At 25.6% G+C, this 144,179-nt stretch overlaps 6 protein-coding genes across 11 annotated transcripts in view; 3 read left to right on the top strand and 3 right to left on the bottom strand.

Moving 5' to 3' along the window:
- Positions 1 to 32,055: 32,055 nt before the first annotated feature.
- LOC145830208 (ubiquitin carboxyl-terminal hydrolase 32-like) lies at positions 32,056 to 79,311 on the top strand. 5 transcript variants are annotated; one of them, XM_082938127.1, is made up of 36 exons: positions 32,056 to 32,144; positions 32,285 to 32,351; positions 34,018 to 34,142; positions 36,083 to 36,188; positions 36,576 to 36,697; positions 36,975 to 37,128; positions 37,569 to 37,700; positions 39,933 to 40,040; positions 41,237 to 41,430; positions 42,421 to 42,581; positions 46,135 to 46,225; positions 46,772 to 47,033; positions 47,166 to 47,275; positions 56,944 to 57,047; positions 57,644 to 57,749; positions 58,139 to 58,259; positions 60,999 to 61,147; positions 62,387 to 62,468; positions 63,877 to 63,945; positions 65,275 to 65,433; positions 65,855 to 65,946; positions 66,602 to 66,778; positions 67,929 to 68,103; positions 69,850 to 70,001; positions 71,414 to 71,637; positions 72,003 to 72,081; positions 72,794 to 72,990; positions 75,123 to 75,194; positions 76,001 to 76,145; positions 76,587 to 76,623; positions 76,901 to 77,055; positions 77,408 to 77,522; positions 77,725 to 77,928; positions 78,063 to 78,301; positions 78,499 to 78,597; positions 78,848 to 79,311. In XM_082938127.1, the coding sequence occupies exons 2-36, from the start codon at positions 32,294 to 32,296 to the stop codon at positions 79,022 to 79,024; spliced, it is 4,752 nt and encodes a 1,583-aa protein (XP_082794253.1). In that variant the 5' UTR covers positions 32,056 to 32,144; positions 32,285 to 32,293; the 3' UTR covers positions 79,025 to 79,311. The 5 variants fall into 5 exon arrangements, with proteins under 5 accessions (XP_082794253.1, XP_082794252.1, XP_082794254.1 ...); XM_082938126.1 differs by having other exon boundaries at positions 32,131 to 32,351; XM_082938128.1 differs by having other exon boundaries at positions 32,131 to 32,351; positions 76,904 to 77,055.
- An 8,261-nt stretch (positions 79,312 to 87,572) lies between these two features.
- LOC145828857 (creatine kinase, testis isozyme-like) lies at positions 87,573 to 97,152 on the bottom strand. The gene is made up of 8 exons (XM_082936604.1): positions 97,139 to 97,152; positions 91,903 to 92,063; positions 90,983 to 91,137; positions 90,536 to 90,668; positions 89,914 to 90,085; positions 89,466 to 89,589; positions 88,985 to 89,174; positions 87,573 to 87,757 (listed from the first exon to the last, which is right to left on the bottom strand). Exons 1-8 carry the CDS (start codon positions 97,150 to 97,152, stop codon positions 87,573 to 87,575), a joined length of 1,134 nt encoding a protein of 377 aa, XP_082792730.1.
- Positions 97,153 to 104,241: 7,089 nt separating this feature from the next.
- On the bottom strand, positions 104,242 to 111,254 carry LOC145828858 (receptor-type tyrosine-protein phosphatase O-like). The gene is made up of 9 exons (XM_082936605.1): positions 111,121 to 111,254; positions 110,275 to 110,365; positions 109,880 to 109,956; positions 108,983 to 109,112; positions 108,393 to 108,523; positions 108,070 to 108,224; positions 106,612 to 106,747; positions 104,577 to 104,666; positions 104,242 to 104,292 (listed from the first exon to the last, which is right to left on the bottom strand). Exons 1-9 carry the CDS (start codon positions 111,160 to 111,162, stop codon positions 104,242 to 104,244), a joined length of 903 nt encoding a protein of 300 aa, XP_082792731.1. The 5' UTR covers positions 111,163 to 111,254.
- Positions 111,255 to 114,405: 3,151 nt separating this feature from the next.
- LOC145828859 (uncharacterized) lies at positions 114,406 to 124,818 on the bottom strand. Its single transcript, XM_082936606.1, has 10 exons — positions 124,578 to 124,818; positions 118,875 to 118,969; positions 118,319 to 118,484; positions 117,931 to 118,046; positions 116,905 to 117,073; positions 116,416 to 116,564; positions 116,028 to 116,181; positions 115,279 to 115,428; positions 114,875 to 115,041; positions 114,406 to 114,459 (listed from the first exon to the last, which is right to left on the bottom strand). The coding sequence occupies exons 1-10, from the start codon at positions 124,816 to 124,818 to the stop codon at positions 114,406 to 114,408; spliced, it is 1,461 nt and encodes a 486-aa protein (XP_082792732.1).
- An 11,032-nt stretch (positions 124,819 to 135,850) lies between these two features.
- LOC145828860 (metalloendopeptidase OMA1, mitochondrial-like) lies at positions 135,851 to 139,477 on the top strand. Its single transcript, XM_082936607.1, has 4 exons — positions 135,851 to 136,609; positions 137,200 to 137,463; positions 137,985 to 138,217; positions 138,614 to 139,477. Exons 1-4 carry the CDS (start codon positions 135,851 to 135,853, stop codon positions 138,819 to 138,821), a joined length of 1,464 nt encoding a protein of 487 aa, XP_082792733.1. The 3' UTR covers positions 138,822 to 139,477.
- A 953-nt stretch (positions 139,478 to 140,430) lies between these two features.
- LOC145849696 (ubiquinone/menaquinone biosynthesis C-methyltransferase UbiE-like) overlaps positions 140,431 to 144,179 on the top strand; it is an 18,978-nt gene continuing 15,229 nt past the window's right edge. The window contains exons 1-2 of one of the 2 annotated variants that reach the window (XM_082954717.1): positions 140,431 to 140,595; positions 142,380 to 142,544. In XM_082954717.1, the coding sequence (XP_082810843.1) occupies positions 140,448 to 140,595; positions 142,380 to 142,544 (313 nt within the window). In that variant the 5' untranslated portion in view covers positions 140,431 to 140,447. The remainder of the gene's footprint in view (positions 140,596 to 142,379; positions 142,545 to 144,179) is intronic. The other variant, XM_082954718.1, reaches the window with a different exon arrangement.

The raw sequence follows: 144,179 nt of genomic DNA on the forward strand, positions 1-144,179 counted from the left end.
TCAAAAAGAACTTAAATTTTATTTTACGTTATTAGAAATTACACATTTTTTGTGGCTAGGAATATAGAACTTGACAAATGTATTTACATCATTACCAATTATACATCTTTTTAACAGGTGTTTAGTAATTTTAATTAAAATATATTTAATCTCTAATAAGAAAGTTTTTTCTCTTCAATCTACAGACAAAAATCGATGAAGTTAGTTTATTTTTATTTTAATAAAAGTAGAAAATAAGTTTCGGTCATTTTCTGCTATTTTATTTACAGCAAAATTATTTTGACTATTTTAGATTTCGAAAATGCCAATTTCTTAATTAAACAGATAGTTAAAACAAATTAGTTTCTGTTTTAAACAACAACGACATTTACCACTTAATCTATAATCGTGATTTTACTTGCTTTTTTATATAAAACTGTTTCAAATGGTATATAAGTATCTGAAAAGTTTTAAGATTGCTGATTTTTTACCATTTTTTTTATTTCCAGTTTTAACTTCTTTGTTTTTCTTCTTCGTTTAATTATCTACTCTGTTAAAACAATTAAACTATTTTTACTACATGTAGTATATTATTATTAATTTTTATATTTTTAGGCTAAGGAGGAGACACACTAATAAAACGGAAATTGCAGAAGAAAAATTAAAAGACGATTTAGAGAAGTAAACTGACATTTTGTATCAAAAGCTTTAAAGATATTTTTTATCAAAATATTACTTTATTATTTTTATGTTTATTTTAATTATTGAAAACTTACGGTCTTACACGTGGGAAAGTTCTCTTAATTAAATTTTTATTGAGTTATTTATAAGATATAAGCTCAATAAACTTTATTCAGTTCAATGACTTTGATTTCACTAATAGTTGCGAGGAGCGGCCAAAGCTTGTCAACATCTACGAACTGCGATTTGCCGAGGTTCAGTATTGTGACGTAACACCGGATCAAAGTGACGTAACAAAACACGAGTGGCCTCAGTGCAAGAACAGGTTCAGAGTGATCCTGAGAGGAAACGATGAGGAGCTCAGGTACGAAATTTTAGTTGAAGAATTTTTTTTTTCTGCTTTTTCTTTTTAATCTCGTGCAAAAATGACCTCCCGTGCAAAATTGTAACTCGCGCGAAATTGACCCTTAATGCAAATTTTTTACCCTCGTGCAATTTTGTGCCCTCTTGAAAATATATCTTTATGTAATTTTGTCCTCGTGCAATTAAGCCCCCTCGTGCAATTTAGTAACCTTGTGCAATTTAGTCCCCTCGTGCATTTTTGTCTTCCTGCAATTTAGACCCGTTCCCTATTTAAACAAGAACGAATTTTTTAGGTACGAGATTTTAGTGGAGGAATTGGCGGAGCTTGGTCGGCTCGGTCGACTTGGGAGAGAGTCGAGTGATCTGAGCGAGGTTTGGGATTTTATCAAGTTGATTCTATCTTAAATTAACTAATAATTACTAATAACTATTTAATTTGGAAAAGTTGATGAAGCCCCATAATTACTTATATACCATAAAGAGCAAAAGCATAAAAGCTAAACTAAATATTGACAGGTTTCATCAACTTTTCCCGTGCATTCCTCAATGGAGCACAAATATATCAGAGGTTGGCTTGACACCTCTCTGCTGCTCCGCCTATCCGAAGTGACCTGGATGAGAATTTTCAACTTTAGAGGCGAGCACGATATATTAAAATTCCACATCGATAAAGTTGTGAAAAGGCTGAAGAAAACCCTCTAAAGTTTTGAAGCATTTTCGAACTGTTCATTTGCCTTTTTGTTGTGCTGTTGTGTAATTAAACAATATAAATAACATTTTTGATCTAACATTCGTATCTTTTGGCTCTTATATTATTTACTTACTAATAGTTTTGCTTGTATACTTGACCTACAGTTTAAAGTTGTCTCCAAAATTTGCATTCTAAAGTGATTTTTTGTTATAAACTTTGAAACACATGGCTTATATAAAAGACTAGCTTGCTTTTTGCTTCTAGATGCAATTACCTTTTGGTGCTGATTGTTCACTTGTGCCTAGTAATCTTTTTTCTGTTTTTTTTTTTTTTTGAAAAAACTTATATATCTTTCATAACCTTATATGCATGTCACTAAAATATCCATGATCAGCTTCAAATTAACTACTTTTTTTTTATACTACAGTATAGTAACTTTTTTTTTAAAGTTCAAGTTGTTTTAGTTTCTGATTCTGTTTACCATGCACTGAATACTTCTTTTATCATTGTGGGGTGTTTTACTCATCTTAAAACTTTATTTCTATTATTTATTAAGCTTTTAAATCTAAAAATTAAGAAAAATAACATTTATTTTTTTACTTTACTTGTAACTAAAAAAATGATATACTATCTATTGTTTAAAATCAATTTAGTTGTTTTAACTTTAACATGAGATTAGTATAAATGAGCTTGGTTTACTTAGCTCCTATCTTTAATAGGTTTACTTGATAGCAAAAAAACAGATGTGTATAAATTTTAAGTAAACTGATAAAAACCATATTCAACCGTTTTATTATTACGTTTATTTTAATTTTACTGAGCAAAGGCATAAGAAACAGGAAACCAGCAAAAACACGCTTGTGGTATAGGCTATAAAAAGTTTTTTTTAAACTATGCAAAGTGCTTTTGAATTTTGAAATATTTTAAATCAACCTAAGATTGTAACAGACATATTAAAAAGAGTAACCAAAAAATTTTAATGTTTAGTGTTAAAAATAGCTGTTGAAATAAATTAATAATAAAGCTATTGGTTATTCGGTTATTTTCGTTGTTTTATTTTTGTGTATCTTTTTTAACTTATCAAGTTTATAAATTATATAAAAAGTTATTAAAGAAAATTCATGTGACTTATAATTAAAAGTTGTAGTTCCCCCATTAGTAAACCATAAAAGTTCATAATCGTAAGTAGGAGAGTAGAATCATTTTTAAAAAATTAGTAGAATAAAATTTGCATGCGTAAGAAATTGGCGATAGACATCGTGAAGCGAAGGTCGTTAACTTTTTTAAGATAATTAAAAAAACGAAGAAATTTGTAAAAAACAAAAAAAATATTTTAAACGATTGTGTGTAAAAACATTGTATGAGTTTAAAGCTAATATCTAATGATAGTAATAGTCGAATATGACTTTTTGTAACTTTCAAAGTTTGAGATGTGCAAACAAAAATCAACTTAATCAGTGATTCTTAATCTGTGATAAATTTTTTATTACAAGTTATGTGAACTAATGTTTATCAATTGTCTTTTTAATCTACAAGTTATTACTTAACAGTAAATTTTTTAAACTTAAATGAAGTTTTTAAGTTTTTCGTTTTTTTGTATTTGATAAGCGAAAATTACAAAAATCTTTTTTTTCCTCAAAACCACACACTATTTGATTATTGTGGGATAAATTTGGCAATAACTTTACAAAAAGATTATAACGCTTAATATAGTCAATCCTCGTAATTGAATTTGTAAAGTTTTTAAAAACTATTAGAAACTATTATACAAGTTTCCTTTAAATAATTTATATGTAAAGCATTTTGTTTCTATTTATTGCTGCATACAGGTTATTAATTTACTTTATGGAAAGTCTTAGTCTAAGCAACTTTTTGTGATTTCTACTAAAAAAATAAAAAAGACTGATATTTAAAAAGCAATACATTTATTGAAAAGAAAAGTGTTTAAAAAACTATTAAAACAAAATACACTTTTCTTTTCTCCTGTATTATGCTTTTACTATTTCGTACCTTTTTATAAACATTTAACTTTTTCAATTTAACGAGAGAAATCTCAATATTTATACAAAAAACTGTTGTATTTAAATTTCTAGGTTTGTCATTTATAAATCAAAAGAATGCAATAGATAGGAGAATACATTATTTTTAAGTATAAATAACTAAATAAAAATGCGCAATTGTAAAAGTTTGAAAGCAAAATAAAAATGTTAAACTTTTAAGAACAGTTGCTAAAAATAAAGAAAAAGTTTATAGAAAAACAAAAACAGAAAATTAAAATGCATCATTTTATAAAACAAAACGGCACATACAAAGTTATGATTTAAAATCAAACAACAGTAGATATCGTAATTATCTTTTTTACCTTCAAAGTTTACTATTTTTTTATACTAGACAACAAAGGCATTTTTTCCCACCGAAACTTGTCAGTGAAAAAAATATTTAATTTTCAATAATTTTACTATTTAGCTCTCAAAGTTCGAAATCAGAAATAAGAAGATAATTTTAGTTTTTTTTTAAGTTGAATTTTTAAGATCGAGTACAAATTATGCTTAGTTAAAAATTAAACCCACATCTATGTACTTTTTATTTTTAAATGAAATAAAAAAACAAAATATACAAAAATAGTTTTGTTAGACTTTTTAAATAACAGTAACAAACATTTTATTTATAATTAATACAGCAAAATTAAACACGAAACTTATTACTTTTAGTCAACTTTATAACTGCTTTGCTAAGTATAGAACGTTAAACATCAAGCTTTAAATTGTTCCGAAGTATGTATCAATCAACTTTAACATTTTAGACTAAAGAAATATTATAGATGTTTTATCACATTTTTATTGTTTTACAATCAATCAAGATATTTTGACCTTCAGAAGAGTATAAACTGAAATAAGTTTAGTTAGCTAACACCATATAAAACATATTCACAAAGATTTTACTAAATATAAACAAATTTGTATATACTTTAATAAACACTTCATCAGATATCAAACAATGCTTTGTATAACTGAACTATAGCAAATTTTAATTTATTTACAAAAAACTTTCTTAATTACCCTAGTTTTAAACTAAGCAAACTAATAAAGCATCTGTGAAACATAAAAAAATACTTTATGCAGAAGAATTGAAAAATAGTTTATCTAAGTTTATATTTAAAAATTTCAGCTTTCAAGTTAACGATTAAGTATATGTTAAATGAACATGATTGATATATTTGTGAGTTACAAAATTGCTAAATAGATAGTAACCTTATTAAAATGTAAAGTTTTTAGCTCGTACACATGAAACACATTTATATTAAAAACAAATCTCACTTTGAAACACAGTTTTAAGAGCTTAATTTTAATAAATTAAAGACAAATTTATATAAAAGGTATTGTCAATTTGAAATTACTAAGAGATAGTTTGTTATCAAAAAATTTGATAGCAACTAAGTCAATTTAAAAGTGTTAATTGATTATATATTAAAATAATTAAGGAATATATTTTTGATATTTAATATTATAAAAAAAGCTCAAAAAAAATTAGTGTTCCAATTACCTTGTAATTGGATTAAAAACCACAACTTTTACAAAGTATGTTTAAATAAGTAATTTCTGAAAAAAAATTAGAATGATAGTTTTAAAATTCACCTAAAACTTTAGGTTACTTTAAAAAGGTAGATTAGTTGCAAAACTATAATTTAGTAATGAGTACTTTTGAGGAAGTTCAAAACTCTTATGTGGCTGCTTGTGATAAGTTGAATGATTTGTATGTGGAAGAAAAAGAAAAAAATGATGATCTTGAAAAGAAGATTAAAGATGACAATGTTATGTTACAAATGCTCAAAAAAAAAGTTAAGGAGTATAATGCGAAAAATGCAGAATTAAGGCTCAAATGTGAATCACTTGAAAAAGAACTTGGTATTTCTGGAAATGCAGAATCATTACAAAAAATTCTAGTCGATCTAGAAGCTGAACTAAAAGATGAGGAAGAAAGTTTGAAAGCTCTGTATGACGAACATGCTGATATGATGAGTAAAAAAGAAATGCTTGATGAAAATCCCGACATTTTGAAAAACATCTATGAGCTAATTGAAAAGCTTCAACGCAAGAAAGTTTCGCATTATTCTGAAAGGGGCAATGATTCGCAAAGTACGAATGAAGAGAGTGATAACAGTTCAGCAGGTCACCAAGGACCAAACCCTGACGATGAACAGGCAACCTCAATTGTGACAGACTCCGATGTTTCTGAAGAACTAGATGCAGACTACTTTCAACAAGAACCAAATGCTTACGTTCCGCAACCGGCGAATCCTGACGATTTGCATGGATCGCCAGCTTACGTTCCTCAAGGTCTGAACACTGAAGATTCACAAAAGTCAGATGATGACGATTCACATGGAGGCGCAGCAGCGAAACGACCAGTTAAAGAATAAATCGAAGCAAACTGAAGTTAGAAATTTTACGCGGATACATTTATTTAACTTTTTGGAAACTTTGTTGTCATGCAAATTTGAGTTTTGAGTTTGTTAACAGTTTTTGAATTTAGCTTTTGTTATGAATGATGTGTTTTTGTTGCAATTGTTTAAGTTATTAATAAACTATTAAGTACATACGCATGAAAATGTAAATTTTTTATAAATAATATTTAATTTATTTATTTGCAAGTTCATAATAATATCAATTTATCTTGAATAAATATAGTATAAAGGATTGATAAGCAACCGTTATGGTCTCAATTTGTAAAAAAAAAATATTCTTTTTCGTCAGACTACGTCTCGCTTAAATGAAAAGTTCTTCAAACAAAATACATCTTTTTTTTTCATAATCAAGTTAGTTTATGAAACTTAAGTACATAAAAAAATTAACTCACGTCATTTTAACAAAACAGTTTAAACATCTAGCATTGAATTTTTTTTTTTCGTTACTACACTGAACACGTATAAGTTATGTTTTACCTTCCTTAAACACATAATATTTTCTAACTTAAATCATTTAAAAAAACTTCAAACACGTCGCTTTGCATTAGCTTATTTTTGATGAACTAAATTGTGTAATATAACAATGATAATAATAAAAATAATTATTAAAATTATTATTAATATTACTTATAATATTAATAATATTAATGAAGAAAACAAATGTCAATTACGATAGAAATGCGCGTATTTACATTGTTTACACCATTAAAGAATAAATACAAAATCGAAACCGAATTTTTATTAGTATTAATCTTTAATCTAAATTAAATAAAATTTAAATACAATCTTGTGGTCAAGCATCATAATATTCTTTTAAAAAGTATTATGAAATGCGTGAAATGCCTTGCTGTACATATAAGCTCAAATTCAAAACAAAATATAATTCTTATATTTACAATACAGCATTGAAAATTAAAATTATGTCATCAAGTATTAAATTAAGCAAATATACTGATGATAAAAATAGCATTAAGTACAAAAGTATAAATATAACTGTTGTAATATATTTTACTATAAACTGGTATGAAGAAACCTATCTAGTTTATTTTAACTAGGATTGAAAAAATTTTCTAGATGTTTTGACTATATTTTTCAAAGTAAATTCTACAACAAAATTTAAATGACTCTTTACTGAATAAATTGATCATTTAAGTAAGACTACTTGTATTAAAAACCAATTTTAAAGCACTATTAAAAATGTTTTTGTGTGAAGTTTTTCACACAGTACGTTACTAGAAAGTAAGTCAAGTTTAACGGCTACTAGAAAACAATAGAAATATATTATTTGTTCTTAAGCTTAAAATTATTTTAATCAAAAATTAAAAACAACGGCAGGAATTTGTCGCTGAATGTTTAATCACAAAGAAGTGTAAACAAAACTCCAAGTTGTTTAAAAAAAGTTTCAGACTTTTCCCAAAGTCTCCGAACTGATCATTAAAACTGTAACCAAAACGTTTCAATCAGAGATACGTGCACGCAAAAAAGACCAAATTTACGCAAAATATTATTTAATTTAAGTAACACATGTTTAATTAAATGTCGGTGATAACTGCAAATTAAATAGATAAAAATAAAGAAATTTTATATATAAAATATCTATTTCTTCGACCATAATCTCGTACCTGAGCTCCTTATCGTTTCCTCTCAGGATCACTCTGAACTTGTTCTTGCACTAAAGACATTTTAACTTTCAGTTCTGATGTTACGTCACAGTACTGAACGTAAGATTTTTTTACAAATTAAACATTCACTTTATATTCGGTTATTTTAAAGAGGTAATTAATTATACGTCATAATGTATTAGTAATGCCGTGATAGAAGAATTAAAGTAACTTGTTCCGGTCAGTTTACAATGATCTTTTTAAATAAAAACTTTTTTTTAACTTAAATACCAAATGGTAGTATCATGTTAAAAATGCTGATGACATTTGCTTTAATATAATCAAATTAATTATGCAGCTTCTGTATTACAGGTTTTACAGACAGGTTTTCATAGTTTAATTTATTTATAGTACAAAAAATTACTTAACTTCATTAGGACATGATAACTAAAAAAAACGGTTAGAATCTAGTAGCAGCTGTTTATAAACTCTTAATAACCAAAAGGTCTTTTCGTACACCAGGTCCTTGAACTAAATTTTTTTGAGAACATTTTTTTGTCGTTCAATAAACTATAAAAAAACTATATGGTAATCATTACATGTTTTTGTAACTTTGTGTTTCATATCTGATATTTACATTTGGTTAATAATTTTAAAAGTTTAACATTTAACAGTTTAAAAATTATCCAAAAAACAAACAAGTTTATCAATTAGAGTAAATTATAAATTTTAAAAAAGTTTTCAGTGAATAATCTAAACTTATCGTTAACTTCTGAAAAAGTTTGCTAGAGTTACAAAATTAAAAAAAAGTACTGATACTAAATTTTGTTTGTTTTCATTTTAAATATTATGCTTGAGCAACTGTGTGGCGATTTTCTCATAGAAATCTAGCAATTTGGTTCAGAGGTAGCACAGGCGCCATATAAACAGTTTAAAGCAATTCTGATGGTGAGGTATTTATACTTTTACAACTTTTTAAAACAGTTTAGTTATTTTGGTTATATTAGAACTAAAAAATCATGCATTTGTTGTGAAATTGAGTGTTTTTTTATTTTTAAAGTGGATAAGAAAAACCTAGCTTTTTATAACAAAGTTATTTAAGTTAAATTTCATAACTATAATAATGTTGCATAATTAACTCTTAACTTTTAAGAGTCAATCTGATCAGTCATATATATTATTTTTTAATAACTGTCACAAAATCAGTAAAAATTATAACTTACTTTTCTGTTTTCTATTTCCACCTAACTAGACTTTTTTACAAAAATAGTCCAAAAGGCTAAAAGAAAACTGATTGGACTATAAAGCTATATTCTGCACAGGATTTATCAAGTGACAGTGCAAGTTATTTTAATATTCTATTCAGATATGCACTAATATTATGTGTTTAACTGAGCACATAAAGTTTAGTTTAAAATAAATAATTATTACAAAACTTGCACTTAAAAGGAATTGGTTAAAGACATTTTTTTTTATGTGTTACTTAAGAAAGAAAGTCAATAAAAATATAAGCTAAACCTTTTTTTTTGTTTAAAAAGATTTTAGTGTACATAGATTCAAATAAAACGTTAAATTTTCTTCATTTTTATGCATTAGTAGTTTTTCAAATCATTATTTACTGTATTTTACTTGATAATATGAGCCGCAAAAGTCTTTTTTTTTAGTTTATTAAGAAAAATGCCAGAAAAAAAGTACTGAGAATACTTTCTCTTATTAAGCTTTTGTCTGTTTAAACTTAAAATTTAAGGTTGAGTCATTAATGAGGATGAACATACACAACTGTAAATTTTAAAAGCAGATACATTATAAACAATCAATAATAAAGCTCTATTAAGATAGACTTAAAATGATCAGTATTTTATTTTTAAACTATTACTAATCAAATAGATAATAAGCACCATTGTTCATAAACAAACAACTATAAATGTTTATATATTTACAAGAGTATAACAAAGTTATAGTAAAATAACGACGATAACAGGTCGACGACATTTAAGTTTGTATCTTATATAAGAGAAAAATACTTTCAAAATCCGAACCGTCAACTAATAGAACGGATGTCTGACAAGTCTTGTTTCAGTTAAACCAAGTATCCACGCATATTTTGCACAAAACACGGTTGCAATTGAGTCTTAACAGAATCTTTCCTAGAAGTTGTGCCTAGTAATGTTTTTTGTGTTTGATTGGATTTTTTAAACATTACGTATCTTATACAGCCTGATATACATGTCACTAAAATATTCATGATAAGCTTCAAAATAACTGCTTGAATTTATTTTATTACAGTTAAGTTTTATTTTTAAAGTTCAATTTGCTTTAATTTCTGATAATTTTTACTATGCACGAAGTAGATTGAAACAACAAAATATGTAAAAAATAATTATATTTGACTTAATAATATAAGTAACAAACGTTTTAATTATAATTTTCACAATTAAACAAAAAACGAATTTCATTATTTTTAGTAAAACTGATAACCGCTTTGCTAAACGAAGAATGTTAAACATCAAGCTTAAAAAAATCTGAATTATTTATTAATCAACCTCATTTTAGACTGAGGAAATATTATAAATATTTTGTCACATGTTTATTGTTTCACAATCAATCAAGTTGTTTTGACCTTGAGATGAGTATAAATTGAGAATGGTTTAGTTAGCTATTACCGTATAAACCATGTTCACTGAACCTTGACTAAATATATACAAACTTATATTTTTTGTGAGAAACACAACATCAGATATCAAACAAAGCTTTGTATATTTTAATTTTATCAGTTTATTTATTTATAGCAAACATTTTCAACTGCTCAAGCTTTATACTAAGCAAATTAACTAAGTATCTCTAAAATAAGAAAAATAATGTACAAGAACTAGAAACTAGTTTATTTAAGTTTATATTCTGATATTTCAGCTTTAAAGTTGATGATAAGTATGTACTACATATTACTATTTTTGTGAATTCCAAAAACATTGAACAGATAGTAACCTTATCTGAATATAAGTTTTCTAGCTAATACACACAGAGAAAGGCTTTGAACTTAAAAATATTTTTACTTTAAAACTGAAGACTTTTGTTCTAACAAATTAGAGACATATTTGTAAGAAAAGTAGTGAACCTTAAAACTTGCTTAAATGTATTTTGTTATTAAAAAACTTCATTGGCAACTAAACAGTTTTGAAAGTTTCAACTGATTATAAATTACTATAATTAAAATGTACATTTTCGATTAAAAACCAAGTTAAAAATAGTTTCTGGTAATTAAATAGAATGATAGCTATATTGAAGTAAAATTTTAGGTTAGTTTGTTTAGTTAAACTAGTTGTAAATCGACTGTTTAGTAATGAGTACTTTTGAGGAAGTTCAAAACTCTTATGTGGCTGCTTGTAATAAGTTGAATGATTTGTATGTGAAACAAAAAGACGAAAATGATGATCTTGAAAAGAAGATTAAAGATGACAATGAAATGATACGCACTGCAAAAGAAGGAATTCAGGAATATAATAAAAAAAATGCAGAATTAAGGCTTAAATGTGAATCACTTGAAAAAAAACTTTGTATTTCTGAATATGCAGAATCATTACAAAAAACTCTAGCCGACCTAGAGGCAGAACTAAAAGATAAGGAAGAAAGTTTGAAAACTCTGACTGACGAACAAGATGATATGATGAGTAAAAAAGAAAGGCTTGATGAAAATCCCGACATTTTGAAAAGCATCTATGAGCTAATTGGAAAGCTTCAACGCAAGAAAGTTTCCTATTCCTCTGAAGGGGGCAATGATTCGCAAAGTACGAATGAAGAGAGTGATAACAGTTCAGTAGGTCACCAAGGACCAAACCCTGACGATGCACAGGCAACCTCAATTGTGACAGACGACGGCGCTCCACAAGATCTAGATGCTGACTACTCTCCACAAGAACCAAATGCTTACGTTCCGCAACCGGCGAATCCTGACGATTTGCAAGGATCACCTTCTTACGTTCCTCAAGGACTGAACACTGAAGATTCACAAAAGCCAGATGATGACGATTCACAAGGAGGAACTGCAGCGAAGCGACCAGCTGAAGACTAAATCGAAGCAAACTGAAGTTGGAAAGTTTAAGCGGAAATGTTGATTTAGTTTTTTGGAAACTTTGTTGTCATGCAATTTTGAGTTAAACAGTTTTTGAATTCATCTTTAGTTTTAGTTGATGTGTTTTTGTTGCAGTTTAATTATTAATAAACTATTGAAAATATATGCATATAAATGTGAAATTTTTATAAATAAACTTAGTTTATTTATTAGCAAGTTCATAATACTAACTTTTGTTAATTAAATTTAGTATAAAAGAATTGTTGAGCAACCATTTAGGTCTCCATTTGTGAAAAGAGAACAAATATACTTGTTTTTAATTTTGCAGACTACGTTCCGCTTCAAATAAAATACATCTTATCTGCAGAAAAAATGTAACTGAATTAAGAGCTTTTAAAACAAATTTGTTTACACCTTGAAATTTGTCTAAATAGAATTAAAAATTTTATAAAATTGGAAGTTTGAGCTAAGTATTAACAAAACATTAACAAAACTCAAAGTCACTATCAAAATTTAATTTGTATGAAGTTAATGTAACAGTCCACATTTAAACGGATTTAAACTATTTATAAAGTAAATTGAGCAATCTTTTTTGGTTAAGACAATAACTATATTAATCAAAATCTAAAAACAACGGCAGAAATTTGTTGCAAAATTTCTAATCACTCAAGAAATACTACATCGCAAATAGGTATAAACAAAACTCCAAGTTGTTAAAAAAAAATTCAGACTTTTCGCAAAGTCGTTGACCTGACCGTTAAAACTGTAGCCCCAAACCTTTCAATCAGAGATACAAGCACACCAAAAAGGCCCCATTTACGCAAAATATAATCAAATTTAAGTAACACATGTTTAATTAGTTGTCAATATTATAAATGCAATCTAAATAAATAAAATGAAGAAATTTAGCATACAAAACTATTCATTTGTTCAACCAAAATCTCGCACCTGAATTTCCCATCGTTTCCCCTCATGATCACTCTGAACTTATTCTTGCACTCAGGCCACTTTGTGACGTCACACTGTTCTGATGTTAAGTCACAGTGATCTGTTTTTACGTCACAGCAGGGACGTAGCTTGCTAAAAAAAGTTACAAATCTGCGAAAATCAAGAATAACGTGTGATGACGTCATAACGAGAATAGAGTAGTTTTAACCACCTTTTATTTTATATGAAAGTGTGCAGTTTTGTTAAAAATTTAAAATAAATTGAATGTTGAAGTATAATGAATAACTGAATAAAGGCAATTTGTAAAATTTGTATATTTGCTCTTGACCCCCTATAATTCTTTATGAGTTGAAACTTTTATAAACCTCTAAAACCTTTCATTTAAAATATAAATATTAATCAAGAAATTAATTTTAATAGTACTACTTATCGGCCTAAAGTATATAACTCTGAAAACAGTTTCCACAATTCAGAAAACATTTGCATAAATTTTTGCTATTATTAGATAAAATTCATAAACTTTAGTAGTTGAATAAAAAACAAAAGAGATACAAAATAAAAAAGTTCACAACATTAGATAAAATTCAGATGTACAATTACTATATTATTGTCAACAATAATTCATAAAGAAATGGAGAGTACACGTCTTTGTAAATGTTATTTTTAGCTTTAGCAGCATAAAGATTTAAGCTGTAAAAAAGAATGAAACATTTTCCTAATAAAAAAAAATTTAAATAAAATGAAAATGACCGGCCCCCAAACCTTTTTTAATTTTAAATGGAATCCGGCCCGCGGACAACATTGATCCGGCCCGCTAAGCATTTTCAAAATTTATATAAAATCCGACCAGCCAATTTAATTATTACAAAACTTGTACAAAACCGTTTTTGAACTATTTCATTAAACAAAACTGTAAGACTTTGACCCTGAAAATGTTTGTTAAAATCGCTTATTATTTTGTGGTTATAAAACACTATTTTGTTATAGTATCTTATTCTGTTTGAAGTCAGTTGAAGTAATCCTTTCTCAAATTATCCAAAAGCAATTGTTTGCTGAACTAATTTTGATAATCTTACCTACCATAATGTTTTCTTAAAAAAAAGAAGTGTCAAAAATTGCTGTCTTTTCCAGATAAGTATTGAGTTGTTTTTTAAATGTTTAAAAAAGTAAAAAAAAATATCTTTTTAAACATCGCCTTTTTTTTTGGTCAAACTGCTCAAATTTAAACTTTTGTCAAATGTTTTAAGTTTAGACTACTATTTGCACTTTTTCTGCTATTGTTTTTTCATAAAGGACTTTTTGATTAATTATATGGTTAAGTTTAGTGATGACCAATTGATGACAATAGTTCCACTTGATAATAAGTTTGGTCGTCTTTTTGCAGACTTTTAACAATTAAGTGAAGAATTAGACATTATTTCATCACCGTCGACGTTTGACACCGAAAATGTACTTAGTAATATTGTTAGAACTGTTGAACTTCAATGTGGCAGTACACAAAAAGAAAAGTTCAAAACTGAAAAATTGACAGATTTTAAGACTTACTTAACAAGTAAAAGTTTGTTAATTTAAAAAAGATGACAATGAAGTTATTTGTTCTGTTTTAGTCTACATATTTTTGCAAACAAACATTCTTAACCATGTATATAAACAAAAGTGTCCTGTGTTCAAATCTTACTTATACGAATTTGCAGTCATTACTGAGAATATCTACTTCAAATAAACTTCCAGATTTTAAACAACTTGTTAAAAACTTTTATGATCCAAAAATGTCTCATTGATTTCTTTTTAGTGTAATTATTCTTGCTAAATTCTTTAAACTTAACATTTAAAGTATAAAGTGACAGTTTTATGTTTTAGTTTTTCGTTTAGTAATATTTTCACTAGTGAAATCGATCTTAATCTAAAAGTCTACTAAACTAAAATGTTTGTTATGTAAAAATATATATTTATTTTTTTTTTGTTTCAATATTTCGTTATTTTATGTCAGTACTCTTATTAAAGTATTTTAGGTTGACTGTTTGATTAATATTTTTAAACTACAGAATTTAGTTAAATTTCGTAAGTTAATTATAACTTTTTGATATTTTGAAAGTAAAAGTGTTAAAATTTCAAGCCAAAGTAATTTGATATCTAGGCTTTACTGTTTTTTAAATAAGTTAATAAGAAAATTTGAAATCAAACATATAATTTTTGTTGCTTTTATAAGATTTTTAGATAGATTTTATGTATTATTTATCGAGTCAAAGTTTGTAAACTTCTAAAGATGACCATGGAACTAGTTGTGTTGTTTGATACTTCATACATTTAAAAACAAACATTTCCGACCATAAACATTAACAAGGATAAGCTATCTTCAAACCTAATCGGTTTTTTAGTGCACTTGCAGATTTTCCAAAACTTTCATGCAACTAGATTTAAACAACTCTAATACATGATCAACTTTAAGTGTTTCATCGAGATCTTTTATTTATTTATTTTTTGCTTTTTATGGTAAAACTGTTTATTATATCAGAATTATTTTTTTTTGTTTCTTTTATACATGCAAAAAAATGTAATGAATCTTCTTTACCTTAATTAAATTAAACAACAGTAGTTTAATATTGAATTGTTTGTTAATTTTTGAAAAAATATTATCACTATAAACTCCAGGTAAGGATTTCCAAAATTAATTAATTTCGAATAGTTAGCAATTTTTTTATGTTTTAGCTTGAAATTTTAGGCTCGAGTAACTTTTAGTAACAAAATTATAATTTTTCTAGGACTAACTAGTATTAATTCGGTCCAGAGTTATAATATATATAGATTTATGAATACTTAACTAAATTTAACATAAAATTTCATACTTGAGAACCTTGGTAATTAATGTATTGATTCAAAATTCTGAAACACCCGATCAATAAGAATCTAACCGGATCCAAATTTTTTTGAAATTAGCTTCCATTCGGATCCAGATCTTTGTCTAAAATTAGTGTTTAGCCGGATCCGGATAATATGTTTAAAATGGGATCCGGATCTAAAAAAGGATCCAGCTGAATCCAAAAGATCACTAACTTGAAATGATCCGGCCCGCTGAGGACTATATTTTTCTGGATCCGGCCCGTCAACTATTTACGTTGCCCACCCCTAGTTTATAATGATATTTTTAAATAAAAACATTTTTTCAACTTAAATACCAAACGGTGTTAAAAATTCTGCTTAAATTTGCTTAAATATAACCAAATTAGTTATGCAGCTTCTGTATTACATGTTTTACATACAAGTTTTCATAATTTAGTTTACTTATAGTACTTATTATAACTTAATCTTTATTAGGACATGATAACTAAACAACAGTTGAAATCTAGTAGCAGCTGTTTATAAACTCTTAATAACCAAAAGGCTTTTTCGTATACTAGGTCCTTGGACTAAATTTTTTTTGAGAACTTTTTTTTGTCGTTCAATAAACTATAATAAACTATAAGGTGATCATTTCATGTTTGTTAAACGTTGTGTTTCATATCTAATGTTTACATTTGGTAAATAAGTTTAAAAGTTAAACTTGTTTTAGTTTCTAATACTTTTTACTATGCACTAAATATATTGAAACAACAAAATGTATTAAAAAACAAATATTTGACTTATAAAATAACAGTAACAAACGTTTTATTTATAATTAACACAATTAAACAAAACACGAGTTTCACTATTTTATTTAAATAAATGCTTTGCTAAACATAAAATGTCAACATCAAGTTTTAAAATATTCTGAATAATTTATTAATCAACCTCATTGTAGACTGAGGAAATATTATAGATATTTTGTCACATGTTTATTGTTTTACAATCAATAAAGATGTTTGGACCTTGAGATTGGTATAAATTGAGGATGGTTTAGTTAGCTAATACCGTTATAGACCATGTTCACTCAACCTTGACTAAATATATACAAATTTATATTCTATGTGAGAAACACAACATCAGATATCAAACAAAGCTTTGTTTATTTTAATTTTATCAGTTAATTTTTTTACAGTAAACATTTTAACTACTCAAGCTTTTAATTAAGTAAGAGAACTAACTAATTATCTCTTTAATAAGAAATAATGTACAAGAACTAGAAACTAGTTTATTTAAGTTTATATTTATATATTTTAGCTTAGAGTTGATGATAAGTATATACTACATAAAGATTACTATTTTTGTGAAATCCAAAAACATTGAACAGACAGTAACCTTATCAGAATATCAGTTTTCTAGCTAATACACCCAGAGAAAGGCTTTGAACTTGAAAATATTTATATTTTGAAACACAAAATTAAAGCTTTTGTTTTAACATATTAGAGACATATTTGTAAGAAAAGTAGTGAACATTAAAACTTGCTTAAATGTATTTTGTTATTAAAAAACTTCATTATCAACTAAACAGTTTTGAAAGTTTCAACCCGAATATAAATTTTTATAATTATGATGTACATGTTGGATTAAAAACCATAACTTTTACGATTTTTTTTTAAATAGTTTCTGGTAATTAATTAGAATGATAGTTTAATAAATTGAAGTAAAACTTTAGGTCAGTTTGTATAGTTAAACTAGTTGCAAATCGACTGTTTAGTAATGAGTACTTTTGAGGAAGCTTTAAACTCTTATGAGGCTGCTTGTTATAAATTTATTGATTTGTATGTGGAAGAAAAAGAAGAAAATGATAAGCATGAAGAGCTGTCTAATGTTGGCAATGAAATGATACGCACTGCAAAAGAAGGAATTCAGGAATATAATAGAAAAAATGCAGAGCTAAGGCTTAAAAATGAATCGCTTGAAAAAGAACTTGGTATTTCTGGAAATGCAGAATCATTACAAAAAATTCTAGCCGATCTGGAGGCAGAACTAAATGATAAGGAAGAAAGTTTGAAAACTCTGAAAGAAGAAAATGATGATATGATGAGTAAAAAAGAAAGACTTGACGAAAATCCCGACATTTTGAAAAATATTTATGAGCTAATTGGAAAGCTCCAACGCAAGAAAGTTTCGCATTCTTCTGAAGGGGGCAAGGATTCGCAGACTGCGAATAAAGAGACGGATGACAGTTCTGCAGGTCACCAAGGACCAAACCCTGACGATGCAAACCCAATTGTGACTGACACTGATGTTTCTGAAGAACTAGATGCAGACTACTCTCCACAAGAACCAAATGCTTACGTTTCGCAACCGGCGAACCCTGAAAATTTGCAAGGATCACCAGCTTACGTTCCACAAGGACTTAATACTGAATATTCACAAAAGCCAGATGATGACGATTCACAAGGAGGAACTGCAGCGAAGCGACCAGCTGATGACCAAATCGAAGCAAAATGAAATTGGAAAATTTACGCGGAAATGTTGATTTAGTATTTTGTAATTTTTGTTGTACTGCAATTTTTAGTTTAACAGTTTTTGAATTCATGATTCGTTTTAATTGATGTGTTTTTGTTGCAGTTCTTTAAGTTATTAATAAACCTTTGAAGACTCTCGCATATAAGTGTGAAATTTTTAAAGTAATTTTAATTAATGTATTTGCAAATTTATCTTAGATAAACTAAGAACAAAAGCTTTGGTTGATAAACAACCAATTAGGTCTCTATTGTAAAAGAAAATAAATATACTTATTATATTTCTTTTACTTGGCAAACTACTCTACGCTAAACACAAAGTTCCGCTTAAATAAAAAAAAGTATTCAAATAAAATACAAAAACGTGGTAAAGATTTATTCATAGACAAGGTAGTTCAAAAACTAGTAAATCAGTTTTCTACATTGATTAGTTAAATTTTACTTTCTTTAAATACCAAAAAAAATTAGCTTCTTTCATTTTGAAAATCTTAATAAATCAAAAATCTTTCATTGCAGTATCCTTCTTTTTGATTAATTAAACATTAGTATTAATATTAGTAATAAAATTAATATTAAATTTTAATAATAATAATGATATCAGTTATAATTTTAACAACAATAATAACAGTGTTAATAATGTTAATGATATTATTTATAATTAAAACAGTTATATTAATAACAATAATAATGTTTATGATAATAATACAATAATGATAATATCAATAGTAATAGTACTAACAATAAAATCATATTAATAATGATAATAATAATGAAGGAAATAAATTGTCTTTTACTCTCGGAATATTCGTGTTTACATTATTTACACTATTAAATAAATACATAAATATATATATTATGAAACTGCATTTTTAATAGCACTATTCTGTATTTAAAAATAATAATAATACAAACTTGTGGTCAAGCAGAGTAATATTATTTTAAAACTATAAATGTTTAAGAATTATTAGTTATTTAAATTTTTCTTTTTTCTATTTTTAATAGTTTGATAATTAAGTGCAAAATTTTGTTTTTAGTTTATTAAATAAAATTACCAGAACTAAACATCTTTGAATATTGAACAGTAATTAAGCTTTTGTCTGTTTAAATTTAAAACACTGGAGTTTCAAAAGAAGTTCATTGTAAACAAAGTCTTTTTTGAAACTTGAAATTTATGTTTTATGCACAGAAGTCTAAGACTAAGAAAGCAATTACGATCGCTAGATTTATTAAACTCTAACCATGCGAAGTTCAAACAAACATGTTTTATTAATAATAATATAGTTATACAGAAACAAATGTCGAATAACTATAGCGGTGTTTGATACTTGGTTTAATTGTTTGAAACAAAACTTAAATCAATAAATTTTCACTGACTAGATAAATGATAAGCACCATTGTTAACCGATGAAACGACTAAATAGGTTTAAACTTTAAATGAGTCTAATAAAAATTTTACACTAATAAGTACTGAAATAAAAATGTTTGTACAAGAAGAAAATGACTACAGTTTATAATTTTTTTTATTCGTATAAAACACCTCCATAGCGTTAGAGAAATTGTATTCTAATTTATATAAAAAAACAGCTAGTATAACAGGTGTATGCAAGTCTAGCAAGTTTAATTACTCAAAAATCAAGTTTGCATGCATGTTTTGAACGGCACATGATTGCATTCGAGTCTTACCAATGTTCTTTCGACTTACAAATCTTCCATGCAGCTAACAAATCTTTCTCTTTTGAAACTTTCATCGGCTTTAAAATGACTAAACTTTTCTGTTCTGACCGGAGACCAATAGTAATTTTTAAATGCTGTAAAATTCAATTTATGTTGTGTTACTAACTCAATATGTCTTCTTACCCCTTATTTGAATAAACTGGGCTTTTCTATAATATATTGATCACAATATTACTGGTAGGCGAACCAAAATGTTAGTCAAGTAAATTCAAACATTCATTATCAGTAGTTAAAAACTTGTTAATTTTTTTACAATGAAAACTTTAAAACCGTTGAAGTAACTCAGTTGATTCATAATTTGTTTATCAAACGTGCTTAACTCCATCATTTAGTAATGTATTTGCTGTACAACTTTCGGTACTAGGTTTGCCTTCAAAAATTAGTTAAAATAGTGAAATCTTGAAAGGTATTTTTATCGTAATATCATAGTTTACGACAACTATGTTGCAAGTGATTATATAAGTAAATTAAAACGTTTCTTAAAAGAATCATTGGTATATATAATAATGTGAATTATATCTTACCCCTAGGTCCAAGAATTTCAAACGGCTATGTTTCATATTTCAGTTTAATTTATTTTTGTTTGATACTGTTGTTTTATAAAGTTTGTTTTGAATTATAATGTTCATTTCGATATGCAATATACTAAAGAAGTGCAAAAATATTAAAATATTTTCCAGGGCAATTAACTTAGTAATAGTTTTAAAAAATTATAAAATATCTAATTTGAAGCAGTAAAACAAAATGAAATAAAAGAAAAATGTAACAATTAAAACAAATACATATATAAAAACAAAGCAACTATGAGTTAAGATCTAACAGTTTGTTTTTAATATGAATATTGCATTGTCACTACAAAATAACAGTTCTAAAAAAATGTATTTTAGTGTATTTTAAATGTATATAAAATAAAAGAGTTTATTGAAATGCTGTAGAACTTGAATTATTGTGTCTTCTACACTACAACTTTATTTAATCATTGTTTTTATTTTTAATTGCATTTTAAGTTTTTTTTTTTTCATTCGACAGCTCTTAGCAAGTCTAATTTTCACATATAAGATTTGTTTAACTATCTCAAACATGCTCGATGTACTTGGCACAAAGTTAATAAGCTGTTTTATTCTTCAAACGTTTCTATTAAATGGTTTTTAAGGTCGATTTATTTTACAGAAGCGAGGTAATAAAATGAAACAATAACAAATTTACACTTTTGTGGTGTTTACATCTAGTAAAACAAGCAAAAATTTATTGTAAATACAAATGAATTTTATGAGCTTTACTTCAAAAATTATTTTTTGCAATTAAGACACTTTTTAAGAATTGTCTGCTGTTTTATTCCAAATTTTAAGCCTGAATTTGCACTTTTTTATCAGCAACCAAAACATTTAAAAATGTGCACTTTTGTGTTATATAATCACCTATTTACACTTAATAAATTGAGCGAAACTTTGTTATAAACTAGTTTTTTAAGTTTTACTTCATTTAAAAAAGTTTCTTTCTTTACAATTAAAACTTTTTTCAAGAAATATAAGTTTGCCGCTTGAGTCTAAAATTTTTCGTGAGTTCGCACTTTTGGTATACAGTATTTTGTACTAAAAATAAAAATTGTAATTGAAAATACTTTATACCATAAGTACAACTTTTTTTTCTTAATTCATAGTTAAAAGCTCAGCTTTACCTAAAAATAAGATTACAAAAATTCCGTTGTCACGACTGTATTAAAATAGATTTAATGAATACTTCGAATAAACATTTCACAGATTTATAAACATTGCTTAACTCAAAACAGACTTAATATTAAATTATTGTTTATTGAACGACAAAAAATACGCTCAAAAGGTTTGGTCAAAGGACCTGGTGTACAAAAACCTTTCGGTTATCGAGCCATACACCAGAACAGTTTAATGTCATGCCCAGGGCAAACATAAAAAAACAACATTTCAAACTTTAAAGCATGGTTTTACTTTGAGTTTTTTACTTAATATTTGATGTAAAAACCGTAAAAAATACTTATTAACAATTTCGATACACAAGGTATAAGAGGTATGCAAAAATTGGTATAGTTTTAATAATAAGTTGATCAGGAAATAAAAATACTTACAACAAAGTAAAACTTTGTAAAAAATGTTGATTCAAATATTTTTTTCTTTGTCAAAGTAAGCTTAACTTTTTATGGTTTATGGCTCGATAACCGAAAGGTTTTTTGTACACCAGGTCCTTGGACCAAACCTTTTGAGCGTATTTTTGTCGTTCAATAAACAGTAACGTTTTTTACTTTTGTTAAATACAGTAAGGAAGGGATATAATTGATAAGTCAGTCGCTTTAAGAGATAAGTAACCGCGTAAGGTACGCGCTAAACTCAAAAAACTAAAATACTAAAACACTTTTGTATCAAAAAAGTTGATATTTTTTTGGACAAAACTATGGTCTTATAGTGATTTATGGAAATTGAACATATCTATTGTTTTGAATAATCATGCAAGATATTTATATCGTATTTTTATCATAAATAAGTAGATATAAGCTATAACTGTTGTTTATTTAACGACAAAATAAAAGCGCTCAAAATATTTGGTTCTAGGACCTGGTGCTTAAAAACCTTTCTGTTATCGAGTCACACACCACTTGGACATCTTTTAACATATTGTCCATGGTAAAAAAAGGGTAAAGTTTGTCTCAAAACTGTGAAGTACGCATTTTGTTTTATTTTTTTCCTGCGTTCAAGTTGCGTACCATCTTGATGTCCCTACTGTATTACAAACTGAAATTTTAGCAGTACTAACTTTTCAATTAAAAAAGCATTTCTTTTGAAAATATAGACCCTAGGCAAATAAACAGAAGTCTTTAGGCAGAAGTCTTTCGGACATCTTTGTCTGAAGCAATGTATTTATTGTTAGTTGTTTTAACTTCTCAAATACTGACCATCGAAATTAAGTAGTAATTCGTTCGAAGTCCAGAAACGTTATCAATGCTATCACCACTCTACTATCCAAATGCAAATATCATAACAAACATGCTCAAGGTTGTAAATTTGTTGCTAGTTTCAAAAATACTTTATTGTGTGAGATAAAGTCATACATAGTAGTTTTTAAGTTAAAAGCTCTAAAGTAGTTCACAGCTCAGTAGTATTTGTTTGTTAAAAGTAGATTGTGTTTTGAAAAAAGTTCAGCTTCTTTATTTTGAACTAAAAGTCTATTTTCATTTAACTTACTATATTACCTTAACTATATGTTGAAACTTTCACAAAATTGTTTTAATTTAAAACTAACGGCTCTTATTTATGTACTTATTCCTTATTGAGTTTAACTATAAAGTGGTTAAAGTAAAAACATTAAACCCTTTTTCAATGTCAGTTTTTTCTTCCAAATGGTGGTTAGTTTACTAGCACACATCAGACTAAACAGGCCTCTGAGTACCAAAAAAGATGAATAAAAATTTCAGAATTAACAATTTTGAAAATTAATAACAAAAACAGTCTAAAAGAATTGATAAATTGACTTTTTTATTCTATTGAAGCATTTTTTGTATATTTTATTGAACTTTCTATTGCTTTTGAAATTTAAGTAGAGTACCCAAAGTATTAAATCAAATTTTTTAAGGTTTTATTATTAATTTTAAGTTCAAGTTTTTATTAAATTAAGTATAAAACATAGCATTGATTTGGTTTTTATACCTCTGTAATTGTTTTAGAAAAACTGTTTTACTAAAGTTGTAAAACTTGAATATTTTTGAAACATTACTACTGCACTCAAACTCACTACAAAAATTGCTTAATTTAATTAGATTTTTCAAAATTTGCAGCTTATTCTGTCCAATCAGTTATTTTTTACATTTTTAAGGTAACAATAAAAAGTAAGTCAAAGAAATTACAATAACACTTTTCCTTCGGTCACCGCTAAAAGTTTCTAATTTTAGTGTGTCAGGAGTTTATAAGCGGCTGCTTGTCTGGGCGGCTTATCTGAAAAACAAGCTGGCCAGATAAAGTCCTGACAAGCTGGCAAGATCAAGTTTGCAAGAAAAACAATACATATGCTTGGTAGCTAATGGTGGGAGTTATACTTTTGAGTTCAAACAACTGAAGCCAGTCACAATTCATTTAAATTATTCATCGGCAAAATTCAAATTTAATAAATGCTATTTGTTGATTTGTCGTTTGAAGTAGCTGGACTTTTTTTAACAAAATTAGAGAAAAACTTCATACCACATAACAGGGGTCTGCCTGATCTGGCTCGCGGAGTTACAAACAGCTCGCCAGTTTTTACAAAATTTAAGTTGAATCTTATCCACATAGAGTAAAAGTTTGTCCCGTATGCCTGTAACTCTAGCTCACTAAACCTAACCTTAATATTATAAAATAGCTAATTGGGATTTGAAACGAAATAAAAGGTCTTGGGTATAATTTACAGTTAAAACTTACACTAGATACAGTAAACAAAAGGTCGCATACAGTTAGCAGTTTTTTGAAATGAATGCGATAATTGAGTAAATATTTCTTGTGAAATAAATGAGACAAAAATTCTTCTATAAGCCGAAGATTTTATTTGTATCTGGCCCGCATTATCTGGCCCTGGATTAAATACGTTGCAAAAATCTACCTCAAATAGTTACACTGTTTTTCGAATATTTCTAAAACTTTCAGTGTACTTGTCATCTACCTAAAATACTTAACTCTTTTAACCTAACTTGATACTCTTTTAAAGAATAGCAGTGGCTCATTTTAAAACATTTTTGTCAAAACTTGAAAAATTAAAACAGTTAGCTAGTAAGAAGATGGTATAAAAAATACTAATGAATTTCTATTCTGTTTAGCAGTTATTTGTAGAACTAAAACCTTGTAAAAGGTTTTAGATGAGAACATTACTTTAGATGGTTTACAGAATAAAGTTGTTTTTTGTTTTAGTATTTTAGAAGCTTTACGTTCTTTTAAGTTCTTCTTTACTCAAAAGACCAGTGTTTAACATATTACTTTTACTATAAGACAAGAAAAAACAACTTAGAGCAGATTTTAGATAAAATGGTTTACGTATTGAAAAATATAACTTTCTTAATATAATAAACATTTTTCATTTCTGTCATATTTATATTGTATTCTGTCATATTTATTACCGTTGCTTTTTAAAGTAAATATTTTCTGCGTAATTATTTTTACATATTTGAACTATATAATAAGATTAGTAAAAATAGTTTATAGAACGACAAAAAAGACGCTTAACATATTTAGTCCAAGGACCTGGTGCACGAAGAATCTTTCGGTTATCGAGTCTAACACCGTGGATACCTTTTAACGCCTTGTCCAGAAATATACTAAAACTTTAGACCTTTGTCAGGATGGTGTACGTTAATCAGAGTTTCTTAGTTTTAAGAAAATTAAATTACATTTTTTAAAGTCTTTTTAAGAAACCTTAACAGTCAGAGTTTGTAAAGTTGTAAGGACTTCTTGTGCCTAAGTTTGTTATAAAAAGTACAGTTTGTACGCTTACTTTTAAAAGTTTTATCATGAAATTATTAAGGGATCACTAACATCAAGCAACCGGGAAAACAACTTGATAAGACTTTATTTTATTTAATAGGTACAACAATACAAGATATAAATTATAAATGTGTAAAAACACAAAGGTTTCTATTTTTTCCGCTAATTTCAGATAATCTTTAGTTCAATATAAAAAATACAAGAAAAACTTGTCTGACTTGAAAATTTTACCTTCGGGTTGTCTTTAGTTTTTGATTTCACCTTGATCGTTGCTTTTCTTTTTTTACTAAAAGACTTAAACGGTCTAATTTGACTTTATAAACTTTTCTAAAGAGTTAAAAAACATTTGTTACGAGGACAAACTATACAAAATAATTAGTTCATTTAACTTTTAATGAAAAATAAATGATAAATGTACAGTTATGTTCTCACCTTTGTAAAGAAAGATGAATTATAAAAATTGAAAGCATGCAACTAAAACAAACTCATAAAATCAAACTGATTTGGAGCACAAGTATTAAACAAGCCGTAATTAGAAAGTTCTATACTTTAGTTTTTGTAAGTGGACAAACAAGTAAAAAAAAAAAAATTTTTTTTACAACAAAAACTTTTACAAAGCTTTATTTAAATTTTCTATAGTGAGTGCTTTTACTGAAATAAAATCAAACCAAGTTTTTATCAGTTTTTACAAGCCATAAAGTACTCATAGTTGTGTATGTTTACACAATGCAATAAACTTAAAAACCTCTAAAGTTTTATAACCATAACTTACTATTTTTGTAACTTTAAAAGTCTTATGTCTTGACTTGAACTAAATCCAGTTAGGTCTTATATTGATATTAAACAATAAAAAATTTTACAACTAACAGAATTTGTATACATTTCTTAAAGTTTTCAGAGTGTTCACAAAAAAGTTAAAGTGTTTGATTTATTTACAATGATTTGTTTAAGAAAAGAAATAAAACTCTTTTAAGTCAGTTCAAAACTTGTATGACAGAAACTCAGTACTAATCTTTTAAACATTTTTTGGTATAAATAGTGTTTGTTTTTTTTTCCTAGGATTGTAATATTTTAAGTTGTAACATTTAAGGGTTCAAAATGCTATATAAAAAGCAACTGAAATAAACTTATTTTGTAGAATTTTAAAGAGTGTAATTATCTGAAAAAAAAAATTCATAAGGTTAAAAAAATAATATAAGTTTTTAAAACTTTTCTCTAAATTATAAAAAGTATCCTTATATGATAATTAAAACTTTACTACTTTGTTTTCAGTTTTTACGTTTGTTTGTTTTAATTATTGTTTATAATTATTGTTTACATAAGTATATATTGTTTTTGGCACGTTTTAAAGCTACGACCTTGGGTCAGTGTCAAATATGCACTAAGTGACACTATTGCAAGACACTTTTGCACGAAGGGTCACTTTTACACAAAGGGACGTTTTTGTACGGCTTCAATTTTGTAGTAGAGGTCACTTTTGCACTTACAAAAAATTTTCACGCCTCAAATATTAATAAAATATTTTTGTTTTAATAACACAGTTACCTCTAACCCTTACCCTCGGTTGGTACTTTTTTTTCTTATTTTAAGTTTTTAAAACAATATTTTTAGTTATTTATTTTTATTTTTTTATTTATTTTACTATCACTGATACTCCGACCCTAACCCTTACCCTCAGTCGGTAACTTTTTGATTATTTATCATCATATTTTATATATATATGTTTGTTTCTTTCTTTTTTATTAATAACTTTTATTAGTTATTTTTAATTCTACTATCACTGTTACCCCTAACCCTTACCTTTGGTCGGTAACTAATTTTTTATTATTTTTGTTTATTTTATTAGTTCAATGTATGTTTTGTTTTTTCTTGTACTTTATTTTATAATTTATTTTACTTTTTTTTTTACTCTCGTGCAAAGAAATGCAAAAATGTCCGTTCGTGCATATTAGACCCGATCCTTTTATAACTAGTTATAAAAATTACGAAACCTCACGGCTTTTTTTATTTGCATGTATAAATATAATATTTTTATAGTATTTTAGAAAACAAAATTAAACCATAACATTTTAAATATAACAATAGGTACTTTAAATCTATAAATTTTTTTTTTTGTTTAGTTTTCACATTTCTTATACACATATAGCTTATTTTAAAATATAATTCTGTAATGTTTAATTAGTTTTAAATAGCATTATTTTAAGAACTTAGTAGTATAACACTTGAATTAATTAACTTCTTAATATTAGTTATAAGGGTACAAAATTTGTGAAGATTATGAACTATTTTCACAAAACTTTCATCTTATTGTCTATTATATAATATAATGATAGCACTAATTAAATGTTTTATTTGTATTTATTTGATTTCTAAATAGTTTGTCTTTTAAGTAAATATTTTGATAAGTTTAAGTAAAAAGTTATGACAGTAGCTAACTAATATTAATTCTTATCTCAATTAGTAAAAGTTCTTCCGCAATATGTTGTACAAAGTTTCAACAAAGATTATTCAATATGTTCAAAAATAAAACAACAAAAGTACAAAGAAATAGAAAATACTTTAATATTACAGTAATATAGGTTGATATAAAGTGTCAAGAAACACTAAATATAATTTAGTTATCGTACTAGCGATTATTCAAAAAAATCTTGATTTGTTTTTTTGTTTGTTAAATTGCTTAACTAAAATGAATTTATTTTAAAAAGTTTAAAATTAGAACTCTCCAAAAGTTTAAATTTAGTGCTGAAATGATTTACTATTTTTATGTTTACTTTCACAAAACTTTCATCTTATTGTCTATTATATAATATAATGATAGCACTAATTAAATGTTTTATTTGTATTTATTTGATTTCTAAATAGTTTGTCTTTTAAGTAAATATTTTGATAAGTTTAAGTAAAAAGTTATGACAGTAGCTAACTAATATTAATTCTTATCTCAATTAGTAAAAGTTCTTCCGCAATATGTTGTACAAAGTTTCAACAAAGATTATTCAATATGTTCAAAAATAAAACAACAAAAGTATAAAGAAATAGAAAATACTTTAATATTACAGTAATATAGGTTGATATAAAGTGTCAAGAAACACTAAATATAATTTAGTTATCGTACTAGCGATTATTCAAAAAAATCTTGATTTGTTTTTTTGTTTGTTAAATTGCTTAACTAAAATGAATTTATTTTAAAAAGTTTAAAATTAGAACTCTCCAAAAGTTTAAATTTAGTGCTGAAATGATTTACTATTTTTATGTTTACTTTTGTTTAGTAGTAGTTTAAATGTTGTGAATTTGTTTTTTAAGAACTTTAAACCTTGAAAGGCTATCTTGAACTTATTGAAAAGCTAAGAAACTTTTAAAAAATAAACAGGTACTAAAAAGTAATGATTAACCAAAGACATGACAATTCAAATACGGACAACTCGAAATCTGACAGTTCAAGTTGTTAAACAATCTTCAAAGGATCCCAACTTAAAATGTATTACATATTTTATAAAAATTAGAAAAAAGACTTTTAGATTCAGTTAATAAGATTATTATAGTAAAAAAAAAGAGAAAAAAATATATCAAAACAAATTTTTAAAAATATATAAAATTGCTTTATTTTAAAACGTATTTTTGCCATTTCTCGAAATATTTTAAAATATCCAAAAAAAAGTTTGTAAGTATTAATTAGTCTTACAAATTCTTTTTTTTTTGTCTTTATAAATATTTGCTATTTTTTGAGTTGTGGTCCTTTATTTTTTTAACTTGAACTGTCCGATGTACCCTGAACAACTAAATTTTCTTTAGTAGAAATGTGAAAGTGTTTCATTGAAAGGTTTTTAAATCCAATGATATAATAAATGCACAGTTTCCATACTTTTTTTTTTGTTATTTTTTGGTTATTTAGCTTTTTTGGTTATTTTTAGTTATAAATGAATCTCATTAAGTTATTTTTCTAAATCATTAAAGTTATGTTTACATAAGCTAATATCACTGAACTTTGTTTAATGATTATCACACTGAAGATTGCTATATTATTAGCAATTTAAACTTAATTTGTAGGTCTTAATATCTCAATATTTTTTATGGATTTAAAGCTTTACTATTTTTTTAACTAGACAAACAAATTAGAACTTAGTTGGTGTTCCATATATTTTTATTATCAAGCTGATAAATTCTAATTTTTTTGGATAAACAGTCCAAATACATTGTTTAGACAATTATTTATTAAAGTTTACGACTGTGCTTGGTTATGTGCTATGCATGAAAACGTTTTAAATACACATAGATAATTTTAACAGTTTTTTTAGATCAATATAATTTTTAAAACCATTTGTTAGCTCAGGACACGTTCAAAATCCACCCGCGTTCAGAATCCACCCAGTCAAATTTGAGAACCGCTTACCGATCGAGGGTATGGGTTAATTGGTAACAGTGATAGTGAAAAATAAATCAAAAATAAATTTTTTAAATGCAAAAAACTATAACAATAGAAAAAAGTATACAAAAAAATTGGGTGGATTTTGGTAGTATATCGTTAGCTCTATCTGTTTTAAAGAGTATTATGCTTTAAAAACATTATATACTATTAGGAGTAGTTTAACAATAAAAGTTCCTAAATTTTGAAAGTTTTGAGAACCACAGATGTAAATAAACTTTGTTTTTTAAGTAGGTTAAAAATGTGTTTCATGTGAGTCAACAATTTTTTTTTATAATTAACAAAACAAAAATACCTTCAAATATAATAAATTTAGTATAACTTATTTACTTCTATACTTAAATTTTTTATATTATTTTATTATTTTAAATAAACGTTTTAGATTAAGAAAAAATGTGAATTTAAAATAATAAACAAACTGCAAAGTCAAAAATAAACGCGTTTTTCAATAATATTTGAAGAAAAATGGTTTCAGTTTAAAGAAATTTGCTTTTTTTGGTTGTAAGTTATCAATTTGACTTTTTTATTAATTGTTCTGAAGGTTAAAAAGTTTGTAATAACATTATAAAATACTTAAAAGTTGTATTGTATTTTACAAAAAATACTGTACAGCAGTTTTAATGTGTCTTTAACAGGGTTTACAGTTCTATCCTAATTTTTTTCTAGGGTTTTAATAGTTCTTATATTAGATTTAATGTTTAAAATATTTTGCTTATTTCTGTGTCTTTCAATTCAATAGTTTTGTTTCTATATTTAGATTAAAGTAGTTTTTTATTCTTATTCTTAGACTTTATAATTAAAACATTTTTGGAATATTACATATTTTATTTAAAACATTTTAGTTAAAATCTTTACGATTTTTTGTATACAGTTTTTGCATCTTTAACTTTAATAACGTTTTATAATTAATAACCTTTAATTTAACCAAATAACGAACAAACAATAGTTATAATACAAAACAAAGATATTAGTATTTCCAAAAACAAATAAATGATTTTATTAAAAAAAAATTAACACTATTTTATATTTTCTAGGCTGAATAGGATGTTTTCACACTTGAATTTCTAAAAAGATCTCAAATCGCAAATATTTGAATGGAATCCGGATTGGTAAAAACTGTTTTTTTTTATTTTTATCTTACATTAAGTTTTTTGTGCAACTGTTTTGTTCTGCTACTATAAGATTATGCTTAAATTTGTTAGAAAAGTTCGAGTTTTTTCTTACAAACAATAAGGAATACATTTTGTACATTTTTAAAAGATTTGTAAACTTAAATATGTTTTAGTTTTTTAATCAACATATTTTATTTTTTCTAATAATTATTTTAGGGCCTTCGACTAAAATTCATGATATAATCTAGAAAAGCCTTTTGAATTATAAAAATAAAACATAAAAATACCGTAAGTGGTAGTAATAATGTTTTATGTTTTAGTTTTTCCTAATGTTTAGCTTCTTATGCTTCTCATTTAAACTTTTACGTTTCTGTTTATTATTTTTATATAAGTAAGTTTTTAACCCTTTAAATAATGTAGTTATTTAAACATAATCTGGCTAAAACAAGTTTTACTACTTTGTCGACTTAATTTAACAAGTCCTTTAAAAAATTATATTTGAAAATCATAATTTTTGTCATATAGTTTTGTTTGATAAAAATGGCTATTTTTTAACTTTTTCCCATCATATCTCTTTTTTGTTTGATTTCTTGTTGTACATGAGTAAAGTAATAAAAAATTTGTGAGATTACAAAATAAACAAAAGTTAATTTTTGAATTATTTGTTTTAACTATTTGGTTTTGCTTTTAGATGAACATAGTTTTACTGATAAAAATCTTCTTTTGAATTGATCCAAGTCATTGGTTAAGGATCATATGACTTTTGGGAATTTTACCTGAGTAGAAACTTATACAAATTATTTGTTTACTCTGATCATTTGGCATACATAACCAGCAACTCCCAAGAGTGACTCACCTCATTAGAACAATTTGTTTTTATGATTTTCATATTTTAAATGTAGATTTATTTTTACATAACTAAATATTCAATATTTTTTGTAAAGCTTTATAATGGAAAATTTATAATACTAAAGCTAAATGATGTAATTTATTTTGGTAGAACTCAATTTGATCAAAAAAGTTGCATACATTTTTTTAAATTTTGTTTACAATTTTAATAAAAATTTTAATCAAGAAATTTTAAAACAAAAATTTTTCAAATAAAATAATTAATTTTACTTTTAGTTTGTTAATTGATATCCAAGTAATACAATTGTGTAATAATTACAGAACTGTAAATAAATGTTCATAGTTTTTAATGCCTATATCCAATTGGTTCTATTATTAATTAGTATTTTTCAAGTTTCTTACTGTAATATCAAGTAAGTTAACATTTTTAATCTAACCAGTTCTACTTAATGCTGAAATTTAGATTGTGTAATACTTATAAACCTAATATATGCTTAATTACTGTTTTTGGTATTATTTTATGAGCCATAATTAAAAAGAAACTTTGTATAAGTTGTAGATAATGGGGGCTAAAGATTCACGCCCAGCCATTTTGACTTATGATGAAGCAGTCAAAAGAGGTTTGTTGTTTAAATTATTTTTTTTTAAGTTTGAGTTATAAAAGCTACTTAAGAAAAATATTTAAATTTATAAAAGTCCTAAGTGGAATTTGTATAGCAATATTACTTTTAACTTAAAACAACTTTTGACTTAACACATAAAATGTATGAATTGTAGTTATTTAAGCTGTTAAGTTATTTATTTCTTAAATTTTAAAAGTATTAGAATTTATAACTTTTTATATTTGTCTGTAATATTTGCCATTTTGTTTTAAATCTTAATTTTTACAGTTTATGTTTTAAAGCTAAAATTTTACCAAGGTGAAAATGCTTTTCAGCAAATAACTAATATAGTTTGAATTTGTGTGGCCTGATGTCAGCTATGGAAATTTTCTTAGTTGAACACTGCAAGATCAAAACCCAGTGGTCAACTCATATACAAAAAATATATTAAAAGATATATTTTACAAAAGACTTGAACTAAAATTTTTTATCACCAAATATTTTGTTTTTTTAACAGTGCAAACATTTGAAGTTGAAATTAACTTTAAACAGTATACAAAAAACACTCTAAGCAAAATCCAAATATATTTCATGCTATTTTTATCAGTAGATTCATAGCAAAAAATAAAAGATAAGTTTAACTTATATAGTAACAGTAGTGATCATCATAAACAAATATTAATTACATACAAAGTCAGTTAAAAAAACTAATCAAAATAATATTTATTAAAGCTGATTAAATACAAACATATAAATACCAAAAAGAGCATCAAGTAAATAAAGCAACACTATAGTCAAATTCTTTTTGCCTATAAAAGGTAGGTTTATGTTTAAAGTACGTATAGTTTCCATTTTAACTAAGTCAAAAACGTTATAACAACTTTTGATTGTCTTAAATCTTTCCAAGTTGAAATTTTCAGCACAACTCTGATTGCTCACCAAATGTTCCGCAATAGCAGTACTTTTTATTGCATTCATAATATTATTAGAATTCTTTTTTTTTCCTTTTCAGCTAAATTCAAAAACTTATCAAAGCTAGCAGCTATTTGTTGACACCTGAAGGCAAAAACCAGATACCCACATTTGATAAAAGCATGGTTATATACTTATTCCAATGCTTTTGTGGCAATAGCTACATTGGTTTTTACAACTAGAAAGCTGAAGAAAAGGGTCAAAGAGCATATACCTGCTTGCATTGATAAGTTTTTGAATTTAGCTGAAAAAGAAAAAGAAAAATTTATGATGATTACTACTGTTATTATATAAGTTATGTTTATCTTATATTTTTGCTATGTATCCACAGATGAAAATAGCGTAAAATAATAGTTGAATTTTGCACTGTTTAAAATATTTTGATATTTGCTGTCTCTACAACTTTTAAAAATTATGTTTGAAAGTTTTTTAAACAACAGTTACTAAAAAACTTGTTGATAGAAATGGTTACACATAAAATGAGTTTTAAATAATAAACTTTTCAAAAGTATGATAGCTAATTTAGGAATTTTGTTAATAAAAAATTATGTTTAGATACATTATTGTTAATTTCAATGCTAGTTTCAAATTAATTCAAGTATTTCAAACCCAAATTTTTCAAAACTTGTTTTAGTGCATATTATTTTCAACACTATTACACAAACAACACTCTTACATTTATGCATTCAGTTTAGATAAACAATTTCAACAGTGACTTCCGCTGAAATCAAAAGGTTGATGGATGCTTACAAGAGGGCGGGGGCAGGCACTCTGCTGAAGCTGAACACTTTTTCACAAGACGTGCTCGGAGAGTCAGTTCCACAGAAACTTGCTCAGGTTGGTTCTTGTTGGTACATATAAACTTCTCAGCCATATGCGTGTATAATTTAGAAAAAAAATTTACAAACGTTACTATGTCTCAGCAGTTATTTAAAGTTTTTTTTGTAAAAAGTATGTTGTAGTGTAAATTTTAAGCTTAAAAAGAAGGATGAATGTTAACTTTTATACTAATAAATGTTTGACCTCCTTTAGCTGCTAAATTAGTATATAGTGTGTATATAATCAGTAAAGCTCAAATGTAAGTTTTATTACAATTTTGAAACAATTTTGAATATCTATTTGCAGTTTAGTGAGAGTATTGATACTTAAAAAATCATTTGTAAAATTCTATTTTCAAATACACAATTATTATTAAAAAAGACCTGAATAATTAGTTAAGCTGTTTTTCAATATTAAGATAATCACCTAAAAATCAGGTTACGCTTTTATCTTTTTGACATTTTTTGTTTTTCAACTTAAATTTAAAAGTTTTATTAGTAGTTTGTAAAAAATAAGTCAGACTTGATTATTTCTTTTTTATAAATTCTGATATAGTTTATTAAGCATTTTAACATGTTTATGTTAAATAGTTGTTTTATACCTTTTTATTGTTGTTTTTCTAATTTATCTGTAAAATAGTATGTTTGCTTATGTAACCTCTTTACTAATAAATAGTTACCTATTAGTTCAATTAAATATTATAAGAAAAATTATTAGAAATTTTATTGAATTATAGTGTTTTTAAAGTTGCTTCTTTTTATAGTTCAAATTTTACTTCTTTTATAATTAAAGTAACAGTATAAATTTAAATACAGTTTTAGAAAAATTATTGTATGAGTATTTTGTTTTGATGTATCCAAGTTTAAGTTTTTTCATACATTTAAGTATCATGTTTAAAAGAAAAATTTAATTGTCTATTAAATTTGCAGTAGGTTGATTAATTTTGAAAAATACAATCTTATTGAACTTTTCTTAGGCAATACATTAAGTTGTAGAAAATACATTTTTGAAGTACTACACTTTCTTTTTTATTGGGTAAACAAAAAAGTTATGTAACCAAGTTTTCACACAAAACTATTGTACACGTTGCATATAAACTTTGGCACAAATTACATCTACCACGTACTCAAAGTAGATAAGATAAGTTTTTTTTCATTTAAAGTTAACTAATTATTCTTTATTAAATAAAACAACACTTCATTCTGTACACATTGTGGCTAGAGTTTTACACAAACTATTTCTTCCAGTATGCAAAGTATACTGACTTATCGTTGTGTAACACAAAAGCTTTTATTAACTTATTAGTCTGTTCGAATATAGCTTTAAGTTTATTATAAAATTTTAAACTCTAGTTTTAAAGAAAATATCAAATAAAAATTGATAGTTTTATTTATTGGTATTTTTTATCTTTTTAGAATACTTAAATGAATATCTACTACTTTAATAATTTTGAAAATAACACATAGAAAACAAATGAAATTCTTATTAGTAATACAATTTTAATATATCCAAAATATAAACAGCTGTAAATTTACTTTAAATAACTACAGTTGTAAAAACTTAAAGTTGAGCCAAAAACTTATTAAAACCGTAAAAAACGTTTGTATACTTTTTTGCAAATTTTATAACTACTAATACTTTTTACTAGGTTGCCATGCACTTAGGCTAACTCATGCAGGTTAAAAAAATATGTCAGACCAACTTTTACCACTTCAAAAACAACTTAACTTTTAGTTTTGCTTTTAAAAAAATATAAAGACTTTTTTGTTAACACAATATTTTTTCTTAAGCGGCCAGTCTTGATTAACTTTTTTTTCTATTTTAACGTAAACTCATGCTAACTCAGGCAAGTTTGATCTAAGTCAGGCAAGTTTGATGTAACTCAGGCTTACTTTTTGCTTCAAAGAGTTGCATTCATGTATATATAACATTTTTAATTCGATTTATGTCAATAACAGAGATTGTTCACTTTGATGAGCAGTAGCAGCAAGGGAATGAATTTTCAAGAAGTTCTGATCACATTGGTGCTGCTAACAAAAGGAAGCAAAGAAGAAAGATCAAAACGTTTGTTTGATATAGTTTGAAAAAAAGCTCAATAGTTTTAAAGTATTAGTTAACTTTTGAAATTTTGTTTTATTTGTTGTTTTAAATAAAATGTTATTAGTTATAGAAAAAATGATAAAAGTCTCAATTTCTTATAATTTTTTTTAAACTTATTACAGTAGCTACAAAATATTTTTAAGATTATAATAATGTTTTTAAACAACTACTTTTTAAAGTAAATTTAAAATATAGATTAAACAGGTTATCAACATTTTATTAAGGATTTAAAACTGTAAACTATAAATTTGAGCTTTTTAACATAATAAGTATTAATCTCAAACAGGTTTTTATATAGATAACAGTGATAGTGTAATGTTACACAATTTTATTTTAATTATGACGTAACAGTGACGTACATGGTGTATTGCGACGACAACGAGTCAGTGGTGACCAGCAAATCAATGTCAGATATGGTCAGAGAATGCGAGAAAACAGCACTGCCGCATGAAGCGTGCAAACTCTTTCAAAATGTTAGTTACATTTGAGATTTTTATTGTTTGAACTTAATCATTTTAAACCATTTTGATGGTTAGTATTTTGTTAACTAGTTTGCAACTTGTTTTTTTCGTATTAATATTTGTTTTTTAATCTGTTGTTCTTTATTTTTTAGTTTGTACTAAAAAGTATAACTTATTTGTTCTGTTATTCCAAAAGTACTCTTTTAAGAGATTTTAAGAATTTAGATATTCATAACATACACTTCTGTAATCAAATAATTTTATAAATTACGATATTATTGTAAAATAGAATGGCCATGCAACCTATGATGAGTTCAAAAGGTGGTTGGTAACCAACGAACAGATCACCATGGTAACCCAGTGGCTCACCCAAGCCCCCTTGAAACTCACCAACCCGATATCAATGCCCAGCTTCTACCAAACCCTTGCTGGTGTCACACATTGTAAGTTTAATTTGGTAGTTAAATAGTTTTTTGATTGAAAGTTTTTTAAGTTTAGTAGAATAGGTTATTGATATACTGTTTTCATATTTCATATAATGTGCTAAAATAAGCTTATGAACTATTTATTTATTTATTTACCTAAGTAATAGGCATACGGATAAACCAATACACTTTAAAAACTTTTTTTTTTGTAGTATATTGTAGACAGGATATATCTACAATCCTTATTGTCTAGCTACAATGGTATTACTCTAGCAGTAAAATAAGTCAAAACAGAATTTTATCAGTTTTTCAATAGTTTTTAAGTTTTTAGTTTTTCTATATTTCAATAACATTTTCTACACAGTGAATACATTGCAAATTAAAGTGCTGGAGAAAATTTACTGTTCAGTAATATATTTATTAAATTGAAAAATAATTCAATAATATTTAATTAACAGTGAACGAATCAGATATAATTACACTTGAGAAAGTGTATTGGCATCTGAAAGCGAGATCGAAAAGCGGAAAATTCGATCTGAAAACTTTTGCTGATATCGTGTCTCCCCCACTGCCTAATAAGCTTGTTAAAGGTTTGAAAATGATTAATAAGTGTTTTTGAACTTACAATTGTATTTTGAAGTAAATTATGTTGTCATGTCTTGCATGAATAATAAAGGATTTGTATAAGTAGTTTATGCAGTATTTTTGAAAAAGGATTGCATAAAGTTTTTCAGATAACAGATTGTGCTATTAGGTTAGACAAAGTTTTTCTAATGTAATTTTAATCTATGTTTGTATAAAAATTAAAAGAAAAAATATATTAAAACTCTTACTAAATAATTTAGTTCAAAAAAACTTTCAAAACTATAATTTAGCGAAATTCTAAAGATTTTATACTGATACCTTTGTACTAATACTTATTTACTTAAATTTAGTAATTAAGTATTAGTTGTTTTCAAGTGCAAGTTTTTAAAACTTTTTTCTTTGTTTTTTATAATATTTCAAATATGTTTGTTTAGTTATTTCATCATGTATAAAAAAAAATAGGAACTTGGATATGTTTTTGCATATAAATCAACTCTCTACAACTTTTCAAGTGACAGTCTAAAACAAACATATAAAGTTTTTGGTTGATGATTTTTTAAATATTAACAACAAAACTATGCTGATAAAAGTCTGCTTGTTGAAGTTTTATTTGTGCAGCATTTCAATAGCTCTAGAGGCTAACAAATCTGCAAAGTAATAAACAAAAAAGAGTACTAACTCAGCAAAAATTAAGCTTCTCGGCTGCTCAAGAGACTTGCTTATAAAGCAAAATTACAAAGTTTAAACTATAATTGTATAAACTGTTCAATAGTCTGTCAGGTTATAACATGATGACCTTAAACGTTTTTTTTTATATTAATTTCTTTAATCATCTAAAATAGTACAAGTATATTGTTTTGATATCTGGCTAAATAAAAAGGCAGGTTATGAATTTTTGAAGATAAAGTTTTAAAAAGTTATTACTTCTTATAGGTGCTTTCGTGCGAACTTGAAAAATCAATACAATAAACTAGCTTTTTAAATTCAAACGTTAGAATCCCTTTTATAAATCTCATATTTGTATTCCCATTTAAAAAATAGATTTATAATTACCTTTTATAAATTAAAAACATTCTCACCTGTTGGTGCAAACACGCTAACATTCTCAGTATAAATAAACTGCACATATGTATTTATAAATTTTATTCAACAAACATTATGTATACACACATTTATGTTTTCTATAAAGTTGCTTCCCTCTTTTGACGCAGGTAGTGACATTTACAATTATTTGTTTGCAATAAAGCAGAATCAATTATGCATGTTGTTTTGTTGCCTTCACTTTGTCTTCACCTCTATTGAGTTGTTGTTGTTTTATTGGAATGAAGTTTATATAAAAACAAACTAATGTGAAAAAAAATATTTTTTAATCATTTTATTGAAGTTCTTGTGAACTTGAAAAGACTTAAAGATTTTTTTTATGAGCGTTTTTTGATTAAGCACTTCAGATCAATATATGACATTGAATTTTCTTCACCTCTATTGAGTTTTACTTTTATTAGAATGAAGTTTATATAAAAACAAAGTAAGATGAAAAAGTAGAAATCTTATTGGAGTTTTTGTGAACTTGAAAACTGTTAATTATTTTGTCTTTTATGATATGAGTGTTTTACCTAAAAAATCCAATATAAATATAATACTTTGGTCAAAAAACTGATCTTGTTTATTTTAGGTTTAGAACATAACATATAGAGCTCTTATTTTAGAACGACTATTAACAATTTTGTCCTATATATGTGTTTTTCTGCTTAACTTTAGAGATAAACATATGACTTTAAGTAAAATTATTGTGCTTTAGGATGCATTGAAACAATATATTATATTTAGAAGTTGTTGTTTATTTTTTTTAAACCTGAGTAAGAATACACAAAGCATTTCATGTTTATTTGCATGTGTATTTAAAACAAATAAAAAGTAAACAAATATTGTTGCTTCAACAATTTTTAGAAACTCCAATACCTACGTTTTTTTTTACTTTTGTTAAAGTACCCAATATAATTAATTTATACAATTCATAATAATAGCTATAACAAAAAATTTTCCAACCAAGTTTTTGTGGAATATATTGAAATATATCAAAGATTATTAAAAATTCAGAATTAGAAGAATAAGTAAACTTAATAACTACAAAACTATAAACCATTTAAAGTTTTTATTTTCTGTATTTTTAAAGTAACAGAATTGTTTTTTAAACAAAACTTTTATCTGCAAAAAAAAATATTAAAACATATATACAGGTTTGTTCAGTGCATTCGACGACAATTCGGATGGTCACATCGACTTCAAGGAAATATCTTGCGGAATATCGCAATGCTGTAGGGGTCCCTACGCTGACAGGCAGAAATGTTTGTTGCATATTTGATATAATGAAGTATAAGTTTTATATAGTTTTAGTATTTAAATGTTGTTAGAATCTCGTAAATAGATGGGTTGCATAAACTAATATATGAATATTATTTTACAAAAAAAAAACAGAAATACTAGTGATATAATATATATTTTGTGTAATTTTTAGCAGTATCGGTTTAGTGTGGTCAAAGCTTAAATATAAAATTAGATCATGGCTAAAATTTAAATTTTAAACTTTAAATACAATTTTTAAAAGTATAGAAACAAATTTATTTAACTTTTTAAATAACGTTTTATTATAGTTTTAAGAGGGGTTGCAAGTTTATATGTGGTGAACAAAGTAATCAGTAAGTGAGGTTATTTTACAGACAGAAAACGATATTGCTTGATAATCCATCAAAAAATTAAATAAGCTTTTAATTTTAATAAAATGTGGCCAAACGCTCGTTTGTATTGTGGTTTGTGTCTACAAAGGTTAAAGCAGTTAGTTAGTCTCACAAAAAAAAAAGTTGAAAAAGCCTAGTTCTCAAACTTGTATACAAAATAAATGTTCACAGAGCTTTTTGCTTCTGATTAACTTAATTTCGTATAAATTTCAAACTATGTTTTTCCTGATAATAAAGTCAGAAGAGTAGTTCTCAGTTTGCAGACAAATAATCAATATGGTATTTACAATGGCTTACTAGACATTTAGTTTAGTTTTTAGTCAGAATAAGTTTATGTAAACTCTCACAGTTTATTTGTACTTGGATATTGAAAAGTTTGCAATGATGTTTACTAGATTTATGTTGTTTACTTTTTACTTTAGGGATCACAATAAAAGTTCTCAACTTAATAATAACGAGATTAATCAGCTCAAATTTTTCAATTTTATTGTCAAAACAATGTTTCACTCGTTTCAAATAAATAAAACGAGATCTTCAGTTGAATAATGAAATCTGTAAAAATTTTTTGTATAAACATGCAAAAAGACATTAGGATAAACTTAAAATAATTCATAACAATATAACTCATATTTTACATAAGTCCTATCCCAATTTTATTTGATGTTATGTTCAAGGTTTTATTTTAATTGTTATTTTTTTAAATTCAACAACAAAATACATATTTTGCACAACACAAACCAAACCTCTACCTATATGTTTGTATATTAAATCATTATTTTATTTTTTATAATTATTTAATTTTTCAGTTTTGTTCAAAATGTTCGATTTGGACAAGGACAGTCTTTTGTCCACGTCAGAAGTTGAAGAGATGGTCATCAACTTTTTATTGGTCAGGCAGATCGTTACCAGGGGTTACCGCGGTTGCGATGACAACGTCAGCTTCGACGACAACGAGATCTGTGACGTCATAAAGAGAGTCAAGTCCTTCGCCAGCAATAAAGTTACTGTTTTTTTATTTTTTATTTTTTTTTAATAGTTATCAATTAACATAAAACTGTATCAATCGTTTTTCTGATGACATTTTTCTTAATTTGTAGCTATAACATAAAAGTGATAAATAATGATAATTCAACTTAAAGTTAATTTTATGACTAAATTAGAGTCGGTAGCAGTTGAAATATTGGTTAATTAAGTTTTTTTTTTTTTGCACTAATTAAAGTAGGCGCCATGCTACAATAATTTTCTAGTTTTAAGTTTTTATAATTTAAAATGAAGATAATTAGGCCTGAAATTAAAAGTTACAACTTTATTAAATTTGATTTAAATGCTATATGAGGCAGTTTAAGTACTTGAATTTAAACTAAAATTTAAGTTGAAAATAAAGTAGTTATTACATTAATTAGACAAGCGCCACAAAATTTTGTTTTTTTAAATTCTTTTGTTTTTGGTAAATACTCAAAGTTGGAAATTGAACTCAAAAAAATTGAGATTTTATTTGACTTTCAAATTACTGGTAAGAATTTTATCTTAATATTTGAAAATCATTTACAAGAGTTTTTCTGTCCTTTTTTAATTTTATTTTCCTGTTATGCATCAAAATAAATTTAAAAAGTGCTTTCTAGATGGTGGTCTAAATTTGCCATAAAAAGGTTTTGTGGGCTGCGTATTTTTAAAATATTGAAAGCACAACTGTGTACTGAAAACAAGATTAAGAGCACACTTCTAAATATTTAAAATGCTCTGTTTGTCTCACCTATAACTAAATTAATACTTTTTTTTTAAGTATTTCATGTATTTTTAAATGTGTTTTTACAAACTCAAATATTATTTCTTTTTTATTTATATAATGTCTATAAACAGAACCACACCATATAAAAGTATTACAAACGTTTAATTTTTTTTAATAATTTTAAACAGTTTATTCAAGCTTTAAATTTTATACAAAAGCAGGTTTTTATATTTTTTTAATCATTTTTATACTGTCAAACAGGACCACATCACATTGTCAGAGTACCAGCTTTGGAGCATCTCGGAAGTCAAGCTGTCCTCTCTATTGTTGGACTTATTAATACAGATCTGCCACGTCATACTGGGGTTGAAACCCGCCACTCCCCATGAGGAGGGCAAGATCATTCACGGTTGGGTGAGCAGGTAGGCGTTGCTATGGTGATAACTTTAAAAAATTGTCGCTATGGTTATTTTGTCTGTAAGCAAATGTTTGTATTTGAACTATGTTGTTCCTGAAAGTATGGTTGAAACTGTAGTTTTAGCCTGCAGAGAAATAATCAATACGATTAGTGGGGTATTTACGATATTTTTAGGAATATTTATTTTTGTTCAGTAGTCAGATTAACTTTGTGTTTGACTATTTTATTTGCACTTGGATATTGAACAGTTTGCAATAATATAATATGAATTCATTTAATAAAACTCATTTTTTTTATAATAATCCTTCCAAAGTTTTATTAATTGAATTATATTTAAAGTTGCTTCAAATGAAAAGTATTTTGTTTAATTTTTTTCTTAGTTCAGCAACATAAAAATGATTATTTTTTATGCTCAACCTTAATTTTAAGTTAAGTTTTGAAAAAGTTTTGTTGATACAGTAGTAGTTTATAAACTTTTGAAATTATGTCGATTACCTTTTGAAAATTGGGTTAATTAATATTTAATTCATAGAAATTTATTTATTTTATGAACAAAGATTACAATGCCAGAAAACCTGAATGCTAGGAAAGACCTGAAATTTGATAATTTAGGAAAAAAACTGGCATTTCTAACAAAAATAACCAAAAAAGTTGGAAAATTCTGGAATTTTAAATTCAGTTTGACCTGTAAAGTGATGAAATTTCAATTAGATTCGAAAAATATGTCATAGAGATAAAAATAAGTTGTATCATATTTTTTTAATTGAATAACATCAATGAGTTTTACAGTATCTTTTCAATGTTTTTATAAAGATTTTTTGCCTTAAATTTAACTTATGATAAAAATGGACCAAATAACTTTTTCCTTAAAAATCTTAAAGAAGTTCAGAAAACCTATAAAAAAATTCAAAAACCTTTGGCAACCCTGAAATATTTCAGTCAATGAAAAGGACAAAATTAAACTCTCACAAGTGGTTAAATAAATTGAACAGTTTTGTCATTAATTGCCAAATTTATATAGATATTTCTGAATAGTATATATGATTTGATTAAATAATAGTTTAGCATAAATTTAATTAACTTATTTTGGTATAAGAAGCAAACTATTTCAGCGCCTTAAACCTTAAACTTTGCTTGATTATAACTGAAAGATTTTTCAAAGTGAAGTTGCATATAAATATTAACTTACCATATATAATAAAAACTGTATCAGTCTCAATTACTACCAATATGCCAAGATCAAATAAACTGCAAAACTACCGTGACAAAAATAGCACAATATGATTAAAAATAGATATTATTTCCCCACACATTATCAGTAATTAGTTCTCAAAGATGAAAGCACGACACAAATAACAATTATCGATTAAAACTTTTGTTTTTATATCAAAGCAGCTGTTGTGTCTAATACTACGAGCCAGCAATTACATCAAAATCATCAGCGAACTCTCAAACGTGTTATTAATTATTAATCTTGTTTGTCGATTTTTTTGAAAGCTATTTCGGAATTTCGCCTTGTATATTTAGCTTTTGTTCTGCTTAACTTATCATAACGGAGAGTTTAAGTTGTGTAAAATTAAAAAGAAATGTTTAAAATATTACAGGAGATATTTTTTTCTACTATGAAGTATTAGTTTTATATTATTAAAAAAAAAACTTTTATCAGTGTATTAATACAAAGAAAAATGATAAAAGCAATTTTATTTTAAAAATATTTAGCGTTTGAATGTTTGTAAAGGTTTGAATTAAAATCAGTTAAAGTTGTAATTTAATTTTTAATCAGAATTAATATACATTAAAAAAATCGTTTACATTGAAAACCAAGCTATTTAACCCGCACATATTCTACTTTTAATTAAATACGATTACAATTCATTAAAATTATATTTAACGGTGGTTGTAATTAAATCTTATTTCATAACAACCAACATTTTTAAAGAGGTTAGTTCAGGGTTTAGTGGTATATATGATAAATTTTAATATCATAGTTAATACATATATAAACAAATTATACTAATTTTAAATAAATCAACTAATAATTGAAGTTACTGACAATTTTTCATTACTTTTTGCGGCATTATAAAAGCAAAATTAAGTTTATTACCATATAATTAAGTATGTAATGGTAATAGTACTTAATTACCATAGTCATTAAGTACTATTACCATAGATTGTACAAACTAACAATTGTGACGTAAATAAGTAAAAGTTAATTAATTTAAGTTAGCTTATTACATACGTTATTTAAGCTATAAAAAGCAAACTTAATTGACTTAATGTTTGTATTTGTAATATATTATAACTTATTTTCGCCATTGAACTTTTCATTGTGTGTATTTAGCTTGACTCATTTCATAAGCATGCAAAATTATTTAAAATTGCTCACCAAAGCTTTTTTCTCCGACTTTAACATTTAGTTTTTCAAGCAGCCGCAGTTTTGCATTAATATTTAAAAAGTGATCAGCGAAAGGCTTTAAAATAAAATTTGCTATTTCAAAAGCATTGCGTAAGAATTGAATTTTTCAACTAGAATTATAATATCAAGGTTGTAAAACAATTTTTCTGTGTAATTTTCTACACAATAGGACAATAGTAAGTATATTAACTAAAAATGTTGGACACGTATAACTTTCTTTGTCACAAATATGATTGCCACTATGTTGAGCTTTGTTTTAGTTTGATTTATTGTTCTAACAGTGATTAACATAGTTTTAGTAATAAAAAAGCTTATGAATCTTTTGTTTTATCATAATCTTTTTGAATGTACTATTATAGTAAAAACAATGAGTGATTAGTATAATCTATTTTACTAATAATCTGGACTAAGCTAGCTGCTTAAAGAAAACAAAGTTTTGAAGTATTTAATATCTAAGATAGCAAAGTTTGTAAAACATACAAGTTTAATACTGAAGTAATCCAAGATATAAACACTTAAGTAAAAAAATCAAAATAATATTTTTTAAACTTTATCCAAACCTTTTAAACTTTGTCTTTCTTTTTTTTTAAGAAATTTCACTAAAATTATGTTTAAAATAACAAATATAAAATATTTAAATACTTGTGGTTGTAAGCTACGTGGTGAAAACTAATTTTTCAATCATGAAAATTGGTATTTTTATATGAAACAATTTAAATTTTCAAAGCGAATAAGCAAAATACTGTTTAGTCATCTATGAAGGAGAACCATAGAATATTAATATAGGTATTTTGAAACTTTAATCTATTCATAAATAGCGTACAATTAAAAATACATCATTTAGTTCTAAGTATTGTTATAAGAAGAAGTAACCTAAAACTTAAAATTCTTTAGAGATTATTATAAAACTAAATGCCAGTTTTAAATTTTACCTAAAAATTGTTGTAGTTTTTCAATAAATTTTAATAGTTTAAACAATAAATAAAATTATAATCAAAACTAGATAATGCAAATTACCATAAAAATATACAAAGAATACTTCAGACTAGAAACTAACGTACAAGCATGTCAAACAAGTTTAAAGAGCTTAAAAAACAAAACTGTAGTTAAATTAAATATTTTTTATCAATAAACAAAACAGGGTATGCAAACTTGGATATACGCCTAATAATATTTGGTACGTCGTTTCAAACAAGTGGTGGAAAAAATGGAAAAACTACACCAGATACGGGGTTTGTTATTATTTTTATTTAACTTTTGCTTTTTAATTTAGTTAAAAGTCTTGTAAATGTATTGTGGTGAAACAAGTTGTAGTATAATGTTATTTTGCTCAAAATCTCCGAATACCAAGTATGCATTTTTAATGTCATTGATTTTATCAAAGTTTAAACAGCCTCTCTTATGTAAAATTATGTTGAAAAAAATTATAACTTTTCTGATAAAGTATGTAGTATACGCGGTTTTTGTTTAGAAAATAAAATCTAATCTGAACTTATAAAATCAAATACTGCTTCTTAATTCAAATATCATTAAAGCCTTTTTCCAATACCCAAAAAATTTACATTTTAATCTGAAAGATTAACAAACTCATTGTCATGAGTTTTTTTAAAACCTTTTATTTCATTCATTATTACTTTTTAATCAATATGTTTTACGTTGAAGTACTTGGCAAAATATTTTGCATTGTAGTGACGTGTGTAAATAATCATAATTTAAAGTTATCAGAAGTTTTTTATAGATTTCAGACAACGAAAACTTTTATACTTTTTTTAAATCAGCTCGAAACAAAGGAAAATGGAGTCCTCAAAACTAGCTCACTGAACGGTAGCATAAATGGGACGAGCCATCACCCTGGCAACCACGTTGCCACCAACGGTAACCATGCGGTTGTCAACGGTAACCATGGAAGCAATAAGAACAGTAACCACTCTGTGACGTCACCATCGCCAAGTTTGAGGAAGTCGAGCAGCGCTGGCAGCTCGCTGAAAAGTATTCAAAACCATTTGTTATTTGGCAAGTCGTTAAAAGATATTAAAGCAGGTTTAAACGGGGGCTGAAATGTTTTATTTGTATAAATAATAATGATTTTATTATTTATATTCCATATAAAACTTTACTTTTTTTGGTGTTCTAATACTAAGTATTTGTTTTCATAAAAAAATCTGTTTCCAGAGCAACAAAAAGCGGTTTCCAAGACGCCTTCCACCACAAGTAGTACGTCATCTAATGCCCACCCGGGCCCCATAGACAACAATGACATCATAGAAGATGTTACGTACAAGGTATGACGTCACTTTAGATTTTGTTGATGGGACTTATAGTTTTCAAAACTAATTTTTTTCGAATAGAATTTTTTAAACTTGATAGATATGATTTTCTTCAGATTCGAGTTGTAGTCCTATCTTTTTTAAATAGTTTTGTTAATGTTAACCAAATAGAATTTATGTTTAAGTTTACTTCGTGATATAAGTGTAAGCAATAGGTTTATAGTACAAAACTAGACTTTTTCAAAATACATTTAAACTTACTGTTTGATATTGTAAAGCTCACGTTTTAGTTAGAGATATTTATATATTTATTCTTTCAAAAATTTATTTTGCAAACTAAGTTTCGGTCAAAGACCTCGTCAGTGCTTAAATAAATCTAAAAAAAGATATGTGACAGTCATTGAAAATAGCATTTAAACAATTAAATTAAAAACAAATTATTACTGAAGTGAGATCTCTCTATTTGTTTTCTTAAAAGCAAAACATATAATATTAGAGATGTTTGTTTTATAAAACTAAAATAACTTTAGAAAACAATTTTTTTAGTCATGTTTAAAAGTTAAACTATCTAAAAAGTTATTTTAAATTTGTGCTCAAACCAGGTTTTTACAAAACCAGACCAATTAAAGTTGTTTAATTTGGCAAAATATAACATACACAGTATTCATATTTGAATAGACTAAAAGCCTTTTGTTTTGATTTTTTGCTTTTATAGCAATTACCCTAAAATAACAATACAAAATTAAACAATTATAAATTTCAAAAGATAAAAAAGTTATATAAATCATCAAGTTCGTATGAAAAAATAGTTAAAAAAAAGCATACACTAACGTTTCAAATCATCTTTCGTCTTAACTTCTCTATTTTTGTATTTTTTTTTTGTTTAGTGATAAGCAAAATTAAAAGTTGGTTTTAATAACAAGACTTGTCTAACTTCCGGCTGTTACAATTTAATTGCATTGAAATTTTTGTACGCATACTTAGTTTCAATTTAATTTGTTTATGGTTAATTTAAAGTAATTTTCGAGCTAATTTGCAATTAATAGTCTTTCTAATACAGATAGGTTTTGAAACTATAAGTTTAAGAAAAATCATACTTAATTTTATGTATAAAAGAATATTATGGCCTTCTTTTGACACCATACCGCACAAGTATAAACACAAACAATGGTTTCAGAGGCATTTAAGTTCAACTTTTGTGCTTTTTCTATACCAACACATTGTCTTGTTGATAGAAAAAACTAACAGCGGTTAATAATATTCCTTTTCAAGAAATTTGAATGTGGTTTCAAATTGCTTAGACAATTCGGTGTTGTGTTTTTCTTTTAGTATAAAATTTAGATTTAAAACAAGTTGTTGTAGCTATTTTCCAGTTGATAGTTTTTTAAATATTTTGACTTATGACCATTATATAACTGCTTGAAGTTTATCCATAGTTAAGTTAATTTTGTAATTGTTATCTTAAAACTAAGGAAAAACAAACAGAACAAAAAAAGTCATATCTTTGGTATTTTTAGTGCTTTTAGAGATTTAAAATAAGTTTGGTTTATATTGGTTTTCAAGTACAAAAATCTTGTTTGTTAAATATTGACTGTATCAAGTTCATACAAATTTTATACAATAAGTGATGAATAATGGCTGTTTTCCGAGTAATTTCATAATAAGTTTGTCAAGCTATGATAACTTTCTGTCCTTAAAAACGTTTCCTGGTAGTTAAAACTACTATTGTTATTTTAACTTAATGAGTAAAAAAGCAGAAAAATACTTACTAAAACTTTTATATTTCAAACTTTGATAGTTAAAGTATTTGGTTTATTATTTTAAGAAACAAATTTTCTGATCATTGCTCTTCAATCATGTATTAATATTTTTCATCAGTAGAAATATTAGTTTCGCTAATTTTGATATTTTTGGTATACCACATAATTTATGCATAGTTTAATACTTATTATGATATGTGGTTTGATTTTTTTTTTGATAAATCAAAGTTCTTATATACTTTTGGAAAATATTAGTGTTTTTTTGAATAGTTTCATAATAATTTGTTTAGCTATAACTTTCTGTTCTTAAAAATGTTTCTTAGTAGCTTGAATTACTAATGTTGTTTTAACTTCGTGAGTTTGAAAGCAGAAAAAAAAAAAACGATAACTAAAAGTTTTTTATTTTCAAATTTTGATTGTTAAATTATTCGGTTTGTTATTCTAAGAACGAAATTTTCTAATCATTGCTCTTAATTGATGTAATAATATTTATCTTCAGTAGAAATACTAGTTTCACTAATTTTATATTTTGGGTATACCACAAGAATACCTGTAAGCTTAATCCTATTTGTCTAATATACAAAATATGTATGGTTTGATATTGCATTTTGATTTTTTGAAGTTTTATGGTAAATTTGCTACATATTTCACGGCTTGTATTCGCTAAAGTCATTTTATTTCAATGCATGATTGAAATGCTTTTTTGTACTTTTTATTTTGTTTAATGATAAACAAAACTAAAAGTAATAACAAAACTTGTCTGACTTCCGGCTGTAACAATTTAATTGCATTGAAATTTTTGTGCACATACTTAGTTTCAATTTAATTTATTTATGGTTTTCTGGTTGATATAAAATAGTTTTCAAGCCAATTTGTAATTAATCCTCTTTGTAATACAGATAAACTTATAAACTATAAGATTAAGACATTTATTAGGCTTTTTCAGAGGCATTTAAGTTCAACTTTTGTGCTTTTTCTATACCAACACATTGTCTTGTTGATAAAAAAATAATTACAGCGGTTAATAATATTCCTTTACAATTGCATGTGATTTTAAAATGCATAGACAATTCGACGATGTGTTTTCTATTAATAAAAATTTAGATTTAAAACAAGCTGTTATAGCTATTTTCGAGTTGATAATTTTTAAAAAATCTTGGTTTGTGACCATTGCATAACTGCTTAAAATTTATCCGTATTTTGATTTCATGTTGTTATTATTATATGAAAACTAAGTAAAAACAAATAGTACAAATAATTAGTTATATATTTGGTATTTTTCATACATTTAAGGATTAATATAAGTTGTGTTTATTTTTGTTTGCAAAGACAAAAATCCTGTTTATTAAGTTGTGACTGTATTAAGTTCATATAAACTGTATACCAGTGATGAATAATAGCTGTTTTCCGAGTAATTTGATTATAAGTTTGTCAAGTTATGATAACTTTTTGTCCTTAAAAACGTTTCCTGGTAGTTCGATTTACTATTGTTGTTTTAACTTATGAGTATAAAATCAGAAAAATACTTACTAAAATCTTTTAAACTTTGATAGTTAAAGTATTTGGTTTGTTGTTATAAGAGACAAATTTTCTAATTATTGCAGATTATTCATGTATTGATATTTTTCATCAGTAGAAATATTAGTTTCGCTAATTTTGATATTTTTGGTATACCACATATATATTTTGCATGGTTTAATACTTATTATGATATGTGGTTTGATATTGTATTTTGATAGTTAAAGTTGTTATATATTTCGTGGAAAATATTAGTTTTTTTTTTTGAATAGTCTCATAATAATTTGTTTACCTATAACTTTCTGTCATTGAAAATGTTTAAAGTAGCTTGAATTACTAATGTTGTTTTAACTTTGTGAGTTTGAAAGCAGAAAAAATGCTAACTAAAAGTTTTTTATTTTCAAATTTTGATTGTTAAATTATTCGGTTTGTTATTCTAAGAACGAAATTTTCTAATCATTGCTCTTAATTGATGTAATAATATTTATCTTCAGTAGAAATACTAGTTTCACTAATTTTATATTTTGGGTATACCACAAGAATACCTGTAAGCTTAATCCTATTTGTCTAATATACAAAATATGTATGGTTTGATATTGCATTTTGATTTTTTGAAGTTTTAAGGTAAATTTGCTACATATTTCACGGCTTGTATTCGCTAAAGTCATTTTATTTCAATGCATGATTGAAATGCTTTTTTGTACTTTTTATTTTGTTTAATGATAAACAAAACTAAAAGTAATAACAAAACTTGTCTGACTTCCGGCTGTAACAATTTAATTGCATTGAAATTTTTGTGCACATACTTAGTTTCAATTTAATTTGTTTATGGTTTTCTGGTTGTTTTAAAATAGTTTTCAAGCCAATTTGTAATTAATCCTCTTTGTAATACAGATAAACTTATAAACTATAAGATTAAGACATTTATTAGGCTTTTTCAGAGGCATTTAAGTTCAACTTTTGTGCTTTTTCTATACCAACACATTGTCTTGTTGATAAAAAAATAATTACAGCGGTTAATAATATTCCTTTACAATTGCATGTGATTTTAAAATGCATAGACAATTCGACGATGTGTTTTCTATTAATAAAAATTTAGATTTAAAACAAGTTGTTATAGCTATTTTCGAGTTGATAATTTTTAAAAAATCTTGGTTTGTGACCATTGCATAACTGCTTAAAATTTATCCGTATTTTGATTTCATGTTGTTATTATTATATGAAAACTAAGTAAAAACAAATAGTACAAATAATTAGTTATATATTTGGTATTTTTCATACATTTAAGGATTAATATAAGTTGTGTTTATTTTTGTTTGCAAAGACAAAAATCCTGTTTATTAAGTTGTGACTGTATTAAGTTCATATAAACTGTATACCAGTGATGAATAATAGCTGTTTTCCGAGTAATTTGATTATAAGTTTGTCAAGTTATGATAACTTTTTGTCCTTAAAAACGTTTCCTGGTAGTTCGATTTACTATTGTTGTTTTAACTTATGAGTATAAAATCAGAAAAATACTTACTAAAATCTTTTAAACTTTGATAGTTAAAGTATTTGGTTTGTTGTTATAAGAGACAAATTTTCTAATTATTGCAGATTATTCATGTATTGATATTTTTCATCAGTAGAAATATTAGTTTCGCTAATTTTGATATTTTTGGTATACCACATAATTTTGCATGGTTTAATACTTATTATGATATGTGGTTTGATATTGTATTTTGATAGTTAAAGTTGTTATATATTTCGTGGAAAATATTAGTTTTTTTTTTGAATAGTCTCATAATAATTTGTTTACCTATAACTTTCTGTCATTGAAAATGTTTAAAGTAGCTTGAATTACTAATGTTGTTTTAACTTTGTGAGTTTGAAAGCAGAAAAAATGCTAACTAAAAGTTTTTTATTTTCAAATTTTGATTGTTAAATTATTCGGTTTGTTATTCTAAGAACGAAATTTTCTAATCATTGCTCTTAATTGATGTAATAATATTTATCTTCAGTAGAAATACTAGTTTCACTAATTTTATATTTTGGGTATACCACAAGAATACCTGTAAGCTTAATCCTATTTGTCTAATATACAAAATATGTATGGTTTGATATTGCATTTTGATTTTTTGAAGTTTTATGGTAAATTTGCTACATATTTCACGGCTTGTATTCGCTAAAGTCATTTTATTTCAATGCATGATTGAAATGCTTTTTTGTACTTTTTATTTTGTTTAATGATAAACAAAACTAAAAGTAATAACAAAACTTGTCTGACTTCCGGCTGTAACAATTTAATTGCATTGAAATTTTTGTGCACATACTTAGTTTCAATTTAATTTATTTATGGTTTTCTGGTTGATATAAAATAGTTTTCAAGCCAATTTGTAATTAATCCTCTTTGTAATACAGATAAACTTATAAACTATAAGATTAAGACATTTATTAGGCTTTTTCAGAGGCATTTAAGTTCAACTTTTGTGCTTTTTCTATACCAACACATTGTCTTGTTGATAAAAAAATAATTACAGCGGTTAATAATATTCCTTTACAATTGCATGTGATTTTAAAATGCATAGACAATTCGACGATGTGTTTTCTATTAATAAAAATTTAGATTTAAAACAAGTTGTTATAGCTATTTTCGAGTTGATAATTTTTAAAAAATCTTGGTTTGTGACCATTGCATAACTGCTTAAAATTTATCCGTATTTTGATTTCATGTTGTTATTATTATATGAAAACTAAGTAAAAACAAATAGTACAAATAATTAGTTATATATTTGGTATTTTTCATACATTTAAGGATTAATATAATTTGTGTTTATTTTTGTTTGCAAAGACAAAAATCCTGTTTATTAAGTTGTGACTGTATTAAGTTCATATAAACTGTATACCAGTGATGAATAATAGCTGTTTTCCGAGTAATTTGATTATAAGTTTGTCAAGTTATGATAACTTTTTGTCCTTAAAAACGTTTCCTGGTAGTTCGATTTACTATTGTTGTTTTAACTTATGAGTATAAAATCAGAAAAATACTTACTAAAATCTTTTAAACTTTGATAGTTAAAGTATTTGGTTTGTTGTTATAAGAGACAAATTTTCTAATTATTGCAGATTATTCATGTATTGATATTTTTCATCAGTAGAAATATTAGTTTCGCTAATTTTGATATTTTTGGTATACCACATAATTTTGCATGGTTTAATACTTATTATGATATGTGGTTTGATATTGTATTTTGATAGTTAAAGTTGTTATATATTTCGTGGAAAATATTAGTTTTTTTTTTTGAATAGTCTCATAATAATTTGTTTACCTATAACTTTCTGTCATTGAAAATGTTTAAAGTAGCTTGAATTACTAATGTTGTTTTAACTTTGTGAGTTTGAAAGCAGAAAAAATGCTAACTAAAAGTTTTTTATTTTCAAATTTTGATTGTTAAATTATTTGGTTTGTTATTCTAAGAACGAAATTTTCTAATCATTGCTCTTCATTCATGTAATAATATTTATATTCAGTAGAAATACTAGTTTCACTAATTTTATATTTTGGGTATACCACAAGAATACCTGTAAGCTTAATCCTATTTGTCTAATATACAAAATATGTATGGTTTGATATTGCATTTTGATTTTTTGAAGTTTTATGGTAAATTTGCTACATATTTCACGGCTTGTATTCGCTAAAGTCATTAACTTTTTTATAAGTAATCAAGTAAACTATACAAACTATTTAATAGTTGGTTTAAGGAATTATAAGCTAAACCTAGTTTAATACTAATCAGTTGTTATATTTCGAACTAAGTTTAGTACTGACCTCATTTAAAGTGAAAGTTGCTGAAAGTTTTTTTTAACCCACTTTTACAAATGCTTACAAAAGGAATGTTTTTTAAACATTTTTTACTTCAAACTTTGACTTGTTATGAATGAAATGAATGATTAATTTGCACTGAAAAATGGAAAAATATTTCAACTACTCTCTGTCGACACTTATGTAAATAATAACACAAAAAGCAAGCAAATAAAAGATTAGGAGAAATTTTAATGTTTACAGTTTGATACTTAAACACCTGATTTTATGATTGTTTACAACTGTATTTGTATATAGTTCCATAAAAAGTTTCTTTATAATTATTTTCCACGTAGTATCAATAAAATTAAAAAAACTATTTCCGCAAACTAACTTTCTATAATTATGTTTAAATTTTAATGAAAATAGTTTTTGTGATATATATTTAGTTTTTTTTTTCTACAAATAAAATATTTTAGATTTCTTTATAACTTAATCACTGCTAGTCTATTACATAGACAATTAGTCCAACAAGTTTTTGATACATTAGTTATTATAACTTTAACTATAATTATGTAATTAGTTAATAAATATTATTAGACATTTAATTATTTTTATTACTCTCCACATTCTCATTTCATAGATGTATGTGTAATCAAGTAAAAGTTTAATGCATTATTTTAACATTAATTTTGTTTTTTACAAATCAACTATTTTATTTAAACAAACTTTTACTTATTTTACATAAGCCTTATTTAAAATATAATATGAAAAGTTCCACAAAGCTTTTTCAATAAGTGGTGACATACACTTAAACTAAATTATTTTTATTAATGAAAAGTATATATAAACATCTACCATATAAAAAACTAATACAGACGTTCAACTGAATAACTACCATAATTTTTGTTTTAAAACAAATATTTTATAAAAATATATAATTGTATGCTATAAAGAAGTATAAGATATAAAAACTAAGGTGAAAGATAAAAGTTTAATTCTGCTTTGTTAGATAAGAAAATTTATTTAGCAAGATAAATTTACTTTTTATCTTATATGTTTGATTATTAAATTTTTTTCTACAATTTTAGTTAACTTGGTTAAGTTTTTATTGTAAATTAAATACTTAAATATTCTTTAACTAGTGAAATTTATAAGATGAGGTTAATTTTTCATTACCTTTAAAAATTAGTGTAATTTATAACTAGCTAATTTTATTTTTAATAAAGTAATGAGTTGAAATTAAAATAATTAGCAAATTGGTTCAAACTATTATTATCCATTTTAAGCTATTAATGGTTGAATAAACGTGCACTTTTGAATAATACAAAAGCTAATTATCTAATTAGTTGAATTACAAAAAGTTTCAATAAAGTCTGCTGAAAAGTGATTAGTGCAATTCTGTTTGGATAACAATAATTTAAATCAATTTTGAGTTTGTATTCACTTTTAAGTAAAGCTTTTGTGCAAATGAACAAATAACACAAAAACGTAGAAACTTGACTTTTATGTTAAAAAGAAATTATTACGATCACACAGTGAGCTCTATCTTAATCGTGTTATTGATTTTTCTACTCAACACACACATGATAAAAGTGCATTGATTGTACGAGTTCATCTGAATTTTTATTTAAAGATTTTTTTTGTATAATTTATTTTACTTACATGAAATAAACTAAAACAGTTTCACCCTGATTGTTATCAAAATATTGTTAGATTATCCCTTAAGATATGTTTTGAATTTTATCTTAACTAATAGTATATAAAGGACTTATACTTTCAATTCAAAATTAAGTTTATATAATATACAGTTTATATAATATATATAACCAAAAAATGTATTTAAAAAGTACAAAATATATTAAACAGTAACAAAAATAGCAACAAAACAAATTAAAATAAGAACAAACAAGACAAAAATGAACATAAATTACCTTGTACAGAATTTGTTTTTAAGATTAGCTATTTAAAATTATTCAATTTATTTGACACGTTATAATGTGTATTTTTGAGAATCTTTAAAAATCTTTGCTAGTATTTTTATTGTTGTTCTGGTGACACGCTTAAAGCGTAGGTACTATAGCAAACAAATCGAACTTAGGTTGTTTTTTTTTGTATTATTAATAGTTTATATTTATATATAGTTTAAGTAGAAAAAATACCTGAAACTATGTGTTTTTATGACAGTCGTGTTTCCAGAAAAATAATTTTTATCAAATATTTAATATTTACAGTTTTTAGCTATCGAAAAAAAGTTATGTACTGTTCAAGATATATATTTGAAACTATTAATTGTAAAACTATGTATTTAACAAAAAACATTTCATAGAGTTTATATAGTTTCAATGTAATAAAAGCATTTAGTTGTCTCTATGTGTCCCTGTGTGGATTTATAGTTCTAAAAAATGCAGTAACAAATTTTGTCTTTTAAAATTAAGAACAACGAAAACTAAATTATTTTTTGTATATGCTATAAAAAGGTTTAAAAAGAAACTTAGTTGTTTTTAATATCTTTATACAATCTACACATTGTGCTGTAAAGAAAGCGCTTCATTCATTACCTTTTTTTTTCTTTAAAAGGACTTAAAAGATTACATTATCATTTAACAATTTACAAACAGGTGAACACACTCACGGATGAGGGAGGTAGGTTGAAAGAAGGTTTGAAGCAAACTGAAGATTTTGAAACCCTTCCACAGCCTGTGTGGAAAGCACTGTACAGCTGGTTTGTTATTATTTACTTTTAAAAACGTTATAGAATATCTGAAAAGCTGGTTTGTTTTTGGTTTTTCAATTTAAAGTGTAACTACTGATTGCTTTTATTAGTATTTTAAAAAAACTTAATTGCTTCATCAAAATAAACGGTTTTTTTTTTACTTTGTAAAACTTCGTTAAACTGTATGAAAGGCTGTTTTTTTTTTCTTACTTATATTTTTATGACACCAGTCCATGGATTCATTAATGTTTTGTTTTGTATATTTTATTGGTAAAACTGAGTGCAGTCATCGACACAGTGTTTGCTTTCAACCCTGATGATCACCGCTAATAAACAAAAGTTAAAAAGTGTCACTATTGTATTTATTTCAAAAGATAGGGCAAACATAACTCAAAGACACAGGTATCAAAGCGAGGATTTCTATACATTATATAACATATGGTTATCATTATTGTCAGTAAATTTTAGTAATTTTTCCCTGGTATGGTGGATGCATTTAGTTTTATAAAAAAGCAGAAGAATAGATAAAATATAGAAATAATGCTCTTTACAGATTGTAGTTACATGATTCATCTTTGTTTTCGACAAACGTTTAATACTTTCAGGTACGGTGGAAACATAGAACTTCCGAGGTTGATACCCCAACCCCACAAAAATGAAGATCCTTATTTGGAGCTTAAAAGACTCCATTTCTTCATTGTCAGGCACACGGTTCGTTAATTGTTTACTGTCTAACTTTATAACCTTGCGAGTTAAAAAAAATTATATATTGTTATATGGAAGTTTTTAAATCTATTATAGGATAAGCTATGTAAATCTTATTTTATATCTATTATCTAATTGTATATGTATCACATAAAAAGTAAATAATTGTATGTAATAAACATCATAATATTTTGTACTTTGCTTTTAAAAGACATAGAATTTATTAAAACTCAGCTTTTTTTATTCTTAAATTTTTTTCAGCTCCAAGCACAAAGTTAGCTTGCTTTAAATTAGTACTAACTTGTAAAGTTCATGTTATTAAGACTTGAAATTTTTATATAATCTTAACAAAAATGTTTATGACTTCACCGACTTATGATTATGACGTCACGCAGAAGTGGCAGTCGCAGCACCAGCACCCTCTGACGTCACAGAGGAGCTCGCTGTTGCATCACAACGTGGGAAGTGTGGTCAGCAAGTCGCTCAACTTAGTCCTCGGTAAATATTTCTGTCAAGGTTCAAATTAGTTATTGCTTGCATTAACATTCCAGTGCCTGCGGTGGGTGGTTCAGTATTACTCAGTCTGAGTTTGAAAGTAATCAGCACACACTCAAGAAAGTTTAAAGTTTTTTGGAAAATCAGGTTGACTCAGACTTGATTTTTTTTCTCTGCAAAACTCAGGAATTTTCACTCAGGCTAGTAAAAGGCTTACATAAAACTCAGGTTGGCTCAAGCTTTTTCAATTCTTTTTTTTTTTTGCAAAACGAAAGCCATTTTGGACACTTTTCTTAAACCTCAGGTTAATTTTTATGACTTGATTTTTTAGTGCGTTTTAATTCTAGATTTTAAATACTAGGTTATTATTTTGTTAGTTTTATGAATTTAAGCTTGAATAGTTTTTTTTTCTTTTTTTCTTATAAACTCAATCTAACTCGGGCTAGATTTGGTCAATCATGTTAGCTAATGATACTTTTATCTGTATAAATTTAAACAAAATTTAGTAGACTTATGAAACTTGTTTTTACTTTAAAACATTTGCAGTTTCAAGAAAAAAGCAAGACAATGCTTTTTTTAGTTTTTAGGCACAAGTTATCAATAAACTTGAATAAAATTATTTTTTAGGTAGTTTTTATTTCCCACCACTGGTACTGTACTGCTTGTATCATTATTTGTTGTCAAATTTGTTTTCTGTTTTGAAGTATTAATCTTCAACCATAGATACGGTATTTCACAACCAAACTTTGAAAAAATGTCTAAATAACATCTTTAAACTTAAAATGTTAGTTACAATTGTACACTAAAACTTTTAGCTATACCAATTTTCGTTGTTATTTTCTTATAAGTAATAAAGTAGAGCAATTAAATGTTTTATATACCTCATAAAATAATTCTTTGTTGTGAACTACTGATGTATGTCTCTAATATATTAACCGTTAGTGACTAGCTAGTCAAAATATTAATGTTTTTTTTTAAGTATTGTTAGCATTTAACAAATCTAATTAAGTTTTAGCAAACTATGTTACATACAAGAACAAAATCTGAAAAGTTGTAAAAAATCGTAATACTATATACTTATATGTAATCATTTGTACGCTAATTGTCATTAAAAAGTTGTGGTATTTGGTGTTAGATAGTTTAGTTGTTATACATCAAGATTAGTTATAGTCTTTCGCCAAATTTACATACAGTTATTGTTGAAAAATGCCTCATAAGTCATATTTCTACTTTAGTAGATCATTGTAAAACTTTAATTTAAATAGTTAAAGATAGTTTATAAACAGACAAATTTTTAACTTGAGTTAACCTTAAACTTGCTTTTTAATACATATTTTTAAATGTTAGTTATAAGTTAATTTTTTACCTAATAAAAACTTTTATATCATTTAAAAAAAGTTTTCTTACGTAGGGTCTTTCATAGGTATAGCCAAGTTATTAATTCTCATCATATATTACTGACATTTTTAAGCAAACTAATCACTAGCCTTTACTTTTACATGCATGCTGTATTTCATAAAATTATTTAAAGTGTTTTTGTTTCAATTAGTTCATTAGTTTGTTGTTCGTTCACGTTGTTATTTAAGAATTATTTTTGATACATTAGTGATAGAGATTTTTTAATACTTTTATTAAAATTACTGCTTAAAATAATTTAAAACATTCATAAGCTTTTCGTACTAAAAGTTTCACCTTCTTTTAAGTAAATAAAGTTATATAAATATAAAGAAATTTTTGAATATAATAACAAATACTAAGAGCTAAACATTCTACATGTAACAATTTTAATTAACAAACACAAAAAAAATCAAGTATATAAATACTTCTAGCAAACTTTGTCTCTAAAAGTGTTCTGTGGTATTTTATTCACAAATCATATAAAAGTTACAAAAAAAGTTTTTGGCCAGATTTAAAATATTAAAAAGCAATATTAGTTAAATAAACTCTAAAAATACGTAAAATAATTATTTCTAAAAAAAAAGTAACAAATTAAAATAAAACAAGTCTTAAACAGTTTGTAATGATTCAAATTTATCTGTATAAAAAGCATATATAAAAACTAAAAACAAAATTTAGTTGAGAAAACTTAAGGTCTTAAAGTACTCTTTGAAAAAATAGGTTAAACCAACAAAGTTGTTCACAAAAAATATTGAAAGAATTAAAACATTAGATAGTTCCTGGATAACTCTAATCTTATTATTTATCTTTGGAATTTTTTTAAAACTATAAGTGTGAACCAACAAAAATAACAAAAAATACTAATTATTATTTAATAAAATTTCGTATTAATTTACAAAAAAAAACCTTGACGTAAAGTTTTCAGGCCAAACAGTAAACGAAATGGATAAAAGTAATTAATTTATTATTATATGACCGAAATTTTTTCTGGACAATTAATATTTAGATAACTTATTTAGCCAGCTTTTTAACCCAGGATCATCAGAACGCGTAGACAGAAAATTTTGATAATAAAAATGTCATTGCAAAAAAATTTGTGGTTAACAGAACAGTCAGGACTAAAAAACAAAAATAGCACAGAAAGTGAATATAATATAATATTTAAAATAACATTATGTTGTCCACGGGATCATCAGGACCAAAGAGACATGTATAAAAATAATAAATGCTCAAACATAGATTAGTTTAATTATCAACATAGGATCTAGTGGACCGAAAAGATAAATACAGCATTAGAAAAATAATATATATAACAACATACTTGATTAAAACATTTTATACGTATTTTAATTATCAACACAGGATCTAGTGGACCGAAGAGACAAATCCAGAGCAGGGCCACGTTCAGCAGGAGGCACACCGTCGGTCAGATGTCGCAGTTTCTCAGTCAGAGGTTGAAACTGAGTCAGGAACAGATGAGGATCTGGCACCTAGGAGACGACATCAATTCTGTTTGTTTTGTTATTTATTTTTTAAGGTTATAAATTTTTATTTAGTAGCTTGTATTGTTTGTATAGGTTTATAAAACAGCGTATAGTAAATAAATAAGTAATATATTTATCAAACTCAACAAACAGAATAGACATTAACTCTGTTTGTTTTATTATTTATTTATTTTAATATTATTATTAGTTATTTAGTAGCTTGTTGAGTAGTTATAGATTTATAAAACAGCGTATAGTAAATAAATAAGTGTTTATCAATTTTATTCGTAACCGAGGTCTGAGTTTTTATATTTTATTCATACCAGCAAAAATTTTAATCATTGGTTATATTTTTTTATTCTGCCTAGGTTTTTATATAACTTGTAGTCTTATTTTTTCAAACATTTCATGAACAACTTCGTTTTTGTATTGTTTCATGAGGTATATATGTTATATATGAAAAAAATTCTAAGTATTTAAAAACTAATGAAAATAAGCTACAGTAGATTGATTATGTACTATAGTATCATTATTTTACTTTTATACTTTATGTAATATTAATTATTTTCATACAGTTGTTATAATTTCTTATGTACAGCAGTTTTTATAAATAAAAAAATATTAGTAAAAAAAAGATGAACAAAGTTTAAGCGTGTAAATTGTGCTACTAACAGTTTTCTGTTTTCTAACAAATAGCTTTAAAGGTAAAACCATACGTTAATGTTTTCTTTTAAAACAAAATTCCACCATTTTCGATGGATTTTCGTTACAACTGTTTCAAACAACCTCTGGAGAATATATGTGTATTAGTAAATCAATATATTTAGAGACAAGTTACCGATCAATGCTTGTTGAACCAATACACATTTATCCCTACTGTTACTTGAAAACTTTCTTGGCTTAAGTTGCTTCTTAAAACTCTCAAGTATTTTGGAAAGTATTTTATTTCAAATATTTTAAACCAACTTTATGATCAAATTTTAATTTTTTTTTCAAGTCAAAAAGTTTAATGTTGATGTAGTAAATTTGTAGTTCTAAAAATAATTTTACAAAAAATCAATGGTTGAAAAAAATTAGATTGAGTTTTAAAGTGTGATTTTTTTACTTTGTTGTGTTTTAATTTTTACTGTTTGTTGCACATTTAAAACTAGGATCAGTCGTTGGCATCATTCTTTTTAATTTATACTCTTCATACCTTACTATTTCTAGCAGAACTGTTGTAACAAACAAACTATCTATTATATATTAATTACAAACTTACAACAGACAAGTGGCACCTTGCTTGAAAACGAATCTCTTTCAATTGAAGACGCCAGCATCCCTGATAACTCTAAGTTGCTCGTTGAAGGTTTGTTGTTTATAATTTTGTCACATAAATGGATTTTATTTTTGTAAGGAAAAGATATATGATTGTGATGTATTGTTAAAAACTACAGGAAACATTTGTCTAAGTTTTCAATTTATAGTTAATTGACTAGTATTTCAAATAAAAGCGGTTTTGTATGTGAAAAGAACTGTAAAAGCGGGTAATTAAATTTGAAATATTTTAGGTTCTGCTTATTATTTAAATGTTTTTTTGTTTGTAGTATTTAAGTTAAACAAAAATATTCTTACTTTTTTTATTTAGTATGTTTACGTCCAGATTTTGATAAATACACTTAATTTAAGCTAGAAATCATAATGAATTAACATTATATTAAACTTTGTAATGTCTAAGTATTTTACTAATAATATAAGTTTTTATGGTTTGTTTTAATTACCTAACTTAATTTATTAATTAAAAGTAATTTTTGTATATTTCTTTTTTAAGTATATGTTTTAAACTATAATAATTATTTAAGTATATTAAAGTAATGAAAATCTAGATTTAAGTTTAGATTTATATTTTACTATCAAGTTTTAACAAAACAGATTACCTAAATTTTTCTAAACAAACTCACAAAATAGTGAGCACATCAATTCAATACATAAAAAATTAGATAAAAAATCAGCACAGTATTTTCAAAATCGATTATTGACTATCGTAAGCACAAAATTTCTACACGAACTGATCTAATGTAGAGCTGAAACACTCATTTTTTTATGTTTTAAAATTGTTATATAAACCAACTTTGCGAGCAAATGTACCAGAGCTCCAAAAAGTGTGCACCTGTGCACAGTTGGTTTTCGGAAACACCGGTTTAAACAACTGATTTTTAAGACTGTAAGTTTTTTAAAAGTTCTCTGCCAGCAGAATTTTAAAGCTTGACCGTTATCATTGAGCTTCTAGTAGCTTTAGATGTTAAACTTCTAAAGCTTTAAAATTAGGGTTTATAAAGGTTTACTGGGTGTATTGGGAGCTTGATGATCCGAGTGGTCAAACATTTGTTGCAAATTTGAGTTATTCTCAAGGTATATGAAAATATCAAGACTTTTTCTGTAAATTTTCCGTTAAATGATGTACTTTTTTAAAGAAATACTAACCCAATGGGTAAAAAGTGAAAAAAAAAGTTTCTACTAAATTTTGAAACTGAAAAAAAAAAGACTAATCTGGCTTAGTTGTACCTGTTAATTCAATTTATAATCATCTTCGTTTGCCTTGAGACTTAAGAACTTGTAGTTGCAAATTTAAAAGACACGTAACTTAAACATACAGTTTTTAGTTATTTTGCAAAAAAGTTGATTCAGAGAATGATTACATATTATATTTGATCCCAAATATTAAACTTTAAACACATTCTGATCTTCATAAAAGTAAGTTGAAACTTTTTATTTAGTACGCAATCAGGACATGAGTTGGCCGGAAGAATTATCGCAGATTGCTCAGAAAAACAAAAGCAAACACAGTAAGTTTCAACAAAAATCAAAATAATTAGTTTGCAACTAAAAATTGCTAGAAAGCTTGTATTGTTGCTTGAACGTTGTGATACAATGTTGTTTTGTTCTGATTGTTTTATCACTTAATCTACCAAAAATTATAGTTTTTTACCAACTGTTCTACTAACAGGTAGAATAATAACAGGTAATGGGTCTCATTTTAGATGTTACTTTTAGCTTTCAGATATTTTAAAATTCCTGTTTCAATCATTTACAGGTATAACTTAAGTTCTTCACTGTAGTCTTTTAATCTAATTAGTTCATGTTTTGTTTTTTATCTTGAATGTTGCTTTGTGAAACAGTTCATTTTGTTTGTTAATTTTTATACAGAAAAAAAAGACTGCAAATTAGTCTTGTACTGAAACTTTCTTATATGAGAGTCTAACTATATAAATAATGTTACTGTTTGACTTTAGTTAGAATTTATTTAGGGTCTATATAACTTTATTAAAGGATACTTTAAATAATTAACAAGCATGAAAAGCTTTTTAACCTGATATTTTAGAACTAATTTTTAAGTTTTTATTTTGTTATATAATTAAGTACCTTATTTACCGTTTAGTTGTTCGCTTCATTATTTCTGTAGTGTTGTAACCTTTTTATTCAATGAAAAATTTATGTAAACTTGATTAAATATACAGTTATTAGTTTAAAGAGTTAAAATAAATGATTTAATAAATAATTTAGCTCTATAAATTTTATTTTACTTTTAAAAATAACTCAGGAGCTTAACTTTAGAAGTAGTTTTAGTATTTTTTACCAAACTGTCATAATATTTTATTAGGTAAGGAATTAGAATGTGTTTTTAGAATATTCTGAGAACATTAGCCTTTTTGAATAAAAAAGTTAATTAATTTTGTGTGCATATATCTTGTTTCATAAATTCAGCTTTTCAAGTTTATAAAGCATGTTTTTTTTGTTTAATTAAAATCAACTATTTCACCTTGAATAAATTAAACTGTTGTATTTAAATTTTTCCTTTTGATTTAATAAAATTATTTTTCATCAGAATTGTTTGTTTACTATGTTTAAAACTCACTAAAAACTAATATGATAATTTAATCAAAAAAATGTCGTAAATTGAATAATATTTAAAATTTATTTGAAATCACTCAAAAAATATCAATAAGATTTGTTTTTACAACTAAAAAATTTGTGATATGCTATCAACAACTTAAGTTTTCTCTGTCAAACAACTAAAGTTGATCAAAATAATATTTTTAATCAACAACCATCCATCGTAACTGACTAATTCAGCATACAGTCGTCAATATTTTTTGATACAAATACAATTGCAGTAATAGAAACAGTGCTCCCCGGAACCAGCGGACTGAGCAACCTCGGTAACACGTGCTTCATGAACAGTGCCATCCAGTGTTTGAGCAACTGCTACGTTCTCACCAAATACTTCACCGATGACTTCTATCAGTACGAGCTTAACAAGAGTAACACGTTAGGTTGGTCAAATTGCGTATTTGTTATTTTTTACTGTGTTTTGTCTAAAAACCTTCTACCGATAGACGCACTTGTTTTCCCGGATTATGAAATCTGATAAGGTAAGTGCGTCTATCGGCTTAGGGCCTAAAAATATTTATTTTTTGTACCACTACTATCATTCAGTGTTTGAGCACTGATGATTTCTACCAATATGAATTGATTAAGGACAATAAATTAGGCTGGTTTCATTGAAATTAAGCTGAATTTTAAAAATAAATGTTCAAAAGGGCTTCTGCCTATAGACGCTTACCAGATTTTAAAAACTTTTGGGAACAATGCTTAAAATAAAATACAAATAGTTTTTAAAGTATAGATTTATATGTAGGTTTTTTAGCTGAAACATCAAAAGTAAACAAAACAATTGTTTTTAATTTTACACAGGTTACAAGGGAGAGGTAGCCAAAATGTACCACGACTTGGTGAAGGAACTTTGGAGCGGACACACCAAATCATTCGCTCCGCTCAAGCTCAGGGTGTGTTTAAGTTATAATGAAACATTTGTATTTGTTATGTGTTTCAATTATTGTGAATTTAAATGTTTCGTGTAGTCCTTCTGCCAAAAGACTTTTTTTTCTTCCCAGATTTTAAATGTGAGAAAAGATAAAAGTATCCATTGGTCCGTGGTCTTCGTTATCAGTTTATAAATAAATTACTTCTCCATTATTTTCAGTACATAGCACAAAAGTAGGCTTCTCGCATGTTTCAATATAGTTGATAAATTTATTTATTATTTCATTATTACTAATATAATTTTTAGTTCAAAACATAGTGCAGAATCAAGCCTGTTACATGTTCGATAATTATTTTAGTTATTGATATTGTATATTTTTTTAACAGCGCATTAAATACAGCATTGTTACCATTTTAATAATATTTTTTATTAACTATATATTTACCCTTTATTCCAACAGTACGTAGTTCAAAGGCTGGCATCACACACGCTCGACTAGTTAACAAAAAATAAAAATTAAAGGAATTAAATAGTTTGAATGAAAAAATAAAATAAATCTGTTAAATTATAAAAATTACTTTCAGTACATAGTTTAAAGATGGGCTAGTCACATATTTGATTGATTGTTAAACAAATTATTATTATACTAAATAAATAATTTTACTTTATTACAACAGTACATAGTACAGAAGTATGCAAGTCACATGTTCGACAGTCTCCAGCAACACGACAGTCAGGAATTTCTATCTTTCGTTCTTGACGGACTCCACGAAGACCTCAACAGGATCCCTAATAAGAAGTACGCGGAAAACCCGGATTCGAATGGGAGACCCGATCACGTCGTTGCTGAAGAAGTATGTTTTTTTATTAATATATTAATATTATTTATTAAATTGTTAAGCTGTTATAATACTGTGTATATTAATAAACAAGTTGCAAGTGCTGATCGGATCATTCCGTCGCTAGAAAGTAAGATGATTGTTTTGTAGCATTTTAATTTATCAATTTGTTTTGTTTGTTTTTTGTCTTATAAGAAGCTAAAAAAAAAGAAGTACATTTTCCAAAGAAGTGAAGAAGTAAGTATTTGTTTTAAAAATTTGAATATCTATATAAAGATATTTATTGTGCTTTTATAAAACATTATGTGTTTAAAAAAATACGGTATAAGTACTGCCAGCTACGAATAATCCTAAACTTCTCTGTTGCTGAAGAAATTCGTATTTGTTTTAAAAATTTGCCAATTTATTTTACCTGTCTTGTGTATTGTAAGAGGTTGATGATTTTAAGAAACTGCTATAAGTGAAGAGTACAGTTTAAGTTTTTTAAGAGTACTTTTTTTGTTATTAGTAATGTTCAAGGGCCTTTTTTAATTGAAGAGTTTATAAGGTAAAAAAGTCTCATAATTGAATAAAAATAATCACTATTTACCACGTTACATTTAATAAATAGTTTTTTAAAAGTTATCTGTAAATTTTAGTCAAAATGATGCAACCATTTAAGAAAAAAAAATCCGATCGGATTTGAGACTTTTACTTGTTTTAAAAGGTTTAACATTTAACATATAGGATTCAAACAGTTTTTATTTTGCTAATATAAAAGTTTAATAAATTTTATTATAAAAGTTTAATTAAATCAGTTTAGTTTTTTAGCATTGTACTAAACTTTGAAAACCAGTCTCAAGTTACGGTAATTTAAAAAAAAAATTTTCTCTTTGTTAAAATTGTTTTTGTTTCTGTTTTGGTTGAACTATTTCTTTGTTTCTTTACTTAAAGGTGCTCTTTATAAGCTCTTTTTTTGTCTAGAATTTAACAAAAAGTTCTAAAAAGTTGCATTAAAACATGTTTGCAAATGTACTGTCTGATACAACACAAAGCCTAGTACTACTTTGTTAAGTATTTTTTTAAGTACAAAAATAAAATTCTTGATTTAAATACTAAATAAAAATTTAAAACCTTTTTAAAACGAGTTATTATACAATTAAACAACCAATAAAATTTTGCACAGCAATGGTTGAACCACTTACAGAGAAACCAATCCATTGTAGTCGACTTGTTCCACGGACAAATGAGGTCATCAATTAAATGCATGAAGTGTTCGAACCGGTCCGTAACTTTCGACCCGTTCACGTTTCTCAGCTTACCGCTACCGATGGACAACACTGCTAACCTCGAAGTTACTTGTTAGTAATTGTTTTTTTTATATCACTAAAAGCTTACCAACATTTTTTTTTATAATTAATAACCTTGACGTTATTTGTTAGTGACTAAATGTTTTTGTTAATTAAGTTTTGCAATAGAGTGTTTAAATCAAGATAACTTTTGAAGCACCTTTTATTTTCTTTAGTTATCACTTTTGTTGCAATTAGATAAATTTATTTTAAAACTAGGTTTTGTTACTTAAATTTTTTATTAATGTATTTTTTTTTTTTTTTTTTTTGATTGCCTGTCTTTAACTATAATTTGGTGAAATATGTGAATTGATGTTTTAATGATTAACTGTTAGTTTTTTAACTGTCAACAGTGATTTATGGTTTCAAGGTTTTCTTGTTCATAAAATGCAATGCACTTTTAAATTTTACACTTTAAACCCAGGCTTGTAGGTAGTTACTTTAGTCTAAAAAATAAAACTTAAAACTTACTATTTTTTGTTAAGTTGAAAACATTAGTCTACAAAAAAAAGTTTGAGTTGACCGAAAGTAATTTACTTCTATACAGAGACTTCACTTCAGTTATTATTTTTTAGTAAAAGCACATTTTAATGTTTTAGTTTCAAAGAACAAGTAGGTTTACAAAAATAAATCTTAGACTTCCTAATGCATTTGATATTTTGAAGATTTTACTAAGTTTATATTTTTTTTTTTAAACTATACAGGAACATAAATTTTGTGAAATTATTTATAATCTCAATTTATTGCATTCAAAGATCTTTTGTTGTGAATTTATCAATGAAACTTCAATTTGGTAAATTTCAAAAGTCAAACCCTACAAACGCCCTATTTAATTTCACGACTTTACTACAACAGTATGTAAATTTTCAAAACTTTGTAGTATTTATAGCAATTGAAACTAGTAAATTATTCATTGTTTTATTTGGATGCATAAATATTATGTTATAGTACTTCAAGTATTTGGTTTGTAATAAACAGTTGCTAATAAACATTTTTATCAAAAATTTGAAAAAAATATTGATGCTCAAATGTCAGAACGCGATAATTCTAGTTTGAAACAATACATCCTAAATGTCTGTAAATAATTATTAAAAAAACTTAGATAGTTTGTAGCAGAACACTATTTTATATTGTATATATGTTTTATAATATAAACAAATAAAAATTCATAAAATTTTAAATCACTCACTTTTATATTTGTCTTTGTTACTAAAATTCCTTAGATACATTTTTATTGTACAATTTACATTATGAAAAGGAGAATAAAAAGCTATGTTTATTATACGCATTTTTAAATTAGTATACATGAGAATTTAGTTTTACTCACTTTAGTTAGACGTTTATGATACATAACATGTATTAAATTTACCTTGAGTTATTTATGTAAATTTTTAAAATAATTTCTTGAATTTTTTAACATCTTTAAATACAAATCAAGTGTTGTCGGTTTAGTATAAAATATAACGTCAACTATTTTTTGTATAAACTAAAATTAGATACCTTAAAATTAACATAGCCTATTTAAATTTAGTTTTAGCTTCTACCGTAAAGACGCCATTTAATACAATATATTAAACATTATTAGAATAATAATTTTAGTTAATTATATAAAAGTATGCACTGATAATTTAATGAAAAACATAATTGTGACTGTTTTTGCTTACGTCGATTTTAGACAACACTAAATATATTCAACCTAACTGAACAATAACGTTAAGTTATGGGTAGTTATTTAAAAATACATAAAATTTTCAACAGTTTACAAGTTAGACGGCAAAACACCTGTAAAATACGAACTTCAGCTGAATGTGAACTCAACACTGTTGAAAGCTAAAGAGATACTCGCTGAAAAAGTTGGCTTGAACAAAAACGACATTATATTCACAGAAGTCGACAATTGTAAAATTAAGGTTTGTACTTTAGTTAAATAAAAAATGTTTGAATTAAAAAACTAATAAGTCACGTGGTAAACTTTGCTTGTGTATTACAATTGAATTTTGTATCGTTCCCTAGTTTTTTAAATTCAGTTTGGTTTTAATTTTCAATAGTCGATTTAAAAGTTATTGATTTAGTTACAAGTGGTTCAAAACAAAAGTTAAATTCAATTAATATTTCTAGTATATTATTTACAGCAATGTGTCTTCTGTATATAGAAATAGTTTTGTTTTAAAAATAAATCCGTAAAACATCACGCTTAGAAAAACCAAATTTAGACTGATTTCTAAGTTTTAACTTAATTATTCTCGTGAGAAAAACAAATTGTTTTTTGTTACAAAAATATGTGGTTCAATTCAGTGATCACAAGTATGCTCATGACTTCCTCAACTAAGTAGTGTCAGTTAAAGTTCAATTCAAATTCCTTTATTTTTTATACAACTTCTAATGATAAGGTTTTATTGTATAATTATATTTATTGTACTATCATTTGCCAGTTATAAAACACTTGTGCATAAATATCTAACTGATATTTTTTATGTCTATAAAGGAAGTAAAATAATATTAAGATTTTGATAAAGTAATTAAACATTACAAACAACAAAAAAGAAGTTTTTGTGTAATAAATGGTTACTTTATATACATGTGGTTAACTAAGTTAAATATATTTCAGAAAGTTTTCCCAAAAAAAAAATATTACAATTGTTTATATAACTGAAATAAACCATTAATATTCGTAAATTGTTTTAAGTTTAAATAGTATATTTGTTTATAACTTACTCTTGAAGTAATTTAGTAATGTGTACGTTTTTTAATCAAAACAATAAATTAGTAAATTAAAACTTAATAAATTAGAATCACAGAGTGTAAAATATATTATGATTTTGCACATACTGTCACTTTGAATTAAACGAAACAAAACATAAAAATAAACACATCAAAACAAATAAAATCGGTACTATCATGTGCATTTACTATTTAAAGAAAATCTAACTTACATGTCAATTAAAACTTGATTAAATATTTATATTTCTAAAGAAGAGTTACATTTTAGATATCATTAGATATAAAAAAGAACAATGAAGTATAGCTTGAAATTAATTTTTTTATGAACCATTTTTTACGTAGCATTTGAAACTGTTGAATGATTATTTTGAAAAGAGATAAATATTGTTTAAGTAAAACCGTAAACTAAGTTTTTTAATTTTTTTTTGCTAAGAATTTTGCTTATACAGTTTCTTTTAAAGCCTCAAAATTTTGCAGTCTGCGAAGACTTGTTATTGCCTAGTCGCCAAACAAAAAACAAAAAAGCTCTTTGAAATTGCTTTATAATAAACTTATAAAACTTTCCACTTTATTTTTTACAAATTTTCTAATTTTCTTTCAGGGCGAACTGTCGGACGGTGTGAAGTTCAGAACGCTGATGATGAAAAAGGTCTATGCCTACCAGCATTGTGACGTAATAACTAACAACGACGTCACAAACAGCAAGAGTGATTCGACTATCAGCACGTCGTACAGTGACGAGGCCATCATGACGTCGTCCAGTGACGATGACGTGGACAAGCAGGTGATGACGTCACAATCGAACAACGTTGTGCAAGATCAGGGGTTTGTTTAAGAAGTTTTATTATTGTTCTTGAAAACTTTCAAAACTTGGTTTAAAAATAAATTTAATCTCAAATTATTGTTCTTGAAAACTTTCAAAACTTGGTTTAAAAATAAACTTAATCTCAAAATAGTTTTGTTGTTTACGTATAGAATTAAGATTTTCTCAAGTTTCAAACATAATTATTTTAATAAGTTGTCAGTTCTTTATGTTTTCCTAATTAAGATACACTAATAATTATTTTTATTTTTTACATAAATTACACGTTACATAGATGAACAGATTATCGTAAAACCAGTATCCAAGGTTGATAATACTAGTTTTTTTTAATAAAATTTGATTTATCATAATTTGAATTGTTTTTCAGACCGCAAAAGAGCATACCACCTCAATTGACAGCAAAAATTAGCGGCAAGAAATACACGATTGCTATTCACAGGAAAACTGTTTGTTTTTGTTTGTTAATAATAAAGTAATTTCAAGATTTGGTTTTTAATTTTCTAAAATATCATAAAATCACCTTATCTAAGTATTTATCTAAAATAACTTATTTACAAACTTATTTATATATTCACATATTATTTATATATATATTTATATAACACGATTGCAATTCACAGGAAAACTGTTTGTTTTTGTTTATTAATAATTAAGTAATTTCAAGATTAAGTTAATTTTCTAAAATATCATAAAATCACCTTATCTTAGTATTTATCTAAAATAAATTATTTAAAACTTTTTTATATTGAGCCTGTTTTATCTGCCTTTATATTGAGTTACGAAAACTATCAAATTATCTTTAAATACTTATTTTGTATTAGTTGAAAAAGATAAGAAAAACTACTTTATTTTTAATATTTGCTAGATAAATTTATTTTAAGTTTGTATAATAACTCTAATATATTTTTAAAATAATATTTGCAACAAACTTAAAATATATACAAGCTATTTTAATAATAGTATATTTGATAATTTTATGTTCATTATTAAAAAAAGGAAACTTGTTTTAGTTGTTATGAAACTTCTGTCATAGTTTTTTGCTTCTTTTAAGTTTTAATTACTAAATCAAACAATCAAATATTATTTTATAAACAATTTTGATTTATATATAAAAGTATTTTCTTAGTTTCTTACTTTTTTTATTTTTTAATTCCACAGCATCACAACGACGTCTACTTCCTCTCCCACCAAAAAGAAAGGCTCTCGATTTTCGGGATTCCCCTGGTGATTCCTCACGTGGGCGACGGGAGCGTCACGGGCAGGCAGTTGTACGAGAGAGTTTGGGGTCTGGTGGGCAGGCTGCTAACCCCGCAACAGCAGGTTGCCAGGCAACAGGGCAACCACGCCGCTGATTGGTTGGTTGTTCAGTTGCTTGTAATTATTTTTGAAGCAATTTATTATTTATCTTCCATATAATGGTAATTTTAAACTTTGATCATTTTTTTTTTAAGGTATTTAGCAGTTTTGTGATTGGTTTGTTGTACTTATTTTCGAAAATCAAAACATGTTTTTTTTGTGGTAGGTACAGTGTTGGTTTACAACTTTAAAATATTTAATAACTTTGTACTGTACAATGTACAGTAATAATTATGCTTTGACTACTAAGTTATTTTTCCTTGTGGTAATTTAATTGTAAAACTTAGCATTGGAAAATTATTGCAATGAAAAACTGATTCATAAAAAACATAAACAATCTATTTATGCCCACATTTCAAAAATAAAAAATGAATATTATACTACCTTGTGAAAACTGTGCGACTAATTATGAGGAGAAAAAAAATTATTATAAATTACTCATCAATAATTTTCAATTACTATAATATCTCAAGGTTATAATTACTTCTAAAGATTTCTAAATGTTATAGTTGAGCCATTGATTTTTTTTCAGCAGTAATTAAAAACTTCTGTAGAGAGAAAAATATTCGTGAATTACATGGATACTGAAAAAAAAATCAATGGATTTTGTATCAGGTCTCATAATACTTTGAGATAAATAGATCATAATTTAATTTGCAACATGTTGAAACTTTTCCAGTTTTTACTTATTTAATGCAAATTACGTTTACATAAATGCAAAATTCAGACGAAAAACTTCCAAGTTTTTCGGAATACATGGCTAATTTTAGTTATTTTCTACAAAAAAAAGTAGGTCACAGGAAAAGTGGGACACTGATGTGGAAACTTATGTAGAAATTGGGTGAAAGTTCGAATAAAATCGATATGAAAGTTGCGACATTAAAATCCATAAATTATCATTGATGCCACGCATATATATGCGTATTGTTTATTGTCTGATGTTTTTATTGAGTAAAAAAGTAATTTTCTCATTTGTAGTATATCAAAATTTGTTTTGTTGTCAAGTTCTTAAAAAAAATTGATGAATATCAGTTTTATCTTTAGTATTAAATTTAATCGTATGCGGTTAACATTGTTTTTATATTTAAAGCATTTTGTTTACAGCTATACTTTCAAGCTTTAAATAAAAGCAGTCATTGTATTCACTATGTTTTCCAAGAATATATGAAAATAAATCATTTATCAAAATAATAATAGACAAAATAAGCTTATATAGAAGTATCTAAATTTTGTTTAAAATCTAAGTAATTAACCAACAAAAACACACAAAAGATAGATAAAATATTTTTTGAATTAGCACTGTTACAGTATATTAACAATTGATTGATGATGTGAAAAGTTGGTATTTGTAACTTTATCTTTCCTAATGCCTTATTTTCTCCTAATTTGCAAACAATCTGCAATGATAATTTTCGCTGATAAGCAAACACCTGTAACCTTTTCAAAGTTTTAGAATTTTATTTTGTTTTACATTTAAGTTACTTTTTGTACTTTATACCTTTTATGATGTAAAATGTTAAAGTACCAATAACTACGCAAAGATGTCTGACTAACATACTTTTAATAAAAACATCAATTGTACAGTTGATTTTTACAAATAAAGATTTAAAAGTTTTTAAAATCCCTATTTTCAAAACTAAAATGTAATGTAAAAAGAAAAATTAAAGTTTAACATTAAAAAAATTCTGAAACTTTGAATGATCTATACAAGTATTCTAGCTCTTATTATTTAATATATAAAACCAATCAAACTACTCATTTAGCCTGAAACATTAAATATTCAACGCATGTTAATTTATATTTACAATACTTTTGAAAAGCTAAACAAACAAATATATTTTCATCATCGCACGGCTAATGCTGCTTATTTATTGAAGTTTAAACTGCACATTTGAACTGTTTTTCATACCATTTTTAAATAACGTTATTTTTGCTTAAATGCTTTTTTTTCAGTTGTTACTTTTCAAGTATATTTTTAAACAAACTTTTAAACCACCGCGCCAATTTCGATGGGATCTTCAACTTCCACCCGTTCACTTTTAAATTGATAGTAATTTTATTAAGCTAATCAGATTATTATAAATTTATTTAAGTGTATACATACCAATTTGATGTTGTTTTTATTTTACAGCGACGAATCGATGGGATCCAAATACCCATTCACACTGAAGTGCGTCAGACCTGATGGAAGATACTGCGGCAGGTAAGTATATTGTTTTTCTGAATGTTAACTTTATAAAAATAATACTATCTCTTTAATGCGACAGGCATATCTATACATATATATATATATATATATATATATATATATATATATATATATATGTGTGTATTTTGTCTTCTACAATATTTAATAGCCTGAAGTTTTGAATATATTAAAGTTTTTCTGATGATTAGTCTAAGTAACTCAATTTTTTAAATTTCAAAAAAAAACTGCGTTTTTTATATTACTAGGTGTTTAGCTACAATTTTTTTCGAGCACTATCGACTATACATTTATAAAAAAGCTACAAATATAATATTTTTGTTTATATTATATAACAGTAATAATGTTATGATTTTTTAACTCTCAAAATGTCCTTAGATATGTCAATTATTCATTGTGACTTTTTTTTTGTTTCTATCTAAATACTATATATCTTAATACTAGTATAGTAGTTCTCTTAGGTATGTTAAAGTAGTTAAGTATATTATTAACATCACCATATCATTGCTTGCAGAACACTGAAATATCATTAGACGGAAATATATGTATAATGTTTTTTTCATACAAGTTGTATCATTTTCAAATGTTACATAGTCATTTATGAAATAATTTTGTAATAAAGTAAAGTAAGTAATTGTTTATATTTTTATTGCTAGCAGAATACTGGAATGTCATTAGACGGAAATATATGTATAATGTTTCTTTCATACAATTTGTATCATTTTCAAATGTTACATAGTCATTTGTATAATAATTTTGTAATAAAGCAAACTCAGCAATTATTTATACGTTTATTTCAACAGAACACTGAAGTGTCCGTGGACGGAAATGTGTCACGGGTGCACGATTAATTGCACGGACGAAAAGTGGCTGCAGCCCACCATGTACTTGTCAGTCGACTGGGATCCCACCGCCTTGCACCTCAGATACCTGAACAACGCTGAGAGGGTGGGTGTGACGTCATAATACAATAAATGTGTTTTCTTACTTAAAGTTTTTTAGACATGTAAAGTATTTGAATTTAGTTTAATACTCTGAGAAGGTTTGTGTGATGTCATAGTAAGTATGTTTTCCTGTTTTAGTTGAGCAGCTGTTTTAAAATAAGTTTAACTTTTTTTTTGAAATTTTGAGGTTTGTTCGTTTTTTAACTTAGTCTAATGATATCATAGTATTTGAAGTGGTAATACAAACAAAAAATCTTCTTAATGTTTTAATATTAAGCGGTGTATGTAATTTTAAGCATGTATATTTTTAAAATTTAATGAACAGATTTTAGCACCTGATGCGTAACCAAAATATGAAAGTGTTAATTTTTATTTGTGTTTTTTTTTATATCTCAAATAAGACAACTTTAGTTTTTTTATTTTTATCTTAATATTTATTCAACAGGAAGTACTGGACGATCCGTCCACGTTGACCAACGCAGGTGAGATTGGTTTTATATTAAATAAAATAAAGACTAAATAAAAAAATAGTTCTAAAATATTGATATTTAACTTTTTACTAGAGTTTCCCAAAAAAAATTTCCCACTCTAAATAAAATATATTGCATTTGAAAAAATGATATTAATGAAACTTTTCACAACAACACTGTGCACTTTTATAAAACACAGTAAATTAATCTTCCGCTTAATTATGCATTACTTAGGACTGTGCTTCTTCTTGAGTATGCACATTTTTTTCTAATACCTCTATACAAACAGCAGACAGCAAGCTACCTTTGGAGATGGATCTGCAATCGTGCATGAAGGCGTTCTGCAACAAGGAAAAACTGGATGAACTGTACAAATGCAGCAAGTGCAAGCAATTGCAGCAGTGCGAGAAGAAACTGGATATTTGGAGGCTTCCACCAGTGCTGGTTGGTGTCTTTTGTATGGAATATTACAATTTATATTCCGTTTAAATGTTTTTTTTTATTTTAAAACAGTTTGTTCTTGAAATTTTAATACAGCATTTTAAATTTCGTAAGGTTATCTTACATAATAACAGAAATATGCAATACAATTTTTCGTTCCTACTATTTTCAAAAGCTTAAAAAACTTTAATTTTCAATTTTTTTATATTTGGTTCTGCTTCAAACTACTTTTATACTTTGATTGTGTTGTTACGTATACTGGTTGAAAATCTACAGCTTAAACCGTAAGTACCAACTAACATATTGTTTTGGTTTCCATCAAGTTTGCTGTTAAGCAACAACTTTTTTTCTACAGTTGATTCACTTCAAGAGGTTCAAGAATGTCAATGGACATTGGATCAAATCGGCGAAAAAAGTTCATTTTCCTAAAACCGGATTCGACCCAACCAAGTACATGTCCCAGTATTCTGGTTTGTTTTTATTTAAATGTTTTTTTTATTATAAAACATTAGTTTTTAACAACAACTTTTTTTGTTTTATGTATAAAATGTTTTAACTGTTTAGGTTTAAGCAGTAGTATTTGTAAAATTTTTAGCATAAACTTACTATTTGAATCTCTTTAAACTTCATTAACTAACAACTTTTTAAGTAAAGCTTTAAAAAACAAATCAGAAAACTCAACGGCTCCGATCCCAGAAGATGAAGAACTAGGAGAGTTAGAAGAAGAAGATCAAGCAGAAGGTCCACACGGGGGTCAGGCCCAAGGAGATCTACCGGATGGAGCACAAGGGGACCAGCCTGGCAGAGATCAAGGGGATCTGCCTAATGGGGATTTACCTAAATCAAAAGTTGATAATGACACTAAAGAATTAAATGGTTAGTTTTTGCAATTGTTATATTTTATTAAAAATTAAATTCTTACACATTATGAAACTCTGAAGTATAAATTAGTTTTATAGAAAAAACAAAAACTAATTCATATATAAATTAATTTGAAGTCTATCTCAAAGATCAATTGAAACAATTGCATCTCGAGGAAGGCGACAAAACAGCCAACGAAGAAAACAACTCATCAACCAATCAGGTCAAACAAAACCTTCTCTCGCCCAATCACAACGAAGCAAGCAGTTCATCAGCCAATGATAACGAAGCAAATAATGTTTCGTCCAATCAGGGACCGGCTAGGAGGAGGCAACCGTCGTACACTCAGCAGGAATCTCCACCGATATACGACCTGTTCGCGGCGACGGTAAATGATATTAACTGTAAAAAAATAGTATAAAATAAAATATTGTTTTCTTGAAACTTCTGAATCAGGGCTCAATAGCCTATCACGATAAAACTGCTATTAAATATTTTTTCATCAGTACTTTTTACTTAAAACTATATTGAAACGTTTAGCATACCTTTATCATAATTAATGTTAAAACTAATTGTTTGTTTCAGTGTCACTCGGGGTCTTTGGGTCAGGGCCACTACATCGCCTACGCAAAGAACCATTTTGACGACAAATGGTACCACTTCAACGACTCTTGCACAAAAGAGGTTCGTTACTTTTTATGTTACACGCTATCTAGTGCTTGATTTTGTTGAAACATTTGCATCCATTAGCGCTAATGTTACAACAAAATTTATAACTTTCATTTTATAAGATATATTTGCTTGTGTTCTTCTTTTCTTCTTATTAAAATATGATTGTTATATAATAAACAACCTTTTAAGACCCTGAAAAAGAATTAAAATTGTTATTAGGGTTTTATGATTAACGATAATAACATACATTATTTTCAATCAGGTACCAATAGATGATATGGACAAGGGTAACACGTTACCTTACATGTTGTTCTACAAGCGGAGAGACGTTAACATCAAGGAGTACATGCCCCAAGTACAAGGCAAGAACATGGTCGATGTTGAGGGCATCGACGAAGAATACAACAGGGAGTTGAAGAAGTACTGCGCCATCATGTAATGTGACGTCATAGTGTGTGATGTCACAATGCTACAATATCGTGTTGTCAAAACAATTTTTCACTGTATGATGGCATCACATTTTCAAAGTGTGCATTTTTTCTGCTCTCTTCAAAATAATTTTGTTTTTTTCTTTATAACTTTTTTTTTCTTCTGACTTTTGGTAGGAAATTCTTAAAGCGAAAAGTTCTTTTTATTTTCGCTTTATAACTTTTTTATACAGATTTTATATAAGAAAATTATTGCTTTATCAAACTTAAATGACTTTACGAAAAAAAATTGTGTTAAATATGGGTTTTTCTATTTATTTTATATTTATTAAAGCACAGTTACATGCTTTATTTATTAGCAATATTTTGATTTAACAACAAAAAATAGCATTAGAAATTTTGTTCCAATGTTGTTTATATTTTTTCTGTTATACTTACTTTTATTCATAATATTTTTAACTGTACTATGATATTTTACAACTAATAATGAAATTAATAGTAGTTCAAAAATGCTGTAGCTTTTATGAGATTTGTTTTGAAAAAACTAGAATATCATAATAAGATATGTAACAATTTAGCTTTATTTTCCTCTCAAACAAATAATGTAAGTCGTTTTTTCTATTATATATTTTCAAGACAATCTCAAATAACGTTTACATCATAAATTTTGTTATATGCATATTTCTTTTACTTTAAAAAAATAAAAAGATCAGAAAAAGCGATGCAGTTTTTTCTCAATTTCTTTTAATGCCTTTTGTTTTCCATTAAACAAGTAAACGGCTGCTTATATTTTTTTTACATTTTTATTATTTCTATACAATAAAAATAAAAATTCCTTGTTCTACTGTGTTCAGCTTTATTGACTGTATAATGCAAAATAAATTATTCCCCTTCTACTAATGGTTGTTTTTTTTTATGATAAATAATAAAGGTGTTTTACTGCTTCGATTTTCCTAGCTGGTTATAACTCTTTGAAGTTACTAAAACTTAAAAACAATATTAAATTGTTATTAAACTACTAAGGCTGATAAAACTACACTTTGAGATGATTTTTGTTAGACAAATAAACTTTAGCTAAATTTAGTTTTAATAACTAAAGGTAATGAATTTTTAATAAACAAACAAACTTTTTTTTGAACTTTTCACTAATTTTTTTCGTTCTGGTGTATAGTGAAAGTAATAGACTTTTAATAAATGTACATACTTATTTAGTGAATTTTTGTTGGTAAAAAAATCATTTTATGCTGTAATAGAGAACTGATAAATTATGATATATATAAAAACGTTCTACACATGTAACAAAAAGACAATATACTTTTCTTAATACCAATCAGAGACAATATTTTTTTAAGACTTTAGATTCTACTTAAAATAGTCGTTTCGATTCTGTCTCACAATTAAATTCATAAAAAACTACTCAGTAAAAATTTTATAATAGTCTAGTTAGTTGGTTTAGAAATTTTCTTGATGGAAAAACTCGAAACGTAGTAAAATATAAAACATTTTTGGAATATTTACCTGTATTTAGTGAAATGCCTCAAGGAAGGACTTATTTTCAATACTTTCAAGTTTCAGATATGAATTTTTGCAGCAACATAAAACTCTTCTTAGACTCACAATAATATCTAGCCAATCTAATTTATTGTTTAAAAGAAAGAAAATTTAACCTCAATCCTAGTAAAAATCATGTTCTTAACGTTTATAGAAACGCTTGGTTTACCTAACAGCTTATACTTTTTAGACAAAAGTTTTTTTTTATAAGTTGTAACTAGATCTGAAAGTCTAGAGGTATTTAGCTGGTAGTGATGTGTTGGCTCTAAAGTATTTAAAGCAACGTGTATTAAGCTAAGAATACAGTGCCATTAAAAACATACTATTTGGCCAAAATTATCTTGTCATTTCAAATGTTATCTTTAAAAGACTTAATTCCTTAGTTATTGTGAGTTTTTTCTAAAAATTTTTTAATTTTCCTATTTGAATTTTTTTTTCCTAAGCATTTTATAAATTTATGATCCTATTAGTTTAACCTATAGTATTTTTTTCAAATATGGCTAAAACTTACTTAAGTATGGAAATTTTTTAAAATTCATAACTTTTAAAAACTATTTTTTTTCATCATTATCTTTTTTTAATTAGATCTTCAGATTACTATTTTTAGTTTTTGAGTTTCAATTTCCTTTTTGCGATATGGCTCCTTAAAATTCCTTGTAAGAACTTGAACTGTCAGAATTTGAGTTGTTGTGTTATAGTTATAAAAAGTTTATTAGTTCTAACAATATTAATAATCTTTTTTTTCCTTAACAATAAAACTCTAACAGTAAAAAACATAGAATAAATAGTACACAACTATCAATTAATTAGATTTGAAATAATGCCGAACGAAATAGTTTTAACATTTTTTGCAGTCTAGTTGAGGACTGTAAAAACTAAGTTGAATTTAGTTTCATACTAACATATAACGATATACTTTACTTTTATAACCAAATAAATATAAAAATATTTATACTATAGTAATTATAAGAGTATTTCTGTCATACCTGTGTACATTCAGCTAGTCAAACAACAAACTTAAAATTATTTAAAAGTATGTAAAGTACTGCAGTGTAAATTTAGTAGATAAATATAGTTTTACTTACCGGCTTTGTGAAGTTAGCTTTCAAAAAATAAATAACATTAAGATATATTTTGTAATATGAACTAAAAACACTTCAACGTTAAAACTCTTTAATTGAACTAATATAAACTTATGCTTCTTTCTTAAGTTACGTTTATACTAAATTTATTCAAATAACTTAATACAATTATCCTTAAAAAACAGCTAAACTTACTAAAGTAAATTTCAGCTTAGATAAAAGTAGAGATCTCAACTAAAATCTTAAAGCTGATTATTTGCGTGTTAAGTTTTTAAAAAAGTAAAAGAATTTAAAAGATCTTATAATAGTTTTAGTTGTAGGATCATAAGTGTAAAAATCAATATAGACATTTTAAAAACCTTTGAATAAAGTAATTCATATGGTTTAACTTAAAACTGGTAATCGACAAGTTAGGATCCGGATTAATTCAAACAAAAATATAACTAATGCTTAACTACACTCTGACTTTGAACATTTAAATTGTGTATTACATACTATTTTGTTTTAGCTATTAATTTAATTAAACAAATAACTAACTTTGGTTACTAACTTTGAATTCAATTAACTTTGTAATAGAAGATAAGTATTACATTTACAATCTATATAATGCAATTATAATTATTTAAGTTATAATAAGAAACACTATTTGTTTTGTTAAACTTTTTTTTTAGTGTTTTTTTTTTAATCAATTTATAAACAAAACTTTTACAATATTTTGTATCATAAACGTTAAGAATAATTAATTTAAAAACCTTTTAAAAGTTGTTAAGAACCAGTGTATTAAGATAATGCAAAACTTTAAAATAGTTGAAAACCTAATTTTGTAATGTAAAGTTAAGTTTACTTTATTTTAAAGTTGTTTTAGTTAATCATACTTTAAATAAGTATGTGTAATTTAAACTAAAAATGTCTATAATTTACAATGTGTTAAGTTTCACTACAAATTCAAAATACTTATAAGAAGTTTAAGGATTTCCAAACTGTTTTTTATTAGAAAGTCAAAGTATTTAATAACATGCAATTATAAAAGTTTTAAAAGTATAAACGAAAGAGTCATCAAAACCTTTTAAAGCAATTCCTGTATTATGTATGTCAACTGTTTGAAAAGCAAATCAATGATACAAATTTTATTGAGTATAGAGTGTTATTAATGACTTTAACATTCTTAGTTAAGCATTTTTGCTAGTATACTTGAATAATTGTAAGTTTGTTACGATGTATTAATTAAGTGATGAGAAACTAAAAAACTTTAAGAAAAGTTTTGAGTCTCTGACATTAGCTAAAGTTTAGTACAGTTTTTAGTGTTTAATACTAGGTATAAAAAAAATAATATCTTTTAGACTTTTTTCTATGCAAAGATGTTTACTGTATAAGTAGCTTTTATAAATTTAATCTTGCAGTTCCTCAAATATGTTTTATGTCTCAATTTAATGTTACAATTTGAAGCTTTATGAATCTTTAATACTTTTGAAATACGTTCACAAATATTTAAAGTACATTCAAGTCGTATTAAGTTATGGTTTAATCGTGGTTAAAACTGTATTTTCAAAATTATTTGTAAACTTTTTAGACCAAGTATCATTAACAGATTTACTTAAATGTTACGACTTTTTTTATTTATAGTTTTAAGCTTGTGTAAACACCAACAATACTTTAATGCACGTATTTCAATGTTATATATATTATGGTACCATTAAATAGCAACTTTTTAGTAAAACTTATAAATAAAAGATGCAAAATGTTGAAAAGTAACAGAATTATTATAGAAACAATTTAGACCATTAAGGTTAAACAAAATTAAACAGTTGTACTAGTTTTTGATTAGCTATGATAATCTGTATCGTTCAGAATTAACTTTCTGCTACATAATGTTTTAAATTAATGTTGCTTTAATTACTGTACAAATATTTTTAAACAGTAATCTTTTAGTGTTTTTTTTCATTTTAATATAAATAAGTTTGTTTTACAAAGTAATAAACATTTTAATATTTGGTTAATTTCATTTAAAAAATTAATAAACTTCTTTTTTATGTGTAGAATATTAAAGTTTAATAATACAAATACAACTCTAAGCCTATCTGTTGTTTTGAATTGCTTTATTAAATATTATTCAAGTTTAGAAACATTATAAAACAGAAAACTATTTTATAGTTATTTGTAAACAACAAACACAATATTTATATTTGAGAACTGATATATATTTTAAGGTAAATTATTTTGCTTAAAATATTCTGAAATTAAGCAAAACACTAGTCAAAAGCATTGTCTTATACACTAGAAGTGAGCATTTACAAAAGCAAAGAATAATAAATCACTGAAGAAGAATTAAGAGAGTCAATTATTTATGTATGTTATAAAAGAAATACATTTTCTTAGTCTTTATTAGTATATAAAATGTCAACAGCTTTTAAAAATACCAAATATGATTTTTAAAAAAGAACTTACTATGTATTTTTTATTTCATCAAATAAACAATAAACAATGAACTTTACCGCAAGATCAACAACAACAGCATCCGAGACAATCCTACGACCGGTTTCGTCCTTATTTCATCAAAAAATAAACAGTTTTTATGCATTGTTCCAAAAAGCAAATTTTAAAAATCCCTGTCTACTAAATATAAAGTATTTTTGCAAGCCTAAGTTTAATTTGATATCAACTAAAATGTTAAACTTTATTCATGAATATAAAAAAACCTTTAGTAATATTACAAGACCTTTTCACAGCGTAAACATCTTAAAAGTTAACAGAAAATAAGTTTATGTTGCATTGAAGCATGCCTTATATTATTATTTTTTTCTAATTATGTCAATAATTTTTTTTTTTCAGTTTTTAAATATCACACAAGAAAAATCACAATGCCATTCACATTTTCCGAATTTCTGGACCGCTACACCAACTTCAGAAAACACGCAGAGAGCATCGGGCTGGACTGGGACCAGATGGAAATGGTCAACAAAATGGTTCGCGACCAGTTCGAGTTCGACGACCGGGTCAGGGTCTATGACGTCATAAACAAGTACTTGCTGTCCGACGAGGGAAAAGTCCGGAAGTACAAGAGAACGCTGGAACAGAACCGTAACATCATCAAGCCCACCGAAGCGGAACTGAAAAAACTGAGGGGCGACATTCTCTACGAGATAATGGACACGGCGTGGGAGTTGAAAAGAACCGGAAACTTTCAACCGCTAAGCGGCGCCCGAGAGCTGACCGACGAGCAGGTCGACAGCTTGATGGCGAGAAACGACAGGAACGGCGCCAAGTGCGACTACTGCAAGAACTTTGTCGGCCAGTTTCGCGCCAACCTGGTCTGCGGTCACGTGCTGTGCTCGAAGTGCGTGGAAAAGCTGGTCAGAAAGTTCGCCGAGTGTCCCATTTGCCGCAAAGTCGTGTAAACTTTACTTTTAAGTGTTCTTTTTCGTTAATTTATTCCTTGCTTAATTATTTTTTTTGTGTTCAATAAATTATATGAAATTAAACAGCATGAAAGATGTTATAACTTTTATACAAGCTTCACGTACAAAAATGTTTTATATGCGGAGATTTGAAATTATTGTTTGACTATAATCAGTTATATTAAATATGTATTCAAGATAATTTCTGTTTAATTCTAATCTAAAACTAAGCTAAACTGTAAATTAGGACAGATAAAAATAAGTTTTGACATCAATTTTCTTTAAATCGACATGGTATATGTTGTAAAATTAATATTCTATAAAACTTAATTTAATTGAAAGTTAATAAATTAAAAATATATATTATTTTTATCATCTTTAACAAAACAATTAGTAATACACAAACTAAAAAAAAACATGCAGAAGCGTAGTTTGACATTTACTAATTTTGGATTAACTCATATCCTATTTTTTCGATCTGATAGATCACTAGTTTTAAGTTATAAAGTTTAAACTACTTTATTCAAAACTTATGTGCATTTTATATTTCTTTTTACTCAATAATCCTACAGGACTTAAATTAGTAGAAGCATTTCAAAGTATCACCTATTCGCTAAAAAAACAAAATTACTCTGTTAATTCTTTTAAAACCTGGAATAGTCAACATTTGTTTGATATTACCGTTTATGCTGAAGTATACATCCACGGTTTATCCGTTAAAGCAGTGGTCGTCAAGGTGAAAGAAATTTTGAGATAAAATACATAGAGTTAAAATAAGTACGTAATTAATACTTAATAAAGTATTTCAAGAATACTGAACTGGGGATTTTGTAGTAGTTGCGGAGAAGTGTTCAATTAATAAGTATGTAAGAAAAAGCCATATAACTAAAAAAGCATTGTGAAAATAAGGTAAAACAAATAAAGAGGTCAATTAAAAAGAGGATCAAATAAAAAGTTTAAGCTTCAGTTGTTAAATAGTTTGCATGTAAATACAAACTGAGTTATGACTTTCAAGGAGAAATGCAATATCAAAAGTGTTTACGTAGTCTCACCACTAGCGGCGCTTATTAAAATTAGATCTTGGAGTACATAGATTTTATTTTTGCAGCTTAGTGTACACAGAATTTGATTAGCTTGACGACCACCGCTTTAAAGTGAATAGGAAATACCTTAAACTTCAAAAAAACTATTTCATAATTCTATACTTGTAGGTCCTACAAGTATAGTTTAGCAGTTGGAACGAGTAATACTCAAAAATAGTTATAAAAAGAGTTAAGCAAATTATTTCTAGGCTCAAACACTTGATACATTTTAAAATAAAAACAAATTATACAGTAATCTTCCCTTATTGTACTAACATATGTTTCTATGTGTTAACGAATCAACACACTTCAACTGGTTTGTGTAAAAAATAAATAATGTAATGTAAGAATAGAAGCATAGAATAAAGTAGGTGTATACATGTTTTCATTAAAATAATAATAATTTCTAGATTTTACAGCTTAATAGTTAATAATAAGTAGAATGGTTAAAGTTAAATCCGACTGTTATAAAACTATATAGTATTTGTAATTTTTAAGTCTAAACTAAGTAAAGTAAAATACACAGCACATTTTATATAATTTGTTTTTATTTATATTCCAGTGAACTTGTTTCACTAGGATCTTTTGTTAGGAAACGATTAAATCTATATTTTAAACAGTTATACTTTAAAATACTATTTGGATATTATATGAAGTAGATAAATTTAGCTAAGTATTATAGTTTTATGGCACTTAATCCGTAATTAAATTTAGACTTATTAACTTTACAGTAAAGAAAGGTATTATCAGTTTAAAATACCTTTAATTACATATCTACTTGTAACTTAAGGAGTGAGTAAATTTCTTAGTAGATGTTTATTCTATATTCTCGGCTTTATATAAACTGTCTGCCGTAACTAAAATTCATTGCTGATTAGATGGGTAGCTGTCAAATTTTCACACGCGTGAAAAATGCACAGAGGGTCATTTTGGCACGAGCTGACAATTTTTCACAGTTTCAATTTTTTTAAATCTAGTTTTCTTACTATCACTGTTACCCCTAACCTTCGGTCGGTAGCTTTTTTTTCTTTTTAAATTATTCTTCTCTTTTTTTACTCATGTACAAAATCGTTTTCGTGCAATTTTGTGCCCTCGTGCAGTTTAGACCCGTTACAGATGGGATATTTTTTTAAATACCAAACCTTACTTTAAAACTAATCGCACTTCTTATAATCTATTGAATTGTTATCTGTTGAATCAGACTGTTTTAAACTCACAAAAAAGAACCTTTTCAATTAATGTTTTTTTCACTATCTTAGCTACTGTACTACCTAATCTGTTGTCAAAAACTTTAAAACAAACGCACTAATTTAAATGATCACCTTAACAACTAACGCTCTACCTTTAAGAATCTTACGAATAAGCTCAAACGCACACTCGAGATTATAGTATCATAAAAGAAGCACAACATTTTAAATGTAACAAATAATTTATTGAACGCAATTTAGTTTATAGCTGCTGCAGATTGGCCACCATGGAGTCGATGGTTTCCTTCTGCTCGAGTTTTTTCTCGCACTCCACCAGGAACTGCACTCCGTTCACGACCATCTGAACCAACTCGACCTCGCTGAATCCTAATCTGTCGTCGTTGCTAATGTCGAAAGTTCCGTCGGTGGAAGCGGTGTCGACCCCGCCTGTTGAAACGTCATTACAAGTTCTTATTGAGAGTTTGAACTTTGTTACAAATTTTGTAAATAGTCGATATGTCATTATAAGTTTACAAATGTTGAAATGTCATTATAATTTTTGATATGAGTTGAAATTTCATTACAAGTTAGGAGTATAAACGTGATTACGAATTCTATTTAGAGTTGAAATATCATTACAACCTTTAATAAAAGTTGAGATATCGTTAGCTTGACGAAAAGTTTTGTTTTGACTGATATATTTTACTACTTTAATTTGTATATAAACATTATATTAGCTTTAATACAACGATAACTTTCTATGTTATGTAAGGAGTTGAAACGTCACTTCTTCAAAAGTATTTAAGAGCTACAAGGACCAGCTACTTTTTTTAACATCAATCACTTTTGCATATTTTCGTTAGTTCAAGTTAAAAAGGGAAGTGAGCTTTGGGAAGTAAGGATCAAGAAATATTGTTTACAAAATACTTTCAAGTTTTATAATAAGAACCTATTTATAGGTAAGGAACTTGGATTTTAGTTTATTTTGTTATTTGGTTTTTTGATAAAGACTATGATATGTAGAACTAAGGTTTAGGGTTATACTTTAAGGGTTAGAGTTATGGTTAGTGTCATACGTGCAAAAGTAACACACAATTAATGGATCTACGTATTGCTACATAGTAGACAACAAAATTATACTGGCTTATTAAGTTATTAAAATTGGGACTTGAAAAAATATAGTTTTTACAAACACTGAAATGCTGTAATCTATATAGTAGCTGTAACAAAGTATTTTCAAATACAAGGTTGCCAAACGTTTTTGAAAAATTTTCTTCAGGTTTTTAAAATTACACGTTTTAGGGTCTAAAATTAGTTTAAAACTAAACTTAAGGAAAAAACTGTATTAAGTATAACGACTTTGAAAAGATATCGTAAAGCTACTTCAAATGTGTTTTATAATATAAAAATCTATATAGTAGATTTTTTGTATCAAATCAAAATTTTTCTACTTAACTTGTAAAATTTTTTTAAAATTCCAGGTTTTTTTTTCAAAATTTCTCAAATTCAAGGTTTTTTTTTGTCTAAACTGTCAGATTCCAGGTTTTAAGGTAAACAAGGCAACCATGTACTTAAAACTGGAACTTTAAAAAAAGTTTTTACAAATTCTGAAATAATTTATAACAGCACTTTCAAATAGCTATATACAACAACAACAACAACAAAAAAACTGACCGGTTCCCCTTTTCTGCAGCCTGCACTTTTTGAGTATTTCTTCGAACAGCTTGTGCTTGGACAGCAGCGGCAGCCTGACGTGGACTCCCGCCCTGACGCCGGTGCCGAGGTTGCTGGGGCAGGTCAGTATGAAACCCAAGTGTTCGTTCCACATGAACTCGTGACCCGCTTCCTGGATGTGTTTCTCAACCTGGAATGGGTGGAAAGAACTATAAAAATGTTTGAAATTTTAGTAGTTTAATACTGGTTAACAGTACTGCTTTTATTTGAATTTTTTTGCAAATACTTGGTTTTGTTAAGATGGCTTTGATATAAGTTTTGTAGTTGCTGCTTAACTCAAAATTTAACTGGCAGACAAAAACAATAATTCTAGCTGAAAGCTTAAGAAAAAAGTACTTTGATTCATAACTAAATGTTTGTTTGGAACTAAAAGGTTTTTAATATTTTATGACACGAATTAAAAACGCTAGTTTGAACAAACCTCACCAATACCTTTGCACCACCTCTTGAAAACCTCATTGATATTTCCACCTTTCTGCATGGAAATAATTCTAATATGATCTTCTTCATTCACCCATACTAAGAAGTTCTTCTTGTCATTGTGCCTGTTATAAACATTGTTTTAAAATCAAAAGTTTTGTTTAGGTCATATTTTATATACCTTTTTAAAGAAACATGGTTCGAAACACTAAGACTAATTAGATGATCCAGAACTTGTCTCATGATAATATTTAGTACTAAATAAACTAATTGCAATACTCATGCCTATAACAAAATTTAAAATAATATTTTTTGCTTTCTGCTATTTATAAAAAACTACTTTGAGAACAACCGGTTTTGTCTTCGAAATACTTTTTATATGCAAGAAAAAACTTAGCTGACTTAACACTTGGCTAAATACAAAACAAAAAGCTGTCTTATCGACAAACCATATTCCTCTTGCGTCGGGCCAGTCTCTAGCCATGCCGCTGGCAAGTAGTAGAGGTGAAACCGGTTTGTCGAACAAAAAGTGCTCCTCAATCAATTTCTCCTGCTGGGCTTCGGTCATGCTTATGAGCGGGTAGTACTTACCTTTCAAGTCTCCGTCCAGTTTGTTCAAAGCTGACGTTGTTGATGATTATTATTTTAAAATTACTTACATAAAATTAAAATATAAAGCTTAATTGTACAAAGAGCTCATTCTTCAATAATAAACTGCAGCTAAATTAACTAAAAACTGTAGGCTAACTCAAACAAATATGTAATCATTCACTGTCTGCTTATTTTACTGATTGCCATTTACAGTTTACGAAAATTAAAATAAACAACTTTTTGAAATTATCTAAACGCGCTTGATATATATATATATATATATATATATATATATATATGTACACTTCACAAAAACTAATGCATAAAAAACAATTCATAAAAATTTAAGTTCATTTCCAAGTTGTAACTTGGTTATTTTGCTTTCGTAAACATAATGTTAAGCATAGACTTAAAAACAAGTATTATATAAAAAATAATTGTCAAAATATCAACTGAAATCAACAAAGCTTTAAAACCAACCGTCGGTGACAATTTTTTCGATTTTCCTCCTTTCGGCCCTGCTGCAGTGAGGGGGCAGACACAACCCTCTGATGCTTCTTCCGGTCCTGACGCGAGATGACAAAACGTACTTCGGGTCCATGTTGTATCCGCCCTAGAGGTTTTGTAAGGATTTAAAAAAGGATTTTTTTAAATTGGATGGTTATAAAACATCAATATTGTTCTAACAAGTCCCAAACCACAAAAATTTTAACTGTTGTTTTAAAATTTTAAAAACAATTTAATTTACTTAATAAGATATTTTACTGATATTTTTAGCAACCTGTATATAGCTTTGATTAAACTCTACTTTTGAGCCAAACAATATATATTTATATTCAAAAAAATCTAGTTAAGTAAGGCACAGACAAATATATAACACAAACAGCATAATATATTGTTAAAGAAGAGAAATAAAAAGCAAACAACCTTGAGATTTTCAGGATCCATGTCTGTCTTGTGCTTGTCGGTTTTCTTGTAACCTTTGTGCCTCGCCTCAATGACAGGGTCAAAAAGGTCAGCAAAATCAGTGTAAGATTCCTCGTCACCAGCTACGCATCCTACAGTCATAATGAAGGGATGACCTGTAATTGTAAAGTTAAATATCATAATAAAGCTGCTATGCTAAGCTTAAGTTAAGTTAATTATTTATATATGTACTGTACATTAATGAGTATTACTAAATGTGGTACTAACTAATTCAACAGTTGCCTCTTAATCAGGTTGTATTATCATCCACAAACAACCTTAGTTTATAATGAAGATATCTTTAAAACTTAATGAATTTAATTTTTTATAAGTTATTAGCAGAAGAATTTAACTTTATGCACGATGTATCTCATAATTACCATCACTTTAAGCTAGAAACAAAAGTATTTAGAACATATAATATGACACATAAACATGCTTGTAAAGCCCAAATTATTTTCAATGTTTACATAAAAAATAAAGTTTCAACTTTAAAAAGTTTCTTACGAAGGTGAATAGTAAAATATTTTTTTTAAAACAACATTTAAACTTATAAATTGAATAGTTTACTGAGACAGCAGAAAGGTAATTTTAATATACTTAAACAAGAAACGCTTTTAGTATTACAACATACTTAAGATGAAGCTGAAATTAGTTAAGTTATAAACCAGTTTTGATTTTAAAAACATGAAACAAATTTAACCTTTAAAATAACAATTCTTTCAAAGAAAATTTAAACCATATAAGTAGCAACTGTTTGAAAAAATACTTATCGAATTGAAAATTAATAAAAATGATTTACAATAAAACTTGTTTTGTGTTTTTGCATTACATTTAAACTTTGAAAACTGAAAAATTTCACACAAATTGCAACAACAAACCAGGATTGTCAACTCCGGTCTGGATGGCCTGGTCAAAAGTGAAGCCGTTCTTGGTGGTCTTGTCCCTCAGCTTGGCGTAGATGGGCTTGGTCAAAGCTGTGGCCATGTGGTTGTTGTGCTTGGTCAGGTCAGGAAAGTCATCATCCGGCTTGAACTTGGACCTTGCACTCATTTTGTCGTACTGCTCAAACAAATCTGCCACAAACTATTTGGGAAAGGAGAAAATATTTTAAATAAGCTACAGCTGTAAAGTTGTTTTAAGTTGAAATTTCAAAAATGTTAAGGCCATAGGGGGGGGTCCAACATTTTTTTTTTACTAAAATTAACTTTGGCTTTTATATGAAAGCTTAAAGTACAAACTATAAGCCAGTTTTTATAGAATTCAAAAATATCATTTAACTTTTGAGATATTTAACTTTTTGTAAAAATTTTCCAATATAAACGTATGGACCGCAAATTTTTTGGGGTCAATTTTCTCGGAAATTTTAAAATTCACTAAAAACCTATCTCCTCCTTCATTTTTTGACCTAGAGACTTCAAATTTTCAGGAAATGTTCCTTTTAATATTTTGAAGAGTCGTACTGTTGGAATTTTTGAAATTTTGAAAAATAAAAATTTTATCCACAAAAAACTAAAAAAAAGGGTAGTTTTTTGACAATAATTTTTTTTTTACTCAAAAATAAAAAAATTCTTACAATAGATCTCTTTAAAGTTTAATGATACACATTCTGTGAAAATTTGAGAAAGATTACTCAAAAAATGAAGGAGGAGATAGATTTTTAGTGAAATAGTCTTTTTTTGCATTTTTAGTTTTCGCCTTCCATAAGGAACGTATTGAACGCTCTTTCTTTGATCGCTTATATCTCAAAAGTTACTTTAAGTTTTTTTAAGCGGTTAAAAGTGTCTGATAGCTCAAATTAAGTTCTAAAAAATAAGATCAAGTTGTAAAAAACAAAGTGGACCCCCCCCTATGGCCTTAAAACTGTTTTAAAATGTAATTTTATAAGTATATTAGCAACAGTTTAGTATGTCTGATTGTACATACTAAATCTTTATACATTAATTATGTGAGGTATTCATACAATTTCTAAATGAAAACAAAAAGTTAATAATTAGTATTGTTAATATAAATCAAAATATAAATGACAAACAATAAAAAACATATTTTTATAGACTATTTAGAACTTCACTTGTGTTAAGTAGATTTTCTGGCCACAAAATAAAAACAGGACAATTTAGAAACTAAAAGTATATCCTAACTAATTCTTATTAACCAATGATTTTGCATACCTTTCTATGTCCCAGTATAATCCACCTGAAAGTTAACAATTAACTACCCTATATAAAAAAATACATGCAAAAAGAAAAGGTAATTGTGCAATTATCATATTGTAAACAGTCTAAAGATATAAAAAATACAATTTAAATCAAAGGATATCTACTGAGTCTAAAATTCGGACTTAAGATTGATATATTTTATATAAAATAATCTGAGTAAAAGAGACATGACAAATACATTACTTTATCTTTTCACATATATACACAATGAACTTTACAGCACGACCAACAACAACAGCATCCAAGACAACCTACAACCGGTTTTGTCCTGTTGGTTGTGCGGTGAAGTTCATTGTTTATTATCGATGGCAAACATCTTACTTTGTTGATGATGGCCAAAATAAATACTGATTTTATCTTTTAAGATAAGTTCTAATAAAAAGTATAGGACTAGAAAATAGAACTTCAAAATATTTAATGAAATACGGTAGAGATATGTTTCTAATAAACTTAATAAATTAATTTTAGACACAAGACATTAAAAAAATATTTATTCAGGTACAATATAAAATACATTTCAGCTAACCCTTTTCAATTACAATTTTTAGCAACTAAATTAAAATAAATTGTGGGCAAAAACAGTTATAATAAATATACATCAAATAATAACTAAACAAGATTTAAATTAACAATTAATGTTAATGATTAACAATTATTAGGCAACAATTACAAAATTTTAATAAAAAATTATAAACAAACTGTTGTTTGCAAAATTTAGGCCTAAACACTTTTATTTAAAAAATCAAGTGAAACAAGTTATGCGCATTACATAAAATTGAAAAACAACTACCATTAAATTTTATATTTCATAATGCTGCAATTGCACATGATTAGTTGGTAGGCTAATTAAATCCAGGAGCCGACCAGTTTTTAAATACTTTAGATATATGTTGGTTTCTTCCTACGTGAAGCTGTTAAGATGTTTATACAACATAGACAGTTTCACAGTGGTATTCTATTTTGAACAAACACCTCAACAATTTCACTTATAAAGAGACCTACATATTTCTTAAGAACTTAGAAATTGTATGGCTACTGGATTTAATTAGCCTACCAACTAATGTTAGACTTCCTCCCCTCTTTGCCTTTATATTAATAATCTATTTTCTGTCATTTTTTAATAAATCCTTTACAGTAAGTTTATTTATTATTTATAATAGAATTTTTTTGAAGTAGGATTTTGTTATAAGAAATATTATATAAACTTTAACTTTTTTTTATAAAAAAAAATATCTTTTATATTTTTAAAATTCTAACATTCAAAACCTTTTAAACTATATAAGGACTGTTTTCTAAAAATGTGGAATCTCTAGCAAAATATTAAGGAAAAAGGTACATTTTTAATTAACTTTTTTAATTTCCTAGAAAAATTACAATGAAAAAATTGTGGTTTAAATGTTTGTGTAGGAATTTTTTCATAAAAACTATAAAAACTAACTTGTAGCTTATACTGAAAGTTTACATATAAGAGCATATATCAATTTATGTAAAAAAAGACCTTACCCTATATGCCCTAAAGACTAGCTTTCATGGTTACTGCAAACTGTTTATTTTGTTCTGGAGAAGACTTTAAAAGAAATCCAAGTGGTGTGACTCAATAATTTTTTTTTGTGAATGAGGTCCTGGGACCAAACATTTAGTGTTTTCTTTTTTTGTTCCATAAACAAACTATAACTATATAAATTTCAGTGAGAACAAAATTTTTGTCTACTAAGATATTTGTTCTAAGGTCATTGTACAATTTAAGTTAATACAAGATCTGTTTCAAAAAAAACTGTTGATTCATGTTTAGTTTTAGTATTTTTTAGCTGAAAGTTAATTTTTGGAACAAAATTTGATAGTAACTTATTACAACTTTTAGTTTTGTTCATTTTACAGGGGTGCACTCTTAGAGTCAAAAAACTGTCCTGAGTGACCAAAAACTGTACTGAGTTATCATGAGTATTTTAAATCTTTAAAATATATTTTTTAACTTTTCATAATTAATTAAAATCAAGTTTTATTTAAAATTAATTATATAACAACAAACAAAACAAAAATTTATTATATCTGGGAAAAAACTGTCCTGAGAGTTTAAAAAATTCTATACTATGTATTTCAAAAAAAACTATCCTGAGTCAGCCTGAGAATAAAAATAAAGTCTAGGGATAGTTGTGATTAAGTTTAAAAACAAGTCTAAGCTTACAATTTTTTATAAATTAAATAAAATTTATAAAATAGGGTGAACACTGGTTTTTGAGAAATTTCTTGTTTTTGAAAGTAATCGTTTGCAGTTTTATTTAATTGAAAACTGTGTTAAGTAGTATATCAACATTTAAAAGGTACTGTAAAGTTACTTTAAAAGTAATTGTTAATAAAATTAAATTTTGATGATGGCAAAATTTATTTTATCATTTTGGTAGATTTTTTTTGTGTCAAATTAAAATTTTATTTTTTAATATGTAAAAATTGTTTCAAGTTCTAGGTTTAGGGTTTTTTGGTGATTTTTGTTCAAAATTCCAGTATTTTAATTTTCTCAAAAACAGGTTTTTCCAAGTTTTTTAGCCTAAATTTTCATGTTCCAGATTGAGTGGCCACCCTGATTAAAGCAGATAAATATGATCATAGACTAGTTTATGTTGTTTTCCACAAATTGATCATAATTTTTAAGCAATTAAGTTATTTATACAGTTAAAACACTTTAAGTTATAAGGAACAACTTAAAAAGAAAACTAGAATTTATTCACTAAGAATTAAAAATGTTTTATTAAACAAAAAAACGTAAGTTTTTTGGTTTTAGTTTAGATGGTTTTTTTAACCAAAACTTCATAACTTAAATTATCACAAGCTGTTGTGAATTTTTTTCTAATAAAATAAAGGAAGCTTCAACATTTCTATTTATCTTAATAAATATCAAAAAAATCAATTTGAATTTTAAAGCCAATTGAAATAGTTACTTAGTATAAGCTTGATTCTATTATAAAACTTTTACAACTGGAATCAAATTTTTAGATACAGCTTATAATAGCTTACTCTTAGAATTAGGTAAAAAGGGCACTTTTATGAAAAAAGTACTAATAAAAAACACAGCAAAATAAAATTTGACAATGCTTTTTCTTCAGTTCTCCTTTAATTTTTCAAAACTGTTTCTTACATTAGGTAAATGAGGATTCAATTAATTTACTAAGTACTTTTTATAAAATAAGCTTTAAATAAATCTTTAGATTTAACACTACAACTTAGAAATAACATAAATTAGAAATTCATTTCTCATGAATAAAGATTTTTAAAAGTTAAAATTGCTTGTATAACCATTTAATTTAAGAACTTTCATAAAAATTGAATGTCTTTATAATGTTCAAAGCTAACCTCCTTGATAACAACCATTTTTGAAGACAAAACATTAACAAACAAAGAACAGACAAACTAATTCCACAAACTGAAGATAAACTAAATAATATGATAATTTGTCATCAAACATGTTTTTGTGTCTATGACAACAAACGTCATAAACAACAATGAGATCAATTTGAATAATTTTAAACTTTTTGAGTACATTTGAAAATAAAATGGCTTTTTAATAACTTTACAAAAGGGATGACAAACTCGTAAAAGAAAAGTCCTTTGACTTTGATTAATTTAAAACAAACATAAAAAAAATTAAAATTGAGTTACTGTAAATAAAACTTGCAAAAATATTTATATTAAATTTGAGTAGACCCTGTTACTAGACTTAATATTATTTTGCTGATAGGTATGTTGACCGTAAGATTTTATTCCTTTAGTAGTCTTCTACACTGTAGGCTTAGAATTTATAAAAAACTGTTATTCAGAAAAAAAAACTCTGTAAGTAATATTCAATTCCTTATTTGTAAAAAAAAAAATTAACTTCAAAGATGTTTTGTAGTTCAAAAATTACTTATTTGATGACATTTTACCAACTACAATTTATGAAACTCTAACATTTATCGGTAACTATTTTTACTTTTAGTTGTAAACTTTTAATTTACTACTTCAAAGACTTAAATTAATATATATTCTACAATACCATTCAACAAATGTTCGATTTGAAAAACTTAAGAAATCCAATAGCTATGTAGCGAAGTTTTTTTTGGGGTTATAGAGTATATTATCTCTTAAGACAGCAAAGTTTAGTATTTTTGAGTATAAGTACAATAATATACATTATTTTTTAAACTATAATTTTTCAAACACATCTGTATAATTTTTTCTTGTTTCAAGCTTAACAACTTCTAGATTGTGCACTCTAAAGATTTTAAAATAATTTTTTATAAAACAAAATATCGTAATTTTATTGTACAATTAAATTTTTGTGTTTCACAATTACAACTTTTATTTGTATTTAATAAAATTAAATTGAAGTTTTGCTTACTACCAATGCAACATTTTTACTTGAACTTAATAACATTTTTCAAGGCTTCGCTTGTTTTTTCAGTGTTGTAACCGGTCTAATGATTTGCTGCACTGTACACTGGACATTTAAAACTCTGAATTAACATACAAATTTTGAAAATATTTAGTTTCAAACAAAAAAACACAAGCTGGTTTAGAAAAATTATGTGTTCGCGCTAAAAGGGCTAAAATCGCGTTTAATAAGAAATAAAAAATCAATTTTCTTATAAAATAGATATTTTTTAACCTTACCAAGTATATAGTTTTAATGTAGTCTGAAGTTGTATCTATAGAATTTTCGAACTAAACTATAAATCCAAATAGAACAAAAGTTGTCCGACTTAAAGTGATAAAAAAAAAATTACTTTTTGCATTTTTTATATTAAAATATCTTTCTCTTAATGATAAAAAATCAGTTTAGTTTTTAAATTCACATTTTAAATAGTTTGTTTTATAAAATTTTGTAGATGTTTAATAGATACATAGTTTTAATCACAAAAATAAATTCTTTTTACTAAAATTATCTAATCAAAACTTCAAAAACAGGTTCTATAGGGTGTTTTCGAAAAATACGAGTTCTTTTAAGAATGCTTCCTTCTTATTAAAAAACAACCGCGTACCTGGATAACTTATGATCAAGTATTGTTTATTCTACTAAATCTGAGGACTTAAAAAAGTATATATTTTTATTTTTTGAAGCGGGAAATTCCTTAGTTTTGAAAAGTTTACTAGGATTTCGATAAAAAAATGCATGAAAATATATGTTTACCTATTTTTTTTTCGTTGCGAAAAAAGTATATTGATTAAAATACTAAATTATTTTATTAATTTCAATAATACTTTTTAAAAACTATGAAAATAGCATTAAAATAATTTTATGTTAAATTAGTTTCTTTATATTTTCCTTTAATCATTGATTTTCGATCTCTAAAGACATCTAAACTTTATCTAAGCAAAAACTGCTTGAAAATCGCCTTGTGCCAACTTACAGAATTTTAGTTATAGATAGGATTTTTTAGTTTAGTTTGATGCTCTAAATGCGCTAGAATCTTCGCTTTCTACCTACAAAACTAAAAAGAGAAGTTTTGTGGTTGGTAAGTTAAAGTTTTTCGAATGACAAAAAAAACGCTCAAAATATTAGGTCCTAGGACTTGGTGCACAAAAAGCCTTCCGGTTAACCAGTCGCAGACCACGAACCCCTTTTATTGTCTTGTCCAGGATAGTCAGTTGGTTTATCACATTTCTATGAGATAACACAAATTTCTTCTGATGCTTTGATGTAGAAAATTTGTTTTTTTTTGAGTTTTTAGATTAAATACTTTTATTCTAATTTAGAGTTTGCTGAAAAATATTCTTTTTGAGGTTTAAGTCTTTTACATAAAAATACTCATACAGAAGAAATTTATCTTTAAGAACTTTAGTAATTTATGTTCAAAATGTTAATTAAAATTATCTGAGGTGGCTTTTGATATGCATTTTTAAAATTTGATAATATGAAAGAAAAAATTGTAAGTATTTATTATATCATTTACAGCATTTTTTTACGTTTATTTGATAACTACCAAGAAAAATATTTACGAATTATAGCTCCTTAATAAAGTAAGTTGTTTATTTTATTTTCATTTTGTACAAATATTTAAAGATCAGTATTCTGTTAGGCTAAATGAGAAAAAAAATCAAAAATACCTTATAATAGTTCTTACTGGCAAGTCTAATATAAACAACTGATTTCTTAGACACAAATTGAACAAACTTACCTAACTCAAATATTTTATTTAAACTTTAAAAAATTGTCCAAAGTGTTTAAAAAAAATAGTTGAATGAATATATAAAACACTATGTTCTTAAACTTTTATAAATTTATTCAAGTTTTCTTATTTGACACAAGTTTATTTTTCGTGATTTTCTATCGACATGGTTTAATAAAATTTCTAAAACTTTAATTTACTTAAACTAAAATAAATTAACTTTTCTGTTAAGTTTTTTAAAACTCTTTTTTTTGTTTAAATCTTTTCGATAACTAAAAAAGAAGAAATTAAACAATTTACAGACCTAGACAGTATTAATAAAATTTTAGACTTGACTTAAATAAGTGCTGATAAAACTTAACTCTTATTTGTACAAATAAAAACAGACTTGAGTTTTCCATTAGAATTCATCGGTATGTAGCTAATATTTTATTGGTGATAGATACAATTATAAATAATAGTACACACATTTAGATGCATACTTTAGAACTGCTGGCTTGTAGAGTATAATTCATATTTAAATCGCCAACAGTCTAAAAAAGTGTTCGCTTACGAAAAAAACCGAATGATATTTTAAATTTGAAAAAACACGTTTATAGCTAAAACCATATAAAATTTTCTAGTGAGAAAGTTTTTAATCAGAAACTAAAAATACTTGATAATCTATGTTCAGAATAATTTCAAAGAACTTAATTTAAACTTTTACTTTAATAACTGTACCTAAAACTAGCTTTCTGTTAAAAAGTAATGGTTTGTAAAATAAAAGAATCTTAATTATCTTTATTAATTACGTTTAATAAAATCTTCTTTTTTTCTCAGTGTATAAAATAAACAAAATTACAAGAGCTTACAAAACTACAAATTTGTAGATCAAGTAAATGGTCTTGTACTGACTTTCACAAACATGGTAAATGTACTTGGTGTGGAAACTTTGCATGAAGCTATGCCTTAAATTAAACAGATAAGTAGGCAAGTTTGTAAGAAAATTGTTTACAAATTAAATAGTTCAGCTTATTTTAAACAATTTCACTTGGAACATACATGTTAATAATAACTCAAATAGTTATAGAACTTTTAAATGAAAATTTCTTAAAACTTTACATAAAGTACTAAAACTAATCTGACTTAAAATAATTTTTAAAGTTTAAACCATAAAAATAAAAGTTTTTTTGAAGTTTCAATGTTAAGAACTAGTATAAAATAACCATTTTTGTCCTCATCTGGTTCCATAACATCGACAAAAATAATTAAATTAAGTATTATGTGCTATATTTAAAAGTTGTTTTACAAATTTATAAACGCTAACAAATAAACTTTAGCATTAAATATTACTTTTGTTTTATTTTTACTGATATTTACAAAGTTTAAAAGTGTAAAAATAACTATTGTAACATACTCATTGCCTGATAATATAAAATAAAGCATATTTATACATATATTTATCCTAAATGAGATTATTAATGATAAGAAGATCGAAAAATCCAATTGCGGCCTTTATCGAGATGACGGTTTACTTATAGTGAAAAAACGATCACCAAGATTTATTGAGCAACTGAGAAAATCTCTAACGAAAGTATTCCACCAACATAACTTAAAAGTGACAATCGAACTCAGCACACAGAGGGTGGATTTTTTGGACATAACTATGGACCTGGAGAAAAACGATTACCTCCCATTTAGAAAAGAAAATGCTAAGAATATTTATATGAACTTTAATTCAAATCATCCATACTCAATTAAAAAAGAAATTCCATTAATGATACAAAAAAGGTTATCATCACTATCCAAAACTAAAGACATATGTGACTAGATAAAAGATCCGTATGAAAAAACCTTAAAAAATAGTGGCTTTAAAACAACAATATCATATGTTCAAAATAATCCTATTGGAAAAAGTAGAAAAAATTAAGGAAAAAGAAAGTTTTTTACTTTAATCCTCCTTTCAGTAATTGAATTAAGACGAATATTGGGAAGGAATTTCTAAAATTAGTATCCAGACATTTCCCTAAATCAGGCTTTTATGGTTCTATATTTAATTGAAATACAATTAAGATCTCATATTCTTGCAAGCCCAATTTAGAAAAAGAATTGTCCAATCACAACCAAAAATTACTTCAAAACTAAAATGAAACAACTGAAGAAAACTGCAAATTATGCAATTGTAGATCAAAAAAAAGTATATATATAATTGTCCAGTTAAAGGTGAATGTCTCACTAAAGGAGTCATTTACAAAGCAACAGTTATGCATAACAAAAAAGAACATATTTAAATTGGCTCAACTGGAAGACAATTCAAAAGCAGATTTTACGAACATACGTATGCATACGCAATCCTTTAATAATGTAAAGAAGAAAGATATACAAGATTAAGTATTTCATTCACAAAATTAAAAATTGCAACCCTGATTAGAGAAAAATGATAAACTGGGGAATTATTCATCGCAGTAACCAAAAAAAGCCTAGTAAAATTTGCACCCTATGTAATTTGGAGAGACTCGAAATTGCATTTGCAGACAACAACAAACTTTTAAACTTGAGATCAGAATTGGTGGGAAAATGTAGACATTTTACAAAATTTTATTTAAAGTCTTAATTTACTAAATTTAAGTTTAATCTACCTTTTTTACATTATGTAGTTTTGTTTCGTCATTTGATTTTTGTTATAATTGTATTTACGTTAATTATAATTTATCTTGCTGAATATTACTAAAATTTAATTAATTAACCAATCACCTAATTACTTATCTAAAACTTTATAAAATGCTTGTCCGTTGCAACTTGTTAGTTTGTTTACTTGTGATCATCGCACTAGCGTGAAACAATTGTAAAGTAATAAATTTTTTAACAATTTAACTTTTGTCATAAATATATATCTTTAATTATCCGCATAACTATAAATAACTTTAAAAAATGTATTAATAGTTAAATTTAAAGTAATAAAACCTTGAAAAAGGATCAAATTGTTAAAGTTTTAAAAAATACTTTGAACACTGTTAGGAGTTTTTAATATTATGTTTTAAAGTAGGGATGGTTAGTGTTTCTAGTTGGCAGAACAAAAAAAAAAAAGTCTTTAGTGTAATGGAGCGCTTTAATTTTATCTAATTCAAAAAAGTTGCTGAATTATTCAGCTAATTTCGAAAAACTAATAATTTCATGACCCTTTTTTTACTGCATCTAATATAAGTTTCAAATCTTCCGTAAATTGCAAATAAAAAATTTTTACTTCTGATTTCATATCCAAGTGTAAGTTTCAAAATTTAGTTTAGAAAGTCAGATTTACCTGGTTGTGGGTCTTTCGCAGTACGGATTAATTAAATTTTAGATACATTAGTGGGCAGGATCCGTACGTCGCTATTCTAAAGTGTCAAGATTTAACTTTAAAGAATTTCACGTCAAATTTAGGATGTCTTTTCACATACTTAAAAAAGTTAAGAAAAAAATGAATATTTTTGAACTTTACATATGAGGTAAAACTTTAATGAACAAAATATAAATTGAAAAAGTAAATTTTACTGTAAGTATGTTTCTCAACATATTTTACTGTACACTTAAAAGAAAAAAAAGAAAAACAAATTAAATTTAAAATTTTTCTTAAATCAAATGAGCCCAAATTTTTTCCATGTGCTGTTTTTATTGTAAACTCCTAAATTTTTTTTTTAGTAACTCTGTTATTTTGTGACTACATCAAAATATTTGATTAAGCTATTAAAAATAATTTAGGTTTTAACTTTGAAGTAAGTATTTTCCAGTCAGAAATTATTTTAGCATATCTTTATTGGCTTCATTAAAAACTTAAAGTGGAACAATGTTAACACCAAAAGCACTTTTTTAATAAGGATGTAATTTCAATAATTAAAACTTAAACTATAAACAACTTAAAAACAATAAAAATGTACAATGCTCATAAAAAAGTATAAATGTAAAATACTAAATAAGAACTACTTAGAAAATCGAAGTATAACAACATGATTTTTTAAAACAACAGTTTGTATGTTTTCAATGTACATTACTCTAAGTTTTTAGAGAAAAATTGAACAGTTTTATATAAAATTTAAACTAAAACACAGTTTGAAAAGAATTAATGAGTGAATTCAGTAAACATTTGATGAATTTAAAAAATAAAAAGTTAACTTTTATTTTTATAGTAAAATTTTATATAAAACTCACTAACTTGACAATTCAAATTGGATGACATGAAGTATTTTTTCATTAATAATAAAAAAACATAATCTTAAAAGTTTCATAGTTCCTATATTATTTAAAAAAAAAACATTTTTTGTCACAAAAGATAGTCTAAAATCATAATATTAAAATAATTGTCAAAGTTAAGAAGAGTTAAAGAAGACGAAAAAATTAAACATTATCTCGAAAAAATGATATATAACAAAAGAAAACAATTGAAAAAAAAAACAATCAAAAATACTTTTTTTTTAAAGAATAATTCTTATAAGGACAACAGAAAAAGTAAGGTATGCTAACACATATAATAAAGTTAAAATAAAATATTTTAAAAATAACAAATTTTTCTTTGTGGTGTAACTATACATCTTGTTTTATAGCCAAGTCATTGTAGCTTCATATGAACCTAAAATAAATTGTTTGTAAATAATAAAAGGATTTTATCAACAAAAAAGTTTATACTTTAGTATCATTTATAGCAAGCATTATTAAAAGCTGTTTTATTTAAACAATTGAGATTTTCAAAAAGCGTACTATTTTCAGAAGTATTTTTATAAAAATTAAAACATTTATATTCACTAAAAATCTGAATTACATTGCGTTTTGTTGTTATGTGTGACTTAAAAAAAATCTATTTTAATTTTAAATTAAAAAAAATTCAAGATTTTCTCTACAAACCATTCTAACACTGATCCATAGAAAGATTTATGTGACCGTTTTCATAATGGGGTTCCTGTTATCAAAAAATATAAAATTAAAATTTAAAAATAAATAAGGTAAATTTTTGTAAAAGCTTTATTAAAAAACTTTCAGGGTTAAACTTTAAAACGAGTTACAAGTAAAAAAATCAAATAAGTTGGTGAAAAATTTAAAAATAAACCATCTAGAATATTATAATTTTGTGAAAATGTCTTTAGAATTATACTAAACTTTCTGAAAACTTATTTTACTTTCCTGATTTTTTAATATAAATAAAATACACATACACACCACCAGCTTAAAACAAAACATAAATACCAGAACAGTTTGATAAATTGGTTCATTGATATCTTCGTAAGAACCATTTAAGCAATCAAGAACCATTTCATGCAAGAAAATGTATTGGTCCTGTTATTAAATTTAAATTTGTTTTAAATTATTGTGAGACATTCAAAAGGTTCAAATTTAAATGCCATAGTATTATGCTATTTGTTATTTTTAATTTACCGGTATTTATTTCGGCTATCATTAACAAAATTGAGACGTTTTACCCAATCAATAGTAAATAATGAGCTTTACCACACGACCAACAACTACAACATAAGTTCTTATAAGGACGAAACCGGTCATGCTGTTGATGTTGGTTGTTTGGTAAAGTTCTTTTTTATTCTTATTATAAAAAAAAATTGTAAAGTTTTAGTAGGATTCCTAATTTTTTATTTTACTGTTTCTAACTATTTTCAAAAAAATTGATTTATAGAGTTTTCGAGGTAAAGTTAAGCCAAACATTAGATTTCAACATGTTAAAACATTGTAAAAGTTCGTAATTAATGTATAAACATTCTTTTTTGTATGCTTAATTCTTTTGTTAATAATTGTAAACTTTACTTTTACTTAAAATTAGTATAAAAAACTTAATTTAGAGTAAAGAAGAATTTAAGTAGTAATAGTTTTAGTTCAAAAAAGATTCTATAATTAAAGAAACTATGGTTAAGATTTAGAAAAATTTATTAACGTCTAATTCAATTTAAAACACTTTTTCTTTTTATTGTAAAATAGTTGTCAAGGTTATTTTAAACTATTAGTGAAACAGTTTTAAAATGTAGTTTCCCAAACTATTTTTTAAAGAAGGATAAGCTATGGCCCGCTCCGAAAAGATTTCTCAAAAAGACTACCCTTAAATACGCCTAAGACCTTTTTTTTTTGCTTTTTAACATATAGTGTAAGTTTCAAATTATGGCCTCGTGGCTCCCCCCTTTGCAGCTTATGGCCCCTAAACTTCTGAAATAGCCCACTTTGGGAAACCCTGTTTTAAAATCAACTTCGCCATATATTATGAGAAAAATGCTTTAAAAAAAATTATATTTAAAAACTTTTTTTGAATGTCAACTAGTATAAATAAGATTCATAGTTTTATTTATTTTTAGTACATGAATAAACAATTATCGTTTTTAATATTTCAGTACATCGACTAAAATAAATAAAAGCTAAACAAATAAAAGTATTTAAATTAAAAACTCGTGCAAATAATTCAAGTCACCTTTGATTTGTAAACAAAGTATTTTTATTTGTTTAACTTTTCAAACTTTACAAATAAAAAATTCTTCAAACAGAAAGATTAAAACAATTAGGATGTTAAAATATGAAAATGTTTTTGCTAAATCCAAAACTCTAGTAAGTAGTTCCCATGCTAATAGTGTGATACATCAAGTTTTTGTAAACTTTTGTTTACAATTAAGTTAACAATAAACCAGTAGTTTCTAACTAAAAACTGCTTTTAATCTACACATTTTTTGAAAACTTAGCCTTTAATTTCATAAAAGTGTACAAGAAAAACCTAATCTATGTATTTTTATTCAAAACAAAAATTATAAAACCGAAAAATGATAAGGCTAATTTTTAAACTTTTATAAAAGAACAAATGTACAAAAAAATTGATAAGGATTTGAAAATTTTTGTTAATTTATTAGAGGTTCGCTTAATGTAAATTTTACTAGGAGGTTGCTGCTTATTCTATACCAACTTACAGAAACTGACTTTGATTTGAAAAAGAAAATTACTTTAAATCGTTTAATTATAGAAATTTGAAAACAAAAACACAATTTTTGAAACTTAAAAGCAAACCAAAATTCACTTATCTATTATTAAAAAAACATTTCAAAACAAAAAAATATTTGTGAAATTTTTAAAATAAGTACTTACAAAAATAACTTTACACATGATTAGGTAGGTGCATAGCACCAAAACTTAATCACTTAATCGTGACAAAGTTACAATAAATCTTACTTTAAATATATTATACGTCTACTTTACTTAAACAGCTTTAGTAAAAAATTGTTTTACTATTACTTACTACAGATTGGAAAAGGTACATTCTGTGAAGGTTCATTTCGTATACAGTTCCATACACATCAACATATTTGTCATCTGCCAATTGTTGCAGTAATCTGTCAGTTGCTATAAACACTCCGATGCTACCACTACTGGCGCTGTTGAGTTGTAAACATATTTAAAACGATCAAAATGTATTTTAATGCTTTTAGTGTTTACAATGAATTCAAAATATAAACAGTTTTCAATATTAATGTTTTTTGGAAGAAATTGTAAAAGCTTGTTAGTATCCAATTTATGATTATTCAGGGAGTTAGATATCAAGTTATAAGTAGTTTAAATACTTTTACAATAAAACTAAACATATATAATAGATTAATAAAAAAATTGTTAGCAAGATTATAATTTAATTACTTTTATTACAACTTTCTTTGAAGCAGCCTGAAAATTAATTGATAAATATAAACCTAGGTTTAACATTAAAACTTATGTAACAGTTAAACTATTAAATAATAAAACTATAAAAATTTGAAGCAAATATTTATAAAATTATGTAAAATAGCAGCATTGATCAAAACAACTTAAAAAAACTGTAATTTTAAGCATTTACTAAATGTAATATTTATTGTATAAACTTTAAAAGTCTCAAACTAATATGTCCTGTTAAATACTCTTTAGCTATAGAACATACTTTAAATCTTTTAATTTTATTTTAAGGAGCTCACAAATAAAGTTTGAAAAACTAATATATAGCTTTGATTAAATTATTATCAACTTTAGATGCTGAAAACATTTAGTTAACTTTTTTATAAAGCATTAAAATGACTTAAAAATTTTTTTATTTTCTTTCTTTTAAAGAATTAAAACCTTTTAAAACTTATAAGTATTTAGCATGTGTTTTAATTCTGATTAATATAAACTAATAAATAATAAGTAATCAATAGTTATTTGCTTAAAAATTTCTACATTAAAACTTTACTCAAACTCTTACTGAATATTGAATCTAAAGTTTGTCTTTAATTATGTGTACTATGAGTATTGTAAAAAAAATCAAAACAAACAAGTTAATTAAACAAATATCAAGATGTGTCTTACGCTACGAATTTAGAAAGTTATTGTTTGCTTTAACCTATGTATGTTTGTTAATAAGCACCAGTAAACTAAGAAAATTTACAACTTTTAATTATGACATTCGACTAACTTCTTGATGAATGGAAATTTTGTTTTAAGATATTTTTTACAGCCATAAACTTAAACATAATTCAATAATTGTTTTGATACAACAAAGGTATGCTTCAGAGTTTTTTAATTTTACTAAATTACACAAAAAAAAAAATGTTGTGTTAAAAATAAAACTTGCAATGCATTTTATTTAAAAGGTAAAATCTTAAAGACAAACTTATAACTATTTTCTAGTAAACATAATTGTAGTTCCCAAAATTAAAAACAAAGAAGTTAATTTTTAAAAACCAAGTAAAACCTGCAATGCACTACAATGGGGCCACCAGAAGTTTCATTCATACAAGCCCTGACATTTTGGACAAATTGGACCAATGTTTTTGTAGGAGACTGGACATCACTGTCAGGAATTAATTTGAAGTGAAATTGTCGAATATTGCGGGTTTCTTTGGTTGTCTGTGGAAAGTTTAATTCTATGAATTTTATAAAAAACTAATATACCTTAATAAAAATAACAAAAATAATTTTGCTTATCACACACTTCAAAGTTCTCAAAAATTCTTTTTAAACTCTTTATATCAGGTTTTTTTAAATAAATTTACTTTTTTATTTTAAAAAACTTACATTATTGTACAAACTGAAGTAATGTATAGTCCAATCGGAGTTTGTTTCTTTTGTTTCCATGGTAACAACAAAATCCTGCATCCTTATTGGTTTATCATCAAGTTGCCAGTAGTGATCGCTATTGACTTTTTCTGTTTGAAAGAACTTAAATTTAACTTGTTTACACACTTTTAAACCTTAGTGTATCTCTACAAAAAAAAACTAATACACAGTTTATCAAAATTTATCTGAATTTAAAATTTGCCAAGCTTAATAATTTTTTCATAATTAATATTAAAATAAAAAGAAAAATCTAAAACATTTAATTTATAAATTTTCGACTAAGATGAAAAAATTCTTAACAAAAGTTGAATATACTAAAATGTTATTGAATATTAACTTCGATTTTAAAATAGTTTTCGACATTTTTGTAAAACCCTAAAAAGAATTGCTTTAAATTTTTTTTAATTATTATACATAAATCTTCAATATAACAAATATACAAGTTATCTTAATACTTATTTTAAAATACTATATAAAAAAAAACTTATTTTATTGGTATTTCATAACAATAAATTTGATTATTTTTAGCAAAAAAGAAGGTTTAAAACCGTTTTGTTCGTTTTCAGTGACCATGACAATTATATTTGTTTTTTCCTGCCAAACCATTCTCCAGAAATCTTGTTTAGTTGATTGTAGAGGTTGCTGTGTTGCTATGTACTCTTTTTGTTTGTGATAACCCTGTGTAAATGTTATTACTAGTAGTTAGAAATAATACGTAGACTTAATTGTTTTTTATTTCAAGTACCAAATATAAAAATAACTTTTTGCATGTTCTATATTTAAGCAACATTTTTTTAATAACTGAAAATTAACTTTTCAAGTCTTCTAGTTTTGTCTAGTTACAAAACCTAACGTAATAAAAAATCAAGATCTAATACCGATTAGAACACTTTTCTTAAGCAAAATCATCAATTTGTAAATACAAACATGTTTTTCTAACAAAGTTTAACTGTTTACACTATGATTGTGTTCTACTTTACAAATGTCACAATCGACTTATGCTATCCAACTGTTGCAATTTACCTTTGGAGTTGTAAAAAGTTTATTTTTAATTTACCAAATTTTCGTGCATCTTATCACTTAGCTTGTTTATCGCTTAAAATTTTACTGATACAAGGTACAATATACTGTATAGTTTCAAAATCTTACAGACAGTTTTACAATGTTCTATTTACAAGCATGTACAACATTACATTGATAAATAACTTATTTGTCTTTATAAGACTTAAATCAAGTTATCAAACTTAACAAACAATGCAAACATTTCTATTGTAAAAAAAAATACAGTCTTATGTTTAGCTTAGTTTTAAAAATAAGAAAATATGATAAAACAGGTGTTTTTAAAATTAAATTTAAAACTGAAACTTACAATTAAAAAGTTATTCATTATTATTAAAACTGTTACTTTACAAACAGTAAAATTTATTCAATTTCATTATACTAACAGGTATGTAATTAGCATTGATGTAGTCTGAGTTGGAATTTGATCCTTTATAAGTCAATTTCACTCTACTGTGTTCGTCTGTTAGAAAACTTATTAATACGAAAAAATAAGCAATTAATTTATTAACTTTTTATTCATAAACTGTCTAACATTTTAGTTTATTAATTTTCTACTATATGAATAAATAAACTAGATAATCTATAAAAAATTTAAAATGGTAACACGAAATTCCAAACAAAGTTAGTCTTTATCTTTGGATACAGTATAATACTACTTAATGAAAATATACAAGGTACAATGTTGTTTATTATTATTGTATTATAGTTTAAAAACATACTAAGAGTACAATATATAACACAAACTAATGAATTGTAGTAGCATTTAATAAAAACATACAGGGTAATATACTAGGATATCTGTTCAAATTTCTGTTTTCTGGCTTTATTGAAGTTGAAATATCTTGGTTCGTTCCCACATGCTTTAATTCCTTGAATAAAAAGTTTATTTTATATCTACTTTTCTTGTGATATGCGCTAATTGAAAAATATCCATTAATCAACATATAAAATATACTTAGGGACTAAATAGTTCAATACTAAAAATTTAGATACTTTGAAAATATTCACATATTTTATCATTTAAAAAAACAGTCTGTTTTTGAAAATCAAATTACTTGTATGTAATAATTGAAAGCAATTTTTGACCTAAATTATGTAAAGCATAAAAGTCTAGTTTACACCAAAAGACTAACAGGGTTGCCAAAGGTTTTCGAATATCTTTTTATAGATTCTTTAGAATTTCTTCCAGGTGTTTTAAAAATTAAAAATTTTCTTGGGCTTTTTTAGTATAAAATTAAATTTCAAGTAAAACGTTGTCTTAAATAGTATACAAAATTGAATAACAAAACTTAAAGCTACTAAAAATGTGTGTTTTAATAAAAAAAATTAATTATACAAATAAAACTATCGATATGATAGATTTGTCGTATCTAATCGAAATTTCATTACTTTACATGTAAAAATAGTTTTAAATTTCAGGATTTTTAGTGATTTTTGTTTAAAAAGTCAACTTTTTCTTTTTTTTTTTGCCAAATTTTTAAATTGTCAAATTCCAGGTTTTTCCAGAATTTAAGGTTTTTTGGCAACCCTGGACTAATAAAGTAAGTTATAAAAAAACATTTATACGAAAACTTTCAATTTATTAGGCAATACAAGCACATTAACAAAGGTATCAAAATAAAACCTCAAATTCTCTGATAAATTTGAAACTTGAATGTGCATTCATATCCTTGAAGTGTTGCGAAAATGAATTTATGTTTACTTCTCTAAAAAATATTCATCATTGAAACATATTTTTTTTTATGAGTAATATTATTTAGTATATAAACGGAAACAAACAAATTTAGAATGCAATATAACTACACTTATAGATTTTGATTCAAAACTATAAAATATTATAAGTTATTTTAAAATACGCATCAAACCATTTTATGTTACATAATACGAGTTTATAAAACTTACCTTTTCTCTATATGCCTGCAAAAAAAAACAGTTTACTTAAAACTCTAAAGTTTCAATAAATAAATGCAATGTATAAAATAATTTCAAAAACAAACTTATACTTACTAAAAAAATCTATATAAATTAAAATAGTACCTATTTTTAGTTTGTTTTGTCATAGGATGTTTTTCCGATTTACTGTTCTTTCTGAAAATAATATTTTTATTCAATGTTTTATGAATAAGTTTAAAAAAAACGTTCTTGCAAATTTAAAAAATATTTTATTGCTATAACTATTAACCTGTAATAGTCAGTAATACTAAACTTAAACTTAACAACTTAAAGTTGTTGTTTAATTCAATAATACAAATTCAAATTATATTTAACATTTATTAGAACTATCTTCATAACTATTTTAGTAAAAGCTTTATTATACAAAAAAATTAAAAAAATTAAATATTAAAAACAAACATACAAATAAAAATCTATCAAAGTACAAATTGCAATAAACTGATTAACACTTACAAAATTACTTTTAGCCATAAATTGTATTTTTAACAAAACTGTTAACTCAAGTAGACGTATTTTACAATCTATATAAAGCTGTTGATTAATAAGTTCATCAAAAAGTTTCAATTAAGTATTTGATCAATTTTAATCTAATGGATAAAACCTAACTTAATAAAATCATATTTGGGCTACTTTTCACCGAATAAAATTAACCGTTGCAACTACTTTAAGTTGACTTAAAAGCATTAAAACATTTTTTACTTATAGACAATTAAATACAAAATTAAGTTTTTTTTTTGAGCTACATATCATGAAAGTTAAAATCGACAAATAAATTAAAGTTTAACAATAAAAAGGTACTTTATGTACATAAATAATTTAATAAAAATTACATATTAAAATAGAAGACATAAAAATTATTTTAAATTTGATTTTAATTGTAAAACTTTAGCAATGTTATATATGCTACAATCTTTAAATTGACCGAAACTATTGCAGTATACGCTTTCAAAAAACTATTTAAAATAATAAAAAGTATAATTAAAATATGTAGTTAATCCTGAAATTCATAGGTTTAGTAGTATTGTAATTAAAGAGTGTAAAATTTAGCAAAACTACTATAATCTATTGCTTTTAGATGAAAAGTTATTCGATAGTTATTACTAAGAAAATAAATAAAGAAATGTAAAAAAAAAAGCCTTGGAGTAAAAAACATCTATAAAATATTGATACATTTTGATATTAAAAAAATATTGCAGGTTTTAAAAAAAGAAAAATATTTATTTAGATACCTTTTAAAGATTGGGTAATATTTTCAAACAGTAGTGGTTCGAAACTTTTTCAAAAGTAATGCAAAGTAAATTGCAGTAGAAAAAAAATTGTGCATACTAGATTAAATATTACCTTTACTACTAAAACTATTCTTTTTTACGATATAGTTGTAGAAAAAATACTAAAAATGCTTTCTTAACTATGTTAATTTAACTTTAAAATGTAGTTGAAATAAAATAAAGAAATAATTCTTTTTTAGTATTCATTTCCGGCACACTAAAATAATTTCTATACACGTTACTGTACACTTTTATAAAAAAAAAACTTTAAGATAGTAGTTCTTAACTCTTAAAGTGCGCCTTAAAATTTATGTTTGATGAATTTATTCATTGTAATAAGTTTTAGAAAAAGTATTATTTTAATTGTACTATTATTGCTGATTATTTTCTTTATTGTGCTCAATTGCATTAATTTTTAAAAATATCACTTTTGTTTTCTTTGTTGAACAATAGTTAAAAAAAATTATAGTTAAGTAACTTAAATGGACTATTTCAAAATAGATAAAAAGAAAAACTTCCAACTGTGTGTAGTAACAACAAAGAAAATTTTGGAAACACTATTGACAACCTCCAAACTTAAACAAACATCATAAAAAGTTATGAAGATCAATTACTTTTACATTTATCGCAGCACACAATTGCTATTTTTTTGAGCTACAAAATGCTACCTAGACGAAAGTTTAAATTCGGGTAACAAGTTTTTGTTATTTTTTTTTCTATAAACAGCAAATCCAACAAGGATAATGACTACTAAAATCGATACAACAATTCCTGCTATCAGGCCACCGTTTACTTCAGCTATGTTTTTTAATATTTGTTTTATAAATAAGTTTGTAAAAAAGTATAGAAAAGGTTTAAGGGTTGCTATAAATAAAAAACATATCTAACCGAAATTAAATTTAAGTTTGAAAGTTGTTATATTTTATTCGTTTACATTTTAATAAATTAAGTTAACATTTTTTTATATGAAACAAAAAAAAAAACTAACTAGAACCTTCAATTGGTTCGTCGGGTAACACTGATACTGTGTGAAATAAATTAAAATTACCACAATTTTTAAAAACGTTTTTAATAAAACTTATTTGAATATATTTAACTTTAAATCTGTTGACTATCTGTAAAGAAAATAATTAACATATATTATTTAATAACATACAGTTATAAAAATTTAGAGTTGCATTTAATAGGTTAATAGTTTAAACATCTAAAATTACCATAAAGTAAATCAACAATGAAAAATATTGCCAATAAGTGTTTAGATTAAACAACTACAATTTTTTTTACCTTCATAACTGTATTCTGTGGCAACTAATTTTTCAACACCAATTACTTTGGCAGCCACAGAAAACTTTTATGTTTTATTTGAAGACAGCTTTTGATTTTTGTACTCAACTCCATCAAAGTAAGTTATTTCACCAGTCCCAATGACAAACTATTCAATTATTAAATATAGATTATAATAAGTGTGCAATAAATAAACTACTTAATAAAAGATACTTGTAGTTTCAGGGTTGTCACACTTCAAGTAAAAAAAAAACTATTCTGAAAGATAATAATCTGTATTGAGTCATCATGAGTTTTTTTCAAATATCAATGATACATTTTTAAATTCAAAAAAATATAATAACAATAACACATGTCAATTATATATCAGTTCAATCAAAATCATTATAAAAAAAACTATCAGTTCAAACAAATGGGTTTGTGCATTGCGGACATGTGTTAGTGCTTGACAGCCAGGACTGAGATTTAAAAAATATCCTTAATTTTTTATAAAAAAAAATTAACCTGAATTATCCTGAGATTTTCATAAATATAAAACGGTCCTGAGTTATTCTGAGTGTGTGGCAAATTCTAGTTAAGTAACTTAAATGGTCTATTTCAAAATAGAAAAAAAGAAAAACTTCCAACTGTGTGTAGTAACAACAAAGAAAATTAAATAGTTGTAAAATAATATTAATATAAGTTGCAAACAAACCAGAATTTTGAAGTAATTGTAGTTAGAAGACAAAAACTACAAAGTGATTAAAGAAAGCTATTTTATTTTTTTAGTTGGTAAGAAAAACTTGACAGCCTATTGTATTTTACAGTATACTTTTATTGAAAACACATAATTTTAGTAATTTTAAAGTTAAAACAATTGTAAAAAACAGTTACATCGATTTCCGGATTGTATGTTGGATCATCAAAACTTTTTTCAATTATTTTGTTTGTAGTACTTGTTATAGGAGCGCCTGTATTATCTGCCCATAAAGCAACACACTCTTCTGAATCAGAATCACCACAAGTGTTTATTGTTGCTACATCAGGTAAAGTGTTTTCTTCTACAAACAAATTATAAGAAAAATTTATTTTGTACATTAGCAACAAAGCAAAGGCAAACCTTAGTCAAAAGGTACTTGAAATTTTCAAAAAAAAATATTTTGACTTTTTTGAAAATAATTTATAAAACTAGATGATAACAGTAAATTACCTTTCTTTGCTTTATTAGCTAAAGTAAGTTAGCTAAAAAAATACAAGAAAAAGAATTATTAAATGTAATAAAATTTCACAACACTGACCAATATCACTGATGTCTGTAACATAAACCGCGTAAGCTTCAATTTCTCCATTCTTATCAGAGAACACTCCAGCATTCATTGTAAGTTTAATAACGCCTGGTTGGTCTGCCGTTGTACTGAACCCGACATCGATGAATTTTAAATCAGCAGCTGATAAAAAATATTTTTATTATTCGCAAAAACATGCAATCATATATTTTAGGACATATGTTTCAACTTGTGCACAATTTCCACCCGATCAATTCAAAGTAGAAAATAAATAAAATTAAAGTAAAAAAAAATAACAATATGATAAAATAATTATCAACTAAGGATAAGGTAACTAACAGTGATAGTAAAAAAAATGTTTCAGGTGGAAATTGATTTGGGTAGAAAAGGTGGGAATTAAGTGTATACCTACATTTCAAATGCAAGCCTAACCAATGTTATTTCAAGTATAAAGTATTAGGAACATACTTACAATTTTTTATTTCCTAAAATTGTTCAATTAATAATTTTTTTTCAATTTATAAAAATTTAAGTGCTTATCAGTTTTGAATATATAACTGTAAAAAAAGCCATTAAACAACTTGCATTTAAATAAATTATATAACTAAAATTTAAAATGCTTTTGACTGCTTGATAATAAACAGCTACTTTTAATAAAAAGTTATTGTATGATTTTTAAAAACTTAGACAATAAAACAAAAATTTACACTGTGGTTTTACTTTTATCCAGTAATTTTATAAGAATTAAATAATCAACATACGTCCATTTGGTGTTTTGTACATTGTAAAAGTTGCTAGCCCATCTTCAGTTATGTAATCAATTTCAACAAATGCATTTACTTCCAAATTGTAATTTGTGTTTGGATTCAGTAATATAGTCGTTGTTTTATCAGAACAAACTTTTGCATATCCATCCTGTAAAATATAGTGAATGTTTGTCAATTACATAAAAGGTTTAAATTCTTGAAGTGTTGGCTACTTTAGATGCTAAACTAAATTTTGTTCGAATACTATAACAATTTACTTATAAGTTCTAAACTACTAAAACTTATAGCTCTTCCTAGAGCTAATTTGTTAAGAGTTCTATACAAGTTTTTAACTCATCATCTTATACCACCTTACTTGATTAAACCAACTAAGTTTACGAACATTGGAACTTATGAGGTATTTGTAACTATCAACAACAGCTTCATTAGAATCAACGTCCCAACTTAGAGTGATATTTTTCATTTTATCAGATCCATCCAAGTCAGTTCCTGGAGTTTTACTTGCAACTAGATTTACTATTGATGATGGTCCTGACCCAAAAAAAAATATTATATATATTTTTAATATTTTTAAAACTATTTTTTGTAGCTTATTTTATAGAAATCAAAAATTGTTCATAGTTAAAAAAAATAATACACTGAGCTTTTTGATACTAATATATTTTTGAAAATATTTGGTAATATTGTTGCTAAAAGTTTGTAGTAAAACTATTTTTTTCTTTAAGTTTATGTTTTAATAACTAAAACAAACAGTATAATTGCACTAACAAATATGCTTTATAGACAAAATACTTCTATACCTTGATCATTTTTATAATAAAATACATAATTACTATAAACTATTTAATATAAAAAAAAACTAAAATATTACTTGTAAATTCAAAATCAGTAGCTGGAGCACTAGGCACACCATTTAATGAAACAGTAACAACAAAAATATCATATCTGATGCCAGGTGACAAATTATCAGAATAATATTTGTATGAAGAGTTTTGTAACATCACGTTTTGAACAGAACTGTCACTACCAAACAGTGAGATCTAAAAGTATTAGAGTTTTATTTGTATTAAATAAATACATAGCAAACAAATGACTTATATTTTAATTCATTGGTGAAAAAGCATCAATACCGATTAATTTAAATAAAAAATATAAGCTTTGTGGGTAAGTTTATTATTCACAATATTTTTTATGCAATGATGTATAAACAGGGTTGTCACTTGTTTTTTCCAAAATTTTTCCAGGTTTCCAAATTTCTTCCAGGTTTTTAAAATTTTCTCAAAGTATTAAAAAATAAACGTTTTTGGGGTCTATTTTTAGTTTTAAGTTAAGTTCAAGGTAAGGAACTGTGTTAAATAGTATAAAAACATTGAAAAGATACTGTAAAGCTATTTTAAATGTGGTTTTAATTAAAAAATTGTTGATGATGAAAAATTTTTTTTGTCTATATGATAAATTTTTGGAGTCAAATCGAAATTTCACTACCTAAAATGTAAAAATTGTTCAAAATTTCAGGTTTTTCCAGTTTTTTTTAGCAATTTTTATTCAAAATTCCAGGTTTATCCAGGTTTATTTCAAAATTTCTCAAATTCCAGGTTTTTCCCGTTTTTTTTTTTGCCTAAATTGTCAAATTCCAGGTTTTTCAAGGTTTCCAGGTAAAAAGGCAACCTTGTATAAACTAAAAAAAAATTGTTTCTGTGATCATTGCCTTGTGTATAAATTTTTAAAAAATATATCAACAATAAAACTTTATTTGCTTTTTAAATCAAGGCTGATCTAGTAAAGCTTTAACAACAAGAATTAATTATTTTATTTAATGCTGACCAACTATAATTAAAAAAACACTAGTTGAAAGTTTATAAAAATAATGTCTAAATTACTTGATAAAACAACAAACATTAAAATAAGATATATAAATTCCTTCAGGTATCTTCCAACTTGCAATTAATTTATTTTCTTCATTTTTATATGCTTGTATCAGCTGTAAGTTTTCTACTGGTACTGGAACTGAACCTGGATTTTTGAGTTATTTTTAACCAGTGTTATAAGAAGTTGAAACAAAACCAAAAATATATAAATAATACTATACGTACGTTTTGTTTTAAACTAAATAAGTATTTATTAAGACCATTTTGCAGAAAAAAACTATTTTTCCGACTTTTTCAACTAAGTATAAACTTGATTTAATTTTATTAAGTAAGTAAGAATCTAAAAAATTGATTTTTTTCTGACTAAAAGGTAATCAAAGTAGGTTGTAACTAATAATAAATAACCAAACCTCTTACCAAAGACAACATAAGTAGACTCTTTGTTGTTTTGGTTTCCAACACCATTTGTGAAAACATCAACAACATACGAGCTTGAAGCTGATAAATTGTAGAAGTAAACTAGATTTTCTGTTTGTGGTACAATCTTCTCTTGATCAATGTAACCGTTTCGCAATAAAACAACCTTATTTGAATTTAAGCTTTAATTTAAATTTTGCTGTTCATTATTAAAAAACATTTCAAGTATGTTCTGTTTGAAATAAGATATTTCAATTTTAATTAAACATTTACTTTTTAAAACAGTAAGCGAGAGTTTTATTCAGCTATAAAAATCATTTTATGTAAACTATTTTTTTTAAACTATTTAAATACATAAAAAATGATACAACTGACAAATAACTGAAGTTTGAAAAGGTATATAAACTTTGAAGTATGTTTCACCAAGTAATTTTAGTGTTGAAACAGTGTAAAGATTTAGTAAACAATTTTTGCTAACACTAATACAAAAAGTTGTATTTTAAGTAACAATACTATACTAATTTTTGAAAATTGTCTTTAGTATATTACAACTTACATCATAATTTTCAAAATCTCCATCTGGTTTGTCCCATGTCACAATAGCAATTGTTGAGTTGACCACAGCACTCAAGTTTGTCACTTTTTCAGGAACTAAAATTCGCAATATTATCAAAAAAGTCAAAATTTGCTAAATCTTTTTATAGACACTTGAAGAGTTAGAGGTGTGATAATTTTTTAAATAAAATAAAATAACTTACAAGTATAACCAACACCAGATGCAAGTACTTCAACATATCTATTATCTTCATAAATATTAGCTGTATATCTATTTCCAGGTTTAAGACTTTGACATCTACAATATCCTCTGTTTGAGTTTGATGTACAACTATAAACAAAAATGTTCTGATCATCCACACATTTTACCTGTTTTAAAAGACAATTTATAAATATGTAACTGATCAATTTTTTAATTTCCTGGCTAATATGCAAAAATATTGCTATAAAAACTAAAAACTTATTAATTCAGTATATTAGTTTCCTTCAAAACTTTTCTACGTTATACATTATAAATCTCTTAATATACAAAAACAAAGTAGCTAACAACTTACATATCTTTCACACTTTTTATCTCCATTAATTTCATTAAATGATATTTGCAAATTATTTGTTTCAGAACCTTCAGTTGGAACCACAGTAACATTTGTTATTGTTCCAAGAGTTGTACCTAGAATAGTTTTAGAATATTTAAAATAAACTAAAACAATCATATAAAACAACATAATTACAAAGTATAATAAAACATTAAACATTTTTGTTCTTGTATCAATTTCAGAAATTACATCAAACATTACATGTCTACAAAATTAAAGCATTTTAAACTTTGTGATTTTAAAATATCTCTTGTGTAATTCAAGAAATAAAAATATAAAAATACATGCTAGCAAATCAAACATGTTTTAGGAAAATTTGAAGAAAAAAAAACTTACACTTAAATAAACCAACTAAATTAAATATGCAACAACTTAAATGAGCATATAAAGTTAAATAAATTTTGAAATGGACCAATTTTATTGATTTATGTATCAGTACATGTTTAAAACTAACTTTATATAGCTAAAAATATATTTTTAAACCAAATTTATACATATACAACAAGTATAGAATAATAAGTTATTTATTGAAACAATAAGGTTTTGAGAAAATAAGTTAAATGACATCAATATGTATATTTCAAATTTTCTATCCACTATATCTAGTTTTAGTGCAAATTAATTCTATACAGTATAATACTTTATTTTATAAAATATCCCCTTATAGGTTTAATTGTTTATTTATTTATTATTATTGTATTTATCGTTTGTTTTCTGTTTTAGTTTCTCATGTTTTGATGTTGAGTTTAACGTTTAAAAAAAAAGTATTTAAATAAAAACAAAAATAATAACTCATCATAAAAGAAAGATTAAACCGCACCCAAATGATTATTTTCTTTAAATAAATTTCATTCCAATTAGCACTAACATTTACATACAAATTTTTTTGAAAGAACTAAAATCTGATGTATTAGATTAAGGAATATTTTAACAAGCAATACAACTTATTCGAAAAGTATTCATTATAATTACACATTTTTGAAGCATCCAAAAAATAATTATTATATCTCTTTTGAACGAAGTTATATTACTGTTAGTAAAATTCTATTGCTTTTTATAATAAAAGAATATATTCGAAAAATAATAAGAAATTAAAGTATATCAAAATGGTTGTAGTGAAAATTTTTAAGTTATTCTTGTAAAAAAACTTTATGAATAATATTTTAGAGAAAACATGAGTTTCTAGTGTCAAACCTAACAATACCAATTGTTTTAATTTTAATAGTTATACTAAACAAGAGTATATCATTCTACTCAGCAGTGAGTTATATAACAAAAGATTCATGAATAACCACTCCGTTTATGCATATATAGATAATAAAAAACTAAAAGCATTGTATTTTAATTTTTTGTTTCATTACGTCAACATTTAATTAGCATAAAAAAGAAGCTAAAATTTTTTTAAATGAACAAAAGTCTTCCATGAATACTGCAGCTTTTGTTTTAAACTTTAAGCCAATGCCAGGTTTTTCACTATTTTTATATAAATCTTGTTAGTGCAAAAAAAAACTACAATATTAACAGTGTTTATTAAACAAATCGATAATGAAACAAAAATAGATTGTATACAAATTTAAAATAAAATTTCAGCTAAATATAGCACACAGAAAAAAAATAAGATTAAATAACAGAGTTCCTAAAATAAGCATCTAAAAAAATATTTTCTTTAAACAAGTTTTCTGTGTATAAGTGTTATATTTGAATTTATAATGACAGTAGAAGTATTACAATTGCAACAAATAAAAAAATAGTTAAATTGTTTATAATTATTATTGAATAACACTTCAACAAGGTTTGTGCAATCAAATTATTAATATTTAAATATCATTAAGGTCAATGACCAAAAAGGGGGCAACAGACTTTAAGAAAACATAAATATAAAGGAAACTAAAAAAACACTTCTACAAAAACTTAGCTAACAATTCTTTTAACAAACCTATTCGTATACAAACTGATTACTTCTTTTTAGTTTAAATAAATTGTTTAACTCTTTCTAATTAGATTAATTAGTCTTAAATTTTATTAATAAGCAAGTCCATTAGTCTTTTCAAGTAGTTTTTTTGATACTATTTATACAAAAAAATATGAACTTTTCTTAATAAAAAAGATTATGTTAAAAGTCTTTTCCAACTTAATTAAAATAGGAACTATAATAGCTTACTTTCTTGGTTATTATATGTTATTATACTTATTTCAGGCTACTTGAGTATAATTCTTAATGAGCCCAAATTGTATTTAACTGGAATTAGGGAACAAATTTTCTTATAAAATCATTATTTTAATCTTCAATGTAGTATAAGGTTGTATCTATTGAATTTTTCAAGTTAAACAACAAAAATCCCAACAGAAAGAGTTTTCAGACTTTAAGTAGTAGTTTTCATAAAATGTTTTTGCTCTATGCATTTTATTATATTTGTTTAGAAAATGAAAATTAGGAAAATTAAACACATGTTTTAATTAATTTTATTTTTTATCAGGTTGTAGATGTTTAGTAAATTCTAAATATAAAGTTTTAATAATAAAAAAAAATTACTTTTACTGAATGTTATTTAATCAAAAATTAGAAAATTTTATGGGACTTTTTCGAAAGTGAGTCAGCTAATCGTTTTTAGAATGATTCTTTCTTAATAAAAAACTACCTGGAAAATGTGTTGTATGTTTAATCTACTAAATCAAAGGATTTTAAAAACATATACATATACTTTTCAAGGTGTGCTGAAATTCCTTCTATAGAAACTTTAGAAAGATTACAAAGATATTTATCTTATTATTATTATTAGATATGTTTAACTTGGATTTTTTTTTTACAAAAAATAAATATTGATAAAAACACTAAACAAAATTATTAAATGAATCTTTAGACTACCTTTTTCAAACAACTATGAAAATAGCCACAAAATACTTTTATATTAAACTAGTTTTTTATTAAATAAGTAATTTTTGATTTCTAAAGACATAAACATTTTAAATTAGCAAAAACCATTGAAATGGCCTGGTGCCAACTAACAAAACATTAGTTGTAGATGAAATATTTTAGTCTAGTTTAATTCACTAAATGCGCTACAATCTTGGCTTTTTACCTACAACATTTAAATAAGAAATTTTAAAATGTTTTTGCTTTTTCTAAATACAGGCACCCTTTGTGTAATCAATATAAAACATAAAAACTTTGACTGCAAATTTTTTAAGTTTGTTAATTTTTTATATATTAAATACTTATTAATTTAAACTGAAAAAAAAACTAATATGTATTTAAGAGTATAAAATTATATTTCATCAGCTTAGACTAAAACTAAAATAAAACTTTTTGTTTCAAATTCACAACTTAAAACCATAAAGTTGACAATAATTTTTATGTATACTATAGTTGAGCTTAAAATAGTTAAAAAATAATACATTAGATAAGTTTCTTAAAAGTTTAACAAAACTTACAAACATCTTTTGTACTAGAACTTTTTGTTAAAGTTTCTTGTGAATCTAAATTGTTATTTTGTTCAAAATCTAGAAGGTATATAATGTTAGTTATTATAATTACATAAAATATATTTGTGATCAATAACTTTGTTGACTGAAAACAAAACTAACATACATTACATTTAAGTTTACCAATTAGTAACATGAACAAACATAATCTTTAAAACATTATTTAAAAACAAAATTTGTATAAGAAAAAGTAAATCATATTTAAAATCATAACACTTTTACATTTAATGAAAATAACAAAATATGCATTTACATCCTTTACAACAAACTATTAAACGTAAAAAACAGGTGGGGATACTGGAGTTTTTAAATACCAATTCAGTAAGAAACACATTCTACGTTTAAAATTTATTCGCGTTTCGACTTTCAATAAGTCATTATCAACAAATTACTGTGCAAAAATAAATAAAATTAGTGATAAACAACTAAGTATACAAAAAAAAAATTTTTCTAAGTGATACATTATATAAAAATTTTATAAATTAAGATTATAAACTCTAATAAAACAACATTTTACATAAGTACTAACAAGTTGTTAAATTAATATATATCAAACTAATCAAAAATTCTTAATGTATGGGTAATACCCGGTTTAATTAATTGTTTATTTAAAATTGGATTATAGCGTTTAATTAGTAGAGCTTCACTTATCAGGGTCTCAAATTTATTTCTACATTCTTTCAAAATTCCAAAATTATTAGCAGTTATTTTTTCATTTTTACAAACATTACAATTGCTAATATGGTCCGATACCGATGTTTTGCCCTTTAAATGTTCTTTAATTCTTTCTACTAATGGTCGTGAAGTGAATCCAATATATTGGATACTCTTATCATAAGAGCATTTATACTCATAGACCACGTTTGATTTTAATTCATGGGGTGTCTTATCTTTATTACTAAAGTAATTGCTTACTTTTGTTGTGGTAAAAGTTACTTTGAATTCTTCGATGTAGTTGTTTAGAAGCTTTTCTAGTTTCTTTTTATACTCGATACTAGGTTTTCCAATATAAGGTACCTTTACAACATTTTTGAAGTCTGAGTTACTTAGTTTTTGTTTAGAGCAGTCTTTATTAATATCAAGAGATCTTTCAATTATGTCATCAACAAATTTCTTTGGATAACCATTCTTAAAGAATTTTTCTTTTAAGCTTGTGATTTCTTGTTTGTAAATGTTATGCGTAGAAGCTATAATTCTCGCTCTGTTTACAAACCACAGTATTAGAGCTCTTTTCCATTTAATTGGTGCCACTGCACTAAAATTTAAAATGACATCTGTATCAATTTCTTTTTTATGTACCTTTGTTGTTATTTCCTCTCTCTTTAGTTTGATATTAATGTCCAAAAATGGGAGTTCGTTTCCACCTAATTCATATGTGAAGCTGATAGACTTATGTAGTTTATTTAACTTTTTGTGGAATTTTTCGAATGAGACATCTTTTCGGAAAATACAGAATATGTCGTCGACATATCGAAGGTATAAAACTGGATTATTTTCATCTTTGGTGTTAAAGAGACTTTTTTCCAATGTTCCCATGAAATAATTTGCTATAGTAGGCGCTAGTGGGTTTCCCATGCTTACGCCATCTATTTGTGTATATAATTGCTTATTATATTGGAACAAACCTCCAGTAACAGACTTTAAAAGATTTAACATATTTGATTGTGGTATGGTACTATCACGTACTCCATTTGCAATCATCTGTAGAGTTTCATTTAGTGGTACATTAGTAAATAGCGAGACTACGTCAAAGCTAATGCAGTAATCACCGTCTTTTTGTTCATATTTAGAAAGTTTTTCTAGAAACTCTTTGTTGTTTTCCACACAATATTGTTTTGGGATATGATGTTTGATTGTTACATCCATATATTTAGCTAATTTATATGACGGTGTGTTTAGCATTGATACGATAGGTCTCAATGGGTAATCTGTTTTATGGACTTTACACGTGCCATATAACTTGCCCGTCGAGTTGCCACCTGTAATTAGGTTGTTATATGTCTTTTTGTCTATAAAAGGTTTAAGGTTTTGTTTTATCATTTCTCTTATATGTTCTATTCTTCTTATTAGGGGGTATCCCTAATAAGAAGAATAGAACATATAAGAGAAATGATAAAACAAAACCTTAAACCTTTTATAGACAAAAAGACATATAACAACCTAATTACAGGTGGCAACTCGACGGGCAAGTTATATGGCACGTGTATGAATGTGTTTCTTACTGAATTGGTATTTAAAAACTATTAAACATCATTATTTTAAAGAAAGTGTGTAGTAAATTTTGTTGTCAATTTTAGAGTAACAGTTGATTTTTTAAACAAGTAAATTGATAGTTTTTATTTTTTTAAACTCAATCAAAGAAATGGTTACTTTTTAACAGCTTATAAGTTTCTATTAAAAACTTGCTTTATAATTTTTAGGTATTTAAATTATTATTATTTATTATCAAATTTTTTATTATTATTAAAATTATTTAAAATATTAATTATTACCTTCAAGGGTTTCTCTTGTCAGCACCTGTTATAATCAATATTTTCAGATTTAAAAAACTAAGTTTTAGAGTTAAATATAAAAAGAATAGTAGGATTTAATATTGATAAATTATTTAGTAATACAAATATCTTATTAAATTTTTAAACATACAGAATACTTTTGAATTTTGTTTTTTATTTAATTAATTATTTAAAAAATTATACAAATTCTACTTATAAGACAACAAAAATTTTCTCACTGAAAAAAACTTACACAAGTAAATTTGCAAATACAGCTACACAAAAGCAATAAATAGATAGTCGCTGACATCATTAAACTTAACCTTTCCAAGTTTTGCTGCAAACTTATGTTGTTATTAAGTTAAAACAAATTATTCTAAAGCTTTATAAAAGATAAAAATAAACAAGGTCGAAAAACTATTTAACTAATATTAAAATTAAAATATTTAGTTTTTTATAGCTATGTATTTTTTTTTAATCTTTAATATACTTTGTAATACTTTATTCAGAAAGTGAGGATGCATATTTTTTTATAGCTTAAACATTTAGAAATAAGAATTAATTTGAAAAATAAAAACTAAATAAAAACCTGTTTTAATTATTCATGTTGGCAATTTTTTAATAATTTTTAAAAAGGAGCTTCAAGTACAAGTTTCATCAACTTTATAATGTAAGTTGTAAAGAAATAGAATATAACAATTGTAAACAATTCAAACTTTATAAAAAATTCACAGGAGACTTATGTTGAGTAAAAACTGTAAATTACTTATAGCCATTTGTAAAAAAAAAATTGTTGAATTTTAAACACTGTCTGTAAAAAATAAGTTTTTTATGACCTAAAAAACAAAAAGCTTCTATGACTCTTACTACTTTTTAAATAAAGTAAAATTATAACATTTGTACAAAAATTTTGAGTTGTTAAATATTAATTTTGTAGGCATCAGCTTTGTTTTTTAAAAACACTATAAAGATGAAATAGATAAATTTAAGTTAATAATATACAAGTGTACAAACTGTTCTGTTGGTCAAGTAGGGTTTTATATTTTGTTAAAAAATATTTCTGTGAAATTTTTTAAAAGAATATTTATAAATACATTACATTTATTATCAACAAAAACATTAGCAAAAGTCTGCAAAGCAGAAGCCTGGACTTTTGTTTGTAGTGAGACAAGCTCAAGTTTAATAAAGGGCCGAACATACCAATTGTGGGAAGATAATACAAAGGGATGATCAAATTAGCACGATCAACCTTTTGTTATGTTTATTATTTCAATTTAATTAAATTTCAACAAATTTTGTGAATTTTTAAAACTTCAAGTTTTGAAAGTAGTATTTATCTTTACAGACAGGTATTTATTTAAAAGCTTATAGAAAAAAGTATTAAGCTAAAAAAAACTTTAAGAAAAATTAATAAAAATACATCATTAAGTACGCTTAAAATTTTACTAGATTAAATTTATTAAATATTTTCAAACCTTTTTTAACTATCAATTTAAAGGACACCTAAGAAATTATAGATAGAGTTGCCATGTTATTCATACTACAAATACTAATTTAAGTTTTACAACCAAGTAGTTGTAAACTTTGAAAGTTGTTTTACATTTTGCAAGTCTGACATTTATAAATAAACTGACCTTAATTTTGTATCAAGTGATTAGTTTTTAATACTAATAACAATGTTTAATATTAAAGAAATTTAATAATTATAAAATAATGAAATAAAACAAGTTACATAATCTTAATGTATAAAATAAAATCATAGCTCAGCAAAATAAAAATTAACATCAAAATGTACATATCTTTAAGTGCAAAAACTTTATTGAAAAGAATTAGGCTTGAGGTGTTATAACCTTTTTGCTTTACATTTACAAATGCTTTATTTTTTATAGTTGGGCAATAGGCAACTATATAATAAAACCAAGATTTAGTTATGTCAAACAATTTGGTATTTTTATGGGGTTCTTAAACATTTAAATTGCACTTAAGTTAGTAAAACTTTAAACTATGATGAGACTATCATAAGTTTTTATGTTTTTTAAACTAAATATTTACTTATTAAACCAAAACCTTAAGTTTTGTTTTTTTTAGAAAAACATCAGAACTCTCTCTCCTTCTGCAACAATAAAGTTTTTTTTTTAAGAAAAAGTGTTAAAGGTAAGTTCTTTATTTAAAAAAAAACATAAGAAAAGCTTTTATCAATAGCTTCTGTTTCCTTATATTTGAAATTTTTTTTAATACTTAAAAATTTATAGTGTTTGCAAAAGTAAGTAAAACAATAACATTCATATGATATTAAAAGATTAATTTTATTGTACAATCAAATAATTGAAGAAATGAAAGAAACTTACTATTACAAATTTTAGTTTAGGGAAGTAACCTGTTTAAAGTACAATTGTTTTGTTTAACAACTTTAGTCTGGCAAAGGCCAAAGTAGCATAAATAGCTAAGTTGTTAAATAAACTAAAACTATTATTAAATAAACTTTTAAATGTATAGTTTTTTCTAGCAACGGAGAATTCTTCTAATAATTTTTTACTGTGGTTGGAAAATTTGGAGAGTTTAAGACAAATCAGTTTGAAACTTAACGATAATCAAATGTAATAATTTTGCTCAAAAACAAGTTAAAAAATATATTATAACTTTTTTTTACCAAAATATTTATAGCTTGATAACTCAATTCTTATTTTTTTATACGTAATAAAAAGTTTTTACTACCATTCTTTAGCATAGAAATTTATCCTATTTATAATGTTTATTTTTTACTTCTTTTTTTATTTAAACTTTCTTATTGTTTATTGAACGACAAAAAAACGCTCCAATTATTTGGTCCTAGAACCTATTCTAAAAAGAACCTTTCGGTTATCGAGTTGTACATGAATGGATATGGATACCGTTGAACGTCTTGTCCAGGGATGTTCTTATCTACTTGGTTTTTTAAACTTTTTTATTATATTAATGTGAATTTGAGGACTAAAACTAAAGCTCCAATCTATAAACACAAATTATAAACTATTTTTTTTTAATTCAAAAACATCATATGCATACATATTTGTTTAGCAACGGTGTTTGCAGGTCTGCCTTAAAGTTATTGAGAATTTTTATTTTTGCATGTATCAGATTTGTAAAAAATAAATTACTTTTATAACTCAAAGCATTTTATATGAGTTATATATAAGTTAGTTTTTATTGAGCTTTAAGAACTTATAGACCATCTTCATCTTTAAGGTAGCTTACGCTTACGCTAAACCTTATAAGAAAAACTATATTTTTTTACGTTTTAAAGAAATTTATAATCAATTTTGCAGTCGTTTCTTTTTATGTTTGTAGAAAAACTCTTTTGTAGACCTAAAAGTTTAAAAATTTAAGGAAAATTATCGATTTCATGCTAAACTTTTAATAAACAATCTTGAAACGATTGAACTTTTTTCTTATAAGTCCAACAACTTATAAAAAAATCTAATATGTAGTCACAGCAATAAACTGCTTTGTGAGTTAAATTATTAAATTTTCGACAATAAAAGCCTAAGAACTTACCTAACAATTAATTGTTAACTAGAATTAAATAAAAAAACTAAAATATGTATGTAAATGTATATTTTTTGGAATTAATTTTAATATCCAAATGCTATAAAGACAAGAATTTTTCTTGTAGAAAGTATATAAAGTATTTTTATTTATTTTGTATTATAATTATTGACCTACTGTTAGCAGTATCATGTTTTTGTTTTTAAAAGATGCTGTTTTAGTTTTTTTAGTAGTTTAAAACATTTTTATGACTTGACTAGTCTTTAGTTTTAAGTAATATGTAGTTTATTGATTCTGTAATTTTTATATGCATTTTTTTTTTTCAAATACTCCTTTCTTTTGTTTTAGAGCCTCTCATATTATTTCGAATAAACGTCTTAAGCCAAAACATTCTAACAATTCCAACATGACTTTTGGTGAGTAAATAAAGCTGTGAAAATAAACTTACAAAAATCAATTAAGTTGAATAAAATTAGAAAGGAAAAGTTATAGTTTAACTTTGCAGCCTCTTTCAACCAAATTAAACTATTATAAAAGTTAGTAATTACCTAGGATAATATTGCACCAGTATCAAACTGAAAATGTATTATATTTGATTTCTTTTTTGACCATAGTTATATGCTAAAAGTCAATGTTTTAAGCTTTATATGTTTAATCTAAAAAGATACTTTGTTATAAACAAGTTATATGAATACATAGTAAAAATTAAAGTTATATATGATTAACTAAAATATTTAATTTTACAATATTCTAATCTTGGGCGGAATATCTTAATGAAAATTTGTCAAAAACTAGCCAAAACCTTCTTTATCTAGAAGGTTTCAAAAAGAAAAAGGTTGGAAATATGCATTGTCCTCAAGTGGCACAATTTTGTTGAGAAGGATGAGAAGATTTTTACAAGTAGATCTTATTTTATAGAGTTTTATCTGAGCTAACAGACATTTTTAGCCGCTTGAAAAAATTCAAAGTATTTTTTAAGATATGAGCGATCAAAGTCGGTGACCTCAATAGGTTCCTAATGGAAGGCGCAAACTAAAAATGCAAAAAAAGACCATTTCACTAAAAATCTATCTCCTCCTTAAATTTTTAAGCAATCTTCTTCAAATTTTCACAGAAAGTGTATTACTAAATTTTTAAGAGATTGAATGCAGGAATTTTTTAATTTTGAAAAATAAAATTTTTAATAAAACAAGAACCACGTATTTTTTTTATTTTTATTATCTAAAATTTATATTTTTTAATATTTTAAAAATTCCAACATTCAAAGTCTTTTAAATTACAAAAGGAACGTTTCCTAAAAGTTTGAGGTCTCTAGCTCAAAAATAAAGAAGATAGGTTTTTAGTGATTTTTTAAGTTTCCAAGAAAATTGACCTCAAAAAAATTGCGGTTCATACGTTTGTATCAGAAACTTTTTTTGAAAAATTACAATATCTTAAAAGTTAAATAAGATTTTTAATTCCATAAACACTGGCTTGTAGTTTGTACTTTAAGCTTTTATTTAAGATACAATGTTATTTTTAGTAGAAAAAAAATGTTGGACCCCTCTATGCCCTTAATGTTAATTTTGGAAACAGTAAATGTTTTACAGTTGGTAATTTGTATAGATATCCAAGTTCTGCATTTGCTCTTTTTGAAAAAAAAATTCTTTGTGCTTTAGATAATTTGTGTGAGAGAAAAAAGGATTATGTTATTGGTGGTGATGTGAATATTAATTTGCTAAAATGTGACCAGCGTACAGTTAAATATTTAAACTGTATTTCTAGTGTAGGTGTAAAACAATTTGTTAACTCTCCAACAAAGTATTGTGCTGATTTTTCTTCTAAGCTAACTCATTAATTGATCATGTGTACTCTAACTTTGATTGCAAAATTCTGAATGTTGGTGTGGTGAACTATAATACTTCCGATCATATGCTTGTTGTGTGTGAAATTATTTGTAAAAAGCCTAAGACTATAACTTTTAACCAGAAATATGTTCAAGATTTTAGTTTATTTGATGTTGGGGTGTTATTAAATATCCTTAGAATGAAATATGGGATGAGTTTCAAGCTATATTTAGTGGAACAGTTTATCATCATGCTCCAACTAAAGTATTGATTAAAAAAGAACAAAAATTAAAAGCAAAACCGTGGTTAAACAAAGGGTTTAATTAATTTAATTAATAATACAAACTTAATGTTTAAATTTGCAATAAAAAACAAACAATTACAAGTTTGTAAATTGATGCAGAATAGTATGACTGGATTTGATGTTGAGCATAAAAGTTTTACTCTTGCTAGTTCTCTTCACTCACACAATACAAGGTTTTCTAAAAAATTAAATTTCATAACTGAAAGACCTAGAACAAGACTTGGCCTAAACTCCATTAGGTATTTAGGTCCAAGGGTTTGGTCTAGTGTCCCAGAAAATTTTAAAAAATTAAAAAAAGATAAGTTTAAATGCGGTTATAAAAATTTTCTATTAACTTGCTACAAGAAGTGAAACTTGAGTGCTTATAATCATATGCCTGAGTATATTGTTTTATTGTCTTATTTTTTGTGCATTTGTGTATAAACTAGATTAATTATATATTTTGTTTTCTCTGATGATTTCTGTATAAATATAAGTTTAAATATTTTATGTTAATAATATTATTCTTATTATATAAAGAAACATTTCTGTTAAGGTGTTCTACTTTTTCTAATATAAGTTTGTTAACAGAGAAATTGTTTGTCAAGTTTTTAAGTAGTGGTCAAGATTTGTGTTAACTTAATGCTAGCAATAAACTTCATTAGTTTTTCTTTTTTCTTTTAGAAGTTGTTGTTTTGTAGTTATTTGTTTTTAAATTATACTGCTTAATGGTATATTGCTACTTAAATTTTCAACGGCTAATTGTGGAATCACTTTGTGGCAGTGATATCATAATTGGATTGTTGCTATTGGTGTTTTGTTCAGAACGTTGGCAGCACTTGCTTGGGGATTTGAGCTTCAGGATTTTCCCACACTATTTGGTTTTTAATGTTGAGATTTTAAACTTGTAAGTGTTTGCCAAACGATATGTCACCAGGGTTTTTTCAATAAAGGGTTAGGATTTGTTTTTTATTTTTATTTTGGTTAGTTGAAAGTTCTACTTTTTTTGTTTGTAGATATATTTAGTTTTATTTTTTTAATTAAAAGGTAAATTTTTTTCTTAGTAAATTTAAAGATAGGGCAGGTGGAATAACACGTGATGAGCTCAAACTCACTTGCTTGACCTTCAGAAAACGTTTATTGTTGCAGAGGGGAGAGTGGGTTTCTTCTGATGTTTTTCTACTCAACAAAAAAAAATATTGTACTAATACAATTGCTTTATATTGTCAAATAAAAGCAATTAAAAAATTAAGTTTTACTATTTTATGACAAATAAGTTTAATTTTATTTATGTATTTATGAAATACAAATTTTAGCCAAAAAATATGGTTAAAAATGACATCAAGTATAATATATTTTCTGTTTAATATTGGTGCAACATCATCCTAGGTAATTACCTAAAAGTTTTGTACAACCAAGCTTTTTTTCCTGATTTTGGTTCAATCTTGTTATTAAACTATTTAATACTTATAAAAAAACTTGATCAATTTAAGTTGATAAATAACATTGAATTATGTTTTGTACAATCTTTTTATTTAATAATTTACCTTATTCAACTTTGTTTTCTTAAATATTCAGTATATATTTGATATAACTAATTAAAATGGTTTCAAAAACTTGCTGTTTTGAACATTGCAAGATTAAAACCCATGACTAACACTTATACAAAAAAAACTTTAAACTATTGTAGTGTAAGCTTAATACAAATTATTAAAATACAGCTGTTGGTAGTCTGTTGCGCACGACTAAAAAACATTTTACAAGGTCCTTTTTTTTGTGTATGGTGTTGACCACTGGGTTTCAATTCTGCAACTGTCATCTTAGAACATGTTTTTAGAACCCATACTTCACAGACCAGATTAATGAATGTAAAATTTATTTTGGTTGTTTATTATAGATTAATTCAGGATTGCCAAAAAACCTAAAATTTGAGAAATTATATAGCTTGACTAAAAATAATAAGGCTATTTTTGAAAAGTTTAATTAGAGATCAGTCTGGTTTGTATATTTGCTAAGTCAGAATTTTTTATAAATACAAAATTTTTTTATACCCTTATTCCTAAACCATCTTATCCAAAGATATTAAGAACTAATTAAAAATAAGGTTTCAATAATTAAAATTAAAATGACAGGTTTTTTTTTTTTGCTAATTCAGCAAATATGCAAACCAGGCTGACCTTAAAATATACTAGCGGCTATATTCTATAGCTTTAATTCTAGAAATTTAAAATACATGTTGTCATTTTTTCTCCTGTTTTAAGTATTTAAAATTTAAAAGTTAGTCTGTAGATGAATTTAAGTAGTATGAGCAAAAGAAAGAAAATATAGTTTTGATAAAACTTAGACTAATTGAAAAAATTATTCAACTAAATGTGTACCAAAATATATTAAAAGTTTAATGTTTTAATACTTTGATTATTCATAAAAATGTTATTTTTTATGTTTTAAGTTATTTTTTAGCACTACAACTTTATTTGGCTTACCTTAAGATCAAGGATTGATGTTCTTAAAAATAACTAGCTTTATTAAATAGACTGTCTTTTTATAGTTGTCATGTTTTTTAGGTTGATTAATATAAAAAATCAATATTTTTCTATTCTGTTTTATAGTTATGATATAGAGTGGCTCTCCACAATAATTTTAATCTCAACAAACGTTTTATTTGGTACAGTTATTTTACTCTTTTATAAAAGTATATTCTAGTAGAATTTTAAACCAATAAAGAAATTATATCAGATAAAATTTAGAGTTAAGATTAAACTATGTGTATGTATTATGCATATTTACTTTTTTTTAAAGAGGCTGTACACAAAAGCAGACTAGCTCTTAAGTAGGGTGGCCACAAAACCTGGAATTTTAAACAATTTTTACATGTTAAGTTGTCAAATCTGATTTGACTCAAAAATTCTATCATATAGATAAAAAAAATTCTCATCAATTTTTTTTTGTTAAAAAACACATTTAAAGTAGCTTTACATTGTCTTTTCAACGTTGTTATACTATTTAATACAGTTTTTTACTTTAAGATTGATTTTTAGCAAAAAAAAGACCCAAAAACGTGTACTTTTAAAAACCTGGAAGAAATTTCAAAAAAAAAAATTAGCTACCACCCTGTCTTAAGTCATCATTAAAAATATAGAATGACTTATGTGATAAAATGATAAAATTCAAAGTTTGATAAAATCACTTTTGAACTGATCTACTTTTTAAAGGTAGTGAAACCTTTTAGTACATAATAAAAACATTATTTTCTAAAAAAATATATTTACAGTAATCTCTTGCATCTTTACGCCTTGTGACGTTACGCACTCTTGTTTAGTTACACATTTTAGAATTATGAAAAATAAAAAATATTTTTTTTTTTTTTAATATTGATCAAATTAGGTTTATGCAAAATTTATACAAGTTAGGCAATTCCTCAAATTCATATGGCATGAAATTTCATTCTATTCAAAAAATCCATTGATATATCTTTAATACAATGCAAAACAAGTTTATTCTTATGTTGGCAAAAGTCAAATTAAAATAAGTTGTAGTATCATAAACAATTTTATCAAACATTTTTCTTAAATTTTATATATTTATGTTTAAAAGAAGAAATCCATTACAGCACCAAAAACATATTTTTGTAAAATGTTATAGGAACAAATTTTAATATGGACACCACTCATTTCTTAATTGTAAACAAATGCTTAATTATAAATTGAATTTGCTAAATAGAATAGAATATAAATGTCAAGTACCAAATAAGTCACATGTAGAAAAGTATAAAGAAAAAATCTACTTATTTTTAAAATAAGTAAACTTTTTTTACAAGTATTCATATTTTAGATAATTTTAAAATCTTTTTTAATAAATGTATAGTTTTATCTTTTTTTTCATATTTATAAATAAAGTAAATAAATCGTCAAAAGTAGGAAAGTCCCCAGTGTGTTTTTTAACTAGAAGCAACACCAAAAAACAGCCATTATAGTAAGTAAATTTGGTACCTCTTGTATCTTTACGATCTCTTGTATCTTTACGTGTTTTTTCTGTGGACCCAATGTGCGTAAATAAGCAAAAGGTTACTGTACTTTAAAATTATAATTAAGTATTGCAATTGTATACTATTAAGCAATGTGTATATTTAACTTTGAAAACATGTATAAGTTAGCCTGTTTTGATTAATTTGTTTTTAAAAGATATAGAGTGTTACAGGTTTTTCCTAAAAGAGATTGATTTAAGCTACAGACTAGTTAGCTGATAACCTTAACATTTCAGCTAGTATACCAAGTGGTTTAATTCAATTTTTTAGTCTTTAAATTTAAAGATCATGTCAGTAAGCTATTCAGTACAAAACTACATTACTTAATTTTTTCTATAAAAATCCAATCATAAAGGGTGAAAAATCACTTAATAATTATGTAAATTACAAGTCATACAATATAATTCAAAAGTATTTTATTTGATTCTTTATTGATTTCTAAATACATAAGGAAACTATACAATTTTAGTCCAGTTTTCAACTTTGAAAACAGATAAAAATTTATGCTAAAGCATTTTTATAAAAGTTGTATAATATGGACAGTGTTTAGAATCAAAAACTGTTGCAAGGCTGTATAGAATAGTAGTATGTGTAAGAAACACTAAATTTTATCATAAGAAATTGATTTTATTTGATTTTGTACCATTAAGACTGTAAAAAATACTAGAGTCACTTGTTAGCTTAGTTTTATTTTGAATTAAGTTTAAAAATTCGTAAATTAATAATTTTATCTTTTAGCCTTTTAGAAATGCTAAAAGTTCACAGATTCATAAACCTGACAAAATGCATAGCTTGTGTTAGAACAAAAATCAGCCCAGTACAAACATGTGGCAGAAAAACATTTGCCACACAAAGAAAATGTCCACTTAAAGTTACATTTACAAACAACAACAACTCAATCAAATGCTCAATCCATCTGTCCCCCAAACACCAGATAAACCCACTCTTCCTCTTGTACCTCAAAACAGCTGGATTGAAAGTGGGAAAATATGGCTCTATGCTAATTTCGAGAACTTTAGGTAAAAGGTACAAGAAGCTGCCTCTAAAGCAAAGAAATCTTGTAAAGAACATTGTTAGGACAATTGCTGGAGCTTCTTTAGCCTGCATAGCTTACTACACCTACACTCACTATGAGACCACGCCCATAACTGGCAGGAAGAGGTTAATAACTTTCACAAAAGAACAGATGATGGCAATTGCTGACGAAGGGCACTCAAACATGCAGGAAGAGGAAAAAGTTTTCTTGCTGCCTGAAAATGATAACATGTACATACAATGCAAGAGAGTGTTAAATAATTTGGTGAGTGCCAACCAAGATGTTGAAGGCATCAAGAATACAAATTGGCAACTGAATGTGGTCCACAAAAACACAAACGTGTCTGCATTTGTCTTCCCAAACGGCCAGGTGTACGTCTACACAGGAATGATGAAGTTTGCAGACAATGATGATGAGCTGGCTGTTGTTATCGGGCATGAGATGTCACATGTGTTGCTCGGGCACACTCAGGTGAGAATAGTTGTTATACATTAGAAGTTTATATGTATGACTTCTGATATGCTAATTTTAAGGCATGCTGACATCAATAATTTGCTTTTAAGCTATTTAATAGGTGATCAATTCAGGGTTCCCCAAAAACCTGGAATTTTAAGCAACTTTTACATATAAATGAGTATAATTTTGATTTGTCATAGAAATCTAATGTATAGATAGAAAAAATGTGTCATCATCATTTTTTTTTACTTAAAAATCTTATTTAAAGAAGCATTAAGATATCTTTTAAATGTCATTATACTGTTTACCACAGTTTTTTACCTTAAACTTAATTCTGAACTAAAAATAGACCTAAAATGTGTAATTTTGAAGACCTGGAGAAAATTTTCCAAAAATATTTGTTAACCCTGTCAATTGTTTCACAAAAAGTAAACAAACTAAATATCAAAAAGGTCACATGCCAATGGTCATATCAAATATTTTTCCTGGTTTTTACTCAAAAGTTGTTTTAGTAAAACATTTTAAATTTTTAACTCGGACTAAATACTTGGTAAACTTAAAAGTTGACTAAGAAAATAAATAATCATTCCAACATATTCTTACAGGAGCAACAATCCTACAAAATGATCGGTGACCTTCTAAAAATTTCCCTCATCTCATTCCTGTGGTTCTTCCTGGACGACCTAACCGCTCTGCTGTCAACATTCTTTCAGGAGACGCTCCTCAATAGCGCTTTCAACATGGGAGTCATACTGCCAAGGAGTAGGACACACGAGCAAGAAGCAGACTTGGTTGGGTGCAAGTTGGTCAGCAAAAGTTGCGGTGATCCAAGAAGCGGGGTTCTGCTGTGGGAGAAGATGGAGTATATGGTCGGTGAAATTTGTTCAAGTTTACTGTTTGCTTTTTTAATTTTTTTAATGTCTCTTTTTGTGACTGTTTGCTATAAAATTGTATTTTTTGTTTGCTAAAACTTTTTTACGTGTAAGCTTTAATGTTGAAAAATTAAACTGTTTTTAGAAAGGTTTACCTAAAATATTAAGCCTTCTTTAACTGGGTTTTTGAAGAAATGCTTTAGAAATTATTTGATATAACAGATTATATAATAAAATGCATAATTTTATAAGATATTTTACTGTATTAAACAACTTGTCAATGTATTTATTTTAATACAACTACATCATGTTTATTTTCTTGAAAGAAATAATTATGACATTAATATATATATACCAAAATTCAGAACAAAAATCTTCAAACATTAAAAAAATCGTTTGTATACTTACTTGACAATTCTACAAAGTATTAATTAACAGAAAGGACAATGAAAATTTAATTAAAAATCTTACTTGCAAATGTTATATTAAAGCTTATTAAAAAACTAAATTCATTTCAGGAAATGGCACAAAAGCTTAAAAAGTTGGATGACCCCAACCACGAACCGGAACTCAACTTGGACGAGTACTTCTCAACCCACCCGTTGCACAAGCAGAGAGCTCTGCACATCGAGGAGCACCTCCCGACCTTCATGTCGCTGAGAAGCAGTTGCAAGTTGTGTGAAAAGATACCTCGTGGTTCGGATCCGTTAAAATCCGCCAGGCTTCTCCGGGAAATAAATTCTTTCATGAGGTTGGTTTGTTCTTTAATGATTTAATTTTGTTTGACTTATCTATTAGTTCGATTTCTTTGTAAATTTTTTAAAAGTTAAGCTAAATAAAAGCTGTATAAAATCTTTTTTAAGTTGAGTTTTTCTCTTTAGTTAAGTTATTTAGTAAAGTTTACTCAATAATTAATTTGTTCTAATTGTAATGTACATTATTTTTTTTTCAAGATATTTAAACCTAGTTTGAAATGTACTATGAATTTTTCGTACGTTTATAATTTTTTCATAAAATATTTTTCTTACTACTTTACCACATGTATATTTTTTATATACTTTAGTTTTCACTTAAAGTTTCAATTTCCAACTCTAAAGCAAACTAACATTTTTGAAAAACTTAAATAACATCAACACTTTATCCACAGAAATTTGCTCAACGCAAAAGAAGACCTGATCGAAAAAGAAGATGAGCTCAAAGAAAACCCCCCATCCGAAACTTTAAAGTCGGTGGTGGCAGGGAAAAGGAAAGAAGTAGAAGTTTTGCAGGAGAGTTTTCAGAAAATAATGGGAAAAAGTGAAGTGAAAATAATTGAACAATATTTCAAAAAATATAACTTTTGTGAAACTTGTTAAAAAGAGAGCAATCCAAATTTTCTCAGTGACTTATTTACATAAATATAGAAAAAAAAAAGATTGTCAATCAACTTCGGAGTTAAAACAAAATAAGCTTATAATATAGATGGTATAATAATAATAACATGAGATACAGTTTGAAAACAATAGCAAATAATATGTTTGAAAATGTTACTTTTAAGTAGCAATAGTAGACCTAAGAGTGACTATATCATAGTGTTAACTCCAACTCTTATCATCTTTAAAGTTTATTGTATATTTAAAATAAAATCTAACCAGGTTTTAAACTTCATATTTTGTTGAACTATTTTATTTGAAGTATGTAACATCAACTATAAAAATAATTTCTCGTGTTTAAAGTGTTTAAATATATAATTTTTGTATATTTTGTAAAAGCTTTTTTTTATTATAGCCACAATACTTCTGCCAAGTTTGTGGGTTTTGTATTTATTCAGTTAAACAAGTTTTGAATGAAAACTTTTTAGAATATTTATTATTTATTAATACACAATCGTGCCTATAACTTACTACTGACTTTGTTTTAAACTTTCTATAAAACAGTAATGAAAAAGTTGTTACTGTGTTTGAAGTACATCATGTTTATGTTTTAGCTTTAGTCTTTCGGGTCAAATATTTATATTTTCTTTATTATTTTACACAGATCACAATCATTTTTAGCTTTCCTGTAAAAAGTTGATATGTTTTTACCGACATTGTTATTAAAAAATTACTTAAGTTATGATTTTTTTTTAAATACCTTTACTTCATTTAAGTAGGTATTTTAAACCATGTTATGAAATAAAGTTTAGTTATAAAGTAATATTGCGAGGTTGTATTTTTTGTTAGATAATTTTGAATAAGAAATTAAAAGTATACTGTGTAAATAAAAGTTTGACCATTTTATTTGTTGTAGTAAAATGTATACGAAAGTTTTACTCATAATGTTTTAAGTTTATAAATAAATATTTCTAAAAATTGAACTACGATAATACAATTTTTCATAAAATTGACCTTTTGACAATTTTTTTTTTACAAAACTGAAACGTCAAGTTTTTTATTGTTTTTTAGAGATTTTTATGTTTCTTATTTTTAATTTCAACTGCATTTTGCCTTAACGATTTGGTATTACAAATGGAAATATTTACAACAATGCAATTTATTAACTTTTAAGTTCGATACATATAAAAGAGTCTATGCAGATTTATAAATATGCATATATTTACTGTTGTTGAAAGTAGCATATTTAGATATTTGTTTTTAAAATATACTTTTTCATTGTTTTTAGATTTTTTAAAAATTTATTTGTTTAAAAAGAAATTAACTTTTATATAAATTAATATAAAATTGGTTATAGTTTAAGAATAATATATTTAAAAGTTATTAAACCTTTTTGTTTTAGAAGTTACAAAAATGCTTGAAAATTTGTTTTCGCTGCAATTAAAACTGTATTTTTAATAACTTTAAATTATGTAAAAAAAATAAACACAGCCAATTGAGTGATAATAAAAAATAAGTAAATAAATGTTGTACTTTCACAAAAGACTTACTGTAAAGTTATGCAAAATTTTCGCAGAATTTTTAACTGAAATGAAATTTTATTCACAGAATTTTTAATTTAAACGAGAAATGTTCCTGGCAACGAGGAACGCGCTGAGGGGTGGTGAGAAAATGCTGCGGGTTTGCTCCACCAGGTGTCAGCACACGAACAAATCGGGGGAGGGTTACGTCGATTTCGGGTTCGAGCAAGTGAAGAAGGAGGAGAAAGTCGGAAAAGGTTGGTGGTTGAAATTTAACATTTGTACAGGGTTGCCACTTTACATGGGAAAACCTGGAGTTTGACAATTTTAGTAGTAAAATTTTGATTTGACTCAAAAAATCTAACACATAAATTAAAACATTTTGTCATCATCAAAAATATTTTTATTAAAAAACACATTGGAAGTAGCTTTACAGGATCTTTTGAATGTTTTTATGCTAATTAACACAGTTTCTTACCTTAAACTTAACTTTAATCTAAAAATACACCCAAAAAAGTGTACTTTTAAAAACCTGGAAGAAATTTGGAAAACCTGTTAAAAAATTTTGAAAAAACGAGTGGCAACCCTGTTTGTAGTACATATTACAGTACTCTTTATAATCAATATAATACAATGTATATAATTACACGATAAGTGTTGACTTTCTGAGTGAAAATCATTTTGAAATAATACAATATGTTTATAAACTCGCCACAGTGAAGAAGGTGTTCTACGATTTAATGCATTGTATATGCACACCAAAATAAAACAAGCAACTATAAACTAAATAGAACAAGTGTATGTTTACATCAAAAATAGTATGTGTTGGTTTTTGGCTAGTATTGATTGTCCAACCTTAGGCAGGGTTGCCACTCGGTCAGGAAATCAGGAAAAGTCAGGAAAAATTTAAAAAAATTACAAAAGTCAGGAAAAAATGGGGGGTTTTGAAAAAAAGTCAGAAAAATTCAGGAAATTTGATAAAATTTAAAAAAAAATCAGATTTTGTCAGTTTAAATCTACAAAGTTCCTTGTTTTCCAAAGCCTTTAAATGGTGAAAATTAATTAAAAGTCCTATAAAGTCAGAAAAAAATCCCAAAATTTTCCTAGAAATTTAATAAAATTTTTAATTTTATTTCCAATGCCTTCATATGGTATAAATTAGTAAAATATCCTTTATAATACTGCAAAAATTTTCTATTAACATATTGAACAGCTTTATATAGTTTCAAGTGTTAGATTATGTATTTTAGAATAAGTTTAATTTAAGAGTTTGATTTAGAAAAGTCAGGAAAATTTTGGGAAAAAGTCAGGAAATTTTTCTCAGCTTGATCAGTGGCAACCATGCTTAGGACATCTATGTACCTCTTATATCTTAGATAAAAATATATTGCAAAAATGAAGAAAATATTCAGCAGTGTTGCACCCAGCTACGACTTTATGAACGATCTCATGTCGGCAGAAGTGCACACAAAAACATACCTTATATAGTTTATAGTTTTTTTTTTAATAGTTCACACATAACTATAAATATTCTGCACACCACCGTTAAATTACTACAAAATAATCTCTAGTATTACTACTAATGTATTGTAGTTGTGTTATCCAATGATACGTAACTGTTTATAGTAAAGTAGAAGTTCTCAAGTATTGCACCCAGTTACGACCTCGTGAACGAACATGATGAGCGCAGGTGTGCACTGATATATAGAATAGTGTGCACACTAAAAAAGTCTTCAGTAGCATTGCACCCAACTACGACCTGATGAACAATCTCATGTCAGCTGGTGTGCACAGAAGTTGGAAACTACTCTGTGCACTATAATAAATAATAAAAATATATAAACAAGACTGTTCATACAAACACATATCATGTGCACACCTTATAATATAAAATTGTTTGAACACTGTTCAAACAAAAGTATAGATACTGTGCACACCACTGTTAGATTAAAACAATACGTATTAACTCTCTAGTATTACTACTAACATAAACTTATTTTATTACCCAATGATAGGTAACTATTTGCTTATTATACTACAGTGAAGAAAGTCTTCAGCAGCGTTGCACCCAACTACGACCTGATGAACGATCTCATGTCAGCAGGTGTGCACAGATGCTGGAAAGACAAAATGATGCAGATGCTGAACCCGGGTGAGCACACCAAACTTATCGATATGGCGGGAGGCACCGGTCAGTTTCAGTACGGTAAATTATTAATATTAATATAAAAAATTAAATAATAATATTATATGTTGTATAACCGGTCAGTTTCAGTACGGTGAATTATTAATATTAATATAAAAAATTTAATAATATTATATTATATGTTGTATAACCGGTCAGTTTTAGTACGGTAAATTATTAATATTAATATAAAAATTAAATAACAATATTATATGTTGTGTAACCGGTCAGTTTTAGTACGGTAAATTATTAATATTAATATAAAAATTTAATAATAATATCATATGTGCTGTATAAGCGGTCAGTTTCAGTACGGTAAATTATTAATATTAATATAAAAATTTGATAAATAATACTATATGGAAAATAAAGAATTATGTTTTGTTTACAATACTGATGAAGTTGTATTTTTAAATTTGTAAATTGTTTATGGTCAAATAGATAGATACAGTAGACTACCGCTTAAGTACGCAAATTGAACCCGACCAAAAAGTGCGTACTTAGCACGGGTAGTGCTTACTTTTTGATGACATAGTATATTAAGAAATTTAGTTGTTTGTTTTCTTTCTTACAACTAGCCACTAAATAATTAAGCCAAATAAACAAGTCTTTTTATTTTAAATACTTTTAATACATAATTCTAATCTGCAATATTTTTTAATAGATTTTAAAATGATTTTTTTTTTTTAAATTAGTTTCTACATGATGCTAGTCAAGCTAAGTTTAGTTTAGTTAATACAAATATTATAATTTTCATTAGCTAAAAAGTGTTTGATTTTTTTTTTAAGAAAAACGTTTCAGGACTGTTTTTGTAAGAAAGTTTATATCAGTAGAAATATTTATAGTATAAGTGCACAATGATAAGATGCTCATTATTTTTTTTACTTTAGTTTTTTTGTTGTTGTTGCTTCTTTTTATATGTTTATTTTGATTTTATAAAAATTGTAACTAGTTTTTGTGGTTAACTAGTTTTGTATTATGTCACATTAAAATTAGCCTTTCTTTTGCAGATATTCTGAAAGTTTTTGAATAAAAAAAATTTAGAAATTTTAGAAAAATTTAGAAAAATGGATGGAAAGCGTATGACTATATGGAACAAGTCTTTAAAAAAAATTTAAGTCTAAGAAAATTTAGAAATTTTTTTGTCTTTCTAGATAAGTGCGTACTTAAGGCGAGATGCGTACCAAAAAAAGTGCGTACTTAAGCGGTAGTCTACTGTATATGTGAAAAATATTAGAATAGTTATACATCTTTAAACATAAAATGGAAGTTTAAATTGTTTGAAAAATGTTACTGCCAAAACTTAAAACTTTAAAAAGTTTATTGATATATGATGTAAATATTTTTTACTCAGTTATAAATAAGCTAAGCTTAAGTATTTTTGACACATATAATTGTTGTAGCATTAGAAGAGTTTAATAAAATCAAAATTTCTATAATACTACTAATGTATAGGAATAAATTGATAACAAAAGTCATCTTTATAGTCATCAAGTTAGTTGCCTCATTTTTTTTGTTTAGGTTTGTTCCGCTTAAAAAGTTCAAAAATTTGCACAAATTTAATTAATTTGGAATACTTAATATGTCCAGGCTTACTTTGTTACATTACAAATGATTAAAATCTAGTGTTTCACATAAATAAACGTCATTAGCTTT

Source organism: Thalia democratica, chromosome 2 (assembly GCF_965202585.1).
Source record: "Thalia democratica chromosome 2, ktThaDemo2.hap1.1, whole genome shotgun sequence".
NCBI lineage: Eukaryota > Metazoa > Chordata > Thaliacea > Salpida > Salpidae > Thalia > Thalia democratica.

Bases quoted from the DNA above. Each gene is read 5' to 3' on its own strand.
- LOC145830208 (XM_082938127.1), top strand. From the start codon at position 32,294: ATGGGGGCTAAAGATTCACGCCCAGCCATTTTGACTTATGATGAAGCA. The intron at 46,226-46,771 runs GTTTGTTATTAT...TTTTTAAATCAG, and splicing joins AAAACTACACCAGATACGGG to CTCGAAACAAAGGAAAATGG. The intron at 57,048-57,643 runs GTTTGTTATTAT...TAATACTTTCAG, and splicing joins TGGAAAGCACTGTACAGCTG to GTACGGTGGAAACATAGAAC.
- LOC145828860 (XM_082936607.1), top strand. From the start codon at position 135,851: ATGCTAAAAGTTCACAGATTCATAAACCTGACAAAATGCATAGCTTGT. The intron at 136,610-137,199 runs GTGAGAATAGTT...ATATTCTTACAG, and splicing joins TGTTGCTCGGGCACACTCAG to GAGCAACAATCCTACAAAAT. The intron at 137,464-137,984 runs GTCGGTGAAATT...AATTCATTTCAG, and splicing joins GGGAGAAGATGGAGTATATG to GAAATGGCACAAAAGCTTAA.
- LOC145828857 (XM_082936604.1), bottom strand. The intron at 90,669-90,982 runs GTTGTTTGCTTT...CAAAACCTCTAG, and splicing joins TGGATCCTGAAAATCTCAAG to GGCGGATACAACATGGACCC. The intron at 90,086-90,535 runs GTTGGTTTTAAA...CAACAACGTCAG, and splicing joins CGAAAAAATTGTCACCGACG to CTTTGAACAAACTGGACGGA.
- LOC145828858 (XM_082936605.1), bottom strand. From the start codon at position 111,162: ATGAATGCACATTCAAGTTTCAAATTTATCAGAGAATTTGAG. The intron at 108,524-108,982 runs GTTTTAAACCTT...TCTTTCAAACAG, and splicing joins CACTGAAAACGAACAAAACG to AAAAAGTCAATAGCGATCAC. The intron at 108,225-108,392 runs GTAAGTTTTTTA...AACTTTCCACAG, and splicing joins ACTTCAGTTTGTACAATAAT to ACAACCAAAGAAACCCGCAA.
- LOC145828859 (XM_082936606.1), bottom strand. From the start codon at position 124,818: ATGGATGTAACAATCAAACATCATATCCCAAAACAATATTGTGTGGAA. The intron at 118,970-124,577 runs GTTTGTTCCAAT...TGCGAATTTTAG, and splicing joins TTTAAAGTCTGTTACTGGAG to TTCCTGAAAAAGTGACAAAC. The intron at 116,565-116,904 runs GTAATATTTTAG...TTTTTGGGTCAG, and splicing joins TACTGATTTTGAATTTACAA to GACCATCATCAATAGTAAAT.